Source organism: Nelumbo nucifera, chromosome 8 (genome assembly GCF_055504915.1).
Source record: "Nelumbo nucifera cultivar China Antique chromosome 8, China Antique-T2T, whole genome shotgun sequence".
In the NCBI taxonomy this organism is placed as follows: Eukaryota; Viridiplantae; Streptophyta; class Magnoliopsida; order Proteales; family Nelumbonaceae; genus Nelumbo; species Nelumbo nucifera.
The window spans coordinates 56053045-56155209 of record NC_142656.1 but is presented as its reverse complement, the minus strand read 5'-3'; the positions used below and the strand labels follow the sequence as shown (position 1 = coordinate 56155209).

Below are 102165 nucleotides of genomic sequence, written 5' to 3'. Positions count from 1 at the left end.
CATATGCACTGGTAATAGCAGCTCGGAAACTCCGCCCGTACTTCCAGGCTCACACCGTCATCGTCCTGACCGACAAACCTCTGAGACAAGTTTTACTCAAACCCGAGGTTTTCGGTCGACTGACGAAGTGGACCATCGAACTCAGTGAGTACGATCTCCAGTACAAGCCGAGAACTGCCATTAAGGCCCAAGCCTTGGCAGATTTTATCGCAGAATGCACGTTTAGCCCCGAAGCCCCTGAGCCGATCGAGCCCGAGGTCCCCAGTTCGGGCGAGCTCGGAGCTCCCAAGCCAATCGAGTCCGAACCCCGTGGAGTAGCAGCCAGCCTAGCATCTCTCCTGGTTAAACCAAGCGCGAACTGGGATGAGGAGCCCTAGATCCTTCATGTAGATGGCTCCTCGAACCAGCAAGGCAGCGGGGCTGGAATAGTGTTACGCGGCCCGAGCGGGACAAGGTTGGAATACGCACTACGCTTTGAGTTCACGGCATCCAACAATGAGGCAGAGTATGAGGCACTGATAGCCGGGCTGAACCTAGCACACAAGGTTGGAGCAAAGCACGTAGTTATCTGTAGTGATTCCCAACTCGTGGTCAACTAGGTTACGGGCGAATATGAAGCACACGAGCTCACTGTGATTGCATACTTGACAAAAGTAAAGGAGGCTCTGCTCGACTTCTAGTCACACTTCATCAGGCAAATCCCGAGGTCAGAGAACACCGAGGCCGATGCCCTGTCCCGGTTAGCCAGCATGAGTCACAACGCCATGAGAACCGTGTACATAGAGGACTTACCTCGGCCCAGCATTCTCGGTGGGGCAGGAGAGGTCGCTCCCATCACTGAAGCAGAGCCGAGCTGGATCGACCCACTCGCGAGCTTCCTGCTAGATGGAACCCTCCCCGCAGATCGCAACACAGCCAAGAGGGTGCAGCGCCAGGTAGCCAAATACGTCATGATAGACGAACAGTTGTATCGATGATCCTACACGCTCCCCTACCTACGGTGCTTGCGCCCAACCGAAGCCGAGCTGGTACTCCGCGACACTCATGAAGGCTTGTGCGGCGGACACCTGGGGGGCAGAGCCCTCGCCCAAAAAGCACTACGACAAGGATACTACTAGCCAACGATGAAGACAGAAGCCATCGAGCTCGTTAGAAAATGCGACAAGTGTTAGAAGCATGCCAATATCCACCATCAGCCCGCTGCCGACCTCAAATACCTCACCTGTCCATGGCCCTTCGCCCAATGGGGCATCGACCTTCTGGGGCCATTCCCACCAGTGATAGGCGGAAGAAAATTCCTAGTGGTGGCGGTAGATTACTTCACAAAGTGGATAGAAGTTGAACCTCTAGCAACAGTTACAACAAGAAACATACAAAACTTCTTTTGGAAGAACATAGTATGTCGCTTCGGGCTACCTCGGGTACTGATCTCCGACAACGGCAAATAGTTCGAGGATATCAAGTTCCAAGAATGGTGCCAAAGTATGGGAATTAGTCAGAACTTCACGTCGGTCGCACACCTGCAAGCAAATGGCCAAACAGAAGTAATGAACATAGCCATCCTCCGCGGACTGAAAGCACAACTAGACCGAGCCAAAGGGTTATGGGCAGATGAACTACCAAGTATTCTATGGGCTCACCGAACCACGGAAAAAACCGCCACAGGAGAGACCCCCTTTAACCTCACCTACGGCACCGAGGCGGTGATCCCGACAGAAATCGAAGTACCTACGCTGCGACTAGAAGCATACGACGAGCAGACAAACGAAGGCGAGTTACGCACCAACCTCGACCTACTGGACGAGGTGAGAGACCTCGCGGACATCCGAACTGCAGCCTAACAGCAAAAAGTAGCTTGGTACTATAACGCCAGAGTAAAGAAGAGGAACTTCCGTGTCGGCGACCTGGTTCTTCGTAAGGTCATGGTGCCCGAACCCGGCTTAGGGAAACTTGGACCAAATTGGGAAGGACCCTACAGAGTAAAGAAAGCAATCGGGGGAGCATACGAGCTTGAAAATCTAGAGGGAAAACAAGTACCCCGAGCATGGAACGTTGTCAACCTAAGGTGATACTACCTATAGACCAACAAGTACCCCGAAGCCGAGGTAGAAAACGAACTAGTAGAGGACCGAAATAGTCTGTTCAGCAAAAAACACAGCTCGAAGACAGGACAACCAACACTTAAGCAAAAGGGCCATTTCATTTTAGATAATGAGGTGTACAAAAAAAAAAAAAATGATGAGCCATTTCATTTTTTACAAGTCCGGGGCTACTTCTTCGTTATCAGAAGCCACTTCGACGATTCCCGAAGGCCCTGCCTCTCCCTCGGAGTCCGGTTCACCATCCGCAGCGTTGGCCATCTCCTAAGTAATATATGAAGTGGATATGGCGCTGATGTCGAGCTCGGGGTACGTATTCCGGATCATCCACCGCCTTAGCTTGAAACCCCTCCTGTAGGAGTCCACCATCAGATCATCGAAGTCCGGCGAAGCAATATAATCACTAACAACTTTCTTCTTCGCATCTTCGATGCCTTGAGAGAAGATCTGAGTCCTCTCCCTGATATCCTCCTAAAGATACTCGACCTGATGCTGTAGGTCCAGCTTCAATTCCGCCATATGTTTCACAACCACTCCCATAGCCTCAACATCTTTCTGAGACCTCGCCTGCCTAGACCGCGCGTGGCAAGCAGCCTCAGCAGCAGTACGAGCAGCCTCCTCGGTAGCTTGCGCCTGCCTCGAGCTCCTCTCCACCTGGTTCGCCAAGGCATGAATAGAAGAGTTCACCTATCGAAAGGAAGCAAGTGATCAGAGGAACGAATAGAAGAATAAAAGCCGAAGAACTCTAAAAAAGGGAGATCACTTACCACCATGGCATGGGTAAGGGCACGGCAGGCCACTTGGTGCAGAGGAAGATCGGTCCACGCCGCGACTTCCTCGGGGAAAATGGCCTCCTTACTCCTCTGAAGAGCGTGAGTAGGCGACAACACACTCCTAAAGTCCCCCGGGTTCCCCGAGCCTAATGGCCCAGCTCGCGTTTGGGCAGACCCGGAGTATGCGGGAGCCCCGTGTGAGTAGTTTCGGCGTAAGGAGCCCCTGACGGCTCCTGCATAGGAGGAACCCTCTCGGGCTCCATAGGCTGATCCTCCGCCGAGTAGTCTGGCACCTCGAGCTCCGCACCCTAGGGTAGCTCGGCGCGAGTTTGCTTAGCCACCCGTTTTCTCCTCTTCATGCCCTGGAACAAGTGCCCACCTCGGGTCCCTCGAGTGTCCATCGCACCTGCGAAAAGGAGTTCAGCATCTGTAAAACAAGCAAGAGGAGCAAGATAGGATCGCTAGGGGAAGAACCTACCCGAACTCAGGCCAACAGCAACGAGCTTGGCCTCCGTCAGATACTGTTGACACTTCAGCCCAAGCCGCGCCCATTGACGGAGGCCCTTCATCGTCTCTTTGTCAAGTGTGACACCAGAGTCGGGAGCGGCCATCCCCCAGCCGGTCTGAAACGGCCACCCCAGTGCACTTCGCACCCCGAAATAGTCCCGCTTCCACGCTAGGACCTTATTAGGGAGTTTGTGTAAGAGCTTGAAGCCAGGGCGAGGAGACAGGTAGTATGCCCGCCTACGCCCAAGAAGGGGACCCGCTTGCTTTTTAAGCATTAAAATAGAAGAAAAAATCTCCAAGTCCAAAGAAAAGTTCTCCTCGTAGAATAGGGAGATCGTCCCCACTAAATTCCTAATGGAGTTCGGGTGAAGCTGGCCGACCGTCACACCGAAGTGATTCAGGACCTCGACAAGAAGAGGATGGAAAGGCAGCCGCAGCCCCGCAGCGAGCTGCTCCCGGAATATCATGATCTCATCAGGACCGTGTTCCCAAGGAAAGCTACCCGTAGGGATAAAGTAGGCGAACTCCCCGGGCAAGTTATAGTAGTTTATGAGGGATTGGAGTCCCTCAGGCGTCATGGTCGAAGGTCCGAACTGGTCTGGAGCCCGACCCCGACGAGAGGTGGACGCAAAACTACACGAGGCCCCTCGACCTATGGGTTCAACCTCTTCCTCAAGATCTACATCAGGCTCGCTAGAACTACCGAGGGATGCAAAACGATTCATAGAACTTGCATCAGACCTGCTTGGACTGTCTGAACCATCCGAGCTAGACATCAGGGGGTGGAAGACGGGTTCCAAGAAAAAAACTCACCCGGGAAGAAGACTGGAGTAGACCACGAAAGCTCGAACAAGAGGAACCTGGGATGCGAGCTGAAGAGCTTGGACGCGAACTGAAACTTTGACGCGAGCTCGAGAGGTACAGTAGCGGCGACTAGGGTCCCCCCCCCGCTATTTATATCCACAGCAACTGGAAAATGACGATCCAGATCGAAGCCGATCCAATGGCCCACAATCGCGCTGATCGCACGTCCTTCGAAGCCGAGACGTGACCAGCGCACACCTTTTCGAAACTGACAGGGTGTCAGCGCACGTCTCCCCACAGTAAAAGCGGCTGCAGCACGATTCCCGAAATACGCGCCTTTGTGAAAAATCAAACCAAAGTGTGCGCCACCAGTTGAATAAAATTCAAGTTACGGGCCAAAATCCTCCCGCCTTAGGAACTCCCCGTGCCAAGACCCTTGGTGTAGGGAGTGGTGGGCAATTGATGAAGGGAAATTTGGCCCGACCTCGCCATCACTCGACGCGTGGCAAAAGCGAACAGCTCGGGGCAACAGAGCGCCCAAAACACCAAAAGAAAAAGGAGTACGAGCTCCCTACTAGGAGCCCGAGCTCCCTACTAAGAACCCGAGCTCCCTGCTAGGAGCCCGAGCTCGCTACTAAGGACCCGAGCTCCCTACAAGGAGCCCAAGCTCTCTGGCCATAAACCTCGAGGCTATGACCCGAGCTGGCCCATGGAAGCTCGGAGCACTCCCCAAACCGAACTCAAGACTTTGTCCCCCCCCGTTACTCCGGCACTTCGCCTCCGAAACGCCAAACTAACCAGGCCTACCATACCTGGCACCAAGGATGTCCGTTTCCAAGGGCGGCGCACCTGACTGATTTGGGATCTGACGCTTGATAGCCGCGCTTCAAACGGCCTCCTGCCACCGCCACCTGCCACCGTCGTCACCAGCCGCAGAAACAGTTCTGACAAAAAGAGCAGTGGCGGTTCTGCCCGGCCAGAAGGGATGACATCCAAACTGGCAGGAGCTCAGAGATAGCCAGGCCCGATCTGACAAAAGCCTAGAAGTGAGTGCGCGAGGTGGTTATAAAAGGCTCCCTACCTCCCAAGAACGAGGTATGCAAACTTTGCGCTATCTGGTTTATCTTGCCTTTGAAGGATTCTAACTTGAGCTTTGGAGCCTCTTCACCGGGTTCTCCCCGGAGCTTCTTCATCTCCCCCGTTTCAGGTCCCCAGTTACTCAATTCAGAGGCAAGGTCATTGACAGCTAAGACCGGCCGGATTGCGCATCATCAAGTTCCATTAACCTAAAATTTTCAAAATAAAAGCCTATTGGGGAGTACACAATACGCCTACTAACAAGCATATCAAATGCAATACTTTAATAAAATTGCTTCATTTATGATGTAGCGATACTTGGTGGGCCTCAGATTATGCCACATGGCGTCGGCCAGACAAAATCCTAGCCACACATCGTCAATTGCTTCCAACCACTCCTAAGACATGGTTAGCTATAAAAGGGGGCACTCACTTTAACGTAAACATATTGAGAATCCCAACAGAATCATTAAGCTCTAAGCCCTAGTTTCTTGCATGGTCTGACCCCTCTCTAAGTATTCGGTTAACTTGACAGTCTGAGTCGCCGCTCTTGGAATAACACCCCTATATGAGCTGCATATTTTGGTTTCCATATTAGGTATAATCAATTAGAGTTGTAAATCGAGATGTGTTGGGCCAATACAACATAGCCCACCAGCAGCCCGCGTAAAGAGGGGGCCGAGCTAGGCTGTGCTTCCCTCCCCTATGATAAGTTGGGGGCTTGGCTTGGCACAGCCCATGGATCAAGTACATGTGGGCCCTTGTCCTGCTGTGCTGATCCATAACCCTAGGCCGAGTAAGCTGCAGGCCATGTTGTGGGCCTGGGCTATGCCAAGTTGGGGAATGAGTCAGGCCTAGGCCGAATTTGGGCCAAACTGTTTTTTTGTTTGTTTTGACATGTTGATTTTTTTATTTTTTTAAGTAAAACTAAAATACTTAACTTTCCTTTGGGAATAATTGAACAAATTGAAAAATAAAAATTACAACAAAGAATACTTAAATTTGAACAACAAATTAGAAAAAAATATGAATATTATTTCATTTAAATTTGAAACTTGAATAACAAAATAGTCAAAAAATACTTAATAAAATGGAATAAAATATAAAAAATATAATACAATTAAAAATAAAAAATTACATTATTGAAAAAATAACAAATAATTTAAATAAAATTAAATAACAAATTTACAATAATTTAAAAAAAAATTCTACAAAATTATTGAGTATACAAAAAAAATATTGCCTTCATTTTTCTTCAAGTTCCACCTCCATTTCCATCTTGATTTTGATCACCTGCTTTAAGTGAATCATTAGATGTAGTGTCATGCATAGTGTCATGCCCTCCTTTGTCTTATAATTTATCTTCAACATCTAGCCAATCTTTGAAGTACATGGACATCTCGGACATCTCTAGACTTTCATCATTTATGCAGCTTCTCTTGTCATCTAACACCCTAGTACTTGCACTAAAATAAGACTCCAATGGAACTATAGACACTAGAGGGGTTAGTAGATCATGTGCTATAATATCAAAACTATTCATTCCTTTTGAGTCGAAGGAATCACTTAAACTAGAAAAAAATTTCTCGTAAATAAAATTTAAGCTCAGTAAGCGAACTTGTTGGTGAGGTGGTAGCAGATTTTTGCCTCTTACTTATTAAAGATCAAATTGTATCTTTTGCACTACTAGAACTAGTTGTTTCAGAAGTGGAAGTTGCACTTGTACAAGTTGTAGATCTTTTATGCCCTACCATATTGGATTCATATAAGCTATACTTTTCAAATAATAAACTATTTATTTTTTCTTTTTGATTTTTAATTTTAATATTCATATTTTCACAATATGATTAAAGTAAAATATCTACACCATCTTTTCCAACCATAGGATCTATTTTTGCAACTAAACAATAAAGAGGAGAAATGTTCTCCCAATATATTTAAATTGTGGATTCTTTCTATATATTTGCAAAACATTTACTAATCTTGAATAATTGATTAACTAAAACACAACTAGTTGGGCAATAAGCACCTGAAAATTCCTTCGTTGCATCACTAAAATTGTGTAAAAAATCTCTTATACAAATGGCCATTTCCCAATCTTCATGTATAATATCATGTGGCATTTTTGAATTATAAAAATCATAAAGAATTTGTTTATACAGAATATAACTATCTAACATAAAATAGGTAGAATTCCATCTATGTTGAACATCTAACATAAAATTTTTAGATTTTAAACCATAATTATGACATAAATATCTAATTCTTGTTTACTTTATAAATTTTAATATATATAATATAATTTCTAATTTTAGAAATATGATGAGAAATAATATTTAAAGTATCTTGAATACGTAAATTTAAGATGTGACATGCACACTTAATACAAAAAAAAAAATTACCACTAAAATAAGGCTTTAATTGAGATTTTAAAATATTTATTGTTAAATCATTATTGCCAGCATTATCAAAACTAATAGAAAAAAGTTTACTCTCAATTCCATAATTATGTAAAGTATTTAAAATAGTTGCAGCAATAGTTGGGTTAGTATGTGTCCATTCAAGCCTAGTAAACTTAAAATTCTTTTTTGTAAAAGACAATTTTTATCAATAAAATGACCGGTAACACAAATATAGCTTATATTAAATTTAGAGTTCTAAATATCATAAGTAATTGCAACTCTAAAATTAAGATATGATAAAATAGAAATTAAATTTTGTTTATATGAATGAACAAAATTTCAAAGCATCTACTCTAATAGTATTTTTAGAAACTTTTTTAAATTGAGGATTTGCAGAATCACGTAAAAATTTTTCAAGTTTATAATCCTCAGCTAATAAAAATGGTTGTTCAACATGTAGAATATTTTTTTCCAATTCTTGCCTCCTTTCTAGTGAATGTTTAAAAGTATCAAAACTCGCCTCCCAATTTGTGTTTGGGATTTTTCTTTCCCTTCTTCTTCTTCTTGTTTCTCATGGGTAAGCAAACCTCTACCCAATTGGCCATTACCATCCTTACTACAATATTTAATGTTACTCCTATATTTTTGGCAAACGACCCTTTTTCTCTTCCCCTAAACCTCCTCTATTTTAAATAGTTTCCAAACTGGGTTAGTCAATTTAGTTTCCTTCTTTTTCCTACCCCCAGTACTAGGGGTGAAAATTCTAGCTATGTTAGTAGCATCCATATCAATGCTAATGTTATCATGTTGCGACAGAATATTGTTGGCAATGAACATGTTACGGAATTGTTTTTGGGAGGAGCTGACCATTTTTTAATTCTAAAAATATAAAAATTAATTTAATTGCACTCGCCCAGATTGTTAGGGGGTATACCACCCAAAAAAGCTAAAACTAGTTGTTGAAGGGGGGGTCCCTAATAGCTAGTGTGCTACAAGTCATGCCAGCACATGGGCTGCAGGTAGAATGGCATGCATAATTGTGCCGTGCTGTACCAACTTGTGGATCTCAAACACCCAGCCCAGCATGGTCCTCATGATCGTATTGTGCCTGGCATAGCTCGCGTTCTGTTGTGCCAAGCCATGCCAAGCCAATACAAAATCATGTCCGGTCGTACCGGGCTGCAAGCGACATGACCCGATTTACAGCTCTATAATCAGTTTTAATTTGGTTTCAGATATGGTCTTGTTCATTCCAAGATTGATTCTAAAATCTGGTCTTGTTTTGCCAACCACTAAACTTGGTTCGTCCATGTCTAATATGATTTCTAACCCTTCCAACAAAACTCTCCATCTTCCAAATCTAATTTTGAACTAAATTAGAAACCCTCCTCCCTCTTCTCTTCTCATTTGAAAAACTTAAACTTCCAACAATGTCATCCCAAAAAGGTTCTCATTGAATCCTGCTTTTCTTCCTCTAACATAATTTCTTATTTTCTTTCATCTCCATAGTCTACTCCAACCAAATCCATTCCCCCATATCCTCTCCTCCCAATCCTCATTCTTTTGTTATTAGTAAACAAATGAAAAAAAAAGAAAAGAAAGGTGTCTCTACACCTAGTTTGATTATAAATGGAAGAAGAAGATAAAAGGAGAAAATAGAGAAGGAAGAAGTCAATATTTGGCTCCAAGCTTGGTTTTGCCTATTCTTATGGTTTTCCCTTTGTATTCTTGAGCTTGGTTTTGCTGTCAAGTGATTGGGGAACGTCGCCAACTCCCTCCCTTGTTTCATTTGTCAACACCTTTCTCCTTGCATTCCCAACTATTTGAAGAAATGTTTCATAAGCTCTCTAATAAAAATTGTAGTGATTTATCTTTCTTTTTTGGACTGTTTTTCATGATTTTTGTAGAAAATAGTCTAGGCCAAATTCTCATACGTTGTATTTTCTTCATGTTAATACATTTATTGTGCTCATTTCTTGAGAATACATGAACATAGCATGTAGAAATTAGGTGTTTATAAGTTGTATTAGCTTTCTTCTCTTACTTTTTCTTTCTATCTTGTCCTGAGTTATATGCAGAGATGTAGGATGCAATTCATTAATATGTAGAACTCAATTTTACTTGGCATTCACCATGTCCAAATTAATTTGGGTTAGAGTACCCATCTCTTCATTTGATATTACTATGTTTATATCTTATTTCCATTAATTCCTCTTATGTATTTGAATGGGAGTGTTTTTTGGTTCTTCATGCTCATTCTATCCTAGTTGTTGCAAGTTGGGAATCAAGTACAATGATTGGAAATTACTCCTCTAAGGGACCTATAAGTAAGAAGCCTAGAATGGAATAAAAAAGGATTGAGAGGATATCTTCCAATTGATTTGCTTTGCTTAGGAATTCCACAAGGGGTGCGAGTTGTAAGATGTTTTCTTGGATTAAAATGATAGGGAGGGGAGAACCCTACCACACTTTGCTCCAATAGAGGATTTTGAAAGGATTAGGAGGCATGATTTCCAATAGATTTCCATTCTAAAAGAGAAGAATCCCAAGTACATGCGCTAAAATTGTAAGGGCAAATTCAGGTTTCTTTAATTACCATTGGGGGATTGGTATCATACATGAATCAAGGGAAGGGGTGCCTAACATCTTCCCCCTCCCTAGGGTTGTTCACGGGCCGCAAGCAGAATAGCAAGCATAGTTGTGCTGTGCCATACCAACCTGTGGATCTCAAACACCCAGCCTAGCATAGTCCACATGATTGTGTCATGCCTGGCATGGCTTTGCGTGCCGTCATGCCAAGCCGTGCCAAGCCAATACAAAATCACGTCCGCCTATATAGCTAACTAAAAACTAACATAAACATATTTGTAATAATTCTATCTGATTCTCGGTTTGGTCGATTTAAAACAAACCGAGATCTCCATTAATATGTTCTTACGTTGGATACTTTTTCCTTGTACTTTTTCAGTTTATCATAAGATGTAGCTTGGGGTTCTGTTAGAAATGATATAAAAAGTAGAAAATAAAGAAAGAAAATCATTATGAATCATAGAGTTTTATGACAAATGTTTTGATAGCAATCATCATTTCAATATTTTATTTAAATATTAAAAATAAAAATTAGTAAAATTGTAGGTCATGGAAGTAGGGGCTAAAAGGATTAGGTTGTAGATGCAATAGAAATACTTGTACAAAAAGAAGTGGTAGGTTATCATTTTAAAACGTAGTTTACAGAAAAGGGAAAGTAGGACATTTCTATTGTTTTGATAGCAATCATCATTTGAATATTTTATTCAAATATTAAAATAACAATTAGTGAAATGGTAGGTCATAGGGGTAGGGGCTATAGGCCTGAGGTGTAGGAGCTAAGTCGTAGATGCAGCAGAACTACTTGTAAAAGAAGTGGTAGGTCCTAACATAGTAAAAAGTGGTTTATTAGAAAGGGAAAGTAGGACATTTCGCATATGAGAGATAAAGAGAGTTCACTTTTTTTAATGGGTATAATATATCACACAGTACAAAGTTGTTTGGGTTGGTTTTACTAGGTTTATAAATTCATCAATTACAATCCAAATTGATCAGTTAGTTTATCTATATCTTTAAACTGGGGTTGACCATAAATTAAGAAAACTAACCAACTTAGATCGAGTTGGGTTGGGTTGGTCGGTTTGGCCCAATTCACGAACAGCTCTACACCTACTTCCCATTGGATATGTAAAAAAGTCTTTTGGGAATGAGAGTCTTTATTTCATAGCGTTTTTAAGCATGGGAGGCCCATAACATGATGCCTTTTAGTAGATTCAATTAAAACTCAGCTATGAAGTGAGCCTTGAGTCAATTTAGTACATACAAAGGGGATTTAGTAGAACAACCCAGTAACACATGAAACAAATGTTCTTTTATTCATAACAAAATGTGTACAATACATTAGTTAGAGTTGAGAGCATACACACTATATAACAAAAGCACCTCTTGTTAACATGCAATTCATCATTCGAGATTTGACTTATCTTGATTACTTTATTAGCAATAATTGTTGGTTGTGCTATTTAAATATTGAATAAGTAAATTCTCTTTTCACTAAGTAAGTGTGCAAGGAGATGCAAGGTAACCCTTTTGTCCCTTCTATGGTGACTAACATCCCACCTTTCAATCTTAAGCGAAGTTCACTACCACTACTTTTCTAGGGACTGGTTCTTATAGGAAACATTTGGCATAAGTGCATGTTTATCAAGGGACCTATCCTTCACCAAAAAACCATTTTTTGGGCCTCGAATCAACATTTTTAGTATTCTTTTATAAATAAAAATTTAAAAATATAAGCTAAAATACATGTTTATACATACCTACACACATATACGTATGTATGTATGTATGTATGTTGATGTAATTTGACCCGTTCAACCCAAATAGTCAAAAACAATGGCCCACGAACCAAAGGCAAAAATAGTTCAATTTTCATGTCAATTTTTAAAACATTGATTTTAGATGAATAGCTTTAACATAATTTCAAAAACTTACTATTCAAGTGCTCTTTGTTGGAAGGGTTAGGATCCATCATATGGATGGCCGAATCATGCTTGATGGCTGGACGAAATTTCAAAAATTTCCTAATCCCTTTAGGAATCAACTTCCCAATATTTTGAAAAACTACATTTTTTCAAGATCGGTCATGCACTAAACTTGACCAGATTTGAAACAAAAAAATGGAGATTTATACCTGATACGGATACCACAAATGCAGGTCCCAAGGTCGAAGTTTACACCCAAACCAGTTGTAAAACCATCATCCACTAAAGATGGTGTAGTGCATAGGTGAAGTTGATTTAGTAATACAATTTTTAGCAAAACTGCAACTTAACTGCTTAGGTCGAAATAGGCAAGTTGAGCTTGATATCCCCTGAATTTTTCTTGCAAAAATTAGAGGAAAAACTAATCTGCCCCCTCATCTTTTATAGATATACCTTATCTTCTCTTGTAGAGCTATCTCCTAATATACTTAGGAGATAATCCAAATCTAAATCAGATCTAGATTCTAATTAGAGATATACCTTAAGTTATCATGACACATGACACATGACAACTTAAGTTATCATATTAATTAGAGATATACCTTAAGTTATCAGATCTAGATTCTAATATACTTAGGAGATAATCCAAATCGGGCCCCATGTCACATGACAACTTAAGTTATCATGTGACAACTTAATTAATCATATTAATTATGGGCCTTACGCCCATCAACTATAAGGCTCATGACCCAAGGATGTTGCATGGCCAACTTAGACTTGATTTGTATGACCTGGGACCCCACAATGACTTCACATAGGTCCACATGGGTTTGGCCCAACCTATGTGAAAAGGTTTGGCCGAATTCACTAATAAACGCAGTGAAACCTTAAGCACATGGAACCAACACTATTATGAGTTTAGACAAGAAGTTAAGAAAGAGTTGGGGAAACAATTCAAAATCCTTCAATCATATTGAGGAGATGAATATCTCTTGGATGATTTCGGGGACTACTCAAAGGACAACAGGATTATATCACAATTATCTCCTCCTGCTATAGCACAATTAAATGGTGTATCCGAGAGAAGAAATTAGACTTTATTAGATATGGCCCAACCACTCCAAGTCCATTTAGTTACCCTTATCATTTTGGGGGTATATATTGGACACTACAATTTACGTGCTGAACCAGGTTCTAACCAAGTCAGTTCTTAAGACTCCTTATTAGCTATAGACCAACAAGAAACTAAATGTAAAACACTTGAAAATATGGGGTTGTCCAACACATGCCAAAAAGATAAGTGTGGACAGATTAGAATCCAAAACTAGTTGCTGCCTATTTGTAGGTTACCCCAAGGAACCAACACTATTATTGAGAGATATTCATATCCTCGACTTGATGTGCTCAAGGATTTACTGCGTTTAGTAGTGAATTCGGCTAAGCCTTTTCATAAAGACTATGCCGAACCCATGTGGTCTTATATGAGGTTATTGCAGGGTCCCACGCTATACAAATCAGGCCTAAGTTGGTCATGAAACACCCTTGGGTTGTGATCCATATAGCTGATGGGCCTAAGGCCCATAATTAATATGATTAATTAATCTATCACATGACAACAATTTCATGCCCCATGAAACACATGGGGCAAATCTGGGTTTGGATCAGGGCAGACCAGTCCAAGAAAGCTTCATACTTTTGTAGTTTCTAGTTCTCTCTTTTGTCTCCTACTTTTTCCCCAGTTTGACCTCAGCTATATAGGACTAATATAGATAAGTTTTTCCTTTAAATTTTGCATGAAAAATTCAAGGGATATCAAGCTCAACTTCCCTAGTTTGATCCAAGCAGTTGGATTGTAGTTTTATTGAAAATTGTGTTGCTGAATTAGCTTCACCTATACACTGCACCATCTTCAGTAAAGGCTAGTTTTAGGAGTGATTTGGGCATGGATTTTCACCATGGGATCTACGTTTGTGGTAACTGTAGTAGGTATAAATTTCCCTCTTTGTTTGGTTTAAAATTTGGTCTAATTCAATGCAAGACTAATCCTGAAAAATACAAATTTTCAAAATATAGGGAATTCGATTCTCAAAAGGATTAGGAAGTTTTTGAAAATTTTCCCAGCCATCCAACATGGTATGGCCATCCATATGATGAATCCTAACATATCCAACAATGGTATCAAAGCACTAGTTTCAGCCCTTGGACTAGACCAAATCGGATTTGAACTAAAACTCAAATCAGCAAGAACTAGTTTAGTTGATTTGGGCTGAAAGTGTGATGGTGATCGAATTCTTTATGGCGACAAGATTTGTGCACACTGAATTTATTAATTTGATTATTTGGTCAGTTATTAATTTTTTCTTTTCTAGAAAGAACGTATTAACTTTTTCTGATGTAAAAAATAGAAAATAGGGTTTTTCTATTTATTTTTTACATCGAAGAAATTGTTGGAGCTTGTAGAGAAGACAAAGATTGTAAATGGAGATTGGTTTGAAGATTGTAGTTTCATAGGGATGCAGTTTTTGTTCGGATTGGATTTAGACCATTACACTATCATCCCTAGCCATTTATTTTTGATTATCTACTATTTATTTGTTGATATGATTGTGAATCATAGCTGGGAATTTCTGATCATTATCAATGTGAATTGATGCATGTTTTGGACACCAAACCCTAGGCCAATTTGATTTAGTTTTGGTCCAATCTTGTTAGGCCGAACCTATGGTTCTTTGATGTCTGATCATAGCCCATTGGATCACTATATAAGTGATCAAAAATTGATTTTAGGCCTGGGGTTTGATGGCCCATTGCATGGACGAATTCGGTCCATACTTGAAATACCCTTTTATGTTAGATTATAGCAAGAGTAGCCCATTTCAGCATGGACTACTATATGGGCTGAATTGCTCTTTGTAGTTTAGCCCATGTACCAAGATAAAATTATTAGATAATTTGGCCCATTGATGGGCTGATCATATGATAATCTAAACGGATATGGGTTTTACAAGTTTTAAATTAATATGGATCAAGTATTTATGTGTATGTGATGTGGTGAATGGATACGATTCATTCATGGGCCATAAGTACTTGGGCCATGTATTGACTTCTGTGGCTCTCCACAATCAACACAGTTGAATGCACATCATTGCACATGGTACCCATGGATCATTACATGATCTCCTTTTCTAATGGTCCTCCTCAATAGCTTTTTCCCCAAGAGGAACCTTGTGAAAACTCTAGCCATTAAGGGCTCATTTGAATTTAACTTTATGATAGTCAGTGAGAGCCATTATGGCATGACATAAATCTGATCTAGGGAGTGATATACACATTCCCTCATGATTAATATAAGTGAAATGAGATAGGGAACATCATTAGATGATTTCTCTAAAGGCCTTCCGTCATTAACATGAAAACGGACTGAATTGGTAGGTGGAGATGCACCATAAAATTGGGCTATCCATTTCACTAAGATAGCCAGTGGGATTGCTTCATGAGATGATAGGGGCATAATGGACTAGTGGAAAGGGCCTATACTAAACCAGAAGACTCTTCCACGGTACCTTGGGGCTCCTGATATGATAGGTCTGCACTTACCAATTAGAAATGTTTAACCTAAAATGGCAAGTGGTGAGGTTATGTAGCTAAAATAGTGAGGTTATGTAATGGAAAATGGTGAGGTTATGTAGCTAAAATAGTTAGCTCTATGCACCTTTGTGATTTTTCGCATTTATAGGGATATGAATTGTGTCCTTATCACTAAAATAGGAGGGAAATCTCAGAGATGAACAAATGGAGATGGAACATAGATAAAAGTCTACTGTATGAAAGATAAAATGAAATAATACTAAGGTCATGGACTAATTAATCGTGCCATTTATAAAAAATGGCACATAGAAAGTTTGCAAAATTATTAGACAACGACGAATTGAAAGGACCCAACTATGCTGACTGGCTTTGTAACCTGAACCTAGTACTCACGTCAAAGAAATTGGACAAGGATGCCAATAACCCAACACCAGAATGGGAAGAGAAAAATTCTTTTGCTCGGTGTTATGTCATAGCCTTCTTGGATAATTCTATCTAGGGACAATTTGACAAAATTGATATCTACAAAGATGTCTTGGATAGTCTAAAAACCATGTACGAGGTGCAAAATCGTTGTACAAGACAAGAGGTCCTTAAACTGCTGATGACCACGAGGATGATCAAAGTCCAATCAGTTCATGACCATGTCATGCAGATGATAGGTTATATAAATGAATTGGAGGTTGTTGGCTCCCAATTTGACAATGACACCAAGACTGATGCCATCCTAAACTCTCTACCCTCATCCTTCAATCAATTTGTCATGAACTACAACATGGACAGGTTAAAAGTTAGTTTGCATGAGCTCTGGAATATGTTGCAAAGAGTTGAAGAATTGATTAAGAAGGATAATCTGGTAGCCATGCATGTTGAAAGCGACAAATCTAGCATGAAGAAAAAGAAGGGTAAGAAAAGGCCTCAGAAAAAGGAACCCAAACCAAAGAAATAGAAGAGAGACAAGTCATCTAAAGAATGTTACTTTTGCAAGCAGACTGGGTAGTGAAAGAGGAATTGTCCTTAGTATCTAGAACCTCGCAAGAACAAAGAAGGTAATTTGACTATGGGGCTTTCACTCGTGCATGTAATACATTGCAGGGGTTTAAGGAAAGTAGAAGGTTGAATGATGATGAGATTGTGCTTTACTTGGGGACGACTGCAATTGTTGCAACTACTCGTATAGGAACAGTAGATTTAATTTTTTGAGAATGAATTGTTACATTAAAAGATTGTCTTTATGTACCTTTACTTAGAATAAATCTAATTTCAGTTTCTAAGTTGTGTAAAGATGATTATTCTATTTTGTTTAGTAATAAGTTTATGAATAAATTGAAATACAAATTCCTTACTCACAGAGAACTTAAGAATGGTCTTTATATTCTCCATCATTCTTTAGAAACAAATGTGACAAAAACTATATCAGAACACATCTCCAAGAAAAGAATACGTGATACAGTTAATTCCACGTATCTGTGGCATTACTGACTTGGCCATATTAATATAGAACGTATTACAAGATTGTGGTTTAGCTCATAGTAGTGTTGGCCGAATTCATTGCTAAACGTAGTGAACCCCTAAGCACATCACTATGGGCTCAATATGGGCCCAACATTTACACTTAAATGATCCTTAAATTTAGCCATTTTATGAAGACTCAAGGATAATAGACTCAAGTAAGATAAAGCCCATAAGGTAATTAGCCCTGTAATGGTCTTTTACCCTTAACCTCTCGGCCCATAATGATCACAATACTACTCGACAAGGAAGGACCTATCCCTTGGCTATAAGGTACAATGTCACACTCTCTGCTTGGATGGATCCCAAGAATTAAAACCTTTTGCAAACATTTTTCATAAAACCTGTAAATATATTTCTCAAAACCAAATCTTAAACAGAGCTGAAATCTACTACCAACAATTTAGGTTTCCACAAGAGAGAGTGTAAACCCTATCATTCACTTTGTCTAACAAATGAAGCAATCCTATCACTATGATCACCCACTCAGATAAATCCTCAAACTGTCTCAATGTACCGAGGTTTTGACCCTTAATGTATCTAGGGATGGAAATTTTCCCCATTTCCCAAATCCCTATGTGGATCCACCATGAATGGGGCGGGGATGGGGATGATTTGCCCCCTCTGGGGATGGGGATGGGGAAATGTTCATCCTCGTTAGCGGGGACGGGGAGAGCACTCACCGCCCCATGGGATCCTCACTAATATATGTATATATGTATTCATACATTGTATATGTGTATATGTACACATACATATATATGTTAATATTTTTAAAAATATGGTTGAATATGTTTGAATCTTTTCTAATAGGATTGTAAATTTTAATTGTTTTATTCTTGATTTTTAAAATAAAATAAAAACAAAAACAAAATGGTTAACATTATACAAAATCACGAGGAATAGGGATCCCCGCGGGGATGAGGATTCTTGTGGGGATGGGGATGGTAATAACCTTGTCCTCATTAGCGGGGATGGGGATGGGAACGGAGATGGCCATTTTTGCAGAGATGGGGATGGGGAGAGGCTCCTCGTCCCTGCCCCACCCCATTGCCATTCCTAGATGGATCTCACTAATTAGTATATCAAAGACAATCCAATCGAACACCTAGTACAATACCATAATCATGTCTAGGGGTTATATGTAATTATCCAGTTTTGCCCATCAATCTCTAAGGTCTAGGGCATAACTAAAAAATGATCCGAGTTTAGTGTTTCATCTAAACACAAACTACATGTGCCTTAGGTCTAACCCTAGCAGTTGAGACAAATTGCTCCAACTTCTTTGACAGCACATCAGTGTCAGCCTTAGAAAGATAAACTCCCCAAGTTTATCCAACGATTGAAAAAATGTCAATATGAAACAATAATGTGCTATTACTCATTTGCAAAAAATGTATTTGTACATTAATTTGTTTGGAGATAAGGGCATACACTGTCTAACATCTTGTCTTCTTCCCCCTTGTTTTAAGTGCACCAAGTCAGGGGATTTTTTTAAGGTTCCCCTAAACAGAAAATATGGTTTTATTTTCACGTTCATGCAAGGTTCAAAGTATTGATATGCCCCTATGTATCGGTAGAGGCGTATTTGTATTTAAAACCATACGCATTTGTGTTTTTTATTTTTTTCAAAATTTGGTTTTTACAAACATTTTAAGTATATTTTTAATAAAATATAATTATTAATATTGTATTCCTAATGATACGATACGATACATACTATATGCGGCATAACGTATCAAAATTTTGAACCTTGCTTTTATGGATGGAAGATTCATAAGATGTTTGATCAACAACTATACTAGATACTTGGATTGTTGAAGTTTATCATTTGCATTTAACTATGCCATACGAAACATCTATGTATAGTTAGATTTTGCATATGATGTAAAATTTATCAAAAGAAAATATTTAGTTCTTCTTGAATATTAAAACAAATGATAATTGATGCAAGGAATAATAATAAATGAAGACCGGTGGTATCATGAATTGTGATGATGATGGAGGGCCTCCTTTTGTAATGATGCCTCTTCTTCCTTTATTCAATGACAAGTGTGCTAAAATGATGACAATGGTAGTAATAATGCATCATTTGCATATGGAAATTTTAGATGATTACATAAACACCTCATCCAAATATATGATAATTAGATTGAATTATGAAGTTTCAAAAATCATTGATAAGTCTACCTATTTGGGTAAACTCTTCTTTTTGTAATGTTTTATCTTTTTGGTTTATATTTTTTATTGTTCATTTATCAAAGAAATATGTAAGATTTAAATAGATGAAATTAAATGAGGTGAAAAATAGTAGTTCAATTTACAATTTAAATACCACAATTAAATATGGACTAAATTCAAAAGTTCCACAATCTTATTCATAGTTCTAGTAGTAGTGTAAATATAGAATTATACATGTATTCAATTTTTTATATAATTTTTGTATTTTTATGTGTAAATATAATTTTGATATGTCATACTTACCTTTTATTTAATATGATAAATATATAATTTTATACATGTGCCCTGAATGTTTTCTTTGCAAAATTTATGTATTCTTATATTTTATTAAGTTTTATTATTTATTCATGATATTAATGGCTAACACATTCTGATACAAAAGTTAAATTGTTGGTTTTTGTCAAATAGTAAAATAATTTCATTTTCGTCAATTATAAATTATGTATTTCATTTTCATTATCAATAAAAATAATTCTTATTTATTACACTTATTATTTTAATTTGATTAATAAAAATATTATAAGTCTATCTAATTTATTCTGTATTTTTGTAATTTTTATATTTATTTCTATTTTCAAAATTTTATTACTAGACTCTGACTTCATATATTGTTCAATTTGATTTGGATGGTTGAATTGCTTATCCACCACTTAGATAAAGAATGATTTTATTTTCGAGTCCGTTCTAAAATATATGGGTTTATATTGATAAAATTATTGAAATAGATCTAAGTAGTAGCATTTATTAGTGAAAAATAACTTAAGTATAAGATTTTATAAGAGAAAATGGGAGTTGATAGTTTAAGTATAAGACTTAATGAGAGGGGATTAAATGAGATAGAAAGTAATAGTTGAAGTTAAATTTTCAACCCTTACAATTAGACATGGGTTAAATACACAAATATGGGCATTTTAATAGACACTAAAACTGACATTAAAACTATAATAAAAATGATTTTTATACCCTTTCTCAAACAAAGAAATAGAATAATTCTAGTTCAAAAAACCTTCCACTCCACATCAACACTTTTATATATAAAGTAAATGAGTAATAGGTTTTGAAGACATTATGATAAGGCATCATGAAAGAAATGAATAATATTGATGGCATCTGTAGGCAAAGTTTTCACCTCTTAAAGCACATAAATTTCTTTCTATTGATTTTTTTCTCATATAAATTACTTTATATTATTTGAACAATATAATTACAAAAGAAATTGTCCGGATATGCACTTCATGGAAATCTAAACCATGATTACAGATGTAATGATGTGTGTAGGATTTTTGTAGGTAGAAGATGCAGATTGTTTATCAGAACTCACCGAGATGTTTTGATTGATCAAAGCTCTTTCTTATAGTATATATACATGATTAATGATGCTGGGAACAAATTATATGAAACCCAATTTTTGTGGACTGTTTACAGATTCTCGTATTTACTATATATATCTTCATTAATGTTAAGAAGTCCAAATATTATTAAGAAATGATATATATACAAAGAAACTCTTCCTGTACCATATTTTTCAGATTCAACATATTAATTTTTCCTTAACATCCATGTTAAGATTACTTTGAAGAAAATGTGGTATCATCAAGACTAATTAATGTCTCTACCCTACCTTAAATCCCTATATTCCCCCAACCTAGGTGAAGGTGGGATTCAATTCTAGGTCTATGCTATCCACTCAGCAATCATAAGGGATGTCTTTATAAAGTTTATTTCTAAATAATATTACAAACAATTCTTGACGAAGGTCACAGTTGCAAATTATATGAGGTCTTTTTTTAAGGCTCAGTTTGGAAGGAGTACAAATACAAATTTAGAGTACAAATCCTTATGTTTTGTATTGTTTTGTATGTATTTGTATTGTATATATTCGTATTTATACTCCTTCCAAACTGAGTCTAAGATACAAATTATATAGGGTAAATTTAAATAAATACATGAAATTATAAGGGGTGTCTTTGTAAATTATCATTTTTATTTACTAATTTTTAATATATCTGAATTTGATTGAAGTCTAATTATCTCCCCCAAACAAAGCCAAAGAAGTTAAAAAAAATCAAACGCAAAAGAAAGTAAACATTTTAGGGTTAGAGACTTATATATACCTTGTTTTTTCATAAATTGATATAAACATACTTTGAGTTTTGCAATTATACGTTAATATACTTTCCATCGTTATCTTTAACAATTTTAATTGGACAATTTTACCTTTCATCTCTCTTTGAGTTTTCTGCATTCTTTCTTTTTGTGACTAGGTTTATCACAATGATAACACTTTACTTCTTTCTTAGACTTTGATCTTCCTTTAGACTTTTCTCTGTTCCTATAATCAGATTTACCGATTCTACTCCTACTCACTTTCAACTACAAGAGATTTAGATTGGGTGATGCCATTCTCTTTCATTCTTGTCCATTTACTAAACATGTTTGTTACCATTTTCATAGTCAATACACCATTGGGAGAAGAGCTACTAAGAGAGACAACCATGGTTTCATGGTTGTCAGGTAGAGAACTCAATAGTTTTTCCCTTCAACCATTGGGAGCAGAGCTGCTTAATTAATACCATGTTCATAGTTGTCCAACTGCTTTCTATTCAATAGCTCCTAGTCATTGTCAATTTTGGTTTAGTGTTTAATAGCTTTCAACTTAATGAGTTGGAGTCTCCTAAACATCATGCAAAATCTCTCTTCCATCTCATTAAGATTGATAAAAAAATCACACAACAATAGCTAACCAATGCTCTGATATCAGTTTGTTGAGTTTGAGGTGTGTGACTTTAAGGAAAACAAATAGACTAAGATGGAAAAACAAAAGAAAAGATCAAATACAAAAAAAAAAAAAATAAGCACATACAAGATTTTTAATGTGAAAAACCCTTCTAAATGCTTGAAAGGAAAAACCATGGTACAATAGTCTAGAAAACTTCCACTATTTTTTCAATGGTGGGGTTACAATGGCTATCACGTTTTTTTATTCCAGTTTATTAGTCGGGTTGTTTTTCGGATATCATATCTTTTCTATATGATAGTCGAATCCAAGGGAAAAATCTATGATGCGGAAAAGATATGTAATGTCAAGAGTTTTGACCATTCAACCACAATAACAACTATTAATTAATCAATAATGTTTTCTATTATTCTATAAATTTTATTTTATTGCTATTTATCAATTTACTAAGTAGTTTGTTCATTAGGTGTAATCATTCCATTTGTTCAATTAAAAAAATGAACCAAATAAACTGAAATTTAAATATTTGAACGTATTAATGTGAAAACCAAATAAAATGTTTAATGATGGAATGATTGGAGGTAGGGGTGTCAATGGTATTCGAAAATCCGATTTGGAATTTGATATTCAGCATAATCGAATCAAATTCGGATAATTCAAATATCTAATCAGTCGAATTTGAATATCCTATTCATACCGAATAGTTAACTGGATTCGTATTCGGATATAACTTAATTCGATTCAATAAAGATCCGAAGTCGACTGATTATTTAATCCTTATATATAATATATAAAATATTTTATATAATTTATTTATAATAATTAAGTTATATAAATAATTTATATATTTATATACTTTGTATCAATAAAATATTTATTAATTATATAAAATAATCAATTAATCGGATTCGAATCGAATAAAAAATTTGAATATTTAATCGGATTTGAATTCAAATATTAATTTTTAATATTTATCAGATATCGGATTTTCTAATCGGATTCAAATTCGGATATTGCCTGGTCCAATTCGAATTCGATCTATTTACACCCCTAATTGGATATATGGCCTTGCTGATGATGGCTGATTGATAGAGATGAGGCATGAAGTGTTTAGTGATATACATAAGCCAAGCATCAGGTTGAAAAGATATGATATCGGAAGAGTTTTGACCAATCAAAATTCATCCATAAATTTTGATAAACTTCACCTATTTGATAAACAGATTTATTATATCAGTTAATTGGTCATAATTTTTTTAAATTATATCTTTCCGACATCATAATTGAACCCAAACTTTTATTTTCCTTTTATTAATTTAACGGAACAAAAATGGATAAAGTGGTTGTAAACGAAAACCAGGGGTGTCTTAACAACAGTGAAGCTATGATGAATACGTGAATCTTAAATGGCATAATTTGTTCCGAGCATCATCAATTAGTTATCAATGAAGATGTTTCCAATGTCTTTGTCATCTACAGTTTTTCTCATAATTTCCACGGCCAACTCTTTCCAAATACATGAAAATTGAACCAAAATGGTGAGTTAGGTGGTTGTGAGATATTTGATATACCAACGGAAGGCTCCCAACACTGTCCCAACGGGCCATTGCAGTGGTACATTGGAAACACCTTCCTTATTCATTCCCAGTGTCACTCTAAGACAATTCTGGGACCACTTAAGACTTACAATTCTGGGAGGGCAGAGGCAGTAGTCTTCTGTACTCGGTGATGATTATCTTTTAGAAATTAAATTTTGAAAAGTAAAACTAAAAAGCAGTATTGTGCTTGTATCTAAGTATTGATACGCTTGTGTATTTGTAAAGATTAGAGTTTTTTATTTCAAAAATATTCTTAACAACTCTCATTTTAGTCATTTCAACTACTAAGGAGTGGAAAGGGGAGGGAATTAATATTTGTAAAGAGAATTGAAAGTTGAGGGTATTTGTCTGTCACTGTCTCCAAATTACAGGATACCTATTTATAATTTATCCTTTTTTATAGTTAAAAACCAGAGGAGGGGGATAACTCGACCTCAAGAGTTCTCTCTCTCTGTTTGGACATAAACACCTTTGGCAAGCTTGTCGAGGTAGTGGTGAATGCTGAGAGTAGAATTCAAATTCTACTTGCAAGATAGTATGATAAATTCAAATTCTTCCATCACTGTTTTCATTTAATTTATTTCATTTATGGGTGTAGTACTGATCATCACGAGGGGAGAAAGTAAGCTGCTTGTTATACTACTAGTTGCTACGCTACCATCAGAATGTGGAAGCTTAAAATTGCCCAAGGAGGTGGCCCTTACATTTACAGCACCAACAATTACATAGGACGACAGATTTGGGAGTTCGACCCCAACTATGGCACACCAGAAGAAATTGCCCAGGTTGAACAGGCTCGCCAGGAGTTCTGGAATAATCGCTTCAAAGTCAAGCCCGGTGGTGATGTTCTATTGCGCTTGCAGGTGAAGTAGCTAGTAACACACCAGAAGAGCCTTCTCGGTGGCTATTTTCATTTGGCTAAAACCAATGTTTTAAAAATCAATCCGGAAGTCAGAACTGTTTTTGCCTCCAGTCGTGGGTCCGGTTCCACTGTCCAGTGGAACGGGTCACACTTCTATAGTATAATTAGTCTTATACCTGTATTTTATCAATAAATAATATATTATTATAATTTACATAAAATATATGCATTATTTTTGTTTAATTGTTAATTTTTTTTGTAGAAAATATTTAAAATTGCAATTTGAATCCAAAAAAAATTTATTTTTTTGCAAAAAATAGCAAAGCTGTGATGCATAAATTTTGAAAAGTTTTATACCATAAATCTAATTTTTAATTTTTTTTAATAATTGCACTATCACTTTTAAAATTAAATTTAACTTTTAAGTATTAATCTTTTGAACCGATTGATTAAACCAAAAAATTGACCCAAATTGATACAACTTGAGTGAGTCGGCATTCACAAAAGGTAAGTCGGTTTCAGCTCACCAACTCCCCAACCTAACTAGGTTAATTTGGTTGGCCAAATAGCCTACGACCAAAACCGAACCAACTCATGAACACTCATAATTTCAGTTACATTAATAGTCTCATCTCTAATAAATAACAGTAGTTTAATCTCCAATAATTATTGAAAATTTATAGCATAAACAAACAATTATTGAAAATATATTGATAATTACAAAAATACAATAAGTACAAAAAATATATTAACTTAGCCAATAAATAGTATAATCTCAAATAATAGTTCAATCTCTAATAAATACTAATCAATAAGTTATAAGAAAAATAAAATAAATATTAATATATAATCATTGAAAATAAATTATATAAATTTCAATTAAATAACAAAGCATAATCATCAAAAATATTAATACAATAAATTGCTATTAAATAACAAAACAAAATAAATTTATACATAATCATTGAAAATACATTTATCTCAAAAACAATAAGTAATTACTGAAATACAATAAAGATATATAATAAATATAGATTAAGATTTTAAAATTATTATTAATAAATATTAACTTTTTGAAATTTATTTACTCGAATTATTACTTGATATATGTGAAATTAGTTATTCATAATATTATGTAAAAATATTAAATTATTATTAATTTAAATATTATGGTATAGTTATTTTTCTACTTTTTAGAAATTTTTTAAATTTATTACATAATTTCTTTATTTTAACTATTTAAAATCTAGTTATGTTAAACACTTTGTTATTTAAAATACCCAATTTTTTAAATACATAAAATAATATGTAAAATATTCAAATTTTAAAATATTAGTTATTTAAATAGTTCTTAATTTTTTAAGCTAAACTCTCTTTAGATAGATATAGATAAAAAGTAGGGGAGAGGATAAGTAGGAATTAGAGATAATTTAGGAGAGAAACTCTCTACTAAATTAGAGATAATTGTGGAGATAAATAGGAATTAGAGATAATTTAGAAGATAAATAGGAATTAGAGATAATTATGAAGAAAGTGTAGCAAATGGTTTAGGATAAATTTTAGGAGAAGAGATTATTTAGTCAAACCAAATCTTATTGGTAGTGTTGGTTAAGGTTTATACGAGTGCAAGGCTCTATTTAGACGGAATACAAATACAAATATGTAGAGTACAAAATCTTGTTTTGTGTTTTATTTTATATCTATTTGTATTTGTACTATTTCCAAACCGAGCCTAAATTTCTTGGATGTAGGTAATTGGATTATATGAATGGGAAGGCAACAACCCAATGGCTCCAGAATTTTGGCTTATTCCATCATTTTTCCCTTTAAGCCCAGGTTTGCATCAATTTCACACTCATTCAGTGCTTAAATTATAAATTAAGTTCATAATCTTATATATAACCATGAGTATACAGGTCTCTATTTGTTAGGGGTGTTCAAATTCGGTTAATAAATCAAAAAATGAACTGGACCAAACCGAATAAGCTAATTCGCTTCGTTTAATTTGACTATCGGTTCGGTTCGGTTTTTATTTTATTTTTTTTAAATCGATTTTTGGTTTCTATTTGATTTGACTGAAATTTTCAACCAAATCGAGCCAAAAACCAAATTACTGTTGTTATTTAGTTAAGTATATTAAACATTAATGTTTTATTTAATACTTTATGCTAATTAGTTATTATATTTTCCAATCAACAATTTATAATAGTTAATTAAAACCTGGACTCATTATTTAGTGCTTATTAGTCATTAATTGATCATTAAGCATTAATTACTTTTGGAAATGGCCAATTAGTCAATTCCCCATTGGCATAGGGCTTTGGGCATATTTTAGCTTTTAATTAATAATAATTAATTAATTAAAACCATTGGACTTTGGGGTCATTCTAACTATTAATTGATAATAGTTAATAATTAATTAATTAAAACCATTGGATTTCGGAGCCATTTTAACTTTTCATTAATAACACTTATTAAATGCTTGCCATTTATGTAGAACCAGGGTCCAACCGAATAAAACCAAACCGAATTCAGTTAGGGTGGGTTCGGTTAGAGGATATGATAAAACCGAATAATCGGTTAGATTCTCGATTTGAACCTAACTGAAACGAACCGACCGATTGTACATGAATGACTCTGCTCCTTTGTTCCAAACATCCTTAATGAGTTGCGGAAGCTTAATTTAGTTGGTTGTTTATGAATGAGGAATCCTGAGCATTCAATATCTAGCTCTCACCTCAATATTTATCTTCTTTGTTTTGGTATTTACAATACAGAAAATTTGTGGTGCCATACTCGGCTGATGTACTTGCCCATGTCCTATTTATATGCAAAGAGGTTTGTTGGCCCAATCACACCTCTCGTTCTTCAACTGAGGGAAGAGATTCACAGTGAACCTTACCATAAAATAAGATGGAGTAAAACCCGGCATATGTGTGCAAAGGTTGTTGTGCTTAGGTTTAAATCAATGTTGTTTCTCTTATTAATTAATTGATGCTTAATTAAAGTCACGTCATGATTAAGCAATTGTGAGAAATTGTTATTACAGGAAGATTTGCACTATCCTCATCCCTTCATACAAGATTTGCTGTGGGATACTCTCTACATTCTTACTGAGCCTCTTCTGATGCGTTGGCCCTTCAACAAACTAAGGGAGAGGGCCCTAAAACAAACAATGAAGCACATCCACTATGAAGACCAAAACAGTCGATACATTACCATTGCATGTGTATTGAAGGTAATATAGACAACAAATAATAGAAAATGTTGCAATCTCAATGTTATACATATCTGGACTTTGTTCAGTCGTTTATATGGAATTACTTACCCATTATATGGATACATTGTGTAATGCATATTTCAATTGGCACAGTCAATTTTTATGCTTGCATGTTGGGTGGAAGATCCAAATGGGGATGCATACAAACATCATCTTGCCAGGGTTCCAGATTACATGTGGGTTGCTGAAGATGGAATGACGTAGCAGGTTAGTGAACAATGTCTGTCCCCGCTAGTTTTGCTAAGAGCATCTTTTACAATCTTTTATGGAGTTAAATTGAAGATGAACAACATAAAGGACGACAATGTTTATGTTTTAATGTTTCTTATGTATAATATTTTAAATTATGTTGATATTACAAAAGTAATTTTTTGCTTTTCTTAAGTTTTCAAGCTATTTCAACATATATTTCTTTTAAAACTATTGACTTCCTCCCGAGAGGATTCCTTTCGTTTTTTGTTGTTTTCTTCCATTGGGTCCCTTGTTTTATATTATTAATTAGATAATGCAATTTTATCTATATTCCATTTCCATTTATTCATTTGTAAAACTTTCCTCTATTTCAAGGATAGATACATTGTTCGTATCTCTAGAAATGTAATGAATCAATAAGTGCATAGAGCCAACTGTTTCAGTTGCATAACCCCATCACTTTTTATGAAGGATTATTAATCTATTCAGGTATCATGATCTTTCCCTTTTTGGCCTTCATCAGTCAAGATTCATAGCAATTTTAGGTTAAATCTTTCTATTTGGTAAGCGTTGACTCACTATATTAAGAGTCCTAAGCTGTTGTGAAAAAGTCTTCTATTTTAGGAAATGCCCTTCTCATTAGTTTGTGATGCCCTAATCATCATATTAAACAATCTAATTAACTATCACAATGAAATAGATAACCCAATTTTATGGCGCATCTCTATTCACTGATTCAGTTTGTTTTCAGTTCAATGATGGAAAGCCTTTAGAGATGCCATATTATGTTAATTTCTATGAATAAGAAATTATATTCTTCATGGGGGAACCATATTAATAGTCCTTATATCAGCTTTAGGTCTTACTAGAGTGACTCCCATTGACTTTCATAAAGTTAGTGTGGTGAGAATGGGCCGTAGTTATGAGCTTTTATTTTTTTAATTATTTATTTAATGTCGGCCACCCCATTAAGGGCATCCAAGTAATTGTACTTAATTTTAGAAATAAGTTAATAAAAGAGATCAAGGGGGCTATAGAGAGAGAGGTTCAAACTCTTCTTTTCTCTTCTTCTTCCACAACCTACTACTAAAATCTCTTTCTTCTCCTTTCTTTTCCTTCCTTTCTTTTCTTCCTATATTTTTTTTTGAATTACTGCAAGTGTATTTCTCAACTGTTAGATTTGTATAGGCCCCCATGGGCTAGGGTTTTCATAGGGTTCCCCTCTTTGGGGAGAAAGCTAGTAGAGGGCCAATAGGTAAGGAGATCATTCAATGGTCTATAAGACATCATGGCAATGATATGCATTCAACCATGATGGGCATAGAAAGCCACCATAGTCTCAACATAGGCCAAGCACTTAGGGCCCATGTGTAAATCTCATTCACATAGAACAAAAGATCATATGTAATAAAATAAATCTAATTTAAATCTTGTAAAAACTAAGACCATTTAGATCAGCACACTATCACTCCATTAATGAATCCATTTGTTAAGTAAAATTTAACTTGATATATGGGACCAACTGAAAAAAGAAAAAAGAAAAAAGAAAAAGAGTCTGGTCCATGTCATATACTAGTCTAAACCAAATGGATATGTCTTGCTTTAATGTTACTTAATTTGAGTTTTGAAAGCATGTGCCAAAGTGGTTCATGTGTTGTTCTATTATACCCTTGATCCAATTTTAAATTTGATCGTTTAATCTGTGATTTTAGGGGCTGTTAATAGTCCCCAAAAAACCATGGATTCAGCGTAATAACTTTGGACTAAACCTTGGTCAATTCAGCCTAGGGTTTGGTGTTCCAAAACATATACTGACTTCAAAGTTTGTGTTATGGAAATTAACAATATAGAATCATAATCAAAACACTAGAAATAGAGCAAACAATCATTTGCAAATAAAATAAATTGGCTGGGAGTTTGGTGATCTGAATCCAATTTGGAAAACTGCAACTTCCCATCAAACTACATTGTAAACCCAACTTGTACTCCTTTGAGAAATACGATTACCAGATCTCTTTGTAATGAAATTCACAAAAGAAAAACCCTAATTTTCTAGTTCTTACATCAGAAAAATCCAAGGACAATTTGTCAAAGAATAAAGAAAACAATTAATTACAAATTGCATATAAAATTTGAAATCACATGATGTAATTAATTCTTGCAAATAATAAAGATTTTGAAATCCACCACACTCGAACCCAAAAATTCAAGATTCCACTACAAAATTATTCTAAATAATGTCAGAAAATAAAATAGATTAAATATTCAAATCATTGGCCCAATTTGAGAACAGAATTCTCAATGTAGATGATATCCAAGTCAAATTGGCTTATACTAGTTTTGGCCGATTAGATGCATAGTTCAAATCTGCTCATGCTTTGTATAAATACTGAACCTAATGCTTCAATACCACTATTGGAAGTCTGAAACTCAGTTGTTTCATGACTGAACTTGTTATGGTTGATGGCCAAATTACAGAAAAAGAAATCAGCATAAGCTGAAGAACCGATTTCCTAGTATTTAAAAATCTGATTTTTTTTATTGAACTTGAATTAAATTGGACCAGATTTGAAATACAAATTAAACTGAGAATACCTGATATAGAGTCCAAAGTTAAAGCTCTCAAAGTGGTAGTTAATAGCCAAAGATCAAACCTAGATCGGCCTCCCAATTGAAGACGGCATAGTTGGAACTTGAGGCCAATCCTGCAACAATACTTTAGTTGATTTCGATCTCCAACAGATTGAAATTCATGTAGCTATATGAACCACTTAATCTCTTTTGTCTTTTTCTCAAAAGCATAGTGGAAAGCAGTGAAGAAACAATTCCCTCCTTGGCTGGTCTGAACTAGGGTTTATGTGAAGCAAAATAGAACAGAAAAGTAAAAAAGTGTCAAGGATAGTATAGGCCAATCTCTTCCTCTTATCCCTCCTTGGCTATGTTGTGGGAACAGGGGAACTGGAGCTTAAATGAATATGCAGCGGTCTATCCATCTGGGGAGGTCCAGGTTACTGGAGGTCCAGGTTACTTCAGTGCCGGCCAAGGTGCTCCCATCGAAGGTTAAGATCTACTCTCTGTTTTCTGCCAAGGCAACCATGGCTGTCTCTAGGGACTTCCTTTGATATAGGGAAGTCGGAAGTTGATGGAAAGGTAGCCAGTAGGTCAGCAGCTGCTTGACACTTGAAGGCTTTAAGTTGTGTATACTCTATCTCATATTTGTTGAGCTGCATCATCCATTTTATGAGTCTGCCGGAAAGGGGAGGTCTGTCCATGAAGAATTTCATCAGGTCACTTCGTGCGATAAGCTGCAACTTTTGCCACAAGATATAGTGTCTAAATTTCTGTGTAGCAAAGACCAAGGCCAGACATTGTTGATCCCTGTGAGAATAGTTCTTTTCCACCACCTTGAGGGTTCTACTAGCATAGTAAATGGGGCTTTCTATCTTACTCTCATCTTCCTACGCCAACAGGCACCCTATGGCTTCCGTCCCTATTGCAATGTACATCCTGAATTCTCGCTCATCTTTGGGTGGTGACATCGCAGGTGCCTTAGCCAGTGCTTGCTTCTGCCGCTCGAAAGTGTCCTGATCCTCTTGGGCCCATTTGAACTCGATAGCTTTCTTGACAAATTTCATCAATGGCAAGGTTGCGTATGCAAAGCCAGGAACAAACCTTCTCAGATAAGAAACTTTTCCGAGGAATGTCTTTAACTAGGACTGGTTTACTGGTGATGGCAGATCTAAGATGGCTCTGACCTTGCTTTCATTTGGATGAATCCCAGTCTGATCTACTCTATAGCCTAAGAATTTGCCTGATTGTACTCCAAATGCACATTTTAGTGGATTCAGATTCAATTTGAATTCTTTGCATCGGGTAAAGATCTTCCTTAAGACTTCGGGGTGCTCCTCTTTCTTCTTGGCTTTGATGACTATGTCATCTACATAGCACTCCATTTCTTTCTGGATCATGTCATGAAAAAGCTAGTCATGTCTCTCTGATATGTGGCTCCGACATTCTTCAATCCAAAGGGCATCATTTTATAATAGAAGTTTCCTATGGGCGTTCTGAAGGCCGTATGGGGTGCGTCTATGGGGTCCATGAAGATTTGGTTGTATCCACTATAGACATATAGGAAAGAGAAAAGTTCATGTCCCGCCGTCAAATCTATCAACACCTCCATATTAGGACGGGGAATTTCATCCTTTGGACAAGCCTTATTCAGGTCCCTAAAGTTAATGCAACATCTGCGATAAGGTGAGGTTAGTATCTAGGTGTTGTGTTATTGCTAAAGACTTGGGTGGGAAACACTAACCTTAGCTGTCCATTCTTCTTCTTCACTAAAACCACATTAGCTAACCAAGGGGGTGTTCTATGGATTTGATGAAGCCTACTTTCAAAATCTGCTATACTTCCTCCTTAATCTTTAGCATTATCTCTGGCTTGAAGATCCTCTATGGCTGCTTCACTGGCTAAAATTTTGGATTTATGCAAAGAGAATGGCGGACAAGTTCTAGATTGAGTCCTGGCATCTGGTCGTATGACCAGGTGAGTAAATCCTAAAACTCTGTGGGGAGAGCACGAGTTAGGCTGACTCTAGGCTTTAAGATTTTTGCGATAAGGTGTGCCTTTACCTTTTAGAAGTACGATGAATTTTTCCTTATCCTTGGTTGCTAACTTGGCAGATATATAAAAGGGTCTTTTTTCAGATCCGTCAACTGCTAAGTTGATTTCTTCCAATGGTTCTTCAACAGTGTCGATGGAGTCCGTCATGCATTTTGGGGGTGTCCTAACTTCATCACAGTATTTTAGTACACCTTCTTTTGATTCCTGAGGTTGTTCAATTGTCATTTGTCTCGAATTTTAGATATTTTATGCTTTCGTAGGTATATGGTTTGAATGTTGTACCTCTATTCCCTATTCAATGGTTGATCCATCGTTTAATGGCATGATCTTAGCAATATCGATTTGCGATGTGGTGAAATAATGCTGGTTGAAACATTACTTAGAGTCCTTGGTTAGAAAATGTAATGATTTCTCTAACAAATATGTATGCCTGTTTTGGAAGTAATAGAAATAAAAAAAAAACTTTTTGAGAAATAGATTTCACTCTAGGTACATACTGCAATCAAGTTACGTTAAGCAATTTATAAAGATCATACCTCAGGGATGGCCTTTTCAGTCGCAGGAGGTCTGTCACTCTCGTGGTTCTCAATGATGGTGTAATACTCTTTCCCATCATCCCCTATCACCCATACACATTTGCTCCTCTTCCGTCGTTCTGACGTTCAGGAGGTCCGTCACTCTCATGGTCCTCAATGATGGTGTAATACTCTTTCCCATCATCCCCTATCACCCATACACATTTGCTCCTCTTCCGTCGTTCTGACGTTCTTGCGAGCTTATTCCTGGGCGGATGTGGTAGCTTTGTCCCCTCTACATTAGTTATCTTCATCTCGCCGTCCTCTCCCAACTCCATGAAATAGACAACATCTTGGAAGTGTCTCAGATTTGTTAAATGGGGCCCTAGTGGCTAGGATCCTTATTGAACTCCCTCGGTATCTGGCCTTGATGCATTATGATATGTTGAAGGGACAAGGGCCAGATCGTGTATCAGTAGCCACCTAGAAGCACATGGTAGGAAGTCTTCCCTCAAACTACCTGGAACTCTTGCATTTTACTGAATGGCCTGATCATGACCTGTAGCTCTATAGAACCTTTGGGGGTTGATGGGCTACCATTGAATACCGTTATTCCCAACAACAGTCCTTTGATGTCCTCTTTTCGGATGCCCATCAGCTTTAGTGTGTGGACCGGGATGAGGTTCATGGAACTTCTGAGGTCAACCATTTATCTACGCATGTCATACCCTCCTATCTTTTCCAAGATGTTCAAGGGCCATTGTGAAGGGGATTGGTGGCTAGCATATCGTCTACTGTGAACTCCACGTTGCTACAGTCGGGGCTATACAGTTGTAGAGGGTATCAAAACACTTTTGCCAACTTCCTGATAGCCACTTTTCTGTTGTTGTGTTGGCTCCCTGTTTAGTGAAAAATTGGTGCAATTCTTTGCTCTGCTCTAGCCTTTCTATTAGGGCGTTGGCTTGGTATTGTCTAGTTTCCCCGACTATGTTGATGCTACCTCCCCGGGTGTGTACTGGCAAGGTATGAGTTTCTACACGAGTTGATCCCTTTGTCATGAACTGATCTAGCTTCACTTTCTATACAAATATTCTTCTGAGGGTGAAGCAATCCATCAACTCATGATGTGGTGTCTGGTGATAGTTACACCACCTACCGCCACACTTGTCCTTCTCTGGGTCTACTCTGGGAGGTGGCGGCGGCAAATTAATAACTTTGACTTCAACCAACTTGATCATAATCCTTGGGTCTACTGGTGCATCTCTTCTTCCTTGGGTGTTGTCACTCTAGTATGGCCATTGTCTTGTTCCCCCATTATTTCTTGGCCTCTTGTCGATCGCATACGCCTCTCTCTTGTTGTACGGGGGTGTGCTCTTAACGGTTCGCATTGTCCTCTGCACATTTCTAGAGCTGGCTAAAGGTTTCTACTTTGACATTTGTTATGCTAATCTGGTATGCAGGGTGCATACCCTGAACTCACTATTCAACAAAACTCTTTTCAGTAGCATGCTCATCAAAGAAGGAATGAGTAAGCTTCTAGAATCTCATGACATAAGCAAGAATGTCTTCTCCTAGCCCCTGTTCTACATTCTGCAAGTTGGCCATCATCAACTTCCTTTCTAGAGTGAACCACTTCGATAGGAACCTCTTGGCCAACTCACCCCACTAGTCGATACTCCCGGGGGTGAGACTCACAAACCATGTGTATGATGGGCTGGTCAACGACTTCGAGAACTCTCATACTTTAAGGTCCCCCTTGAGAGTGAAAGGACCGAGGAAATCTTCAAATTTTCTGATATGTTCCTATGGGCTTCCCCTCTACCCATCATACTATGGCCATTGTTGGGGAGAAGTATACCTGGTAGGGTAAGGTTTGTACAAGATACGGTCAGAATAGGGCTTCTAAAAGATTGCCGTGTCCTAGGGCCGACTACGGCTTTCAACCACCATCCGTTGGACATACTCCTTCAACTCATCTTTACTGAAGGTAACTTTTGATACGGGGTTAACAATAGGGAAAGCGCAAAACTGGTGGGCGGGTATAGAGCCCACCTAAGATGGGGCCAGGTTGGTCCTATGATGTTGCTCTGGGACACCAAGGAAGGTGGGTATGGTACCAGAAGTATGGCGGTTGGGATTGGAATTCAAGACACCAAGGATGGTGACAGTAGGTGTTTGTTTAGATTGGGTTGAACGATTAAGCAAGTTCTGAGGGGTGATCCTTATTTCCTCCATGCCCTATTCGATTTTCTTGAAATGCTCTTCAAAAAGCAGAAGGGAAGCCTTAAACCTGTAGACCTTGTTTGACAAGATCTCAATATTAACATGGATGGGTGTTTCTATCTCAGGCTGATTTTCGACTCCTGGGTTGGTGCTTTCTTGAACATTGCTCCATTCCTCGATGATGGTAGTAAGGTTGATCCTTCTTGAGACCATCCTTCATGAACAAAGACGGAACCAGAGATTCCACTGTAGGACTAAGGTGTAAGGCTATGTTGAGGATCGTGGAAACTCAGGAGTGTCGGTGGCAAAATGCTCAAGATTCAATGATGACTAACGTGAGGAGGATCCTCTATTTATGAAGAAGATCCCGAAATCCTAAAAGGTAGAAGATGAGGATCTCCGCCCCATATCGAGAAAGAAAATATGTTGTTCACTGGCAATTATTAGGTATGCTATTGGGATATCACCACATGTCTCATGAAGATATTCTCAAGGATTAGCTTTCCTTATCCTTGAGATCCCTCATTATTCACGTGTGCTACTACCCTTTTTCACTCCATGACTAATCCTACGTGGTGACGATGATGTCACTGTCTGAAGGTCGGTATTTTGTTAATGCTTCATGGTGGTTCGCAAAGTGCTTTGTTGTAATGGGTTTGCATGTGTTTGGGCATGCATGGTCCTTACCATGGTCTTGGCTCATTGTCCTCCCCGACCCACTACTAGGAACGGGTTCGTAGGTGGTGAGTTTCTCACAAATCACCGTGAGTGTGACTTCATCGCACACTCAAATGTGCTTGGGTCTTTTTGGTGAGTATTTCTGAGACTTTTTTAGGTTTGGACATTGATTGGACTTGGTGGGCCGTAGGTTATCGCGGTTCTGCTTAACATGTTGTGGGTTTATCGTGACGGTGATGATGGACCATAAGTTAATTGCAGCGTGGAGCTTCACTGTAGGCTGCATATAAGTGTTTCTATGGTGTTATTCTTGGTGTTTGAGTGCTCTTTGAGGGTCTGAGTGAGTTGTACACACCTACACTTTGAATTTCTCCTTACCTGAGAAAAAGTAGGATTGCCTCCACCTCTTGAAACACCATTGACTGGTAGAAAATGATTTGTGTTTCTATGGGACCCATGGCCCTGCTATCCTCAACGTCTTCGCCTAGACCTTAGCAACCAAACACTCACCTTGAACTTATGCTTTGTGAAGCAATATTGAGCTGGCCTTGAATTGGTTCTTGCTAAAACCACCATGGAATCAACAACCACCATCTTGATAGATCGAACATTGACTACCCCAAAGACTCTAGCCCCTTCCACCACAACTCTCACTATTAAACACCATCCCTAGAACATCTACCTCCATCTTCACCATGTTAGGTAGATCAGCCTAAGCTAGGGCCTAAACCACTACAAAAGCGCCACATCTAAGGCTCTCCATTTGAGGTTATCCAAAGCTACATCTACAAAATCCCAATTTATTGACAATTTTCTTAATCGTTTTTCAACTCTAGGCACAAAGGAGCCCACCAAAGCATCACACCCTCCATCTCTAGTAGCCGTTAAAGACCCCACTCCTTTCAGGTTAGGGCTCCAATACTTGAAAACAACTTTGTGCCCATTGCACCAATGCAATGAGAACTCCAAGCACTTTTGGAGACCCAAAGTTCTCAAAACATCTCCTTCTACCTCACCAGCCAAGTAGCAACACAATTCTACCTCTCTTTCATGAACTCCCTTATGCCTGCCCTCAACATTCTAACTTTTGCATCTCCCTCCTCTAAAAAACCAAGCTCCATTCTAATCTCTACATCCCATCAATGCCATTGTTTTCTCATGAGATAAATATACATTATTCTATCTAGAGAAATCATTTTTAAGTATTTGTGTCCTACTGTAGTCAAAATAATAAAATAAACCAATAACTCCCTCTCTAGTGAAATGTTCCATTTTATCTCTAGAAATATGGCCTAATCTTTTATACTACAAAATGGACAAGTTCTTATTCACTTAGTTCCTTTTATTCCCAACCATATATTTTTCATGCATACTCTATAGGTTACAAGCTAAATCAGAGTGCAATTTAATCTTATAATGATTACTGCCTAACACCACATCCAAATAAAATGGAATTATGGAATAGAGTAAAACCTTTGTTCTTAAACTCAAATTCAAAATCAAAGAAATCAAATTTCAAAACTGAAATCAAACTTTGTAGATAAATAAGTACTATCTACTAAATCTCAATAAGCACAAAAGTCTAAAATGGGATGATAAGTCTCTACAACTTCAAAATCCATTTCTATTTTGTTACCAATTTTTATGTTGTGTTCTCCCTTATGCACCAACCGACTTGATAGAAACTATGATATGTGTTGTACAAGCTGTATCCACCAAAATATATTCAATTGGTGCACCAACTAGATTGGAGTTAGAAATCAAAAAGGAAAAGTCATTACCATTCTTGTTGAGACACATTGCATGTTTGGAGCACTCCTTCACATGTTCCTTCTTATTATATAGAATAAGCAAACGAGTTCCCCACCATCTATAACTACTACCTTTTCCTTGCCCACTGTTAAACTTTTCTTTACAAAGTACTTCTAATGTGGTCTAGTAGAAATGTGAGAAATTTTGTTTAATTGAACACACATGAAAATTTGCTCACTCATCTTTCACTTGTCTCTATTTATTATAGTAGACCATAAATGAAAAAATTTGTGAAATGAAGAATTTGTGGAAACTTTTGGATATTTTAATTTTCCATTTTAAGAGTTACCCAATGGATTTTAGTAAAGAGGTGATCTTTATGATAATTATACTCATGTCATTTCAGTGCTCCCACAATTCATACAAGCCTTATGCCTTTTGTTCACAACTACTAGTATTAGTGGGCTCAATGGACCTCTCAATCCTAATTGTGCAATCCAGATCCATACACCCAATAATAATCATAATCTAGTCTTTCCATTTAAAACATTTCACAATTAGTATATCAATACCTGGCAAATAATCAATAGTCAAAGCAAAACTGACAAGTGCAATTTTATAACAAGTACATAAACAATGAAATTACCATATATGCCATACCACATATTAAGCATACACACACATCAATATTCTTAATTAAGCTAGGGTAACAAGGAATTAGATCTCATCAAGATCATTATATAAAATATTCTTTATTTGGTATTGACCTAAGATCGATATAACAAATTGTCCTATCTTCCAAACAACAATTTACAAATGATATCTATGGTTTGGACTAACTAAGTGATCTTACTATCTAGGTTGTCCATCATTGTTGGGTTAAGGACTTTCCAACAAAAATCTCTTAATTAGTCCTTTTGTCCCACTCCAATTATTCAAAGTAGCACCCTTCCATTGGACCAACCCACCATCCATCATTGTTAATTACAAAATGTAACTTTTTATGGAGTAAAACCTTACAGTTATAACATAAAAGATAATAATACAAAGTCAAACATATAATATACATGCAAAAGAATGATAGTTACATGCCATTATGAAAATCCAATGAACAACAAATACCATAAAATGCAAAGCATTTAAACAAAATTGCTAAAGTAAGATAGTCATTCCTGGACTTGGAAGGTAAATATGGAACTAAGTGGTGATTTGGTTCAATTTTCGAGGTGGATGGTGGGTAGAGGGACAACCAAGTTTTGTTTAGACAAGTGGACTATGGATGGCCCTTTGATTGATAAAGTTATCTAGCAGGAAAGGCTGAATTCGCAGTTGTGGGTTTGTGATGTCTTAGATGAAGAAGGGGTTTGGCAGCTGGATCAGGTGTGGCTTTCTAGAGGATGATGTTCGAAATAGTATTCAGGGGTCTGGTGTGAGGTTCTCCAACTACCAAGACAAAATTGTTTGGCTAGCTGAGGTGAAGGGGGGATTTTCTTTACATTCGGCTTGGTCATTTTATAGGACTGCTCATATTTCAGTGAACTGGTCCAAGGTGGTGTTGAATGCTCTTATGCCAACCAAGATAAGTTTCTTCGTCTGGAAAATTATGGTTGGAAAGGTGGGTGTGGAGGCCAATATAAAAGAGCTGGGAATTCCTTTGGCTTCTAGATGTGTGTGTTGTTGTCATCCTTCAGAAGAGAACATCAATCATGTGTTGGTGCATGGCCGTTTAGATCGGAAAGTGTGGATCTTCTTCAATAGAGTTTTAGGGTTGCCTTTTAGGGGGAATGAGGGTATTAAGAAACTTCTTTCTTGCTGGTTTTTAGCAGCATCAGCTAGGAACCAATGGGGTGTGGTGGGGCAGATAGCATGCTTTGCAGTTTGGAAGATTTGGAAGGAGAGAAATAGGTGCAACATGGTAAATAAATTCAAATGCTAAGAAATGGTGATTTAGGTGGTAATGAGATGGTTACACAACGTGTCTTCCTCACTGAATTTGACCCATAAGGTGAACTACAACTAGTAGATCTCCTTGCAAGGACTAGGGTTACGGATCCAACCTGTCAGAGAAAGGCATGTCAAAGTGGTTTATTTAATGGCTGCACCGGAGTGCTTTATGAAACTTAATGTCGGTGGAGCTTCCAAAGGTAATCCCGACCCCTGTGGAGGTGGTGGAATTATTAGAAATGGAAGGAATGGATTTGTTTGTGCTTTCTCTAACACCTATGGCATTGAAACTAATTTGGTTGCAGAAGCTCTGGCTCTACTAGATGGACTGCACTTTGCAGTTGTCTTAGGAGTAAATAGGATTATGGTTGAGTCGGACTCCAAAATTCTGATTGGTATTCTCAATGGAGGTTGTACAACACCCTGGAAGCTTTGGTTTTGGTTTTTACAAGTATAGGAGCTTAGGAGTAGTTTGGAATTCTTTTGTATACATATCTATAGAGAGGCTAATCAACCAAGAAACGCTCTTGCAAGCTTGGTTGTTTAGCTCCATAGAAAATTGTTTATGATTGCATAGAAAATCTTCCTTTCCATGTTCAGAATTTGGTTGCTACAAATGGTCTTGGACTTCCTTTTCTAAAAATTCATTGATATTAGGTTTTCTGAACACTTGATGTTTATATGAGCTAGGTTTCTTTTGTATAGATTTTGAGGGGTAAGGCCTTACATCTCCCCCACCTGAGGTTTTTTCTTGAATATTAATAAATTTGCAGTGGCCACCCCTCCATTGGGAGTAAATTTTGGGGTTAAAAAAGTAAGATAATCATTGAACCAGATCAAAATATCCACATCTAGGAAATATTTGAACATGAAATTTTTATACACGGATGCAGAATGGGAATGTCTATAAGCCCTCCAAGTTTCATCTGAATATGAGTTTGGAAACCCCATGAACTAACCTCTCAAATTTGATAGTATAATATTTGGAATATTAGCGATTGTAATAGCTCAAAGTCTCTGCATCTAGGAATTTTGGCCTGAAATTCTAGGGATATATGGGTCATAGAGTCTATTATAGGAACATAAAATTTCATCTTAAGTATAGTTGGAAAACATCTTCAACTCACTCCACAAGTGGTGACTGTATCTTAACTTGTCAATTTAAACCAAACCAGTATGGACCAATTGCAATAGTGCTTTTTTAAACTGATCTGAGTCATGTGAAACTGGACTAATGGAATCATACCAAATTGCCTCAATTTCATGGACCGGTACTGAACCAGACCCATTCAAACAAAACTGAACCAGGTTGCATTAATTGAGTTTGCTTATGTTATACAAGTCAGAGTGGATCAGGTTTTTGGATCAATCCAACCCTTGAGACAAATCTTCTCATTTTCGATGTTACAATGTTTGCTCAATAGGGCAAATAAAGTAGCTCCAATGGCATATAAATGGCCATGTTCTATCTCTCAAATGGTTCCCAGCCACCATCGACTACCAAGATGCAGATTTTTTGTTATAAACCAATGAGAATAGGTCTGTATAATAATCTTTATCCAACTAAATAGTGGAAATGAGGTATTTCAGACCATATCAATTGTTCACCCACAATAGAAGACATGAGGCATCCTATACTTGGATACATTCCAAAAATTTAGGAAAATGTAGATGGCCTACCTTGAACAAAAATACCACAACCATTTGCTTTCTTTAGCATTCATAGACTTTGAAACAACTCTCTTAAACCTCCTTTTCTTTCTAAAATTTATAAAATAGTTGAAGTTATTCTCTCTATTCATAGCTACCTTCATTGATGGATGATATTGTGTACATAGCTGTTAAGTGTTTATTATAGTTTCAGATAAATATGGGTGCATTCAAAGTGGGAAAATATTCTACAGATAGGATTTACATGCAATAGATTGAAGTAAGGCAGTGAGAAAAACAGAGCAAGAGAAGAGCTGGAATCTTCTTCTTACGTATTATGGTTTCTAGCAAGGAGTAATACATGAAGATGACTTCTTGAGGAAGCCAAATAGAATCTTTTTCTACACTCTTCTTACAAATTACTCAAGTTAACAAAAAGTGAAAAAGACCCAACTAAAATACTTTGTTTGCATGTTATGGATGAAGACAAAATAAACATAAAATGGTTTAACTTTCTAGCACATTAACCATAACATTCTCCCCCTTAATGTGTTGTTGTACTCTTAATGCTTCTCTTAATTCTTCAAACTTTTCTCTTGTAATGGTTTGGTGGAAATATCAGCTAATTTCTCTTGGGTTTTACAATACATTAATTCCACTTCTCAGTCTTCAAGGGCATCTTGAATGAAATGATGTTTGAGAGCAATGTGCTTTGTTCTACTGTGAAAATATAATATTTTTGACATTGCAATGGCAGATTTGTTTTCATAGTGGATCATTATAGCATCCTCTTGATTATCATTGATATCTTCAATAATTCTACTAAGCCAAATTGTTTAAGATATTGTCATTGAGGTTAAAACATACTATACTTCTACTAAAGATTGAGCCAATGATTTGTACTTCTTTAAGCACCAAGAAAATACACCACCATCAAGGGAAAAACAATAACCAAAGGTGCTTTTCATGTCATCAGCACATCCTCCCCAATCACTATCACAAAAAACAACTAATCTGACTTCATTTCCTCAATCATATTTAATTCCATGACCCATTGTGCCTTGTACATATCTTAGCACTACTTTTATAGATCCAAAATGAATGTAACTGGGTTGTTCATAAATTTGGATAGTAAACTTACAACAAACATAATTTCTGGGCTTATAGCAATGAGATAGAACATGTTTCCAACCAAGCTTCAATACAAAGTTTCATCCACTTTCTTACCACCATCTTACTTCATCAATTTTTCATTGACAACTAGTGGAGTAACTATAGGTTTATATCCAAACATTCTAAATTTTTTGAGAATTTTTTCAGCTTACTTACTTTAACAAATAATTATACCATCATCACTTGATAAATTTCAATACCAAGAAAGTGATGCAACAATCCCATATCACTCATTTCATATATTCTCACCATTTCATTTTTAAAATCTTCAATCATTTTTATAATATTTATAATAAAAATCAAGTCATCAACATAAAGAGCAATTATGAAGATATCACTCATTTCATACCTTGATTATTTTTCATAGTAGGTTCACTTTTTCTTTTCAAGAAAACTTTCTGAACAAAGTTGGCATTAATTTGGATATACCATGTTCTTGGTGCTTGTTTTAACCCATATAGGGTCTTGTTTAACTTGTATACTTTATCTTCTTTGCCAAGACTCACAAAGCCTTGTGGTTGTTCTATATATACATCTTTTAATTCTCCATTCGAGAAAGATGATTTAACATCATGTTGCCATAACGATTAGCCTTTATAAGTAGCAAGTGCAATAAGATCTCTAATAGCACCCAATTGTGTTACGAGAGCAAAAGTTTTAAAGTAATCAACACCAGGTTTTTGTGCATATTCCTTAGCAACAAACCTTTCTTTGTTTCTTTGCAAAGAACCATTTGAATTATGCTTCACTATGTAAACCCATTTAAACCAATCACTTCTTTGTTGTTTGCTTTATCAACAAATTCCTAAGTTTTTATTCTTTTCTATGATATATACTTGTTCCGTTGCCTTCTTCCAAATTTCTTCCTTTATAGCTTCTTCAAAGCATTTAGGTTATATAATACAGATATTGCACCTTGCATAAACATCACTCTAACTCCTCATTTTTCTTGGAGTTGAGCTAGATGAAGATGAGCTTGAACTTGGAGATGACTAAAAAGTTCCTTCATCATTTTGAATTGTATTCTCTTTCAAACTATACATGGAAACATGTTTTTCTTCAAATTTTTCTTGCTTCCAATTCTAGATAATTTTCTCATCAAACAATACATCTCTACTAATAATCATCTTGCTTCTTTTCAAACTGTACAACCCATAACGCATTGACATAAAGCTATAGCCAACAAAAATACACTTATCACTTGTTTCATTAAGTTTTGACCTCTTCTCTTTTGAATTTGGACATAGCACAAACTACTAAACACTTTCAAATACCAAACTGATGGTTGACTTCCATTCCAAACTTCTAATGGAGTCATTCCTTTAGTAACAATAGTGGGGTACTGATTCATCAAATATGCAGTTGTGTTAACAACTTCAATGCAAAAACTTTTGGAAAGTTTATTCTCATGTAGCATGGATTTATCCATCTCCATTATAGTTTGATTCCTCCTCTCGGATACTCCACTTTGTTGAGTATAATATATTGTAAGTTTTCTTTCCATGCCTTCATGTTCATAAAATTTATCAAATTCATTTGAAGTGTAATCCTTGCCACAATCACTTCTCAATTTCTTAATGTAACACCACTTTGCTTCTCGACAAGACATTTAAATTTTATGAAAATAATAAGCACATTACATTTTTCCCTCATAAAATAAACCCAACTCATGTGAGTATAATCATTAATAAAATGAATGAAGCATCTGTTTTAGGAGTGAGAGGGAATCTTCATGGGTCCGCAAACATCAGTATGAATTAATTCCAACACTTTATTGTCTCTTACAACTCCTTTTGGAAGTGGTTATCGATGATGCTTTCCAAGTGCACAACATTCACAAACTTCATGCTTCACTTCAATGTTTAGGAGCCCTTGAACCATCTTCTTTGGTGAAAGTAACTTTAATCCTTTGAAATTTAGGTGGCTAAATCTCCTTGGCATTCATATAAACATATATTGTATAATTAAAAATTAGAGGAAAGCTTTTACATGCCTTCATTTTTACATTTTTCACCACATGTTTCTCAAGCCACCAAATAACCAAACCCACCTTTCCTATACTAACACCAACACAAAACACAACAAAAATCTAGGACAAAGATTACTAACCTTTAGCTAATCTACTTCGATACTATATGCCAATGGAGCTTCTTTTGGCAGACCTGACACATACATCAACAAAAAAAAATCCCTAAATTTTTTTGAATCTCCTTTGGAAAAAGAAAATATTTTATTGAAATAGAAAAACTAGGAAGGAGGGGGACACTGCCCCTCAATAAAAGCAATACAAGAGAGCCAAGCTCAATAACAAAACTAAAGAAAACATAAGTCATGTCGAATATGTTGGAAGCATTAGGATCCATCATTAGGATGGCCAAACCATGCTAGATGGATAGGCGAAATTTCAAAAATTTCCTAATCTTTCTAAGAGTCGAATTCCTTATGTTTTGAAAAACTACATTTTTCAGGATCGTTCTTGTACTGAATTAGACCAGATTTAAAACCAATCAAAGAGGGAGATGTATAACTGATATGGATACTACAAACACAGAACCAAAGGTGAAATTTCATGCCCAAATCATTCCTAAAATAAGCTTCCATTGAAGATGGTGTAGTGTATTCTTGGAGCTAGTTCAACAACATAGTTTCCTACAAAACTAAGATCTAACTACTTGGATTGAACTGAGGATGATGAGCCTGATATCCCCTGATTTTTTCTTACAAAAATCAGAGGATAACTTATCTAAATCAATCCAAAATAGCTGATGTCGATCTGGGAAAAAAATTGGAAGACAAAAGGGTGCAGAGAGAACCAAAAACTGCAAAAATATAAAGCTATCTTGGACTAGTCTGCCCCCTCCTCTTTTATAATCTCTTGTGGAGCTATCTCATAATCTAATTAGGAGATAATCCAGATCTAAATCAGATCTAGACTTTAATCATAGACATCACTTATCTTTTTATAACATTAGGTGCTCCATACCCAGATCCAAACCCAAATTCTCCCATGAGAGCTTAATTAATCATATTAACTATGGGCCTTAGGTCCATCAACTATAAGGCTCATGACCTAAGGGTGTTGCATGGCCAACATAGACCTGATTTGTATGGCGTGCGACCCCACAATGACCTCACAAAAGTCCACATGGGTTCAACACAACCTTTGCGAAAAGGTTTGGCTGAATTCACTACTAAATGTAGTGAATCCTAAGCACATCACTATGGGCTCAATATGGGCCCAACATTTATACTTAAATGATCATTGAATTTAGCCATCCTATGAAGACACAAAGATAATGGACATAAGTAAGATAATAGGTAATTATCCTTTAATGTTCTCTTACACTTAACCTTTTACCCATAATAATCAAACACTACCCGACAAGGGAGGACGCCTCCCCTGGCTACAAGGTACAATGTCACACATTCTACTCGGATGGATCTTGAGAATTAAAACCCTTTTGCAAACATTTTTCATAAAACATTAATAAATATTATATAAATATATTTTGCAAAACCAAATCTCAAACATAGTTGAAATCCATTATTGATAGTTTAGGTTTCCATCAGAGAGAGTGTAAGCCCTATCATTCACTTTGTTCGAAATAGAGGCTGATCCTATCACTATGATCACTCACTCAAATGAACTCTCAAATTGTCCCAACATACTTAGGTTTTGACCCTCGATGGATGTCATTGATGGGCATATCAAAGACTTTACAATCTAATACCAAGTGTAGTACAATAATCAAGTCTAGGGGTTATGTGTAACTTTTCAATTTTGCACATCAATTTCTAAGGTCGAAGGGCATAATTAGAAAATGGTTCGAGTTCAGTGTTTCATCCAAACACACATGTGCTTTGGGTGTAACCCTAGTAGCTGAGATAAGCTGCCACATCTTCTTTAGCAGTACATCAATGTCAGCCTTAGTAGGAAAAACTCCCAAAGTCTATCCAATGGCTGAGAACATTATAAACTAACACAAGTCTCATAAGTGTCCAGTTTAAGGGGTAATTTCACAAAAACATATGAATATCATTATGAAACAATAATGTATTTTTATTCATTTATAATAAATGTATTTGTACATCAATTTGATTAGAGCTAAGGGCATACACTGTCTAACAACTCCCACTTTACTAGGTTGATCCATTTGAGGATGAATAAAAAAAAATAGAAGATAGCTTACGTAGTTTATCAGATGGCTTGCAGTTCTGTTGTTAGTTGGAGAAGATGATGGAGATGAAAGTGACGAAGAGCCAAACCCTGTGTTTTTGGTCAATCAAAGGGCATAAGTGGCATTTTGAAATCTAATCGGGGATAATTTTGGAATCAAATTTTAAATAAGTGCATATTTATTGTATAGGCACTTAAAAAAATTGGAATTTTGGAGTTCTTCAATAAGTACTTATTTTGAGCTTATTTCCCAAAGATCAATAAGTGTTTATTGGTGTGATCCAGACCCAAAATAATTGTTTATACGAATAAACACTTATTTTTAAGCACTGCCACCCAAAATAATCTTAAAACCCTCATTCAACTAGATTTTAAGGTAATACCCTTCATCCCCAAGCTAAACAGAACATGCTTAGAATTTAATGAGGCCACCCAGATCTCATTCTTAAGTTGAATGATCTAACCATAGTGTTTGAATTCTGGAAGAGATGGATGACCATACATGCAGTTCTTGATCGAAGAGAACTTTAAAATTTCACAAGACTGTTGTAGGACATCTTTCGGAAAGAAGATTATTGGCTTCCCCTAATGGAGCAAAGCTGGAGAGATGGGCACATCAAGAGAGGAAGTGGAGTAGAGATAAGAGAGAGCTTAGAGATGCATGGCAGATGCAAAAGGTTTCCACTTTCCTTGCTTGAGGAAGAGAAGACGCCATATGAGTTAGTCATGCAATTCTACTTGTTAAGTTTATTCAGATAATCTATTTACCTTCATAAAACTAGTGGAAATATTTAGCTGGTTGACTTCTTGGTACTTTGATCCTTCTGAATAGAAATTACCACAAAGCATGTATATGCTGATTGCTGAAGCAGTGAGGAAACAAAACTCGCTACAACTTGCATAAACCATAATATGTATAGCCTTGCTCTAGCTCCTGCCGTGAAAGTTCAATCCATCTCTATCTCTTCAACTGTGTTATATATATATATATATTATTAATGTAGTATCAGAGATGTTTTAATAGTTCTCTAGGGAAAAACACGATTGTTTTTTGTAAGTGTCACAAGTAGACAAAGAATGGCCATAATTTCTGAATTCTCAGAACTTAATATGTCTTAGAAGAACAACCAAGTTTATTTCCAAGATAATTCTATTGCAGTGTTGTTCGGGCAGTCAGTCATGGGATGCTAGTTTTGTGGCTCAAGCTATAATGGCAAGTAATCTTTCTTTTGATGAAGAAAGGACATGACTTCATTAAAAATTCACAGGTTTAACTCTATTCTCTAAATTTATTTCCTAATTACAAGTATTTCTCTACATTCCTTCAGTCTAATTTTTTTTTATCACTTTTAATTAAGGTTCGAGACAACCCATCTGGCGACTTTAAAAGAATGTATCGTCACATCTCAAAAGGATCATGGGCGTTTGCAAATCAAGATGATGGGTGGCAGGTCTCAGATTGCACAGCAGAAGGCCTAAAGGTAGTTGGATGAAGACCATTATTATGTTCCAAATGTAAACAAACAATTTTGCTATTATAATTGTTTGTAATAATTATCCTCTCATGTTTTATAGGCTTGCCTCATGCTTTCACTAATGCCACCAGAAATTGTTGGTAAGAAATTGGAAGAGAGAATGTTTGATGCTGTGAATATTCTCCTTTCCCTACAAGTAAGGAGGTGTTCTTTTTTTAGATTTTGAGAAGTGGGAAAGTTTGTTAATGAGATTTTGATTCCCACTGACCAAAAGTCCCATATCATTTTTCAGACTTATGTGGGGACTAGGAAAGTTTATTTTCTTAGGTATCACTTATTCGGATAAGTGATACCCATCAACTAGGTGGGTAAATAATTTTTCCACCTAGGGGGAAAGTTGCTAACACTTGAATGGGATAAAAATACCCCTGTTAATAATAGATTTTTAAAGCTAAAATTGTCATTACGTTATTTATCTAGGACATAAAAGAACATGCGTAAATGCACTTACCTAGGTAAGTGTTTTTCAGGAAAAACTTATCCAGGTAATTGCATTTACCCAGATAAGTAACTTACCGAAAAGAAAACGGGGCCTAAGAACCAAGTTATCATAATCTACTTTAGTTTATAGTAGTTAACCTATATAGACCATTGGATGAAGTTAATTTGCACCATGCTTTCTCTTACATACATTTTAAAAGAAAAATTGGTAGGTGCTACAAAACGAAACATCTTTTTACAATTATTTTGAAGTAATCTCTTTTACAATAAATATCTTGAAATTTTCAAGAATGAAATAAATTATAACAAGTAAATTCCCATATTTTCGTTGCAAGAATGAAATGTAGCACTAATTTTGAAAAACATTTTGATTGCAGAGTGAAAATGGTGGTTTACCATGTTGGGAACCAGTGAAATCAAAAAAATGGTGGGAGGTAAGCTTCTTTGGATATTAACTTCTTTTATATATAATTGAAAGAACATAGCTCCATAAGATGACAACTAAATTTCTCTTTTTCGTTATTATAGATTATTTGATAGTTATAAATTATAATAACTATACAAATAAAAATTCTAGAATAAATAATTATAATAGTTTTATTAATCTTTCCCCCAAGTTGCAAACCTAATTGAGCCTTATCAAATGTTGCGTGATTAACTTCCCCTCAATGTATTAGAAAATCAATTAGTTAGGTTACATGCATGAATTTCCTCCAAAAGATTACATGAATTTGATTCTCTAATTTGTCATCTAGAGGCCTTCCACAAATGGACGTATCTATTTCTATTACGTGGATGGATCTATAGCCAATATAGACTATCTAACAAAGAGGAAATCAACCATGCACATTGGATTGGCTACATGTTTTAACCCTTCATTAACAAAGAGGAAATATAAAATGTTTCATGAGTGACTTCCCATCAATGTACTAGAAAATCAATATATTAGATAGGTTATACAAATTTCTCCAAAGACATTATATTCAGATATAGTTAGTCATGACCAAAAGACTCCCTAATTTGTCAACTAGGGAGCTTTCACAAAAGAATGTGTCTATTTCTTTTACAAGGATGAATCTATGGCCAATATAGACTATCTATCAAAGAGGGAATCAACCATGAACATGCGATTGGCTACATGTTTAATCCTTAAATCCATTTCTCTACCTTGGAGGTTTTCACAAATAGCATTAATGGTTCATAGCAATAATTGTAGATGACTGGATAATATATTACAATAATTATACAAAGAAAAACCATATTGTAAATAATTATAATTTGGACAAATTTTTTAAAGCACCCCTATGGTTTAGGAAATTAACTAACTCTACCCTTACTCGTTACCTATTGTCTTTAAGTACACTAAAGTTTTCTGATAATTGAGATCACCATTAAGTACTAATGGACAAAACAAAATGTCATATTTTCCCTCTACTATTCCTCAAATTTTGAAAATAAAACCTAACTGATGAAAATTTTCAAGAGCTAGAATAAACCTATTAAGTGGTTGTCATCATCCCTTTGACAATTTTGCTTAGAACCCATTATTTCATCTCCCCTTTGTTATCTCTTAGCTATATTTTGCTATATTTTTTTTGGGAAAGTTTCTTAAACTATCCTTATGGCTTAGTTAATTGACTAACTCTTCCCTTACTATTTAATTATTATCTTAAAGTGCCCCTACTATTTTTGACAATTGACATTGTCACGGAAAAAACAAAATATCAAATTTGCCCTCCACTATTCTTCAAATTTTTAAAAAAAGACCCAAATGATGAAAATTTTCAAGATGATAGGAATCAGATTGATGCTTGGTCTTTGTCTCCATCTTCATCTCCATTTCCGTCTTTGTCTCTACCTCAACCTCAGTCTCTATTTTCAGTCTGTCTCCATCCCCATTTCCATCTTTGCCTCCATCTCTGCTTTCTGTCTCCACCTCCATCTCTGATTTTCATCTCCACCTCGCCTCTATCTTTGTTTTCCATCTTTGGCTGTCTTTTTGTTTTCCATTTCCATCTCCATTTTCCATCTTTGTCTCCATCTCCATTTTCCATCTTTTTCTCTGCCTCCATCTTCGTTTTCTGTCTGTCTCTGCCTTTGTCTTTGTTTTCCATCTCTGTCTCCACCTCCACTTTTGTTTTCTGTCTCTCTCTCTCTCTCTTAAGTCTGAACTATTATGAATTAATTCTTTTTCTGTTGTTTTAGGTAAGGTAAGAGGGTTAGTGGAGAAAGGATACAAATGGTAGGAGAGATACTAGAGATATTGAAATTGAATATAGGTTGCACACTGATAGCTTTCCATCGTTAATTAGAGATGGAAAAAAGAAATGAAGAAGAAGAGATTGACTTGCTTTACTTCATCAATCTAGTCCACTCAATTTCAATCATCCAGAGATCCAAGAGAAAATCCTCTCTACTAAGATGAATTCTCATTAAATCCAAATTGCTCAGGTACAGTTTTTAGGACTCTATGACATCCTCTCTATTGAGAAAATATCCTCTATTTTCCCATATTGTGAGTACCGATTGACACCCAAACATCCTTATTCTTTCAAGATTAAACCTAATAAAGAAAGAAATCTCTACTAACCCCATTTACCCTAGTTAAGGTCCTTTGCTTCCACCTACATATATCATCACTATATCTGAACCATGAAGCCAAGCTCTGGTATATATAATACATACAATAGAGAAACAGGGGCCAAGGTTGTAGTCGACATATGATAGAATGGCTAGAGTTTTGTCATGTGAAATGTTGGAAGCTTGAGAAGCTTTGACAACTATTTTCTTTTTCGGTTTAGCTATTTCTTCTTTTCAGGCGATTATAGCTGAGTCATGATTCTGATAGCTTTGTTGGATCAGAGAGTATTACTATCAGAGATGAGTGGCTCTTTAGTTTTGGGTGTTGGTTGTTTAGGAATTTAAGTTTGATTTAGCTTTTGTTTTGTCTTTCTGATGTTTCTAGATCAAGTGTGTTTTGAATAGTCTTTGGAACTATTGTTTATTTGTTATTAGTTGTTGGCTTGCCCAAACTGAAAATAAAATTTTTGACCATAAAACGGTAAATTAAAAATTTTTGACAAATTTAATAGTCACATGATGTCACATGTGAATAGTTTATAACAGAGTGTTAACGGTAAGGGAGGTTTTAGAAAATTGTTAGAAACAATAAGGATGGTGCAAGACAATATTTAAACCGTAAGAATAGAGTTAGTTAATTAGCTAAACTATAAGGGTAATTTAAGAAATTTTCCCTATTTTTATATATATACTAAACTACATTATTTTAGTCAGTCTCTATAAATTTGTTTTTGTAAACTCTGATTTTCCATCTCTCTTCTCCACATCGACCAAAACCCTAAATTATAGAAATAGGATCCTTTTTATAAACTACATAGGAAAAGACGAAAAAAACAAAAAGAAAAAATGAAGGAAATGAAATTAGTAGCTGTAGAAATACTTTAATTTCTTCTTTTAGAACCTCAATTTATCTCAAACCCTAACATTCACCCAGACCCTATTGAATGCCAAAGGTACAATCTTCTTCACCTGTGTTGGAAAATCTGGCTTCATCGCCGAAAAGATCTCTCAGACCCTGGTTTCTCTTGGCATCAAATTGGGTTTGAAGTTCATCTTGATTAGGCTTACAACACCAAATTGGATTTGCAATGGAATCTTCCTCTAAACTTGTAAAATAGGGGATCAACCCTATTTTATACAAAAAAGAATAATTCTGGTGGGTGCTAGGGGAAACTATCTTAGACTATATTATAAGCACAAAATAAGCTAGAGTTGACGTCGGCATAAAAATTGGAGAAACAACTATAAATTGTAGTGGGTGGCGTGCTGGTGGGAGAAAAAACTGAAATAGGGGCTTCTAGCTCAAACTCCAGCAAACACACCCCAAATCCCTAATCTATCGAGTAATGATGACATGGAGCTCAAATTGGATGCGCTATCGGCTTCTTTCACGCTCTCTTAATCCAACATTTCTTAGTCGGTCACAGGGATGGATGGAAAGAATGAAGTGATTGTTGAATCTCAAAAGAGTGTGGTCACTTGGTCATTACTGTTCAATTTCTCTAAGAATTCAGAACCATCTAATGACTCAAAATGTTAATGAAAAGGAGAGTGGGGAGCAGAAGAGGCAAGCAACAAACAGGAGAGATTGATGATTCAAACCTAATTTTTATAAATTGGGATCTTGTTTCTGTTCTCAGTCCTTTCTATTCTTTAGTCTAACTGGCTTCCTTCTATTGAAAACCTAAAATGATATCCCATTCTTTTATCTCTTTTCAAATTCTTCATTCTTCCTTCACAATGGGGTTACCATTGAAATAATTTGGGTCGCCAAAGACTATGTATTTAGCCAACTGGTGTATTGGGTGAAGCTGCCCGGTTTAACAGGGATGGAGGGCTTGATGACAGGGCCTCCATTGAAGCAAATTGGGTCACTGAAGACTGTGTATTTACCTTATTGGTGTATTGGGTCAAGTTGACCAATTTAACTGGAATGGATGGTAACATTGGGTTTTAAAAAAGTTTTATATGTCACATGGTGTTACACGTGTATGGATTATGATAGAACATTAACAAACGCTAATGGTTGGGTAGAACTATTCAATTGTTAGAAAACTTAAGGGTACTTTAAGACAATATGTAAATATTAAGGGTATAGCTAGTCAATTTCCTAAACTATAGGGGTACTTTAACAAATTTGCCCTTATAATAATTTGATTAATCTTTCTTACAAGTAACTAACCTAATTAAGCCTTATCAAATGTTGCATGAGTGGCTCGCCCTCAATGTAATAGATAATCAATAGATAGGTTATATGAATTTCCTCAAAAAGGTTGTATTTGGAGAGTGAGTCATAACCAAAAAATTCCTTAAATTGTCAATTTGGGAGCTTCCACAAATTAATGTGTCTATTTCTATAACATAGATGGATATATGGTCTCTATATACTATTTATCAAAGACAATCAACCATACACATTGGATTGACTACACGTTCAATCCCCAATTCCATTTGTCTACCTTGGAGGTTTTCACGAATAACATTAATGGTTTATAATAGATTATATAAAAATGGCCTTATTCTGTCCACTATAAAGACATTTTGGTTTAACTATCATCAACATGTGAGAAAGATTCCATTGATGAATAAAATCTATGGTGTTGAACAGAATTTGTTTCTTATAGAAAGAAGGAAACTTAAAGAAAAATTAAAGAATGAAAAAGAAAAAAAATAAGTTTTACAAATTAGGAAAATATAGAAACGAATGTATAGGAGATATAATACGAGGGATATCACCCAATATTGGCGTTCACAAGTGACTTTTCAATTCAAGATAAGAAGGGCAGTGGAGTAGACCTCTTCTTGGACTACAAGATATAAAACCAATCTCTAGATAATTGGTTTTGTGAAAATGTTGTCCACTTTTTCTTGTTAAAAAACAAATCTAGTAGTAAACAAGATTACCAAGACCAAGTTTTGTCATGCAAAATGATAGCAAAGTTCTATATATGTTTTATGTGATCGTGAAAAAACTAGATTTGTGGTCACAAATATAACGATGGCAGTTTTCCCAACCCCATTGGATTCCTGACCTCCCTAACCCCATTAGGTTGGGGATGGAGATTGACTTAGTGGGAAGGGGATGAGGACGAGGATGGGGAATGAAGTCCCTGCCCCTCTCTAACCATGATTATGTATATTATTTACATTAAATTTATAATATAATATAGGATATGGGTCCCCATAAGGAACCTATCTCCATTGGGGATTATAGATGGAGGATAATTTTTATCCTCGGTAGGGATCAAGGTCAAGGATGAGGAATGTGGTCCCTACCATGAACATATCCTTTGTCATTCCTACACATATAAGGCATTGAGATTGTCATAGATGGGAGTAGACAATTTGTCTAAATACTCCATGTCACAAAGCAAGAAGGATACCTATGTCAATTCAATGTTAATAAAAACCATTTCTCTATATTCAGCCTCAACACTAGAGCATGCTACTATAGGCTCCTTTGTGACTACCATGAAACATTATTAGAGCTATGAAATATACAACCACCAATGGTGGACCTATGAATATGTTGGCAACCTATCAAATGATTATTAGATAAATCATGTTGGTCAATAACACTATTGGATATGAGATGAATCCGATAATCTATAGTTTCTTTAATATAGTCTAGAATATGCCTAACAATGTTAAGAGTGATGGATTGTAGGATCATTCATATATTGTAATATTCTAGATTAATAGAAGAAGGCAAAACAAGATGTGTCATGGCTAAGTCAACTACAACACTCTTGATTTCCAATGGATCATAAAAGGGAGTCAATTGATCTGGCATTGTAAAGATTACTTTGCATTCAACAATTTAAGCTCTATTAAGAAGACTTATATCATATTTGGCTTGAGATAAGAACATGCCATCATCAGACTTTGCCATTTCAATTCCAAGGAAGTGGTGAAGTGGTTCCAAGTCTTCCATTGCAAATTCAGCACTTATAGTGTCAATGATGTTATGCAAGAATGTAGAATTGTTGTTGGTAAGGATTATGTCATCGTTAGAGTAAAAGTATGATTGTACTTCTATGGTGACGAAGAATGAAAAGAGCTGAGTCATGAATACTAATCAAACCAAGCCTATTACACTTGCTTCAAACCATTGGCCCATTGTATTTTACAAACATAATCAGGATTGGAGGATTCATGAAATTGAAGTGGCTACCCCATGAACACAACCTCTTTGAAATATCCATACAAAAAGAAATTTTTGATATCCCACTGTTTGATTTCTCATTGAAACATCAAGGCATTGCACAATACTAATTGAATAGTCCATTGTTTTACCATTGCAGTGGTGGTTTTTTCAAAGTAGACATGTTCATGAGTCCTGCTTCATGATCAGCCCATAAATATTTTATAACAGTTAGGGCTCATTATTTAGAATGGACCTATTCAAATTTTGGAGAAAGATAAACTTGAGACTATCCCATGAATAGGTCTACATCATAGTTCAATCCTTGAATTTGTTTAACCCCTTTGGTAACCAATCCTAGCCTTTAGATGCTCAAGGGTTCTATTATAAATGATCTTAGTTTTGAAAGGTCATTTACAAATAGTAATGTTCAAACATTCTTAGAACTAGAGTCCAAGCCTTGTTGGTTGTTAGTGTCTCTAGTTCTTATAGCATGGTTAGAAACCATCCAAGGTGTTTCAAAGTAGATTTAAACATTTTAGGATAGGTACATCCATTGTATTAACAATAAGACCCAAAAATTCTTATTGTCTAAGTTAATGGAATATGTAGTTTCACATAAAGAAAGGGAGATATATACATGTGGAATCTAGGATCAATTGATAGGATCATGAGAATCACCAACTAATTGTTTACATAAAATTAGAAAAAATAGGGAAAATATGGAAAGTAGGGTAGAGATAACTTAGAAAAGGGTTTTACTTAAAAACAAGTATATTAGGCCCAAAACCATCTATTAATTGACTCCATATCTATTCTTTAACCAAATTAGTTAATGGATTAAGGTACAAGTGTGTAAATGGTTGGGCACCACACTCACATGAAATCATAACTCTAGTTTTTACTTGATCCCTTCATTCCCTAGAGTATGAACATAGATAATTACTTTTTGCCTATTATATCATAGAATTAAGGGATTTTTAAATTTGGTCATCCCAACCCATCCTTTAAAGAGGATTTAAGGGGAAGAATGGTTTTCTCATAGGTTCCCATGCACTAATTTACCTAATTATATAAATGTTTAAATGCAAGTTTACATGATAGTTAAAGTATCGCACAATAAAGATAATCTCAATTTTATTTTTGAACATTCCAACAAATGGATAATGTTTGATCATATTAGAATAACCATCAAAATAGAGGAATAATATGGTATATGAACATGTGAGATAATTTAAGTAATGTAACTAGTAAAGCATTCATTATATCACATCTAAAACTATGCAATTTTAGTATAACAAAGTGCCTAAGATATGTCTTATTAATTTCACAAAAAAATGGCTTATTCAAGATGAGAAATCATGAGATATTATGCAAAAATGTGCAAAGAAATTGTATTAAAAGTTATTATAATTACCTTAAGATTGGAACTAAAGTGTCTATTGAAGAGAGAAAACCCAACTATAAGTTGATAACATCAACAATCTATTGCAACAAAACTAGCAAAAAGTCGCATATTAAGTTGATTCCATGACCTCTATATTCCTCTTCTAGATGTGATATTTGGATAGGACAAACTTCATACTCCAATATTTATGTAAGAAAAATAATCAACCAAAATGAACATGCAGAGAGATATTTGTTTTGCAATTTGGATACTCAAGTTGTTTTACTACTAACAAACTGTACTAACAAAATCTGAATGTGATTCAGATTTAGAAACCTCCCAATGAGATTAAGAGAAAGCTGATCTAATCTTCATATAAGATAAGGATTTATCCTTATCACCTAAAGAGAAGGCTGATCCAAAAAGGATTTGGATAAGCAGCTCCTAATTGGATTAGGAGCTGATCTTTTAGGTTAACAAAAGAAGGAGGGGGTGACAGCCTTTAGGAGACACATTCAGATCTTCTTCAATGCTGAAATCAAAGAAGGAAGAATTAAGCATCTCTACAGAATTCTTTCTTGCCGCCTCCCTGTTCTTGCCGCCCCTGTTTGCCAGTTCGATCTCCAGTTGTGGGAGAAGTCAATATTTGATCTTGACATCAGTTCTTTCAGAAAGAATTGATAGGAAGTTGTGCTCACGTGTCATCCTACTGATTCTTGCGAATGACAGAGTTCTTGGAGAAGAACACTACTGATTCTGCTCCATCCTGCACTGTGCCATCTTCAGTGGGAGTAGTCTTTGGATCCTTCCTTGGGCGTGAACACCTTTGTTGGGGTATACTTTTTCTCCGTATCAGGTATAATCCTCTCCTACTCCAATCAACCCTATTTCGACCCATATACCTAGATAATATTAATGGTTAATATTATGGATTCAAATTGGGCTTCAAATGGGCCTTATAGAGGATTAATTGATTGGATCAATTTATCCCTACATGAGATGTATGGATGTGTGATGTGCTGCGTACATGGGCCATAAGTGCTTGGCGCATGCTCAATCGACAGTGGCTCTTGCGCACACCATGGCTGAGTGCACATCATTACCATGGTGTCCCTTTTGGTCATTGGATGACCTCCCTCAGTGGTGGGCCCCACACCTCATCAAGAGGTTACGTGCGGAACCCTAGCCGATTTAGGCCCACCAAAATCTGGCTTTATGAAAGTTAGTGGGAGCCACTTTGGTTTGACCTAAATCAAATTAGGGCGTAATTAACTGTTCCCTCCAGCTAATATGAGTGCATGTGATGGGGAGATTCATATGATGAACTCTCTAAAGGCCTTCCATCATTAGCATGAGGATGAGTCCTTCAGTAATGAGGAAACACACCAGAAAATGGGCTATCCATTTGATGTTGGGCTTGTCTAAGTGTTTCATAAGATGATAGGGGCACCATAGACCGATGTGGGAGGGGCTTCACTAGAAAATGAGAACTCTCTCACGGTACCTTGGCGTTCACGAATATGATGGGTAAGCACTCATTGCGGAAAGGTTTACCTAAAAACGGCTCTGAACCTTGTCTGACAGAGGCCCAAAAGGAAAACTCATATGATGAGTGGATATGATCATTCAACGAAAGGTGGTGGGGTTTTGCAGCTAAAACAGTTGGTTCCATGCACCCTATGTGATTTCCCACATTTCCAGAGACAACCCGTAGTCTCCATCACTGAGAAAGAAGGGAAATCTTAGAGATGAATAAATGGAAATGGAACATAGATTAAAATCCATATCTATGTAATGAACATGAATCAAATAAGGTTGTGGACTGATGCTTGCTCTTTTATCAGAAAATGGCAAAAGGATCATTTGCAAAATTGCTTGATGACAACAAGTTGAAGGACCCAAACTATGTTGACTGGTACAGGAACCTTATGCTAGTCCTAACTTCTGAAAAGCTAGACAAAGTGGCAAAGAATCTTGCCCCGGAGCGTTCGGGAGATAGGGCTTCTGAGGCCCGAAGGGGAGACTATCAGGAATGGGAGGAGAAAAACTCCCTTGCCTGGTGTTACATCATTGCCTCCTTGGACAACCCAATACAGAGGCAGTTCGATCAGATCGAACTTGCCAAGGACATATTGGATAGTCTCAAGTCGATGTATGAAGAGCAGAATCATTTATGACCGCACAAATGACCAAGGGCCAACAAGTTCACGACCATTGTCTTCGGATGATGGGATATATCAACGAACTGGAGGCTCTTGGATTTGGGTTGGACCTTGCAACCCAGATAGATGCTATCCTTAATTCTTTGCCTCCTTTCTTTAATCCGTTCATTATGAATTATAATATGAACAAGCTGAATGTCAGTTTGCAAGAGCTCAACAATATGTTGCAAAGAGCTGAAGAATTGATTAGAAAGAATGAACCTGTAGCTATGCTTGTTGAAGCTAGCAAGATAGGCAAGAGAAAGAGGAAGGCAAAGAAGCCTCGGAAGAAAGCCACTAAGGGTAAGAAGCAAAAGAAAGACAAAGCATCGGATGCCTGTCACTTCTACAAAAAGACCGACCACTAGAAAAGGAACTGTCCTGCCTACCTGGAATCCAAGAAAGGTAATTTTAAAACTTGTGTTATAGAAACCAATTTATTAGTAGCTTATGCGTCCTGGTGTATCGACTCTGGGGCTTCAACTCATGCGTGTAACTCATTGAAGGGGTTCAAGGTAAGTAGAAGGATGAGTGAATGAGAAGTCACACTCTACTTGGGGACTACTGTAATTGTTGCAGCCGCGGCCATAGGAACCGTGGAGTTACTTTTTAACAATTGTACTGAAAGATTGTCTTTATGTACAAAATTTAAGGATAAATTTGATTTCTGTCTCAAAACTGTGTGCAGATGGTTATTCTGTCTTCTTTAGTAATACGATTACTATTAAAAGAAATAACAGATTCATCGCATACGGGGAACTGGAGAACGGTCTCTATGTTCTACATCCTTCTCTACAAACTAACATAACTGAAACTACATTGGTTGAAATCCCCAAGAAAAGAGCCCGTGATACAGTTAATCCCACGTGTCTGTGGCATTACCGACTTGGCCACATCGGTGTTGACCGAATCACAAGGTTGGTAAAAGATTGTCCTTTGGATTTTCTAACTGTAGAAGATCTTCCCACCTGTAAGCCTTGCCTACAAGGCAAGATGATGAAACGGCCATTTAACGGTAAGCCTGAAAGATGTACAGGCACACTTGACCTAATACATACTGATGTATGCGGTCCCCTGAGTGTTATGACACGAAATCAATACATGTATTTCATCACCTTCACAGATGATTTTTCACGATATGGTTACGTGTACCTAATGAGACAAGTCTGAATCCTTTGAAAAGTTCAAAGAGTTTAGACAAGAGGTCAAGAAACAGTTAGGGAGAGAAATTAAAGTCCTTCGATCAGATCGAGGTGGCGAGTTCTCTCTGACGAATTCAGGGACTACTTAAAGGACAATGGGATATTATCACAATTAGCTCCTCCTGCTACACCACAACTTAACGGTGTTTCAGAGAGGAGGAATAGGACCTTATTGGATATGGTCCGGTCACTTCTCATACACTCAGAGTTGCTCACATCCTTTTGGGGTTATGCATTAAAGACTGCGATTTACGTGCTAAATCGAGTTCCAACCAAATCGGTTCCGAATACTCCATATGAACTTTGGACCGGAAAGAAACCAAGTGTCAGACACTTGAAGATTTGGGGTTGTCCAGCACACATTAAAAGAACGAGTGCAGACAAGTTGGAATCCAAGACCAGCCATTGCTTATTTGTACGCTACCCAAAAGGCTCTATAGGTTACCTATTCTATGACCCAAGTGAGTAGAAAGTGTTCTGCAGTCGAAATGCGCAATTCTTGGAAACCAAGTACATCCTGGACACCTATCGTCACGAAGTTGTTCTTGATGAGGAGAGCTCAGGAGCAGTGGGAGATGTCCCACAAGTTCTAGGTAGTGACCAACCTAGAAGATCTACTTGGGTATCCAGGCCACCAGTCCGTTATGGTTATGACCAGGATAGTTATCTGGTGGAAACCTTGACTAGTGAGGAGGATCCCGTGACTTACGCGGAAGCTATGTTGGGCATAGAATCCCAAAAGTGGGTGGAGGCCATGAGAGCAGAGGTGGACTGAATGGAGACCAATGGAGTCTGGACTCTAATAGATCCGCCCTCTGGGGTAAAAGCAATCGGTTGCAAATGGAATTACAAGAGGAAGAAGGGCCCCGATGGTCGAGTTGAGACCTTCAAATCTCGTCTAGTGGTGAAAGGGTACACTTAGAAAGAGGGCATCGACTATGAGGAAACCTTTTTTGCCTGTGGTCATGCTTAAATCCATTAGGATCTTGCTAACTGTAGTAGCATACCATGATTATGAGATTTGGCAGATGGATGTCAAAACTGCATTCCTGAATGGAGATCTTACTGAAGATATCTATATGCAGCAGCCACAAGGCTTCAATGCTGTAGGTCAGGGAAACATGGTATGTAAACATAATAGATCCATTTATGGACTTAAGCAAGCTTTTAGAAGTTGAAACATCCATTTTGACTTTGTTGTCAAATCGTTTGACTTCAAGTAGAATCCGGATGAACCCTGTGTCTACAGGAAGTACAGTGGAGATAAGGTTACCTTCTTGGTTCTGTATGTAGATGACATTCTACGGTGAAAGTATGGCTTTCATAGCAATTCTACATGAAAGATCTAGGAGAAGCCTCCTATATATTGGGTCTTTGACTCTATAGAGATAGATCGAAGCGGATAATAGGATTATCCCAATCTGCTTACATTGACAAAATAGTCAAAAGATACAGCATGGAAAACTCCAAGAAAGGAAATGTTCCTTTCAGGCACGGAGTCACTCTCTCTAAGAAAATGTCTCCCAAGACTTCTGAGGAGATTGATGGCATGAAAGACGTTCCCTATACCTCTGCCGTAGGAAGCATCATGTATGCCATGCTGTGCACTCGTCCTGACATTGCTCAGGTAGTGAGTGTAGTAAGCAGATTTCAGGCCAACCCAGGGCAGGAGCACTGGACTGCTGTGAAAAACATACTTTAAGTACCTCCGAAGGACAAAAGAGTTTTGTCTAGTATTCGACGGTAGCTCACTACAGATCCAAGGGTATACAGATGCCGATTTCCAGTTGGATCCAGATGATAGAAAGTCTACATCTGGATATGTTTTCACGATAGGATCGTGTGCTGTTTGCTGGAAAAGCAGCAAACAGGGGTCCACTGCAGACTCCACGACCGAGGCCGAGTACATTGCCGCAAGTGAGGCTGCCAAAGAAGCCATGTGGATGAAGAAGTTCGTTCACGAGTTGGGAGTAGTTCCGTTCAGCACATCACCCATCCCATTGTTGTGTGACAAGAATGGAGCCATTGCTCAAGCTAAGGAGCCACGAGCCCACTCGATGTCGAAGCACATCGAGAGGAAGTACCACGTACTGCGGGAGATTGTTGGTAGAGGGGACGTCCTGATTCAGAAGGTAGCGTCAGCGGAAAATGTAGCAAACCCATTGACGAAGCCACTATCACAAAAAGTGTTTGAGAAACACGTGGAAAGCATTGGACTCCGGCTTGTACCGGATTGGACCTAAGTGCAAGTAGGAGCTGTTAGACAATTTTGTATGTCCTTAACTTCAATCAGAATTATGTAATTTATGAGTTTATTGTAAATGAATAAAAGTGCATATTTGATTCATGTTCCCTTGGTATGTTTCTATGTAATACCCTTAAACTGGACACTTAATGATACTCGTGTTAGTTTAGAATGTTCACAGCTAGTGGGTCAGTCTGGGGAGACCTATCCTGATAAGGCTGACACTGTGGTGCCACCAAGTCGGTTGGGGTGGCCTGTCTTAGCTGCCAGGGTGAGACCCTAGGCACATATAGTGTGGGATTAATTGAATCTATGAACTGGACCAGATTTTCAGTATTGCCCTGGACCTTGGAGATTGATGGGCAAAACTGGAAAGTTACACTCGACCCCTAGACTCGATTATGATACTACACTAGGTCTCGGATTGGGTTGTCTTTGATGTACCAATCAGTGAGATCCTTAGCGGGGTGAAAACCTAGGTATGTTGGGACAGTCTGAGAATTCATCTAAGTGGGTGATCATAGTGACAAGATCAGCCCCTTTGTCGGACAAAGGTAATGATTAGGGATGCACTCTCACAGATGGAAACCAAAACTGTCGACAGCCGATTCAATCGTTGAGATTTGTTTTGCAAAATATATTTTATATGAGATATAAAAATATATATATTATGGTTTCTTAAATGTTTGCAAGAAAGTTTTAATTCCCGAGATCCATATAAGTAGAGAGTGCAACACTATTCCTTGCAGCCGAGGGAGATGTCCTCTCTTGTCGGGCAGTGTATGATCATTATTAGTTGAGAGGTTAAGTGTAAGACCATTGAGGATAATACCTGATGGGCTAATCTTGCATCTGCCCACAGTCCCTGGGTGTTACAAGGTAGCTTGGCCCAGGGACCACTTAGGGTAAGTGTTGGGCCCATAAAGCCCATTTGATGGGTTTCAGGGGGTGCACTGTCCATAACAGTGTATTCGACCAGGCCTTGTAACAAAGGCTGGGCAGAACCCATGTGGCTGATGTGTAGATCAATGATTGGTTCCCATACCATACAAGGAAGCCCAACTAGGCAGCAATTAGGAAGGTTAAGTGAGCACATAAGCTTAATGGGCCTAAACCCCATTTCGAACTAGGCTATTTAATTAGTTAATTATGGGGCGAATTCTGAGATGGATTAGCTGATAGGATAGGGTCTTGACCCTATCCACTCAGAGAGTACAGATTTGAATGTGATTCAGATATAGAAACCTCTCAATGAGATTAGGAGAAAGCTGATCTAATATTCAGATAAGATAAGGGTTTATCCTTATCACCTAAAGAGAAGGCTGATCCAAATAGGATTTGGATAAGCAGCTCCTAATTGGATTAGGAGCTGATCTTTTAGGTTAACAAAAGAAGGAGGGGGCGGCAGCCTTTAGGAGACACACATTCAGATCCTCTTCAATGCTGAAATCAAAGAAGGAAGGATTAAGCATCCCAGCAGAATTCTTTCTTGCCGTCCCTGTTTGCCAATTCGATCTCTAGTTGTGGGAGAAGTCAAGATTTGATCTTGACATCAGTTCCTTCAAAAAGAATTGATAGGAAGCTGTGCTCACGTGTCATCCTGCCGATTCTTGCGAATGACAGAGTTCTTGTAGAGGAACACTGTTGATTCTGCTCTATCCTGCATTGTGCCATATTCAAGGGGAGCAATCTTTAGATCCTTCATTGGGCGTGAACACCTTCGTTGGGGGATACTTTTTCTCTGTATCTGGTACAATCCTCTCCTACTCCTTTTGGTTCAGATCTGGTTCAGTTTATGGTTCAAGAATGATCCTTGAAAATATGATTTTCTAAATAGGGAATGTGATTCCCAGTTGAAGGGAGAAAATTTTTTTGAAATTTGCCCCCTTATTCCGTAATCTTTGGGTGTCCATACGATGAATCTCTCATCCCTTCATATATTTAAAGCCTACACAAATGGATCCAATCGGATTTTATATGCCTATACAAAACTTTGATTTTGTTAATATTTGGATTCAAATCCATTTCTCCTTCTTGAATTTAAATTGGAATTAGGTTTCATTTCCTTATTAAATGCCATTAAAATTAAAAAAAAAAACAGAAATTGTCAAAATAGTTCATATTCTATTAAATTGTCATGAATGAATGATTTGAAACCCCAACTTCTATGGGATAAAATAAACCTGACTCTTCAACAAACATATAACATCAACTATCAATGGTATCAACAAACATAGACTTCTGTTTATCTACAAACTTGCGATATAGGAGCTGTTCTTCATTAGTATGATTGGACTTTACTATCAAATTAAAAGAATATATCTATTATCTATATATTAAAAGTGGTTGTCCGGCTAGAGTCTTTATTTAAACAAGTGGCTTTTTAAATTTTTAATACTTCGAAGTTTGATCAGAAGTCTTTACTTAAGACACTCCTCAGAAAGAGTTAGCGTGTGGGTGGGCAGTAAGCCATGTGGCATCTAATAAATAGAACATTTAAAAAGTAAATATTCTTTGGTTTAGACAGTTTCCACTCATAAACCCGGGTCCATTTGTAATTGAATTTTACTAAAACTCAAAAAGTAAATATTCAGTAATTAAATACTATTAATAATATAATAATTAATGGTTTGTTGATCAAAATCAATGGTTTTTTGAAAAAATTCGGTTATGGAGAAAAGCGGAATCAGTCATTTGATCGATTTTCGGTTTTTCTAGTCCGATCATCTGATCCGACCTAATTTTAAAAATTATATTTATAACTACAAATTTCTTATTAAGAAACTATTATCTTTATTAATGTAGCAAATAGTAATATTAAAATTTCATTCCAAATATATGATTAGGTTTTCTTCAATAGGTCTTGTTAAATAACATCACACACGCATGGCATCAAATTCTTAATTTATTAGTGAAAATAAGAGATGACATAAAACAAAAGTAAAATAAAAGCAAACCAACAAGTAAGAAAACATTGATTATTGCTTCACTTGATTTATTGAACAAAGAGCCTCACAATTCCAGCCAAAATATTTAAACAAAATCAAAACTTTGACTCCACCAATTCCAACTGGGTTTTAATTTTTAGTTGTGATTGAGCCATTACTGAAAAGGAAACCTTCCACCTGATAAAAACTACTCACCCCATTTACCAGTTGCCATTCAAACTCGGCACACTCAGTTGAATCAAGACTCCAACAACGGCATGTTTTGGCCTCTACTGTGAGAATTTTTCAACAGTTTATTACTAGGTGAATCTCAGGCGCCCTGGTTGATTCGATTCAACAATTTCTTACTTGTTTATTTTTAATTGGGTAAAAGATTTAACCACCCTTCATATTTCACCTAAATATAAAAATATCCTTTAATTTTTTAAATATAGCGGGCTTGTTTTTTACCCTTTCTAATTTTTCCCCTTTTAAACATTAATACTTTGTTTCACTATTCTGAGAATCACTTGTACCAGTGAACTATATATGTCACTAAGGCCGTATTTGGCAAATGTGAACCAAATGCAAATATTCCATCTGGTTCAATATTGCATATGATTGTTTCTATCTATGATATGCATTTCTACTTGATGTAAAATTTGTATTTTTTGTCTCACTTGCACTCATTAATAGTGTAAATTTTGTATATCGAAATTGATGCAAAATTTGCACTATTTTCCTCTTATCTCAATTCTCTCTCACATAAAATGGGGACTACATTATCTTATTTCTTACCTCATTCCCAAACAATAGTACTCTTTTCCTACCTCACCAGAATTTATGCTCAACCTATTTGCACTGTAATCAAACACAGCCAAAAACACAAGTTTGATTGACCTGATCGACCAACTCCCATGACTGGCTTATCAACCTTTCCCCTTTCAAATCCTTTCACCAAGATTATCATGACAGCTTAACTGGTGAGTTTTGGAGTTGTTAAGATCATTTAGTTTTTTTTTTGTAAGTGAATTTATTAATTATTGACTTACAGCATGGAAAGCACAATAGTAACCTTCATGTATTACGTTTAATGATAAATAACTGATGTAGCCTTAGCCCATGTATTGATTGGGTTGGTCGGCCCAAGCTAACAACAATAAGCCAACTTTTGGCTCAATGTATTTCACGTCGATCATCATAACTAAGCCAGCCCAACCTATATAAGCACCTTGGGCTCAGTTTGAGCATGATTTTTCTTACCCAACTGAAGATGAGATAATGACCTTAGTTTGGTCATCATGGAGTTCTCAACCCAAAATGCACTAGATTGGCCTTGTTGTGTATTAACAATAACATTTGCCAAATCCTAATGGATTAGACTATCTTTATGTTTGAATAAAATAGTTCTATCAGGGAAATCGGGGATCAAACCACATAATTAGCGATTACCCAACTCTAAGATAGGATCACATTCTAAAAGGGAACAAACAAAGAAAGGGCATCTTCCTGTTTTTGCTATTTTAGCAGGCAAAATTGTATTTCTTTTTTTTTCATAATCTATAACACAAGTGTGTCAAAATAGGAACATTGCATTTCAATACAAGAAATATAAATGGTTCCATTAACCTAAAATTTGCAAAATAAAAGCCTATTGGGGAGTACACAATACGCCTACTAACAGGCATATCAAATGCAATACTTTAATAAAATTGTTTCATCAAATGTAGAGATACTTGGTGGGCCTCAGATTATGTCACATGGCGTCGGCCAGATCAAATCATAGCACACATGGCCAATTGCTTCCAACCACTCCTAAGGCAAGGTTAGCTATAAAAGGGGGCACTCACTTCAAGGTAAACATATTGAGAATCCTAACAGAATCATTCTTGATTATTTAGGAATAAGCTCTGAACCCTAGTTTCTTGCATGATCCAACCCCTTTTTGAGTATTCGGTTAACTTTGACAGTCAAAGTCTCTGCCCTTGGGATAACACCCAGGGCCATTGACTAGTGCTCTTCTCTTGTTTATAAATTTGTCCAATCAGCCTCGGACGCTAAAGATATTTCCTTGTTGCCCTCGACACCATATATGGCAGCAACAATTTAAATTTTGTTTTGGGTAAGCCCTAAAGATTGTCATGGGAGGATTATGTGATTAGCTTGGAATCAGGATTTGTTGATCACTTTGTTCTTTCTCTCTCATTCTCTTATGATATGTGGGAGAGGACTCTCTTCGCCCCTCTCACGGTGGGGTCTTTTTGTTTAATCGTGTGTGTGCTTTGTAATGCATGGGATCCATCATCTTTTCAGATGAAAATATAAAAACTAATTGATAGTGTCTCGCTTGATAAATTCTTTGGTTTTTAGCCACGGTTTCTCAGGAAGGGACAAGAAATGGTGGCTAAAATACCATATATAGCAATGCAATATATCACCATGGCTATTTTCAAAATTTTGACCACTTAAAGAAAAGCGGCCCGCACGTTCCTTACTGTTCCCACCTTTCTCTTGCCATTCTGCAATAGAAGAAAAAAAGGATACTTTGTATCTTGACAGTGGATGTAGTAACCACATGACTAAAAATGAAAGCATCTTTCATTGTCTTGATAAAATCAAGACAAAAGTCAAAATTGGTAACGACGACTTCATGGAAGTAACCGGCAAAGGCACCATTGTTGTTGACACCAAATAAGGCAAGAAATACATAAATGATGTACTTTTGGTCCCCAATATTTATGAAAATCTACTCAGTGTGGGTCAAATGATAGAAAGAGGTTACTCTTTACATTTTGAGGGAAACTCTTGCACAATCTATGATAAGCATGACAAGTCCCTTGAAATTGCAAAAACAAAAATGACAGAAAACAGATGTTTCCCCATTCAATGGAAAGATGCAAGTTATATAGCAATGCAAGCACAAGTGGACGAGTCGTGACTATCATAGAAGATTCAGACACTTTAATTTCCATGGATTAAGGTTTCTTCAGCAGAAGAACATGATGCGTGACCTACCAGCTATCAAAGAGTTCAACAATGTCTGTGAAGGGTGTATGCTCGGAAAACAACATCGACAACCCTTCCCATCCAGCAAAGCTTGGAGAGCCAAAGAGCCATTGGAGTTAATTCATACAGATGTTTGTGGTCCAATGCGTACCCCATCTAATAATCAAAACAGGTATTTCATCATCTTTATTGATGATTATAGTAGAATGACATGGGTTTATTTCTTGCGAGAAAACTCACAGATTTTTTATATCTTTAAAAAATTCAGAGCCTGTGTTGAGAAGCAAAGTGGTCACAACATCAAGACCATAAGAAGTGATAGAGGCAAAGAATATATTTCTAATGAATTCAACAAGTTCTGTGAAGATGAAGGCATGGAGCATCAACTTACAGTCGGGTACTCCCTAGAACAGAACGGAGTATCCGAAAGAAAAAACTAAACAGTTATGGAGACTGCAAGAGCCATGATCATGGAAAAAGGTTTTCCCAAAATTTTCTTGGCAGAGGCAGTAAGCACTGCTATCTATCTGCTCAATAGATGTCTTGCAAAGGTTGTGCAAGATAGGACACCAATTGAAGCCTGGAGTGGGCAAAAGCCATCAGTAAAGCATCTCAGAGTTTTCGGATGCATATGCTACACACATGTCCCACAAGAGAAAATAGGCAAACTAGATGAGAAGACTGAGAAAGGAATTTTCTTAGGCTATAGCATTCAATCAAAAGGCTATCAAGTCTATAGCTTAGGGAAAGAAAAACTCATAATCAATCAAGACATAAGCTTTGACGAGGATGTTGCATACAATTGGGAGACAAAAGAAGTTGAAAGAAAGACTATCAACTTGCCTCTATTACCAAGTCAAAGAATTGAAGATCATGATAAAATCAGTTCGCTAACACAATCGAAACCGGAACAAGCTTCACAGTCTACTCCGGACTCACCACCAAGGCAAACTAAATCCTTAACAAAAAATATATGAAACATGCAATTTGATGATCATAGAACCATAAAGATTTAAAGAAGCTTTTAAGAATGAAAATTGGAGAAAAGCTATGGATGAAGAGATAAAAATGATTGAAAAAAATGAGACTTAGGAGTTTGTGGATCGTCCATAAGACAAAGACACTATTGGAGTTAAGTGGGTCTACAAGACAAAGCTTAACTCAGATGGCTCGATCCAGAAGCTTAAAGAAATGATAGTTGCCAAAGGATACTCACAACAATACGGTATCAACTACAATGAGACATTTGCTCTAGTTGCACGCCTTGACACAATTAGGGCATTGATAGCATTAGCTGCACAGAAGAAATGGAAAACTTTTCAACTCGATGTAAAATCTGCATTCCTCAATGGCTATCTTAAGGAGAAAATCTATGTGGAGCAACCTCAAGAGTTCGTGATGCAAGAACAAGAAGACAGAATTCTCAGATTAAAGAAGGCACTATATGGCTTAAAACAAGCTCCACGAGCTTGGTACAGAAGAATCGACAATTATTTCTTGGAGCAAGGATTCAAGAGGAGATACTCTACATCAAAACTCAAGGTACAAATAACACTCTCATTGTTTCCCTATATGTTGATGATCTTATTTATATTGGAAATAATGAGAAGATGGTCAAGAAGTTTAAAGATGACATGATGAAGACTTTTGAGATGACTTATTTAGGCCTAATGCACTATTTTCTTGGAATTGAAATAACCCAAGAAGAAGAAGGGACATTCATTTCACAAAAGAAGTATATAGAAACTCTTTTGAAGAAATTCAAAATGGAGGGGTGCAAAACAGTCTCCACTCCACTAGACAACACTAAAGCATTCAAAAAGGAAGATGGCTCACCAAAGTTAAATGAATCACAATTTTGAAGTATGATTGGTAGTCTTCTCTATTTAACCGCTACAAGACCAGACATCAGGTATGCAGTTAGTCTACTATCAAGATTCATGCAGAACCGAAGTCAAGTCCACCATGGAGCAGCTAAAAGAAAACTAAGGTATTTGCAAGGTACAAAGAGATATGGAATTTGGTACAGAGTCACACATGACTCTAAACTCATTGGCTACACAGATAGTGACTGGGTATGATCAGTAGATGACATGAAAAGTACATTTGGTTATGCTTTCACACTTGGATCAAGAATATTTTCTTGGGCTTCAAAGAAGCAACAACTGTTGCCCAATCATCAGTTGAAGCAGAATATATTGCAGCAATAATAACAACGAGCCAAGCTATATGGCTCAAAAAGATATTTGATGACATGGGAGAACCACAAGTTGGTGCTACTAAAATCTACTACGATAGCAAATCTGCTATTGCAATGGCAAAGAATCTCATATTTCACAATAGAACCAAACATATTGGCATCAAGTATCACTTTATCAGAGAAACGAAAGGAAACAAAGAAATAGAGCTCAGACATTACAAAACTGAAGAACAATTAGTTGACATATTCACAAAGGCTCTTCCAAAAGGCAAGTTCGAATTATTACGAGAGATGATTGGAGTTGCTGAAATGTGCACCAAGGAGGAGTATTAAATGCTGCTTCACATTTCCAGAAGTCGTTGAATCAGTCCCCTCGAATAACAGTAAAGTTAAGCCCCTTCCAATGTTTGTTTCATTCCAATGAAAGTCGTTGTATCTTCCAAAGTTAATTAGTTCCAAAGTCAGTTGATACCTCTCCCAAGGTGAATTAATGTGAGTCTCAGTTCAATGTACGTCGGTTCACCTTCAACCGACTCCATCTACTATATATATACCCTTTTGTACTGTTTCGGTTCATCAGAAAAAAATATCAGAATACGATCCACTAAGTTCTCTTCTGTTTTTCTATCATATATTTTACTGTTTTTTACAGTTACTATCATCCGCAAACCATCAATAATCTAAATGTATTGGAGGTTAGTGCAAGGCTTGACAAGCACATGCTCTTTATATGATGCATGACTTCTAACATGTGCACTTTCATTTTATTCTATGATTTCATCGTGTTTTTGTGTTCGAACAAAACAATGAACTCATGAACATCCAAAAATAAAATTTTGCAGAAAACAACTTATAATTGAGAATACACAATTATATATGTTTTTTCTAAGCTCACATGGCCCTTCTTGCTTATTTCTATTCCATCCCCAACCACCTTCAAATATTTGACTATGCCAGCAATCAATATAGGTGCACATTTTCTGATGGCTGATGTGAAAATGTATAAACTTCAGTAGTTAAATGCAAAACTGCATTCTTGAAAGTTAATACAGTTCCTAGAAGTTTAAACTTCTAGAATGTCCGTTGGCTTTGTCCACCGACTTAGCCATGTGCTTCTTTTGAACAAACCAATACAAGTGCCTATTTTCCCAACGTCTTGAGCCTTTACCATTTGCTACCACTCTACCTTTCCTAGTTTACTCTCTCTCACACCACTATTCTTACTTCTACAAACTAACACACACCCAAGTCCTAACAATTCTACTCTCCTCCATAACCCAACATTGGTATCAGAGCCTCATTTCATTAATTGCCATCGGGAATTATTTCCTTTTAACTAAAATTTCATATTATCCTAAACCCTATCGTGGCCACCATTCTAGCTAATAGACAGATTCCAATCCCTATTTTTTCTAGTGAAAACGTTGATTATTGAGCCATTAAAATGATGACTTTTTTCATGTCCCAAGGACTATGGGAAATTGTAGATAAAACATTTACTATCCTTGAAAGTAGTTAAAATTCTAATCTATTTTCAGTAGAGCAGGAGAATTTATAAAGAATATCAAGAAGGATAATTTTTCTCTCTATCACATACAACTGACAATGACAGAATCACTTTTTCCAAGAATTAGTGGTGCTACAACTGACAAAGGTGCATGGGATACCTTGAAGGAGGAGTTCTAAGGTAGTGCCAAGGTACCTACTATTAAACTTCACTCTTAGAAAGAATTTGGAGAATATAAAGATGAAGGATTCTGAGACCATTAAAGATAATTATTCAAGATTGAGAGAAATTGTTAATCAATAAGAGCCTATGGATAAGATATTACTAAAAAAACGGTGGTTGAAAAAATATTAATTAGTGTGGTAGAAAAATATGATCTAATAATAACTACCATTGAGGAGACAAAAATATCACCACTTTGTCTGTGACAAAGTTCGTAGGCTCTCAAGAAGCTAACAAAAAAAGAATGAATAGGCATATGATGAAAGCTCTATTGAGAATGCCTTTCAGTAAGGAAAATATCCATGATGTCATATTTGCAAGAAAACAAGTCATCTTGAAAAAAGTTGCTGTTTTTAGGGAAAATCACGATGTCAAAAATGTAAAAAATTTGGGCATGTAGAGAATGATTGCCATCTTAAGGAAAAACGTCAAGCTAATTACTCTGAAGAGAAGGATAAAATTAATCATCTATTTTATGCCTGTCATGCTACTTCAAAAGTGAAAGATGATACTTGGCATTAATGGCTGTAGTAATCACATGATAGGTAAAGAGTGTGAACATCCAAATTGAGTTTGGGGTTCACTCCATGGTTGAAGTGGTATGGAGCTGCCACCCATCAAAGAAAATAACATGGGAGTGATGGGCCTCCCAAGTTCAAGAAACAAAACAAGACATGACTCACACCCAAAATCAAAGCTAATCTAGGTACTTTTTAGGGGAGAGAGGGAAGGTATTAGGCACCCCTTTTCCACAATTTATAAGTAGTACCATTCCCATGATTTAGTGAAAAAGAAGAAAAAAATAAAGAAAAAAAACTAGAAAGAATTATGTCTACAAGAATGATAGTAATTTTATGTATCAAAGAGGGTGATTGTCATAGGGGATTCCTTTCTCAAATGATTTAACCTTCCCATTCTCAATTCAGGTGTGGGAAACCCTTAAGGGAGCATAGGAGTTGGAAACTACATGCCACCCTCTTTCTTTATCCAAGGTTCCTTCATTCCTACCAAGCAAATGGGAAATGGAAAGCCACAAGTGATTTGCTCCCCTATGAAAATCCCTTCCGATTGTGATCGATTCCCAACATTAAAAAATTCAAGAAAAAAAATTAACCTAGACTAAATCAAGTTGGAAAGCTATGAAAGTAAATAGATTTCAGCATTGAAACAAACTCAATTTTAATTAAAATAAACACCATAAGGCAAGGGATATTCACTCAAATTGATTAACAAAATGTTCTAATGAGTCCTACATCTAACCACCATGAAAACTACTCAAAATATTTACATAACATCACCTACATGAAAGGGATTACATGCAAAAATTAGAAACTACCTAGGTTGCCCATAAAGTTCAAAAAAAATGTATAAAAAAAAAGAAAAGAATGAGATGAAAAGCTCACCTCTTTGTGACCTTTTGATAGACAATTAGTGATGGAATTGCTAAAATAGTGACAATCCGAATTTGATTGGATGTAATGTGGGTTTTGTTTTTCCTTTCTTCCTTGACTTGGCCGAAATGGAATAGGGCCTTCTCTTCTTCTCTTCCTTCCTTCTTCCTCTTCTTATCTTCCTGGTTTCTCCTTTTTGTTTTGAATAAAATAGAATGGTTCAATGGGGGGTGTTAGTTCGGTTTTACTAGATGGGAGATGGTGAGAGGGGGATTTGGTGGTTGATGGAAGAGGACTGGTGGAATGTGAGAGATGAGTGTGTTGTGGTAGGTTTTCAGTGGTGATGGTTTGTGTTAGAGGAAGAAGATGATGGGAGTGGAGAGGAAGAAGAAGATGGGAGGATGGAGTCGAGAGTCTTGGCTGATTCGGTTGTTGGTGTGTGGAAGGAGAGTGAATTTGGTGGTGGTTCTTTACCTGGCCGAAAATGATGAAGGGATGATCCCTTCTCTTCCTTCTTCTTCTTCTTCCTTGCTTCCTTTGGCTGAATGGGGATCCCTTGTTCTTTCCCTTATTCTTGGTTAAGAGAAGAAAGAGGATGGGGGTGAGCGACGGAGATGGAGAGTCTTGGCTGGTTCGTTAATGGAGGAAGGAAGAATTCAGTGGCTAGGGAGAACGGAGAATGGAGAGAAAGAGAGAATGGAGAGAATGTGAGAGAGAGGAGGAGAGTATGACAGAGAATCCCAAAAGTTCCCCTCTCTTGGTTGGTTTGGTTCCTTTTGTCCTAGGTTTTACTCCCTTTCTTTATTATTTCTTTTTGTTTAAACCGAATGGAGTTGGGTTGGTTTGGTTTGGTTGGAACTAAATTGGTTGGGTTGGAATCGAATTTGGAGAATTTTGGTTAGGGTTTAAGTGTGAGAGATTAGGGTTTTGGGCTTGGTTTACAAAAGAGATGGATGGCTAGGATGGTTCAATCCTAATCTAAGGGATGGGGGCTTCCAAGATTACTCTTTTGCCTTTTGACCGAATTTAAGGCAAGGAGAAAACTTCCCTCAAAAGGCTCCCCCTTGTCTCCTTATTAATGGCTTAAAAAAGGGGGAGTTTTAAATTTCAATTTAAAATTTGAATTTGAGGGGGAATGGATAGGTGGTGGCTAGGGTTTTAGAATTTAGGGTTTTGGGGTGCTAAAGTGAGTGTTAGGCCGATCCTAGGGTGGAGAAGCAAGGGGGGCTCAAATCTAGGGCTAGGATTGATTCTAGGTTTAATGGGGGCTTTGGGTGATTTTTGAAAATGTGTAGGGGTTTTTGCAATGAAAGGGCAAGTCTAAGGGGTATGGTGTGCAAGATTCAAGGGTTAAGATTAAAACTCAAGATATTAAGGTTTTCTCAACCAACGAGATCGCACGAATTGGAATCTTCGTAGATGGAGGGGTAAAATGGTGAATTTTGTAACGAAATTTTTTAAGGGGGTTCTAAGGTGTCTGAAAAGGCAATGATGGGGTTTGATGGCCTCGAGGGGTGTGCCAAAGTATGAAATCATAATTTGGAGTGTATTGAGTAATGGGGGTCGTCGAATCAAGATTTTCTTGATAGAAGGGTAAAATGGAAATTTCGGGTATAAAAATGGAGGGTTTATCCGGGTGTCTAGGAAGGTGATGACATGGTCTAGGTGTACCAAAGGGTGTACTGCAATGCAGATCTTGAAATGAAAGAGTAGTGGCCAATGAGAGTCCTTAATTTGGAATCTTTATAGATGAAGGGTAAAATGGTAATTTTAAGGCATGAAGTTTAATGAATCAATGATTAAGAGGTCTTCATGGGGTTTGGAGGTGTTAGATGATGTGTGATGATGGATCTTGAATTTGGGGCATATCGAGCGATGAGGATGATCCATTTGGAATCTTTTTAAGCCAAGGGTAAAATGGTTATTTTATGGTCTGAAATGTGATGGACCATTGATCGGGAGGTTTTAATGGGGTTTGGTAGGTTTTAAAGGTCCTCGTTAATGTGTCTTCATGAAGAACTTAGATTTGGAGAGTGGTGGCCAATGAGGATCGTCAATTTGGAATCTTTTTGAATGAAGGGAAAAATGGGTATTTTGAGGTCTGAATTTGGGTGGATAGTTGATCAAGAAGTTGATGGAGGTTTTGGTGTCTTGGATGGAGTTTCTCCATGAAGATCTCAGATTAGGATAGTGGTGGCTAATGAAGATCGTCGATTTAGAATCTTTTTGGATAAAGGAAAAAATAGAAATTTTGAGGTCTGAAATTTGGTGGGTGGTCAATCAAGTGGTTTTTGAAGATTTTGGGAAGGTTTGAGTGTCTCGGGAGAGGTGTCATGATCGAAATCTAAGATTTTGAGTATAATGAGCAACGAGAGTAGTCAATTTGGAATCTTTGTGTATGAAGAACAAAATGAACATTTTGAGGTCTGAAATTTAGTGGGTGGTCAATCAAGTTGTTGTTGAAGATTTTGGGAAGGTTTGAATGTCTCGGGAGAGGTGTCATGATTGAAATCTAAGATTTTGAATGTAATGAGCAATGTGAGTTGTCGATTTAGAATCTTTATGTATGAAGGGCAAAATGGGGATTTTTGGATCTGAAATTTGGTTGGTGGATATCTTGGGATATTTGGGGTCTAATGGGAGTGTTGATGGTTTTAAAGGTATTGGAATTTTGTGAATTTACGTTGTGCGTCTTTCGGTCAATAAGGGGATCCAAAATAGAATCTTGGCTTGATGGATGGGTAAATGAGAGAATTTTATGTTTAAGCTTGATAGAATGGCATGGATTTGAATTAAAAGGTGGTTTAGAGGGTTTGGTCATGTCAAGGATGTGTGGATCATAGGCTTTTTTGTTCGAGAAGTACCGTTATGTGAAATGTGTCAAAATGGAATCTCTAATGGATGAATGACGAGATCAATGAATTTGTGGCTGAAATTTGGTGTGATTGGTTGTTTGAAGGTTTGGTTTCATGTGATGGGGTTTGATTAGGTAACGGGTATGGTGATGTGGCATAATCGGGACCATCGAAAGGGAATCTTATGGATTTAACGATGAATTTAAGGGTGTTTAAGATAAAATTTGGTTTCTTGGGGTTTGGCATGTTTTGAGGAAATTTGTGAGGTCTGATCAAGCATCTGGGGTGCAAAAAGTGGGTTAGAGAGGGAGTCAAACAAAAATTGGGTGCTTATAATGAGAAAATCTTTAAAGATATAGGCAAGTCAGTCAAGTCACAAGTCAAACTTGGTAATGGGAAAATAGTGGAGATCAAAGGTAAAGGCACTATCACTGTTAAGACAAAGAATGAGACACAACTCATACAAGATATGTTGTTAGTCCCAAGATTGAAAATAATCTATTGTGTTGGACAAATGGTGCAAAGAGGATATTCTCTTCTTTTCAAAGAAGATTCATGCATGATATATAACAACAATAAAAGCTTAGAGATTGCTAAGGTAAAAATGTAGCACCAAAGGAATTTTCACTTAGATGGAAATACACTGAGACAACGACATAAAGGCTTAGGAAGATGAATCTTGGCTTTGGCATCAGAGATTTGGGCACTTCAATTTGCATGGGCTAAAAGTACTTCATCAGAAAAACATAATGAGGGATCTGCATCCATTCACGTTATGAATGACATGCAAAGGATGCTTGCTTGGTAAGCAACATAGGAAACTATTTCCATCAAGCAGTGCATGGAGAGCCAAGGCGATCCTAGAGCTAGTACATATAGATTTTTATGGACTAATGAGGGCGGCATCCTTTGGACGAAGCTAATACTTTATTCTCTTAATTGATGATTATACAAGAATGACAGGTTTATTTTATGCATGAAAGGTCAAAAGTTATTAAGATTTTGAAAAGATTTAAGAATTTTGTTGAAAAAATCACTCATTGAGATATATGAAACATCTAACTTTGTAATTATCAAGTTGGAAAGCTTTAAAGCATTAGCAAAACAAGAAATATGGGTGAAGGCGATGAAAGAAGAAAATCAAAATGATCAAGAAAAACAAGAAATGATAATTACTGAATCATCCTCAAGACAAGGAAGTGATTGGAGTCAAGTGGGTCTACAAGACAAATCTGAACCCTAATGGCTCAATACAAAAGCACAAGGCAAAGTTAATCGCTAAAGGCTATGCACAATTGCCTAGGATGGACTACAATGAAACCTTTGCTCTAGTGGCACACCTAGACACTATAAGAGCACTTGTTTGCATGGCTAACATCTTTTTGGAAATTGGTTTTGTCAGTGTAGTTGGGTTCTTAATTGATTAGAAAAATTAGAGCTAGCTAGATACAAGAAATAATGAAGATAGAAAAGGTTTAGGTGAGTGTTGTAGCCAAACCATTAGATATTTATAATAAGAGTGATTTACAATAATAGGACTCAAAGAGGATAGTTTACAAGAGTCCAAGATAAGATGGATTACAACAGTTTAAGATAGAGTTCAAGCATCACTAGAAGTCTATACCATGTATGGATCACATGATTATCCTCTAACACACCCCTTCAAGTGAAAGGTGCAAAAACACATGAAGCTTGGGTTGGAATTTAGTAAACGATGCACCACCAATGGATTTGGTAAGCAAATCAGCAACTTGATCTCCAGAAGGAATGAACTGAACTTGGTGGAATTTTTTAAGAACTAGATAATGTAAGAAATGAAAGTCAACTTTGACATGGCATGTTCTGGCATAAAAAACTGAATTTGAGACCAGGTAGGTTGCTTCTATATTATCACACCAGATCATGGGTGGTTGAGGAAGACAATGGCCCAAGTCACGTAATAACGACCACACCCACAACACTTCGATCGGTGGCTGTATTAGAACAAGACCAAAATTCCGGTTTAGTACTGGATCGTGTTATGGTGGCCTACTTATTAGAACCCCAAGCAATTAGATTACATCCAAGATAGATAACATAGGCACCTGTGGAGAGCCTATCATCCGAGCATCGTGCCCAATTAGCGTTAGAAAACACTTCAAGAGTAAGAGAAGAAGATGAATGCAAGTAAAGACCATATTCCAATATGTACTTGAGATAATGTAAGATACGTTTCATAGCTGCCCAGTGAATTGAAGTAGGAGAATGGAGGAATTGACACACCTTATTCAACGGAAAAGAAATATTAGGCACATAAGTGTAACATATTGTAGGGCCCCGACTAGACTTCTATATTCCGACGGATTAGCTAGCAAGTCACCACTGTATTTGTAGATTTCAGTGGTGGTTGCCATAGGTGAAGTAAGGGGTTTAGATTCTGCCATGTTAAATCTCTTTAAAAGATCAAGAATATACCAGCGTTGATCAGCATTGAGATAAAATGACACCAGTGGATGTGTTGGTGATTTCCATCCCAAAAAAGAAATTAGCAGTTCCAAGATCTTTAAGAGCAAATGACTTGGAGAGTGTTGAACTAAAATTGTCAACTGCAATAGTAGAGCTCCCTTTGAGGAGAATATCATCTACGTACACTAACATGTAAAGAGCATCACCCTTCTTGTGATACCAAAGAACAATACAAAATCATGTAAAGAGCATCACTAACTGCCTTATCTGCCCTACCCCATGCAAGTTTCTTCTTTAGTGTGTGATTAACCAGTACAAAATCAGCTCACATTGTGTTTATCCATACCTTTGTGTAGAAGTGTTTCATCAGGGCCATAATCTAAAAAATGATTTTAATAAGAACCATAGCCCTAGTGTTGGCTATTAGCTTTATTATCTTTCATATATAAGAAAGAAAAAGGCATTATGTGTTGCCTGGAATCTTCTTTAGCAGGACTTATTGGATTGTGGTTTTATGTCTTTTTTTTTTTTTAAATCTGAAGGTGTAAGGCAAAGAAGTAGGATTTTTTATGTATGAGGCAAATGCATTGAGGTGTGAGACTTAACCCTCATGAGATTTCATTATTTCAAGAAAAAATGTGAACCAAAATGAAAAAAGTGTAGAGCTATGCATATAAAAAGATAACAACCTTTTATCTAAAGAATGTGCTAATCCATGTGGCAAGTAGTTTTAGGGAATTATAGAAATCTGCCTCAAGGTTGTGTAGTTATTTTTTATTAATTTTAATGTTTATAAGATTTATTGATATTGGAGTTCCATGGGTTATTTATTTTTGTTAATTTTAGGGAATTGCAGAAATCTGAATGTTTAAGGTTAAAAAATGCATTCATGTTTAGATCAAGGGTATTGATCCATGATGTGACTCATGCTAGTCTATTCCAACATGTACATTGGTCTTCACTATCTGTTTGTAAGTCGTTTCTTATCCATTTATCAATTTTTTTTTATTAGCTTGGTTTTGTATATCATGGTCTTTCCTATCTGTTGGATTCTTATTTATTGTTGGCTTGGCTTTTCTTGATCAACTCTACTTTATCAGTTAAGCTGGGTAAGGTACATAATTAATCCGTTGCCATAAAATTTTCAATTAGCAGTGGTTAAAACTGTGGCTCTATGTATACTCGTAGCTACCGTGTACAATATCCGTTCCTATAAATTTAGCCATGCCAATATCCTCCATAGACAAAAAACCGTGGCTAAACCATTGCTATAGCTTTTAGCAACAAGTTTTTTTGGAGCTTTTTGCAACGGTGTTATCTGTTTCTAAAATCAATTTTTTTTGTAGTGAGCAGATATTAGGGATCAAATCTTACTGCCACCAAGATGGTATGGGAAATGGGCTACCCTACTGTGTAGTCCCATGAGCAATAAAAGAAATGATTGTAAAATGGTCTTCAGAAATTTATTTAGGCTTAAAATGTCTACTAGGTTGTGAAATTTTAGTTAGTCGTTCAGTGTAACCAGCCCAATTGAATCTTACTCTTTCTAAAAATTTTTATACACCCTATTAAGAATAACAAAATAAAAATCTTTACAATTGCTTTAATTATTTATATTATACCCTAAGGTTTGAGGTTTGATGAAACTACTTATATATACCTTGACCGCTCAAATGTTAAGTCTAATAGATAAAATATAAAAGAAAAAATGTACTTAGTTGATTACTAAATTTTCAAAGCATCCCATGTTGTGCCCTCTCTCTTCTTCTTGTTCTTCTTACCCTTTCTTATTCTTTCTCTCATCTTCTCTTCTCCACCACTAAAAACTCCATTGAACAAGAATAGTGGTGTAGGATTTCTCTTCATTTCTCTCTATTTTCTACCTCCCTTTTCTGCACTATAAGGTCACGTAGAACAAAGAGAACAAGTGTGCCCCCTTTCATTTTAATTAAGTTGTACCCTTTCTATTTTTATAAAACCATTCTAACACAAATGTTAGCGTAGGTATGTCCCTTGTAAAAACTAGGGTGTTTGCACGCACAATAAGAAGAAGAAGAAGAAAGTAACCAAGAGGAAGAGGTAAAATGAGAAAGAAAGAACTGACAGCTTTCTTTATTTGTTCTATCAGAGATAAAAACGATGAAGAGAAAAAGAAGAGGAAAGAGAGGAATGAAAATAAGATATAGAAATGTTTTATGGGCATGTGAAGCCAGCCTAAACATTTTCTTGTCAGATGGCTTATGTGTGTTATCTGAGGCCATCCTAAAAGGTATATGTGAGTAGTTTTTGAAACTTCAGGATGTATACAAGTAGCTTTTTCAAACATCAGGGAATATATCAGCAATTAACCCTAAAATTAGTGTCATTTGACATCAATACCACATCAGTATGTGTTTGGCGTCAATGTCGTTTTCTCAAAAAATGGTCACATCTATTTTTGGAAAAAAAAAAAATGTCTATTCTTTAGTTAGCCCATTTTCTCAAAATAGGCCTTGGAAATTGGGAAAGGTGTGGCCTGAGTGTTTTCCCATTTTCTTATTATTGCTAGAAACAATATATATGTTGACAAAATGCCTATGTGGAGCAACAACAATGATATCAAATAGAAAACTTGAGAAAACATTTTTCAGAAAATAACATGTTTATGCAACACTTTTTCTAAGAAAAAACCTCGCAGTAAACGACATTGGTTCCAAATACCGCCTTAATGATGTAAATCTTGCCTATGTAGTGACGGAAAAACTTTGCCTATTTGGCACTCTCCTTATGACAGGCATACATTTAGATTTTTTGTTTTGCAAATTTTTTTATTGTTTATCTGCAAAAGTAACGAACTGTCGAAACCCTACCTGACCCCTCCATTTACCTTTCTCTTTATTGTCTCTTTGATTTCACCCCACCCTTGTTAGTTCTCACTCCCATTAATGTTACTGGTCACCAAGACCATCACTGTAATGACCAGTTCAGCAGCAGTCGCGGGAATATCTTGCCTCTCTCACCTCTAGCGTCTTTCTCATGTCTCACCTCCCACCCTTCTCATCACTCATCACCTCCGACACCTTTAATCTTTCACCATTGTTGCTCAACATTATTGTTGTTGATCTAATTAAAGCCATTATGCCAATACTTTGCATGGTTCAACCGGGTTCGGAGACAAAATCTCGATTCCACTAGTATGCAAAATTGTAATCTGTATAGCTAGCAACCTCAAAAGCCAAAAAGTGAATGGATATTAAAGCTCGTGTGTGCCCGTGCATGGAATCTCGTAAGAATCATCAACTTATTAGTTTGACTTTTACTTTTATCTTCTTATCTAATTAGTTTGATAGATGTTATCATCAGATTTATCTTCAAGAGTTGTAAACAAATTCAAACTCTAGTAAAGGAAATTCTGAAAACCCTATTAATGTTTTTGTATGGTATCAGAGCCGAATTGCAATTCTTCTTCTGCAACAACATCGATTGGGAGCAATACAACTTCAACTTCAGCATAAAGTTCACTATCTCAACTTATTGGTGTCATGAACGTGAATCTTGGGCATCTAGTTACAATAAAGTTAGAAAGAAACAACTACCTCATGTTGCATTCTAAAGTTTATCCTACTCTTAAAAGTAGCAGCTTGCGTGGGTTCTTTGATGGGTCAAACCCATGCCCACAGAAACACATAATAGAAAGGTCATCAAGAGTAGAGCAAGAGTTAATCCAAAATATGTTACTTGGGAGTAGAAGGATGCCCTTCATTTGAGTTGTTCACTGTCCAGTATAACCAAAGGGGATTTTGGGTCATGTATTTGGATGCAAGACCTCAACCATACTTTGGAAAATCTTGGAACGCCTCTTTGCCTCCAAATTGGGAGTTTGGGTAATAAAAATCAACTTGGAAGTTCAAAGTCTTACAAAAGGTACAACGAGCATGAATGATTGTCTTCACATACTTTGAAAACCTTGGAACACCTCATCTGTCTGTACTCGTTTAGATGAGTTTGACATTGACGACCTTTAAACTATGTTGCTCAATCTTTTGACAAGACTTCAGTGTTTTAGATCTGGTCTAGGTTCCTCTCTGTTCAATGTCAATATGGCTATGAAGGGGCAGCTCAAGAACAAACCCAGATATTATACAATTAATGTATCAACACCCAAATCAAGGCCCCCAAAACAATTGAGCCCCTCCCATTAAGGACTCAAAACGAGATGACTCAAAAGCATTCTAATAATCTATTCCTCGATACAACAATAGTAATCAATGCAACTATGGACAGACCTTATCAAATATAGTAAATGCAAGAATCATACAATTGTTGATTGCTATTTCCAATATGAAAAGAAATTTGGTGGTGTCAAGGGATCCTTTGCCACCACTTCTTCTCAAACTATTGCACATGGCAATCTGTCGTATCCAGATTCAAGAGCCACAAATCATTTTGCTACGATCTTAATAATTTGTAGCTTCACATTGAATATGGCGAGGCAAATCAAATTAGAGTTGGTAATGGGGTAGGTTTTCCAATTTCTTACATTGGTCATTCTACATTATATTCTAATTTTTGCCCACTTATTCTTAAAGATGTCTTACATGTTGTGAGCTCTGGGAAGTTCATTGTCAACTCAAAGAAGATGAAATCCTCACCTATTTTTCAAAGAAAATGAGTCTTCATTTTAGCTTCAAAAATTTGATTTATCTTTCAAATAGTAACTCTACTCTCCACAGCTTAACCAAGAGATTTTGGATTCTAGAGGATTGGGAGAGGGAAGGTGTAAGGCACCTCTCTCTCCAAGTTGTTAGTATCTCAATACAGGAACTATTTAGGCTTAATTTCTAATAAAACAACAATAGAGAGATTGCTAAGAATTTCTTGTGGAAAATGCTTTCAACTTCTCCTTTGACGTGATATTATCAAGTCATAGATGCTAATTTCCTTAAGACCCTTGTCTCTCTACCTCATTATCCCATCTTAGAAAATGTTGAAAATGCAAGTTCCCCAAATTTTTAGAAATTCAAATAAGCCAGAACTGAAATAAAAAAAAAAAAAAAAAAATTAATGCAAATTTGAACTAAACGATAAAGTAAGAGGTTTACCTCTAGTGTGTAACCTTGACAAAGGTTTTCAAACAGATGAAATGAGTTGAGATGATGCTTAAATGAACTACTGAGATGGGAAGTGCTTCTAGTTGCAAATTTTTTGTTTAAAATAATAATGGGTGGATTTTAAGTTTAAGGTTCAAGTGCTTGGGGATTTCTCAGTAATGTAATCACTACAAAGGTTAAGAGTGCTTCTGAGGTCTTTCTCTCCTTTTTATCTCTTTTGGGCTCAAGTTGGGTCTCTATAGAGAAATAAAATAAGTCTGAATTTCACCAATCAGAAATCATGAGCTTCAATTTCACCATTGGATCTGCAAGATTCCCTTCCAACAGTCCTAATAACACCCCATCACCATATTGGATAACCGATCGCACACCATCATTTTAAATGAGATTCTAAGTTACCAAATCATTCCAATTCACCCTTAAAATTCCAGAATTTCACCAATCATCTATCAACGATTTCGTTTTGACAAATCTAACACTATAACGCTTTTCAAGCTTAAAACCTATGACTTTGCACATTCTTAACACAATCTAACCCTTTCACCAATCTTATAACCCAAATCCTTGCCACTATGCCAAATTTCAACCCAAAATTTCTTTATATACCCCTCTATTAAGCCAATATTCCATTTAGCTCTTTCATTAATTGAAATACCTACATCCAAGATTCCCATGACTTCAATATCTATAAGTTTATCAAGCACCCCATTAAATTCCAAATATCATAAAAGAATTCACAAAATTTTAGCCCTAAAATCCCCATTTTACCCATCCTACCAAAAAAAATTTGATTTAACCACTCTCTTTGCTCACCAATCTTAAAATCACAGATCTCTATCATGCACCTCCCAAGACCCCAAAACCATACCACTACCTTCCGAAACCTCACACTTGACCACCCATCCCAAAATTTCCATTTTACCCTTATATAAAAATATTTCATATCAACTACCTCATTGACCACAACTCTCCTAATTTAAGATCTTTGTTGTGGTACACACCCCAAGGCCCCAAAGCCTTACCAACACCTTCCTAAACCTCCCAATTGACCTCCTATCAAATTTTAGACCCAAAAATACTCATCTTGACCCTTATATAAAAGGATTCCAAATTAACTATCTTTATTGGCTACAATTATCCTAATTCAAGATCTTCATCGTGACACACCTCCCAAGACACTAAAACCCTACCATTACCTTTTTTACTCTCACGATCAACCTCTTAGTGAATTTTTAAGCCAAAAATGTCCATTTTTCCTGTCATATAAAAAGATTCCAAATCAATTATTCTCATTGACTTCAAACTCTCCTCATTCAAGATCTTTATCGCAACACCATCCAAGACCCCAAAACCTTACAAAAACCTAGATAACTTCTTGATCAACCTCCCATCAAATTTCAAACCCAGAAGTATCCATTTTACCACTCGTGTAAGAAGATTCCAAATCGAGTATCCTCATTGGCCATAATTATCCTAATTCAAGAACTTCATTACGACGCCACCTTTGAAGGCACTAAAACCCTACCATTACTTTTCTAAACCTCTAGTTTGACCTCCCAATGAATTTTAGACCCAAAAATGCCTATTCTACCCCTCGTATGAAAAATTCTAAATCGACTATCTTCATTGATCACAACTACTTAAGTCAAAGATCTCCATCATAGCACAAACCCCAAGAAATTTGGAGCTCACCATCACCTTTATAAGCATCCTTATCCATCATCCACCAAATTTTATAACCAAAATACCTATTCCACCCCTTCATCATGAAAGATTTTGACCAAACGACTTTCATTGCTTGTTATCCTCTAAATCACAAATTTTCATCCCGACATGCACTCCAAGCTATTAAAACCCATTGGCACCTTATTTAGTGCCCACACAACCACTATGTTAAACTTTATTTTGAAACTCCCCATTTTGCCGTTCTATCAAGAGACATTCTAATTTGTGTATTCTTATTGGCTAAAATACTTGATGATGTTCATTTTTCCCTATGATTCTAACACCTTCAGCACCTTTTACTCCTTTTAAATGGCCCAACCCCACCTAAGTACCCTTCCAAAAAAAATTTCATACAAAAATACCTTTCCTACTGATGGAAAAATTCATGATTTTGATTCCTTAAAATCCTATTCGTTCCCCCTAGAGACTAAAACACATATTAGCTATATCGGTTTAATTTCCCACACTTAAATTTATTTCTATGGAAATGACTCATGGAATCTTGGGCACCCATTCTTTTTTAGCCCCTCCATATTCCCAAAAGTAACTTTTTGTGTCATACTCCATTAAGTCCCTTATACCTTTGGATTTTGCAAAAAAGCCCTTGACACATGGCATGTCCCTAGCCATTAGATTTCCATGAAAAGCTTAAATAAAATTGCGGGCATCCAAAAGGCCCAAGCCTTTTTAAACTCCACAAAAATATGCCCTAGGTTATTCTCCATAAACCCTCCACCTTTTGGAAATTGCAAAAAAACCACAAATGCTTTTCACTACCCTAGCCTTTAAATTTCACCAACTTAAGTCTCTTCCAATTTCAACCATTAGTAAGGGTTCCCCCTTTAGAAACCCTAGGACACCCCACTCATTTGTTTGGAAATTTTATCCCACTCCCTCCAACTATAAAAGAACCTTTATTCTTTCCTTTTTCCTTCTAACACAAAAAAGAGGAAAAACTTGTTAAACAGTATAGTCCCTTGGCTCTAATCAAATTGATATACACAAATATTTATTAGTAAATGAATAAAGTACATTATTGTCTTATGTTTAAATTGGTGTGTTTCTATGAATTACTCCTTAAATTGGACAGCTATGAGACTCGTGTTAGTTTAGAATGTTCTTAGCCATTGAATAAACTTGGGGTGTTTTTCTTGAGAAGGCTGACATTGGTGTGTTGTCAAATTGGTGGAGCAGCTTGTCTTAGCTTCTAGGGTTATACCCAGTATAGTCAATGGGTGTTTAGAATAAGTATTGAACCTCGACCAATTTTCAATTATGACCTAGACCTTAGAGATGGATGGGTAAAACTAGAAAGTTGCACTTAACCTCAAACTTGAGTATGATACTACACTAGGTTTTGGACTGAACTTTCTTTGATGTGCCAACCAATGAGATCCATCAAGGGTCAAACATATAGGAATGTTGAGGCAGTTTGAAAAATTACCTGAGTGAGTCATCATAGTGATAAGGTTGGCTCCTTTATCAAACAAAGTGAATATCATAGTTTACATTCCCTCTGATGGAAACCTAAACTACTAGTAGTGGATTTCAACTATATTTGGAATATATTTATATGTTATATTACTATTTTATTAAAAATATTTGCAAAATGTTTTAAGCTCGAGATCCATCTGAACAGAGAGTGTGACACTACATTTTGTAGTCAGGGAAGAGGTCATTCCTTGTGGGCAATGTTTTTATGATTATGGGCTGAGAGGTAAGGTGTAAGAGATTATTCGAGGGATAATTACTTGATGGGCTTTGTCTTATATAATTCAATTATCCTTGGGTCTTCGTAAGGTGGATGAATCAAATGATCATTTATGTATAAATATTGGGTCCAAACTAAGCCCAAGCTGATTGGGTCAAGGATTTACTACCCCTAAGTAGTGAATTCAGCCTAACCTCTACCAAATATAGGGCAAACCCTTATGGACTTGTGTGAAATCTTTGTGGATCCCATGCCATACAATATTTAGGTCCAAAGTGGTCATGCAACACCTTGGGACATGAACTACTTGAGAAAATCAGACTAAGGTTCATTACTAATATGATTCGTTAAGAAATCACGTGACAATTTGATTTGGATTGAAAATGGGCATGGATCTGAGTATGGAGCACCCATTATCTTAAGAAAAGAGTTCTTATCAATTAAAGATATAGTCATAATCCAAATTTGATTTGGATCAACTCCTAATTCGGTTAGGAGAGTGCTCTATATAGCAAACCAAGACGAGAGGGGTGAATTCACCAATTCTCTCCACTCTCTTGATTTCACAAAAACCCTAATTTGACCAAACAGCGATAAGGGCTAATTTCCATCAATCCTCTACCGTGCTTTTACAAGAAAAACATAAGAGGATATTGATAACCCTGCATTTTGATGCCTTAAGGGCATCAATACATGGGTATTTTCGGCCTTATAATAGTCAAAGTGTACCCTTTTTCCAGTTAAAATCAATTATGTGACCTTTGAGGGTCTCTGTGCAAATTATGTAGAAAACTGGGAAGTTTTCTAAGTTGAAGTGCAGTTTTTGGGAATCTGGTGTGAAGACCAGTTGAGAGAATGGGTGTTTTTGTAAAGAACTGAGGATAGGAGGGCGCCTCCTATCTGCTAAACCCAGTTGACGCCCATCCTATTGTATTACCATGCTCCCCTCTCCTTAGCAAACCCTAGGGAGCCTTTTTAACCTAATCTTTTCACTCTTAGCAAACCCTAGCCGTCCCTGGGTGTTTAATCTCCACCCTCCACCTCTTTTAATCTCAACCACTCACTTTAGGGCTCTCCTTTATAGCTTTTAAACCTTAGGGCGCCACCTATTCTGCTAATCCTCACTATTCAATCCCCTACCATTAAATCTCAGCCACTCCCTCCATCTTATATCCCAACCATTCAATGTAGGGCGCCACCTATTCTTTTAATCCTAACCCTTCAACCCTAGATGTTCTAATCTACCCCCTCCATTTCTGGGCACCCAAATCTCAGCCCTACATAATATTGGACGCCCTCTCCTTTTATTTTCATTCATAGGATTACCCCAAAACCATCTTAGCCATCCATTAGAAACCATCTTAGCCATCTTTTTATTTTAATATCAACCACTTAGTTTTCTTAACTTTTTTCTGTTTGGAAATCTCTTTTAATGGAAAATTTTAATTCAACATATTTATAGGCTTAGCTTCACAATTTTTTCAATTTTTCTCTCTCTTTCCTCACCCCCCAACTTAAATGCCATTGTCCCCAATGGCATGACTACACTGATGCAAAGAGGATTGGGCCAAAGGGAACAATGAATAGGGTTTTCTTGAGGGGTTCAAGGTATGCCACCTGGTCTTGAATCAAGAAAATAAACAACAATTCTAACAGACAAAAATTAATTGAAAACTACGTTGGGTTGCCTCCCAACCAGCGCTAAGTTTAACGTCTTCAGCCGGACACATTCAAGCACTTTGTCCATCTACACTCTCTGACTCACTTTCTTCTTCCGACAGACAGGGCTCAAACTGTGCTAACCAAGGGGTAAATAGGTCATTTAAAAAGTTATCCACTATATCTACCTTGAACTCATCTTCCCCTAGGTTTGGATACTTAGAGGCACTATAAACGTTTAATCGGACTTTCTACTCCCCTAATGAAGTGTTCATTTCTCCCAATTTACAATTGATGGTCGTTGTTAGGAACAAACATCTTAAGATTATTGGGATATGGTTCAGCTCCTCGATTGGGGTCATGTCTAGGATAAAATCCAATGAGAAGTGACAACCCTCTACCCTGACCTTAAAAACATTTCGAGGAGTGTTGACTGACCGATCAACAAGCTATAGAATGGTTTTGCCCTTGTGGCCTCTAAAATTGTTGGGCCATGGAGTTAGATGAATGATGATATTGTTGGGACTATGTGTAGGTTTGACATCATTGAGCCAGTTGAGTCCCATGAGTTTGGGCTCCAGACCACTGAGAGTGCATATTTGGCAGGGGGTTTTCTTGGACTTGGGCCATATAATTGAAGTTGGGCTGATTTTCCTACCCAAGGGTATATGGACTAGAGAATGGATTAGCATTGGGTGGGAAAAATCTATGGGTCGTATGTACTTGGTTGACATAATGGGCCAGGCTTGCATAGATGGAACATGATGCATAGGATGACAAGGTTGGGTATGGGCTACTTTGTTGACGACGTCCAAGGACTTCGTCAAGTCTTTGGGCCATACCATTAATCTTGTCCAATTGTCGAGACACATAGTTCCAATCAATTTGTGGCTTAGGTTGGAAGTAGTTTGTCATTCCACAAACTCCGGTCATTGAATTCATTTTCTTTTGACCCCCTTTTTCTTCTTTTTTTTTTGAAATTTGAAATTTAAATTTTAATTTTAATTTCAAACTTAGATTGTGAAATTTAAATTCTGAAATTTAAACTCAAATTTGATTTTTTTAACTTTTTTATTTTATTTTTGAGATTTAAATTCCTAAAACTTAAATTTGAATTTTTAATTTTTTTTTCTTTTTTTCTTTAAAGGCAAACGAATCAACCACACGACCTAGGGGCTGACCTAGGGTTTCCTAAACTAGTGGTTCAACCAATGTGAATCCATTTAGGTTCACTTGGAATTACACCACTTCCTTTGGTTAGCCAGGTAAGAGGTGGGGATGTGGGAGTTTAAATTCAAATATTAAAATATTTTTTTCTTGATTTTCTTCTATATTTTTTTAATTCAAAATTTAAATTTTTGGGAGTTTAAATTCAAATTCAGATTTTGAAATTTAAATTTGAATTTTCAAATTTTCAAATTTTTTATTATTTCTTTCAATTTTTTTATTCAAAAAAATTTAAGATTTAAATTTCAAAATTTGAAATTCAAATTCAGATTCAAATTCAAATTAAAATTTAAATTCAGATTTGAAATTTAAACTCAAATTCAAAAATTTCAACAATTTCCAATTTAGCAATTAGTTATTCAATTAAACAACTAAAAGAAAAGAAATTAAATAAGGCAACAAATAATAATTGCAAATGGAAAATAAAACAACAATTAATTGTGCTGAATAGAATTAACAACTACCAAAAATAAATTCTAACAAATTAATTGCTAATCTAAAAATTAAACCAAAAATAAAATGAATAAAAGAAAAAAATTATGCTGAAATATTTTTTTCGTTCTTTTAATAAAAAAACACAAATATTAATTACGAAAATAAAATTAATGAAAGAAAAATACGCTGCAAAAATAAATAAATGAAAATAAATGAAAAATTTTTAATTCTTTTTTTTATTTTTTATCTGAAATAAAAGAAAGAAAAACGAATCTAAAATTTAAACCAAAAATGAAATAAAATAAAATAAACAAAAGAAAATTATGCTGCAAGAAATAGATTTAAATAAAATAAACGAATTTTTTTTTGTTTTATTTTAAATCTGAAATAAAAGAAAAATACAAACCTAATAAAGAAAAAAAATCAAACAAGAAATTAAAATAAAGAAAGAAGAATAGATCTAGAAACAAATTGGAAGAAAAATAATACTAAAAAAATTGGACCTAGAAAAAAAATTAATTAAAAATTCAAAAATAACTATTCTATAAAAAAAAAAGAGTTTGAAAATAAAAATAAAAAAATTAAAAAAAAAATGGAACGAGGACACCTAAAATGCAATCCAATTTCTCTTCTCTTCTCTTCCATCCCACAGTCCCGCAATGCTCCGATACCTGACTTTTCACTATTTCGTCCTGCAGAATCAAAGAGAAACAAGAACTAAAGTGAGATAACAAATCAAGTAATAAAACAAAAAAGAAAAAATAATGAAACAGATCCAAAAAAAAAGTAAATAAAAATTTTTCTCCGTGCTTCCCCAGCAATGGCGCCAAATATCAAGTTCACATACACAGTTCGATCCAAACAAGTTGGAGACCAGTTTTTCTGAAATGGTGTTGCTGAATTGGTTTCACGTACACACCACACCATCTTTAGTTGGTGGCCAATTGTGGGACTGATGTTGGGTGTGAACTACTATTTTGGGAGCTGCATATTTTGGTTTCCATATCAGGTAGAATCAGTTAGAGTTGTAAATTGAGATGTGTTGGGCCAATACAACATAGCCCGCCAGCAGCCCGGATAAAGAGCGGGCCGAGCTAGGCCGTGCTTCCCTCCCCTATGATAAGTTGGGGGGTTGGCCTGGCACAACCCATGGATCAAGTACATATGGGCTCTTGTCCTGCTGTGCTGATCCATAACCCTGGGCCGAGTAAGTTGCAGGCCATGCTGTGGGCCTGGGTTGTGCCGAGTTGGACAACGGGTCAGGCCTATGCCAAATTGGGCCAAACTATTTTTTTTTGGTTTTTTTTTATACTTTGATTTTTTTTATTTTTTTTAAGTAAAACTAAAATACTTAACTTTCCTTTGGGAATAATTGAACAAATTGAAAAATAAAAATTATAACAAAGAAATGGAAAAAAACACTTAACAAAATACAAAATGCCAAATGAACAAAAAATTAGAAAAAATATGAATTTTATTTCATTTAAATTTGAAACTTGAATAACACAATAGTCAAAAAAGACTTAATAAAATGGAATAAAATATAAAAAATATAATACAATTACAAATTAAAAATTAAAAATTACATTGTTGAAAAAATAACAGATAATTTAAATAAAATTGAATAACAAATTTATAATAATTTTAAAAAAATTCTACAAAATTATTGAGTATACAAAAAAAAATATTGCCTTCATCATTTTTCTTCAAGTTCCACCTCCATCTCCATCTTGATTTAGATCACATGCTTTAAGTGAATCATTAGGTGTAGTGTCATACCTAGTGTCATGCCCTCCTTTGTCTTATAATTTACTTCAACATCTAGCCAACCTTTGAAGTACATGGACTTCTCTAGACTTTCATCATTTATGCAGCTTCTCTTGTCGTCCAACACTCTAGTACTTGCACTAAAACAAGGCTCTAATGGAAATATAGACACTAGAGGGGTTAGTAGATCATGTGCTATAGTGGCAAGGACTGGATAATATTTTTCATGTCCACTCCACTAGGCTAAAATATCAAAACTATTCATTCCTTCTGAGTTGAAGGAATCACTTAAACTAGAAAAAGAAATTGCTTGTGAATAAAAATTAAGTTCAGTAAGCGAACTTGTTGATGAGGTGGTAGCAGATTTTTGCCTCCTACTTATTAAAGATCAAATTGTATGTTTTGCACTACTAGAGCTAGTTGTTTCAGAAGTGGAAGTTGCACTTGTACAAGTTGTAGATCTTTTATGCCCTACCATATTGGATTCATATAAGCTATACATTTCAAATAATAAACTATTTATTTTTTCTTTTTGATTTCCAAATTCAATATTCATATTTTCACAATATGATTAAAGTAAAATATCTACACCATCTTTTCCAACCATAGGATCTATTTTTGCAACTCAACTAAACAATAAAGAGGAGAAATGTTCTCCCAATATATTTAAATTGTGGATTCTTTCTATATATTTGCAAAACATTTACTAATCATGAATAATTAACTAACTAAAACACAACTATTTGGGCAATAAGCACCTGAAAATTCCTTAGTTGCATCATTAAAATTGTGTAAAAAATCTCTTATACAAATGGTCATTTCCCAATCTTCAAGTATAATATCATGTGGCATTTTTGAATTATAAAAATCATAAATAACTTGTTTATACGGAATATAACTTTCTAACATAAAATAGGTAGAATTCCATCTATGTTGAACATCTAACATAAAATGTTTAGATTTTAAACCAAAATTGTGACATAAATATCTAATTCTTGTTTACTTACTCTATAACTTTTAATATATATATAATATAATTCCTAATTTTAGAAATATGATGAGAAATAATATTTAAAGTATCTTGAATACATAATTTTAAGATGTGACATGCACACCTAATATGAAAAAAATTACCATTAAAATAAGGCTTTAATTGAGATTTTAAAATATTTATTGTTGAATCATTATTGCTAGCATTATCAAAACTAACAGAAAAAGTTACTCTCAATTCCATAAGCATGTAAAGTATTTAAAATATTTGCAGCAATAGTTGGGCTAGTATATGGCCATTCAAGCCTAGGAAACTTAAAATTCTTTTTTGTAAAAGACAATTTTTATCAATAAAATGACCGGTAACACAAATATAGCTTATATTAAATTTAGAGGTCTAAATATCAGAAGTAATTGCAACTCTAGAATTAAGATATGATAAAATAGAAATTAAATTTTGTTTATATGAATGAACAAATTTTCAAAGCATCTACTCTAATAGTATTTTTAGAAACTTTTTTAAATTGAGAATTTGCAGAATCACGTAAAAATTTTTCAAGTTTACAATCCGCAGCTAATAAAAATGGTTGTTCAACATGTAGAATATTTTTTTCCAATTCTTGCCTCCTTTCTGGGGAATATTTAAAAGTACCAAAACTCGCCTCCCAATTTGTGTTTGGGATTTTTCTTTCCCTTCTTCTTCTTGTTTCTCATGGGTGAGAAAATCTCTACCCAATTGGCCATTACCACCCTTACTATATTTAAAGTTACTCCTATGTTTTTGGCAAACGGCCCTTTTTCCCTTCCCCTAAACCTCCTCTATTTTAAATATTTTCCAAATTGGGTTAGTCAATTTAGTTCCCTTATTTTTCCTACCCCAGTAGTATAGCAGTACTAGGGGTAGAAATTCTGGCTATGTCAGTAGCATCCATATCAATGCTAATGTTATCATGTTAGGGAATTGTTTTCGGGAGGAGCTAGCCATTTTTTAATTCTAAAAACATAAAAATTAATTTAATTGCACTCAACCGGATTGCCGGTTTAGAATCTCAACTTGATTTCATTGGTCAAAGCCTCTAAGCCTTCCAAATTGCTAACTTGAGATACTTAAGCACGCCTTCTTTTTATTGAAACTTGAAAAAATTCAAGGCTTAAGAATTGGAGAGAAGAGTGAGAGAGTATTGAGAGTATGAGAGAGTGAATGAGAGCTTAAGAGAGTATGAGAGCAGAATTGTTGAATTTGTGTGGTGAAAATGGTGGAGAATTGGGCTATTTATAGGAATTAAAAAAAAAACCAAAATACCCTAAAAACTAGCCATTTTTAGTTGTTGGGAAAGGTATTTTGGTCATTGTAAAGTCATTTATCACTTTACCCAAAATGCCCTCCAAACTAGCTATTATATAGCTGCTAGGAGCATTTTTGTCATTTTCTCCCCAAAGACAAAATATATAAATACCCCCTATACATTTATTTATAGCTGTTGGGGGGTATACCACCCAAAAAGCTAAAACTAGTTGTTGAAGGGGAGATCCCTAATAGCTAGTGTGCTACAGGTCGTGCTAGCACATGGGATAAGAGTAGAATGGCATGCATAGTTGTGTCGTGCCGTACCAACCTATGGATCTCAAACACCCAGCCCAACGCGGTCCACATGATCGTACTGTGCCTGGCATGGCTCATGTGCCGTTGTGCCAAGCCATGCCGAGCCAATACAAAATCGTGTCCGACCGTACCGGGCTGCAAGCGACATGACCCGATTTACAGCTCTATAATCAGTTTTAATTTGGTTTCAAATCTGGTCTTGTTCATTCCAATATCGATCCTAAAATCTGGTTTTGTTTAGTCAACCACTAAACTTGGTTCATATGATTTCTAACCATTCCAACAAAACTCTCCATCTTCAAAAACTAATTTTGAACTAAATTAGAAACCCTCCTCCCTCTTCTCTTGTCTCATTTGAAAAACACTTAAACTTCCCCACAATGTCATCCCAAAAAGGTTCTCATTGAATCCTACTTTTCTTCCTCTAACATAATTTCTTATTTTCTTTCACTCCATAGTCTACTCCAACCAAATCCATTCCCCCATATCCTCTCCTCCCAATCCTCATTCTTTTGTTATTAGTAAACAAATGAAAAAAAGAAAAAGAAAAGAAAGGTGTCTCTATACCTAGTTTGATTATAAATGGAAGAAGAAGCTAGAAGGAGAAAATAGAGAAGGAAGAAGTCAATATTTGGCTCCAAGCTTGAAGCACTATTCTTATGGTTTTCCCTTTGTTTTCTTGAGCTTGGTTTTGCTGTCAAGTGATTGGGAAATGCCCCCAACTCCCTCCCTTGATTCATTTGTCAACACCTTTCTCCTTGCATTCCCAACTATTTGAAGAAATGTTTCACAACCTCTCTAATAAAAATTGTAGTGATTTATCTTTCTTTTTTGGACTGTTTTTCGTGATTTTTGTAGAAAATAGTCTAAGCCAATTTCTCATACGTTGTATTTTCTCCATGTTAATGCATTTATTGTGCTCATTTCTTGAGAATACATGAAGATAGCATGTAGAAATTAGGTGTGTATAAGTTGTATTAGCTTTCTTCTCTTACTTTTTCTTTCTATCTTGTCCTGAGTTATATACAGAGATGTAGGATGTAATTCCTTAATATGTAGAACTCAATTTTACTTGGCATTCACCATGTCCAAATTAATTTGGGATAGAGTACCCATCTCTTCATTTGATATTATTATGTTTATATCTTATTTCCATTAATTCCTCTTATGTATGTGAATGGGAGTTTTTTTTGGTTCTTCATGCTCATTCTATCCTAGTTGTTGCATGTTGGGAATCCTTTAATGAAGTATAATGACTGGAAATTACTCCTCTAAGGAACCTATAAGTAAGAAGCCTAGAATGGAATAAAAAACGATTGAGAGGATATCTTCTTTCCTCTAGGAATTCCAAAAGGGGTGCTACTTGTAAGATGTTTTCTTGGATTAAAATGAGAGGGAGTGGAGAATCCTACCACACTCTGCTCCACTAGAGGATTTTGAAAGGACTAGGAGGCATGATTTCCAATAGATTTCCATTCAAAAAGAGAAGAATCCCAAGTACATGCGGTAAAATTGTAAGAGCAAATTCAGGTTTCTTTAATTACCATTGAGGGATTGGTATCATACATGAATCAAGGGAAAGGGGTGCCTAACATCTTCCCCCTCCCTAGGGCTGTTCATGGGCCACGAGCACAATAGCAGGCATAGTTGTGCCGTGCCATACCAACCTGTGGATCTCAAACACCCAGCCTAGCACAGTTCACATGATCATGTCGTGCCTGGCATGGCCTGTGTGCCGTCATCCCAACCCGTGCCAAGCCAATACAAAATCATGTCCACCTATATAGTTAACTTAAAAAATAACATAAACCTATTTGTAAAAATTCTATCAGATTCTCGGTTTGGTCGGTTTAAAACAAACCGAGATCTCCATTAATATGTTCTTACATTGGATACTTTTTCTTTGTACTTTTTTACTTTCTCATAAGATGTAGCTTGGGGTTCTGTGAGAAATGAATTAAAAAAAATAAAGAAAGAAAATCATTATGAATCCTAGAGTTTTATGAAAAATGTTTTGATAGCAATCATCATTTGAATATTTTATTTAAATATTAAAAATAAAAATTAGTGAAATTGTAGGTCATGGAGGTAGGGGCTAAAAATAGGCCTAAGGGGTAGGGGCTAGGTTGTAGATGCAATATAAATACTTGTACAAAAAGAAGTGGTAGGTCATATCATTTTAAAAAGTGGTTTAAAGAAAAGGGAAAGTAGGACATTTCAATTGTTTCGATAGCAATTATCATTTGAATATTTATTCAAATATTAAAATAACAATTAGTGAAATGGTAGGTCATAGGGGTAGGGGCTAAAAGTAGGCCTAAGGGGTAGGGGCTAGGTTGTAGATGCAACAGAAATACTTGTAAAAGAAGTGGTAGGTCCTAACATAGTAAAAAGTGGTTTATCAGAAAGAGAAAGTAGGACATTTCACATATGAGAGATAAAGAGAGTTCACTTTTTTTAATGGCTATAATATATCACATTATACAAAGTTGTTTGGGTTGGTTTTACTAGGTTAATAAATTCTTAGACTACAACCCAAACTGATTATCGGTTTATCTATAACTTTAAACCGGGGTTGATCAAAAATTAAGAAAACTAATCAACTTGGATCGAGTTGGATTGGGTTGGTTGGTTTGGCCCAATTCATGAATAGCTCTACACCTACTTCCCATTGGATACGTAAAAAAGTCTTTTGGCAATGAGAGTCTTTGTTTCATAGCGTTTTTAAGCATGGGAGGCCCATAACATCTTGCCTTTCAGTAGATGGGTGGTGGTTCCATTAAAACTCAGCTATGAAGTGAGCCTTGAGTCAATTGAGTACTCACAAAGGGGATTTAGTAGAACAACCCAATGACACATGAAACAAATGTTCTTTTATTCGTAACAAAATGTGTACAATACATTAGTTAGAGTTGAGGGTATACACACTATATAACACAAGGACCTCTTGTTAATAAGAAATTCATCATTCGAGATATGAGTTATCTTGATTCCTTTATTAGCAATAATTGTTGGTTGTGCTATTTAAATATTGAATAAGTAAATTCTCTTTTCACTGAGTAGGTGTGCAAGGAGATGCAAGGTAACCCTTTTGCCCCTTCTATGGTGACTAACATCCCACCTTTCAATCTTAAGCCAAGTGCACTACCACTACTTTCCTAGGGACTGGTTCTTATAGGAAACATTTGGCATAAGTGCATGTTTATCAAGGGACCTATCCTTCACCAAAAAACCATTTTTTGGGCCTCGAATCAAAATTTTTAGTATTATTTTATAAATAAAAAATAAAAAATATAAGTTAAAAATAAAATAATATTTATATATACATATATTTCATCTTAAAAATAATTATATTTTATTGATAAAATACATGTTTATACATACCTACACACATATATGTATGTATGTATGTATGGTATGTTTGTATGTATGTATGTATGTAAATATTTTGATGTGGCATAATTTGAGCCGTTCAACCCAAATAGTCAAAAACGATGACCCACAAACCAAAGGCAAAAATAGTTCAATTTCTATGTCAATTTTTAAAACATTGATTTTAGATGAATAGCTTTAACATAATTTCAAAAACTTACTATTCAAGTGCTCTTTGTTGGAAGGGTTAGGATCCATCATATGGATGGCCGAACCATACTGGATGGTTGGACGAAATTTCAAAAAGTTCCTAATCCCTTTAAGAATTGATTTTTCTATATTTTGAAAAACTACATTTTTTCAAGATCGGTCATGCACTGAACCAGACCAGATTTGAAACCAAACAAAGAGGGAGATTTATACCTGATGCAAATACTACAAACACAAGTCCCAAGGTGGAAGTTTACTCTCAAACCAGTTGTAAAACCATCATCCACTAAAGATGGCGCAGTGCATAGGTGAAGTTGATTTAGTAATACAGTTTTTAGCAAAACTGCAACCCAACTACTTGGATCGAAGTAGGCAAGTTGAGCTTGATATCCCCTGAATTTTTCTTGCAAAAATTAGAGGAAAAACTAATCTGCCCCCTCCTCTTTTAGAGATATACCTTATCTTCTTATATACCTCCACTATAGAAAAACTAGGAAACAAAAGGGTGTCGAGAGAACCAGAAACTGCAAAAATATGAAACTATCTTGGATTGCTGTGCCCCCTCCTCTTTTATAATCTCTTGTTGAGCTATCTCCTAATCTAATTAGGAGATAATCCAAATCTAAATCAGATTTGGACTCTAATTATAGATATACCTTATCTTCTTATATGATTAGGTGCTCCATACCTAGATTCACCCCATGTCACATGACAACTTAAGTTATCGTGTGAAAACTTAATTAATCATATTAATTATGGGCCTTAGGCCCATCAACTATAAGGCTCACAACCCAAGGATGTTACATGGCCAAGTTAGACCTGATTTGTATGACCTGGGACCCTACAATGACCTCATATAAGACCACATGGGTTCAACCCACTTTATGAAAAGGCTTGGCCAAATTCACTACTAAACGCAGTGAGCCCCTGAGCACATCAAGTCGAGGAGATGAATATCTCTCGGTAATAGTGTTGGTTCCTTCGGACCTACAAATAGGCAGCAATTGGTTTTGGATTCTAATTTGTCCACACTTGTCTTTTTGACGTGTGTTGGACAACCCCATATTTTAAGTGTCTACTTTATCTCTTATAGCTGATGGGGTCCCATGTCATGTGACATGGGGCGAATCTGGGTTTGGATCAGGGTATGGAGCACTTAATCTTATAAGAAGATAAAGTATATCACTAATTAGAGTCCAAATCTGATTTATATTTGGATTATCTCCTAATTAGATTAAGAGATAGCTCCATAAGAGATTATAAAAGAGGAGGGGGCAGACCAGTCCAAGAAAGCTTCATATTTTTGTAGTTTCTAGTTCTCTTTTTTGTCTCCTACTTTTTCCCCAGTTCGACCTCAACTATCTAGGACTAATATAGATCGGTTTTTCTTTTAATTTTTGCATGAAAAATTCAGGGGATATCAGGCTCAAATTTCATAGTTTGATCCAAGCAGTTGAGTTGTAGTTTTGTTGAAAACTATGTTGCTGAATTAACTTCACCTATACACTACGCCATCTTCAGTAAAAACCGGTTTTAGGAGTTATTTGTGCATGGATTTTCACCATGGGATCTATGTTTGTGGTATCCGTAGCAAGTATAAATTTCCCTCTTTTTTTGGTTTCAAATTTGGTCCAATTCAATGTAAGACCAATCCTGAAAAATGCAATTTTTCAAAACATAGGGAATTCGATTCCCAAAAGGATTAGGAACTGGTATCGGAGCACTAGTTTCAGCCCTTGGAGTGGATCAAATTGAATTTGAATTAAAACTCGAATCAGCAAGAACTAGTCCAGCTGATTTGGGCTGAAAGTGTGATGGTGATCGAATTCTTTATGGTGGTAAGATTTGTGCACACCGAATTTATTAATTTGATTATTTGGTCTACAATTAATTTTTTTTCTTTTCTAAAAAGAACGTATTAGGTTTTTCTTATGTAAAAAATAGAAATTAGGGTTTTTCTATTTCTTTTTTACATTGGAGAAATCACTAGAACTTGTAGAGAAGACAGAGATTGTAGATGGAGATTGTTTTGAAGATTGTAGTTTCATTGGGATGTAGTTTTTGTCCGGATTGGATTTGGACCATCACATTATCAGCCCTAGCCATTTATTTCTGATTATCTGCTATTTATTTGTTGATATGATTGTGAATCATAACTGAGAATTTCAGATCATTATCTATGTGAATTGTTGCATATTTTGGACACCAAACCCTAGGCCAATTTGACCTAGTTTTGGTCCAATCTTATTAGGATGAACCTATGATTCTTTGGGGTTTGATCATAGCCCCTTGAATCATTGTATAAGTGACCAAAAATTGATTTTAGGACTGGGGTTTGAAGGCCCATTTCATGGACTAATTCGGCCTATACTTGAAATACCCTTTTATGTTAGATTATAGCAAGACTAGCCCATTTCAGCATGGACTACTATATGGGCCGAATTGTTTTTTGCAATTTAGCCCATATACCAAGATAAAATTATTAAATAATTTGCTCCATTGTTGGGCTAATCATATGATAATCTAAACGGATATGGGTTTTACAAGTTTTAAATTAATATGGATCCAGTATTTATGTGTATGTGATGTGTTGAATGGATGTGATTCATTCATAGGCCATAAGTACTTGGACCATGTATTGACTTTTGTAGTTGAATGCACATCATTGCCATGGTACCCATGGATCATTACATGATCTCCTTTTCTAATGGTCCTCCTCAATAGCTTTCTCCCTAAGGGGAACCTTGTGAAAACTCTAGCCCATTAAGGGCCCATTTGAATTTGACTTTATGATAGTTAGTGAGAGGCACTATGGCATGACTTAAATCTGATCTAGGGACTAATATACACATTCCCTCATGATTAATATAAGTGAAATGAGATAGAGAATATCACTAGATGATTTCTCTAAAGGCCTTCCGTCATTAGTATGAAAATGGACTAAATTGGTAGGTGGAGATGCACCATAAAATTGGGATATCCATTTCACTAAGATAGCTAGTGAGATTGCTTGATGAGATGATAGGGGCATCATGGACTAGTGGAAGGGGCCAATCCTAAATTAGAAGACTCTTCCACGATACCTTGGGGCTCTTGATAAGACAAGTCTGCACTTACTAGTTAGAAAGGTTTAATCTAAAATGGCAAGTTGTGAGGTTATGTGATCCTTC

The 102165-nt window shown here is 36.3% G+C and overlaps 1 pseudogene across 1 annotated transcript; it reads left to right on the top strand.

The window, feature by feature from the left end:
• The first annotated feature begins 24210 nt into the window (after positions 1–24210).
• Positions 24211–65332, top strand: LOC104589221 (beta-amyrin synthase-like; annotated as a pseudogene). The gene is made up of 10 exons (XR_016079847.1): positions 24211–24337; positions 24448–24712; positions 26463–26547; positions 27489–27655; positions 27761–27949; positions 28085–28198; positions 48078–48186; positions 48277–48399; positions 48494–48589; positions 49272–65332. The product of XR_016079847.1 is annotated as a beta-amyrin synthase-like (transcript).
• Positions 65333–102165: the final 36833 nt, after the last annotated feature.